At 43.4% G+C, this 131181-nt stretch overlaps 5 protein-coding genes, 1 long non-coding RNA gene and 3 pseudogenes across 9 annotated transcripts; 5 read left to right on the top strand and 4 right to left on the bottom strand.

The window, feature by feature from the left end:
- Nucleotides 1-11869: 11869 nt before the first annotated feature.
- Nucleotides 11870-30531, bottom strand: LOC148135555 (uncharacterized; annotated as a pseudogene). The gene is made up of 2 exons (XR_015755016.1): nt 29988-30531; nt 11870-14276 (listed from the first exon to the last, which is right to left on the bottom strand). The product of XR_015755016.1 is annotated as an uncharacterized LOC148135555 (transcript).
- On the top strand, nt 30433-31062 carry LOC122545904 (histone H4). Its single transcript, XM_043684778.2, has one exon. The coding sequence runs from the start codon at nt 30438-30440 to the stop codon at nt 30747-30749; it is 312 nt and encodes a 103-aa protein (XP_043540713.1). The 5' UTR covers nt 30433-30437; the 3' UTR covers nt 30750-31062.
- Nucleotides 31063-31574: 512 nt separating this feature from the next.
- LOC148135556 (histone H3) lies at nt 31575-32026 on the top strand. The gene has a single exon (XM_087984581.1). The coding sequence runs from the start codon at nt 31575-31577 to the stop codon at nt 31983-31985; it is 411 nt and encodes a 136-aa protein (XP_087840707.1). The 3' UTR covers nt 31986-32026.
- A 1092-nt stretch (nt 32027-33118) lies between these two features.
- Nucleotides 33119-34080, bottom strand: LOC122544582 (histone H2A-like). Its single transcript, XM_043683899.2, has one exon. It carries the CDS (start codon nt 34063-34065, stop codon nt 33676-33678), a length of 390 nt encoding a protein of 129 aa, XP_043539834.2. The 5' UTR covers nt 34066-34080; the 3' UTR covers nt 33119-33675.
- A 1332-nt stretch (nt 34081-35412) lies between these two features.
- On the bottom strand, nt 35413-36155 carry LOC148135557 (histone H2B type 1-O-like; annotated as a pseudogene).
- Nucleotides 36156-38676: 2521 nt separating this feature from the next.
- On the bottom strand, nt 38677-62476 carry LOC148135558 (uncharacterized). The gene is made up of 3 exons (XR_015755289.1): nt 62220-62476; nt 61941-61995; nt 38677-39987 (listed from the first exon to the last, which is right to left on the bottom strand). It is a non-coding gene; the product is annotated as an uncharacterized LOC148135558 (long non-coding RNA).
- A 5766-nt stretch (nt 62477-68242) lies between these two features.
- Nucleotides 68243-78348, top strand: LOC148135559 (histone H1-like). Of its 2 annotated transcripts, XR_015755017.1 has the most exons (3): nt 68243-69248; nt 72349-72430; nt 78267-78348. XR_015755017.1 is itself a non-coding variant. In XM_087984515.1 (1 exon), exon 1 carries the CDS (start codon nt 68718-68720, stop codon nt 69393-69395), a length of 678 nt encoding a protein of 225 aa, XP_087840641.1. In that variant the 5' UTR covers nt 68243-68717; the 3' UTR covers nt 69396-69420. The 2 variants fall into 2 exon arrangements, 1 of the variants encoding a protein (XP_087840641.1); XM_087984515.1 differs by lacking the exons at nt 72349-72430; nt 78267-78348 and having other exon boundaries at nt 68243-69420.
- On the top strand, nt 70609-72381 carry LOC148135560 (histone H3). Its single transcript, XM_087984518.1, has one exon. It carries the CDS (start codon nt 70665-70667, stop codon nt 71073-71075), a length of 411 nt encoding a protein of 136 aa, XP_087840644.1. The 5' UTR covers nt 70609-70664; the 3' UTR covers nt 71076-72381.
- A 19033-nt stretch (nt 78349-97381) lies between the features above and the next one.
- On the top strand, nt 97382-100630 carry LOC148135561 (uncharacterized; annotated as a pseudogene). Its single transcript, XR_015755038.1, has 2 exons — nt 97382-97819; nt 98015-100630. The product of XR_015755038.1 is annotated as an uncharacterized LOC148135561 (transcript).
- The last annotated feature ends 30551 nt before the right edge of the window (nt 100631-131181 follow it).

Raw genomic sequence — 131181 nt, forward strand, 5'->3', positions numbered from 1 at the left:
CAATCCATTTCATGCATAAGTGGATGGCAATGTATATTCCTAGGATGAGACCAAGGATTATCAGTACATCTCACACGGGATCCATCCATACAGCGACCATAGCCAACAAGTAATACTCCATCCACATGAATCGGATGACTGTGGGGCAGGTACGTTCCCTGCATCATGACCCATTTTGTTGATAACATCTGTATCGTCCAAAATGTCTTTCAAGAAATCAACGATGTGGATGCAACATTGCGGGCCAAGGACTGAACAAGCGTCTCCTTCTTTAGCAAGGAGAAAATCTAGCACTTGTCGATTGAGAAGCATCATCATCTGAGTCCTGTAACTCTTTGTTCACTAGTTTCAAAGCATGGGTGGTCGAGTTGGCAAGTGTTTTGATATCATACGCAAGGTTACTTATCTGATCTAGGGCCATCTCAATATCCCAGCCAGGAATAAGGCCTCCCAGAAACCTGGACCACCAGGTTTGTTGATGGAAGAAGTTGTTTAAGTCCCATTTTGTTTTTCCTCTACTTGTGGTTTCATACTGATTCACCTGCTGGTGGGTGTTCCATTCATGGGTCAGGGTGTTTAGCTTGAATAAAGAAACTATTAGTAACAGGAGGAAGATTGGGAGTGCATAGTATTTTTGGTCTTTCTTCATCTTTCCAGCTTGTCTTGATAATTACTGTAGCGACTGAATCCAGGAAACATGTAAAGATATTTCTGTCAATGGCAGTAGGTTGGATAGGATAGGATTCCATCAAGAAGGTATAAGTGGTCAGTCTCATAGCAGGAGGTGCCTTAGGGTTTGGTGATTTATGTACTATATGCTCAATACTGCAATCTGTATGGTTCATTTTGAAAAGGGAACAGACGAGCATCTCAAGGTAGCAATTTTCAGTTGACGGAATGGACGAGGTTATGGAATTGTGCCATCTCACGATGACTGGCATAGAAGTGTTGCAAGGATGACAATAAGGTCGAGAGTCATGTTTGGATACGCAATGGGAGTAGTTTAAATGAGTTTCAGCTGGGCAGCTGCATTAAAAGCTTCCAATGGTATTGGTACAGGTATCATACATACAGTCACATTGGAGTTTTAGCTGGTCTGAGTTATCACAGAAGGGTTGGTTACATTTGGGCACATGTACTTGGGTTGGGCTTTCATCGGATGCCTGTATCAGTACTAACACTAGAACTGTGACGGGGGCTACAAGCTTGCAATGGCCTTTATAGACCCATGTTGAGCATCCTTCTACCTTTACTGCAGTTTCAGTTGTTAGAAGAACTTGATAAGGACTTTTCCAGGGGGTCCCAATTTTCCACAATTAAAGTCTTTCAATAGTATGTAATCACCAGGGTTAATGTCTTTAAACATTGAAGCTCTTTCTTCCTTCCCTGGTATCTAATAGGCTTATTTGACCTGTTGATGATAAGACTGCAATGCCTTGGTTAGTTTATTCAGGTACCTGTGCATCTATTCTGCCATGAAAGCACATCAACAATGTGTTGGGCAGTTAATGGTGCAGATCAGGGAGTCCTCAGGGGCTTTCCATATATTAGTTCAGCTGCCGAGAATCCTGTCTTTTTCTGTGTCATGGATCTCATATTAAAAAGGGTGATTGGAAGTACTTGCAGCCAATTAAGGCCTGCTTCTTCTACCAATTTGCTTAGCTGACCTTTTAGGGTACCATTGGCTCTTTCTACAATTCCCGCTGCTTGGGGATGGTTGGCACAATGGAATTTTTGATTCATTTTCAAGCTCTTACATAGTTCCTTGTTTAGCTACACAGAGAAATGGGGGCCATTATCAGAAGAGACCGTTACTAGTATTCCAAATCTGGGTATGATTTCCCTTAACAGAATTTTACAAGTAGTTGTTGTTATGCAGGACAGGGATAAGCTTCAATCCATTACTAAATACATCGATTATCACTAAGCAATACTTATAACCGTGGCATCTAGGTAACTATAAAGTCTAACTGGATAATATCAAAAGGTGCACTTGGCAAGGGAGTTTCACTTGGTGGACACTTTATTCCTTTCCCGATTATACTTTTGTTGAATTAGGCAATTTGCAGCTACTTGTTTTGCTTTTTCTTTCAGGTGGGAATTCCACCAAGTTTGGAGAATTCTGTCTACCATTCCCTCCACACCTACGTGCATATGCGTATGAACATAATCAACTAGAATAGGCAAAAGTATGTCGGGCAGATGTCTGTCTTACCAGCATAACCCAAAGCTTGTTATAACTACTTACATAACAACCATGGTTCATCCAACGTTGTCTTTCCTCATTAGAGGCGTCCCCCGATGGGTCCGTACTTGCTCTCGGTCAGGCATGGTCGGGTGTCAGAAGAGGAAATAGGAGAGTCTCTCTTTGGTTTCCTATTCGTCATTTGAGTAACCATGTCTTTTTGCTCAAGAGCTGCTTTCTTAGCAGCTGCTGTCAGCAGAATTGTTGCCTTTAGTGACATTGGATGTATCAGATGAGTGAGCAGAACATTTGATACTTGCCAATTGAGGGCGAAATTGAATAGCAATGAGGAGATGAGCATCACAGGCATTGAGGGTCAGGATTCCTGATGAGCTAAGGAAGCCGCACTGCTGCCAAAGTTGAACAAAATTATGGGCACATCTAAAGGCATAATGGGAATCAGATATTAGCTGACTTTCTTTTAGCAAGTATACAGGCATGGATAAGAGCAAGGAGTTCAGCTTGCTGGGCAGAACAGGGTGGATGGACAGAATAAGTTTCTAGTGTCTGAGAAAAAGTGACAATCGATATCCTGACATGCATTTGCCCTCTGGAGAGATAGAAGAAGAACCATCGACATAAAGTAAGATCTGGGTTCACTGAAGCTGATCAGTAAGATCAGGATGTGGTTTCGTAACAAATTAATTTATGAGAACACAATCATGGGGAGGATCAAGCAATTCAAGATATTCGTCCTATACGAATGTAACAGGGTTAATGTGAGAGCAGTATTTAAGGAGAGAAGCGGATTCTGAGTGGAGGATGTTTAGAGGTAAGCGAGGATATTGCAGAATGGGAGGTACAGACGTCCACATTTTGATGCAAAGTTATATTAGAGGCAGCCAATCCCACAGCATGGATGGTTGGGAGAATCTGGGTGCAGTTTTAAAGTAATCATGTAGAAGTCATGTGTACTTTCATCTTGAATTATTTAAATATGGTGCCAGTAGAATGCCACAGGCTGTGTGTAAATACTCATTCGGGGGCAGAGTTGTAATTGTCAACTTTATAGTGGCCTCATCCTTCCAAGTGGAATTTTAAATTTTAGTAGTTTGAATTTGACTTGCACTTCTGGTTGTTTTAAAGTTGAACTGAAATACCTTTTTTTCTGAAAAACTAGCAATGTTTGGTTCTTTCAGCAGTGCATCATTTTCTTTGACTATCTGGTTAAAGAGTACAAACTGATTTTAAAAGCAGCAGTTAGATTGATCAAAATCAGTGATCTTAAGTTCACTCATCTGTGCAATTGTAACGCTCCTAACACACTATGACAAATGATTAGTTGGGGGAAGGGCATGGGTCTCAGCAGATTGGTCCTCAGAGTAGGGAGGGGGGGTTCAGGTGACTTTGTTTTATGAAGCTTGTTCACCTTGACCGTACTGTGGGTGATTTTTGAGGAGGTCGGCTGATGGGAGGAGAGACATAAAATATTTCCTTCTCCAAATCAGAATCCCATTCCTTATCCACAGATGGATCAGGATTCTTTATGTATCTTTGGGAGAGGGGAGGATGGGGTATAAGGAACAGTCTCTGTCATTCATCTGGTCCTGCATGGCTGCAGCCTGTTCTTATTCTTATTTCCTTTTCATTGGGGCTCCTGACATTTCAGCTTAGGTTCTAAATCTTTGCTTTCCTTTTTTGCTAGCCAATTCCAATTCTGCTTCTAAGTCATATGCTTCGAATTTGCATTTTAGTTCTGTCCAATCTAATTCAGACTCTTCCTCAGTTAATGGACTAACTCCCTTTTTAACAGAGTTTTGTCTTCATGATGATTGCATTGATTTTTCCCAAACTACCTTTTTCCACACTCATGGCTTCTTCCTGCTCACTTCCCTTTTTTCCCCAAATCCCTTGTTCAATTTTAATGAGTAGAGTTAAATCATGTGTGCCTCCTAGAGGCCAATCCTTATTTTGTTGAGCAGCTGCAGCCGATTTTTCCCTTAATTGTTTCTCATAATTAGGATACAGACTTATTATTTCCGTTAGGGGATGTTTGTCTTTCATCTTATCTGGAGTTCACAGAACTACTGATCGACAGGGGCACCAACCCCAGTCACGACAGGGCACAGACACAAAACACAAACATTCACTCACCAACAAATAAATGTGCATCCAAAGTGAATCTCAAAGGGTTAAACTTTCTTCAAGCTGCAGAGAGTTAGCATTAAGTCTCTGTGTGCCTGTCTTGCTTTCTCTCTCTCTCTGTCTCTCTGGGCGGCATGGTGGCACAGTGATTAGCACTGCTGCATCACAGTGCCAGAGACCCGGGTTCAGGCGACTGTCTGTGTGCAGTTTGCACATTCTCCCATTGTCTGTGTGGGTTTGCTCCGGTTTCCTCCCACAGTCCAAAAATGTGCATGTTAGGTGAATTAGTCATGGTAAATTGCCTATAGTGTTAGGTGAAGGGGTAAATGTAGGGGAATGGGTCTGGGTGTGTTGTGCTTCGGTGAAAATGATGCACTGCTGAAGGAACCAAACGTTGTTAGTTTTTCAAAAAAAGGTGATAGAGGAGACCCAGGACCTACATGTGTGGGAGGGGAGTTAGTGTTCAGCCACATGACAATGGGGTTGCTGGGTGCGGATATCCCAGAGATATTCTCTGAAATGATCCGCAAGTTTCCAACCTTGCTAGCCAGTCTCCCATGAGGAACCTTATCGAATCCCTCACTGAAGTCCATATAGATTACGTCCACTGCTCTTCCCTCATCAATCCACCTTGTTAATTCTTCAAAAAACTCAATCAAATTCGTGAGACATGATTTCCCATGCATAAAGTGATGCTGACTATCTGGAATCCGTCATAGCCTTTCCAAATACATGCAAATCCTGTCCCTTGGGATTCCCTCCAACTTACCCATCATAGTCAGGCTCACCGATCCTGGTCTTTTCCTTACCACATTCCTTAAACAGTAGCACCATGGTAGCTAACTTCCAGTCTTCCAACACCTCACCTGTGCCTGTCAATAATAGAAATATCTCAGCATGGGGCCCGAGCAATCACTTCTCTAGCTTCTCACAGGGTTCTAAGGTACACCTGATCAGGTCCTGATGATTTATCTACTTTTGTGCATTTCAAGACACCCAGCACCACCTCCTCTCTAATATGGACATTTTTCAAATGTCACCGTCTATTTCCCCACATTTTTGAAATTCCATGCCCTTCTCCAAAGTAAGCACTGATGCAAAATATTTGTTTAGTATCTCCCCCATCTCCTGCAGTTCCAAACATAGGCTGCCTTGCTATTCTTTGAGGGGCTCTATTCTCTCCCTAGTTACCTTTTTGTCCTTAATGTATTTATAAAAACCCTTCAGACACTCCTTCACCCTATTTATCAAAGCTACGTCCTGTCCCCTTTTTGCCTTCCTGATTTCCCTCTTAAGTATATACTCCTACTAACTTTATACTCGAGGGATTCACACAATCTCTTCTGTCTACCCCTGTCGTATGCTTCTGTCTTTTTTTTTGAACGAAAATCTCAATTTTTCTAGTCACCCAGCATTTCTTTTACCTACCAGCCTTTACTTTCACCTGGACAGAAATATACTGTCTCTGGACTCTCGTTATCTAATTTTTGAAGGCTTCACATTTTCCTGCCATTGCTTGACCTGCAAACATCTGTCACCAATCAGCTTTTGAAAGTTCTAGCCTAATACCGTCAAAATTAGCCTTGCTCCAATTTGGAGCTTCAACTTTTAGATCCGAGAGTTTGGGGCTGGAAAAGCACGGCAGGTCAGGCAGCATCCGAGAAGCAGGAAAATCAACGTTTCCAGCAATAGTCCTTCATCGATTTTCCTGCTCCTCGGATGCTGCCTGACATGCTATGCTTTTCCAGCACCACACTCTCTACTCTAATCTCCAGCATCTACAGTACTCAAACCCTTAAACTATGGCAGTCTCAGTCTATGTTTGGAAAGTTACAATTCCTTATCATAACCACCCCATTATTCTTACAAATAACTGAAAACTCCTTACAAATTTGTTTCTCAATTTCCGGCTGACTATTTGGTGGTCTATAATACAATCCCAACAAGGTGATCATCCCTTTTTTATTTCTCAGTTCCACCCAAATAACATCCCTGGTTGTATTCTTCCCTAAGTGCAGCAGTAATACCATCCCTCATCAAAAACATCACTCCCAATCCTCTCTTGCCCCCTTTTCTATCCTTGCTATAGCATTTATATCCTGGAGGGTAAGATCCCACTCCTGTTCATCTCTGAGCTACATTTCTGTAATTGCTATGATATCCCAGTACCATGTCTCTAACCATAACCTGAGGACATCTGCCTTCCTTGTTAGGCCTCTTGCGTTGAAGTAAATGCAGTTTAATTTATCAGTCCGACCTTGTTCTCTGCTTTGTTCCTTCCTGCCCTGACTGTTTTACTTGTTCCCTTTCCCAACTGTACCACTCTCAGATTGATTTCTGTCTTCACTATTTCCCACATTATTAGTTAAAAACCCTCTTGAGCAGCTCGAGCAAATCTTCCTGCCAGAATATTGGTCCCCTTTCAATTCAGGTGCAATCCATCCTTCCTGTACAAGTCACTTCTACCCCAGAAGATTTCCAAAGATCCAAAAATGTCAACCCTTCTCCCATGCACCAGTTCCTAAGCCACACATTCATCTGCTCTATCCTCCTATTCCTATACTCACTAGCTCACAGCACGAGGAGTCATCCAGATATGACTACCTTCAAGGTCCACCTTTTTAAATTACTGCCAAACTTTCTATATTTTCCCTTCAGAATCACGTCCTTTTCCCTTCCTCTGCCATTGGTTCCAATGTATACAATGACGTCCTCTGGTCACTCTACCCTTTGAGAACATTCTGCGCCATCTCCGAGACATCCTTGATCCTGGCACAGGGAGGTGACATACCATTCGTATTTTTTGCTGCTGACCACAGAAAATTGTTTGTGCCTCTGACTGGAGAGTCCCCATCACAATTGATCACTTGGATCCCAACATAACCCTCGTTGCATTAGAACTGGCTATTCCTGCTCCCTGGAGCTAACCCATCTACCTGACTGTTTGCGGTTTTTCTCCCTTCTGATAACTGCCATCCGTCACAACCCCTACTCTGTGTTTGGAAAGTTAAAATCCATAACCATAACCACCCATTGTTCTTACCGATAACTGAAATCTCCTTACAAATTTGTTTCTCGATTTCCGATTGACTATTCAGTGATCTGTAATAGAATCGCAATAAGGTGATTATCTCTTTCTTATTTCTCATTTCCACCCAAATAACTTTCCTGGATGTATTCCTTATTGTAATATTCCTCTTGTAAATTCCTCATTCCTCCATCTGATCCATGTGATCCAGTAGGATTCACAACCAAACAAACATACTGCAGACATAATCAACAGTAACATCGAAACTCTCCCGAAATTCCCACATCTGAAGGAAGAGCATATTACACTACGAAAGGCCATATTTCCTCGACAATCTACAGAACCAGACAATAGCACCATTGTTTTGCTTTAAAAACCAATGCTCCAGGCTAACCTCGTACTTACAGTTTACATTTTTTACATTTAATCAAGGGACAGATTTCAATAAAACACATAACCAAGAAAGAACCCACTCTATACACTAGTCCAGACATACAGCAAGGTTACATGTTAAAAACTATGCACTTATCTGTTCCTGTACTGCGAGTTCTCCCACACAGGTTCCTCCAAAGGTAGCTGTGAATTTTGCTGTTTGTTAATTTTTCCTACACTCACTCTGATGTCCTGTAACAGTTGATTCACTGCTGTGTCAGTTAGCAGTGTAGGTTTCTTTCTCTCTCCTTTTGATTTGGGCTCCTGTACCCTGGGGCAAAGATCTTGGCTATTCACCCTATCCCTGCCCCTTATACACTTCTGTAAAGTCACCCCTCAGCCTCCGATGCTCCAGGGAAAACAGCCCCAACCTGTTCAGTCTCTCCCAAAACCTCAAACCCTCCAAGTCTGAGAACAGCCGCGTAAATCTTTTCCAATCCCTTTCAAAGTTTCATAACATCTTTCCTATATCAGGGAGACCAGAACTGAATGCAGTATTCCAAAAGTGGCCTAACCAATGTCCTGCATGGCTGCAACATGACTTCCCAACACCTATACTCAATGCTCTAACCAATAAAGGAAAGCATACCAAACACCTTCACTATCCTATCTACCGGCCTCTGCACTTGCAAGAAACTATAAACCTGCACTCCACGGTCTCTTTGCAACAGCTCGCATTTATTTAAATTATCCATCTGCTAAGCCTCAGACCATCAGTACATCCAATCAATTCTAATTTATATCAAATTTTCTTTGCTTTCTCATTTGGATAGAAGTGTACATACATCTAGGCGGATAGACTGGGACTTTTTTCACTGGATCATAGGAGGTTGAGAGGTGACCTTGTAGAGGACTATAAAATCATGAGGGGTATAGATGAGGAAAACGGCAAGTGTCTTTTCCCTAGGCTAGGGGTTTCATGATTAGGGAGCAAATGTTGAAGGTGAAAGGAGAAAGATTTTTTCAAAACAACGAGGATCACTTTTTTTTTAAAGAAAGCAGTTTCTATGTGGAATGAATTTCCAGAGGAAGTGGTGGATACGGGTACTGTGACAACGTTTAAAAGACATTTGCATAAGTTCATGAATCAGAAAGGTTCAGAGGGATATGGGCCAAATACTAGCAACTGGGACTAGTTTAATTTTAGAACATAGTAAGCATGGACGAGATGAACTGCTGGGACTGTTTCTGGGTTGTATGACTCTAACTGTTCTGTACTGGTCATAAAACTATTTTCTTGCCTTTCCCCAGAACCATCCACTTCTTTGTTGTTCAAAAATCAGATGAACTCAGCCTTGAATATATTCAATGACCCCCTAACTGCAGGAAGACATCCCCACTTCTGAACTCCATTCCTCTTGCCAATCTCATTGCTTGCTGCACCTATCTGATAACTGACATTGACTGGTGTAGAGGACACATGTCATTCCTGACGAAAGGCTCAAACCCGATCCATCACTTCTCCTGCTCCTTGGATGTTGCCTGTCCTACTGCGCTTTTCCAGTGCCAAACTTTCTGACTCTGATCACCAGCATCTGCAGTCCTCACGTTCTCCACATCCCAATATATCACCATTAAACCTTACACCTCTTTTCTGCTTTTTTTTTGCAGCAAAGGTTATAACTTCATACTGTGGTCCTGCATTTGCCATGTGTTTGCCAATTGAGACCCAGACCTGGACGACTTTTCCAGAGTCTGTCCCCTCCCTGGATTCACTCCCTTTTCTTTCAGTTCCTGCAAGTCAACAATTGAATCCCAGAATGAAACAAGAATTGGAAAACTGGGTGAGAAAAGAGACTGCTGTACACACAGATGTTGGCCAGAGGAAGTTGCAGTCTGGGGTGAAGCTCAATCTTTATTCAGAGAGAGGAGCAGCAACTTCCAAAGCTCATGGTCCAATGGCCGCATTCAGACAAAAGGAGGGTTGTGACTGGCAGGAGGACCACACACCTTCCGGTTGTCCAGGGCTCCTCATTGGTCGATTAAAAAATGTCGCAGGCCATTTCCGCGGTCAGCGAGGAGCATGCACATTATTTTGCTGACACCGGTGAACATTCACAGTGCTTGCTGACTCTGAGGAGCATGCGCAGTATGCAATGTGAAGATGCTGGTGCTACTGACAAATTTAAAGTGTCTAAATGCCAATCGTTTAGAAAAAGGGCTGCAGTCACAATTTTCTTTCCCTACCATGGCTCAATATTTTATTTCATTCTGTTTACATTTTGTCTGGGGGCTCAACCTTTGTATGTGTTTCCCCAGGGTAGAATGCTGTCCAAATCTAGAGGGGCATAGCTTTAGGGTGAGAGGGTGAAGATTTAAAAGGGAGCTGAGGGGTAACCTTTTCATGCAAAGGGTGGTGTGCGAATAGAATAAGCTGCCAGAGGAACTGGTAGAGGCTGCTACAATGATAACATTTAAAAGGCATCTGGATGGGTATATGAATAGGAAGGGTTTAGTGCGATATTGGCCAAATGCTGGCAAATAGGTCACTATATTAATTTAGGATATCTTGTTGGTGTGGATCAAAAGGTTTGTTTGCATGCCTCACAACTCTATGGCCCGATTTCTACATAGTCGGAACCAATTGCACAAGACTTTGAATAGACCATTCACCCCTTACAGCCTGTCCTCAGCTGTGGCCTAACTGTGCATATTTCAAGCAATTTTTTCGAAGAATTCTGAAGCTTTTTTAAAAAAATTGAACATGCTTTCAGTCTTTTATGATGTTGCTAAAGATATCATTTTAGCTATTCTCAATTTTAAAGGCCAGCCATTTCTCATGCACTCCCATCTCCCAGGTAGAGTCATTACCATCCATTCTCCCTGTGTTCTTGAAAAGGGCTTGATACAGTGATCAAAGAGGGCTTGAAGCATGAGAAAGGATGGGGGTGGGAAGGGTGAGAGAATAGATGGGTGCAGAGGGTGGGGGGAGACAGAGAAAATGGACAGAGGGATAGAAGGTGGGGCTGAATAGAAATTGGGGACAACAGTGTGGGGGAAAGAGAAAGATTGTGGGAATGCAGGGAGAGAGAAAGAGAGAGAAGGGGAGCAGAGGGTTGGAGTGAGAGAGAGTGGGGGGGGATGCAGAGAGTGTGGGAGAGAGAGAGAGAATGGGGGTTGTGTTGTGGGGGTGGAGGGGAGTGGGAGTGGAGAGGATTGGGGGGGGGGGGGGCGCAGAGGGTGGAGGGAGAGACAGCACAAATCTCACCTTCACCAGGACTGATGTCAAGTGTCCTACGAACTGGAACCCATTCTTCCCACAGCAGACAAGCTTCTGAACAGCATCCAACCTAGACCCACCCACTTACCCTGCAGTTCCCCATTGCTAATACATCCTAACCTGCACATGTCTGAACTGCAAATTTTTGAATTGTGGGAGGGAACCTGAGCATCCAGAGGTAACTCACACAGACACAAGGTGGAGAACGTGCCATAGTCCACAGACAGTTCTCTGAGGGTGGAATCGAACCCAGGTGCCTGGTGTCATGAGGCAGTGGTACTATCTGCTGAGCCATGCCACCCAGAGCTTTGAGGTTCTGCTTTGTCTTTGTAGCTTCTAACTTCTCGTGAGCCGACAGCAGAGGATCTCTCCTCCCGACATTGTTGCATCATCTCCAATGCAACCTCCCTTTCCCACCTCTCCAGCCCTGATCACATCTGTTCCTGAATCCTCCTACTAGACAGACACCGATGCCATCTGGAATCCTGCTGCTAGTTGCAGAGAACAGACAATGCCTGTCATTATTCTGTCCGTTACCACCACCATCACCACCACCCACTCCCCAGCATTGTCCTTCGTGTCACCACCCACCACCCAGCCAGTTCACTCCTCTGGCCTGCAGCCCTCTCTCAGATCTCCTTTACCTGTCCACTGACCCAATTAGAAGGCTATCTGGAGGGGAATGTGTGTTGTGTAACTGCTTAATTGTTTCTAGTGGCTGAGCAGAGGCTGATAGCCAGGTTCGGTACCCATGAGGATAGCCACAACCGGGATCTTGGGTTTATATCCACTGTATTGTACACTCACACACAAGCACATATACACACACTCATGCAGACAGACATTCTCTCTCATACACTTGCTCTCTCCCAGATACACAGACGTACTCTCCACACATGCACCCACCCTTGCAAAGGCTTATTTTCCATCACACATTTTATCAAGCATGCACACGCACACACACACACACATGTGCACGTGCAAACTGCCTCTGATGGATGCACAAATACATACAAGTCTTTGGAGTGACTTTTCATTTGCGAAATTACATTCTATTGTGCAATGTTTGAGCAAAATCTGCAGGCAGTCAATCCATATAACATTTTATAAATTCCTACTTTGGAAATTAGAACCAGTCTCACTCAAGATTGGGATATAGAGAAACTCTAACCTCACAACCTTCATGCATTTTCTGAGCTGAGATGTTATCTCGTTTTTTAAAACCTGAAGTTATGTCAAGAATATTACTTGAAGGAAGCTCGAGGGTTAACATATTAAATGAACCAAAATTTGCAACCCATTCTAAAAGATGAAAGACTTAACAGCATTCTAGGTTTGTAAATTATATGGTATCAGTTGCATGACACTAATCTTTCACTATAAATTTGTTTCTTGTGATCCTCCTCCACAGCTACCTGATGAAGGAGCAGTGATCTGAGAGCTAGTGCTTCCAAATAAACCTGTTGGAATATAACCTGGTGTTGTGTGATTAACTTTGTCCACCCCAGTCCAACACGGGCTCTTCCGCATAATTTCCAGTGATCACAGCTCACACCTCCCCCGGTGCTGCCAGTAAACCTTACAATGCCAATGAAGCAATGGAATACCTGCACTCCTGAAAAAAATTACAATTTCTGATGATACTAACTACTCATTCACCGCTTCTTCTGATACAGGACAGCAGAAACTTATTGCTGGAGGCTGAAAGAAATGAGCAGCTTTGAAACAAAAGCCTGTTACATTGCATAGATTTCAAGGTCCGAGTACGATGGCAAGTTCAAGTAACCTTTGTTGCGACCTAGCTTTGCTACTGCTTCAGATCTTCGCAGTAAAAAGGTGTACAAAATATAGCTTTTTTAAAAAACTGCTCAAGGTCAAAGCGCATACACTACCCACCCACCGTCTCAGACGGTGAGTGGGCTGTCCCCAGTGTGAACCTGCTCATTCATCCGCAGGCCGGAGGCATCAATTAATCCCTTCCAGCACTCGGGCAGGTGAATGGCTTCTCTCCTGTGTGGACCCACTGGTGTGTCCGCAAGTTACTGACATGACTGAATGCCTTCCTGCATTCGGGACAAGTGAATGGCCACTCCCTGGTGTGGACCTGCTGGTGCGACTGCAGGTTACCCAACTGCCTGAATCCCTTTCCGCACTCTGAGCAGGTGAAAGGCTTCTCTTGTGTGTGGACCCGCTGGTGGGTCAGCACTGTAGATGACTCAGTGAACCCCCTCCTGTACACGGGGCACGTGAACGGCTTTTCTCCCACGTGAACCCGCTGGTGCCTCTGCAGCTGTCCCATCTCACTGAATCTCTTCCTGCACACTGAGCAGATGGAAGGCTTCTCCCCGGTGTGGACCCGCTGGTGGATCAGGAGTTTAGATGACTCCGTGAACCCCCCTCCCACATACTGGGCACATGAACGGCTTCTCTCCCGTGTGGACCCGCTGGTTGGTCCATAGGCTGGAAGAATCAATGAATCCCTTCCCGCACAGAGAGTAGGTGAATGGCCTCTCACCTGTGTGGACGCGCTTGTGGATCAGCAGAGCAGATGATTAAGCGAACCCTTTCCCACGAACCAAGCACATGAATGGCCTCTCTCCGGTGTGGACCCGCTGGTGAGTCTGCAGGTTGGAAGAATTCACAAAACCCTTCCCGCACTGAGAGCGGGTGAATGAATGGCCTCTCCCTGGTGTGGACCCTGTTATGGATCAGTAGTGCAGATGATTGAGCAAATGCCTTCCCACACATGGGGCAAGTGAACAGCTTCTCTCCTGTGTGGACCCGCTGGTGCTTCTGCAGATGACCCATCTGACTGAATGCCTGCCCATACACTGAGCAAGTGAACGGTCTCTCCTCAGTGTGAATGTATCTGTGGGTTTCCAGCACTGATGGGGACGGGAATCCTTTCCCACAGTCCCCACATTTCCACTGTTTCCCCATTGGGGGCGCTTTCCTTGTGTCGCTCTGAGTTTGAAATTACAAACAGAATGTGTACACAGTTTCTCCCCACAGTGAGTGGTGTCAGTTTGATCCCCTAAGCTGAGTAAACGGTTTGAAGCACATTTCACAGACAGCGCACTGAATCTCCCTCACTCGGATGTCTCCGTATTCTTCCTGCCATACCAGTGTCCAAAACCTGTCAAGCAGACAAAAGCAAACATTCCTCTCGATTTGAATAGCTGCTGATATTCAAGTCCCAATGAATCAAGTGGTTCTGTCACAAGTTGATGTATCATGTGCTTTCAGATTTCTTTCCGCATGTCTTCCTGCAAAAATAAATTCACAAAATGATTGATCACTGTTAGTACAGTTAAATGCACATAACATAGTTGGCAATTCTGCTAGATTGCCAGATGCCTGCTGATCACATGTTATCCAGGACATAAACCTGAAAATCCTCATGTAGCCCGATATGGAGGAAAACGTCATTTAAGTGACTAGGACCTGGAACAACCTGCCTACAAAGGTGATGGAGATGAGGCTGAACCAAGGATACGAAAATGAAAGGTCAAGGCTCCTTGAGAAAAGAAAGTCAGTACATTTGCTGTCCTATTAAATTAAAAAGACAATAAGAAATTCTGGACGTAACTCCATTCGAGGGTGAAAAATAATTGCGAAATAGCTTTGACAGTAAGTAGGATCTCCAGTAATTTATGCTCTTCTATCTCCACTTCACGACAACCAGGCACAGAAGTGTGTGCTTGTGTGAGTGTTAGATGTGAAAATCATTCTTTGAGATAGAACATTGATGCAGGAAGTATGTTTCAATATGAACAACTAACAAGGGGTTTGTGTAATCGACAGCGAGACTGAGGGGCATTTCATGGACAGATGTGATGACGTCCTTGAGAATATTAAAACAAAGACGTTGCCAGACCCAATAGCAATATCGATGAGATTAAAGATCGAACAACACCAAGCTGCAGTCCAACACGTTTATTTGCAGATTACAAGCTTTCGGAGCTGAGCTCCATCCTCAGGGTTGGAGGAGGGACAAGCGCTCCAAAAGCTTGCAATTAGGAATAAATCTGTTGGACCGTATTCTAGCACAGTTTGATTTTTGACCTTGTCTGCACCAGTCAAACTCCAACATCTCTATAATACAGATCAGTGTGACAGAGGGATGAGATTTAAGTGTCAGTTCAGAGACGAGCCGTGGTGTATCGACTCACAATTTCTTCTGCAGGTTTGACGCTGGGAGAGTCAAGAGCAGATTAGTGGTATCATTGAGGCTGTAGTTCATAGCTCAAGGTTCAAGTAGCAGATGGGATGATGCAGTGAATTATATTCTGGAGGGGATGGCTGTTACAATTAGGAATGGTCAGGGTATTTTGTCAGGAATCAGCTCATGGCCAAAGAAATCACCACAGTTGTGATTCGTCTGTCTCAGCATCAGGTATTGGCCAGGAATGGTATGGAGTCAGAGCAAGGAAATGGAGATTGTAATCAGAACAAAAGGCTTTTGGTTTCTCCATAACTCTATTTGCCAAAGCTACGTCATGTCCCATTTTTGGCCTCCCGATTTTCCTCATAAGTGCACTCCAACTGTCTTTAGATTCTTCTACGGTTTCACTTTCAATCTGGAATTAAGAGTCTAATGATGATTATGATTCAATTTTCGAATTCAGAAAACCCATCTGGTTCACTAATCTTCTGTGAAGAAGCAAGCTGCCACCCTTACCAGGACTGGTTCTGGGTGTGACTCCGGATTCAAAGCAATCCAACTCACCCTTAACTGGCTTCTGGGCTTTTAGGGATGGGCAATGAAGGCTGGTCTAGCCAGCGACACCGTCATCCCGTGAATGGATATTGAAGAAAAAACTCGATTCCTACTCTCTCACTGACACATGCTTCCCCCTTATCTGTGACCGGAACCTGAATTTATCTAATCATCCAGCATTCCTAACACCAATTAACATTACCTTTCACCCTAACAGGAACATGCACTTGACATTTTATTTTTTGAAGACTTCACACTTCTCAGCTGGCCCCATATCTGCGAATATTTGTCCCAATCGATTTGTGAAAGTTTTTGATCAATATCATCAAAATTAACCCTCCTCCATGAATGACATCAAGTTAGTCTAAAGATGAAGCAAATGATTTTGAAAGTAAATGGAATGATGTTGTTTCTTGCAAAGGGTATCGTGTATGATCTTCGGGATGATTTTCTGTATCCATACATGGCGTGGCTGAGACCAAATCTGATGTATTGTATGTGGTTGTAATTCCATGAAGTGAAAAAAAAAGCACTATTGCTTTCGAAACTTTTCAAAGATGTTTATGTTTACTCATTTGTGGGTTGAATACGTTATGCTCTGATAGATTAACAGTTTAGCCCTGAGAATGAGATGTCCTCATTGACCATAGAAGATTTTGTCAACAATATAACTGGGGACTACCTGATAGATATTTTACCGCTATTGGAGAATAAAACTGGGGAAGTCATTAAAGGATGAGACATAATCGTTAAAACAGATACTGCGAAAATATAATTTTTTTTTATTTTAAAATTGTGCAGGTCCATATAAATGTACTTTCAAATCAAGTGGGGTCATTAGTTATGAAATAAATAGCTCCGGATATGACAGCAGCAATGATGTACTTACATGGAGCAGGGGATGTGATAGAATAATACATACTGGACAATGTTAATGTGACCTTACGTGGTGCAGTTTGGCTTCAGACAACATTGAGTGATTCGACTGAAGAGGGAGACAATGTAATACTCCCGAGAAGGGACGGACTATTGTTCCCTCTCTGTTTCCTTCTTCCTCCTCACAGCAATATGTGTGAGATGAAAAACCCTAAATCGGTTTGACCACTCGTAGAGGGTTGCTGACGAGGATTCATTGGAATCTCCCCACTGCCGAAAGCAGAGCGAATTCAGGCGATTCTAACTGTTTCAGGAAGAAATCCCATCACCAGCAGCTGATAAGAAAAGACTAACTGGATAAGCTGAATAGTGTTTGATGCAATCTTTCAATTTTCCTTGGTCATAATCTCAATTAATATTTGGTCGTACTTTTTAAAATCAATGCTCTGCAGAGACTTTGTTTTTCAGTTTGTCATCAAATGTGTGCATGTGTCAGTATTTTTAGAAAGAGAAGCATTGGTGTACATATTTCCAATTTCCAAACTGTTTGTCATTCTTCTTTCTATCACAATTTGAGTAACTTTGTTTTGGCCTTAAATTTGATAATTTTAACAAATTAAAAAAACCTACCTGACTTATTCATAACATTGACCGTGACCAGTCTGAGGTCCATGTTATTGGTCTTTTCACCAAACTGGTTCAATTAAACATTTGCTATGACCAATGGAGAAGTGCAACGAGGAAAGAAAGTTATGACCCAAACTATAGACTGGTGATCCTGACAAAAGTAATGGGTAAGCTGTTGGAGAGGATTTGAAAGGATTGGTTTACATGTATTTGCAAATGCAAGGACTGATTAGGCATCATCAACATGGCTTTGTACATGGGAAATCATGTCTCACTATCTTGATTGCGTTTTTTTAAGAGGTGACAAAAAAAAACTGACGAAGGCAGTGAGGCAGACATTGTCCAAATAGACTTCAGCAAGGCGTCCAACAAGATTCCGGATAGCAGGCAAGTTAGTCAGGTTAGGTCATCAATGTATCCAAGCTGAGCTAGCCAATTGACTACAAAATTGGATTGAAGCTCGAAGTCAGATTGTGAGGCGAGAGGATTGCATTTCAGACTGAAGGCCTGTTACCAGCAGTGTGCTACAAGGATCAGTGCTGACCTTACTGATTTTCCTCATATTTATGAATCATTTGGATGCGAATATGTGCCTGTAGGTTTGCAGATGACATCAACATTTGTGATGTAGTGCAGAAAATTATCTCAGAGTACAACGGGACCTTCATCAGATGGGCCAATGGGCCGAGGAGCGGCAAATGAAATTTAGTTTTGATAAAAATGTAGTATTGCATTTTGTTAAAGTAAAGCAATGCAAAACTTATGCAATGAATGGGAAAGGGCAGGCTTGGAACTGCTGTTTATCAAAGGGGTGCAGGGCTGTAGTTACGTGAAAGTGGAATCGCAGGTAGACAGGGTGGTGAAGAAGACACTTCATATGCTTGCCTTTATTGGTCAGTGCATTGAGAATGGGAGTTAGGTCATGGACGTTTGTGAGACCACATTTAAAATACTGCGTTCAACTCGGTTCACTCTGCTATAGGAAGGACGTTGTTAAACGTTCTAGGGTGAAGAAAAGATTTACGAGGATTTTGCCAGGACGGGAGGCTTTGGACTATCGCAAGAGGCTGGACAATTTGGGACTTTTTACTCTGGAATATCGGAGGCTGAGGTAGGACATTATAAAGGTTTATAAAATCATGAGCGGCATGGATAGTATGAATAACCAAGGCATTTTTCCATGCATTGGGGAATCAAAAACTGGAGTGCAAAGTGTTAAGGTGAGAGGGAAAAGTTTTTATACTTACTTTAGGGGCAATATTTTCATGCAGAGGGTGCTGTGTGTATAGAACAAGCTCTCTGAGAAAGTGATGGATTCAGGCTACGATATATTAAAGGCATCCGGTTGTTCATTTTAATAGGAAGGATTTAGAGTGATATGACTCAATTGTTGACAAGTGATATTAGATCAGATTGGGATGTCCGGTCACTGTGGACAAGTGCCGTGCAGTATGACTCAATAAGAGATACGAGGAAAAATCCTGAACGGGCTTTTCGAGAGGGAGTTCTCTTCCCCAGAAATTTGTGGTGCCCCTGTTTACATTTATTCAAACTGAGTTAGTTAAGTATATCAGAGAGAAGTGAGTCACAGATAATTGGACACAGACAGAAAAGTGTGGCAGAGACCATAACTTGATCTGCGGCAAACTTAGTGCCTGGTGAAAGTGTCAAGATGCTCAAGGTGTCTAATGACCCGGTCCTGCTCCTCAGTCCTATGTTCTTATGTTTTATTCAGCCCCTCAAACTTGCTACTTAGAAACAGAGAGACCATTCAGCCCCTCAAAGCTCTTACACACGGTTTGGGTTAGTTTGGAAAAAATGCAATTGGAAAAAAAGCCCCTCATCTCTCTTTACAGAGACTCCACATTCTACGACTTTTAGATCTACAGTCACTGTGAATATCAACCCGACATCACACCCAGAATTGATTCACAAAATAGTCTGATCTCCCTGACTGCAACATTCTAAAGCAGAATATCCGAGTAAATAACATTGACTAACAGAATGTGAGAACATCAAAGACTTGATCACGTCGATCATCCCACCCACTCCCACCCCGAATCCTGCCTTGCCCTTCACTAAGATCGTGGTTGATCTGCGCGAGATCTCAAATCCACTATGAAGTCCAATTCTCAATAGCCCTCAAATCTCTGACAGGTCAAAAGTCTTCAAAGTTTGTGAGAAGATTTGTAGCTCGGGTGTTCGTTGCTGTGGTTCTTTTCGCCGAGATGGAAGTTTTTGTTGCAAACGTTTCGTCCCCTGTCAGATGACTAAGGGCAAGACAACGGAACGAGGACATGCCGCAACCCAAAGGACTAGCTACACTACCATACATTAAGAACATCTCTGAACTGACAGCCAGACTACTGCGACCACTAGGACTTATAACAGCACACAAACCAACAGCCACACTCAGACAACAACTCACCAGAACGAAGGACTCGATACCCAGCATGAGCAAAACTAATGTAATGTACAAACTCCCATGCAAGGACTGCACAAAACACTATAAAGGACAAACAGGAAGACAGCTAACGATCCGCATTCATGAACACCAACTAGCCACGAAACGACACGACCAGCTGTCCCTAGTAGCCACACACGCAGACGACAAGCAACATGAATTCGACTGGGAGAACACTATAGGGCAAGCCAAACAAAGAACAGCCAGGGAATTCCTAGAAGCATGGCACTCATCCACAAACTCCATCAACAAACACATCGACCTGGACCCAATATACCGGCCACTACAGCGGACAGCTGAAACTGACAACCGGAAGCGGCAGGGACAGGCTACGATAAATGCCGGAGGAAACACCACAGAAGCGCTTCACAGGAGGCTCCCAAGCACTGAGGATGTCACCAAGACAGGGGACGAAACGTTTGCAACAAAAACTTCCAGCTCGGCGAACAGAACCACAGCAGGTCAAAAGTCTATTTACTTTATCTTTAAAAATCTTTAAATTGAAACTTATCAGCTATGATTCAATGGGGGAGTAGACTCAATGGGCAGAATGGATGAATTTATGTCCCTTTGTCTTATCTTTAGATTAGATTACTTACAGTGTGGAAACAGGCCCTTCGGCCCACCAATTCATACCGACCCACCAAAGCGTAACCCACCCATACCCCTACATTTACCCCTTACCTAACATGACGGGCAATTTAGCATGGCCAGTTCACCTGATGTGCACATTTTTGGACTGTGGGAGGAAACCGGATCACCCGGAGGAAACCCACGCAGACACGGGGAGAACGCGCAAACTCCACACAGTCAGTCACCTGAGGCGGGAATTGAACCCTGGTCTCTCTGGCGCTGTGAGGCAGCAGTGCTAAACACTGTGCCTTATGGTCTTAAGGCTTTCTTACTTACAGTGATCTAGCTTTTCTACCTTTTTGGAAAAGCGAATTCATGACCTTAACTACTCTTCCTTTGAAGAAACCACCTCCTTCTCCTACACCAAAACTTCACTCATAAGAATCGATTGTGAACTCTCAACTGTTTAGAGTCATTCATAGCACAGGAGATGATGTTTATCTCAGCCGTGGGACATCACTGTACGAGATCCTCAGGGTAGCTTCCTTAGCCCAGGCATCTCCAATTTGTCTTCATAGAATCTCTGTAGCGTGGAAGCAGGCCATCAGCACATTGAATCCACAACCGATCAGAAAGCCTTAAAATTTGTCCATAAATACTTAGTAGAAATGTAATGTTGAATTATAGAACACAAGAAAATAAACAGGGCAGGCAGGGGGGTATCAGGCCACAAAAGGGGGACCTCGGATGTGCAGAAGATAAAGAACATCTGTGATAACAGGATGCTCGAAAGCAATTAAGAACATTTGCTTTAACTTCAATGAATCTGTGTAAAAAGGACACGGAGTGATAACATTCACAGTTGTTAACTTGTGAAATTAATGACAGTGTTTGACTGTGATCTCGGAAACTATGTATCATCTCAGAATCATGTCAAAAGCCTTGTAATAAACGGTCAGGTCCTATCAATTATAATGGATTCTTATTACGTGTGTGTGTGTGTGTGCGTGTGTGAGAGAGCGAGAGAGATATGAATGTTTTGAATTTATTTGCATTTTGGGACTTTATGATGAGTTTGAGTGGCCATTGCTGTTTCTGAAATGCAAACTCTAAAATGTAATATTGATGAACTTACTTGGTGTTCTTATACACCATGACTGCCCCACTGTCAATTCTAACTCGTCAGATCTTATGTCGTCTTTGAATTTAAATCACAACCCTGAAAAGAAAGCGTGTTTAATTTGAGACTAATGAATCATTTAAAATGTCACCTTTCAGCCTCAGGTAGAATGATTTTGTGTTTTAGATAAAAGCAGAAGTCTGCTCCTAGCTTAAAAATTATTCTAAACCTAACATTGAAGAGATTCTGACACAATCTGTCAGGAAGCCATTTTATGATCAAAGCTTGCCCTCCTCACTAAGATGCCATTTTGTGAAACAATGATATCTGACATGCAAGCTGTGCAAGGTTACCTTATGACCTCTCCCACTTAGTTTAGACTGATACCTTTTTATGACAGGGACTTACCACACCAACAGGCAGTGACTCGGCAGGATCTGTTTTCCTTCCGATAGATGGTCGAGGGCCTACAGGAGTGATCAGTTCAGCGCACACAGACCTGTTAATTAACTTCTCTTCCTTACAAATTATGCCTTTCCACTGTCTGTCTAATTAAGAACATGCAGTGTTTTTTGTAAAGTTTTGTAAAAAGGAAGCCTGTTTGAGACAGAAGCGTGGAGTACTCTGCGAGGGCTCTTAAAGGAAGAGCTGGTGTCCTACTTTTCTAAGGTTTTAGAACCTCAGCCAGCCTGGCTTATAGGTGTAAATGTTATGTTGTAACAGTGATACTATTGGTAAATAAAGGGGAAGGCTAAAATTAAACTAAACTGTTTGTTTATTCCAGACTACTAAAGTGTATGATCTCCAGGATGAACCAAGAGAGGCTTATAGGTCTGAATCCACAAGGGATTCCCTCAGCCGTCTCAAATCTGGACTTTAACAATATGAATAGGAAGGGTTTAGAGAGAGATGGGCTAAGTGCTGGCAAATGGGACCAGATTAGTTTAGGATATCTGGTCGACATGGACAAGTTGGACCGAAGGGTCTGTTTCCAAGCTATACATCTCTATGACTTGACAACTCTTCGGTAACTCATGCCCTGTCGGTGAGCACAGTTTCCCTCCATCTCTGTACTTAACCCCTCCTTCACGGATGGTTGTTGAAACGATGCAACAATGTGGCCTAATTGTCTATCTTCATTGTAACTTTGAAAATGCCCTTAATAACTGCAGATTTTAGTGCTGTTCCTGAATATCTACTTTGGATGAGGATTCAGTTTATCTCTCTCCAACACTGGTGTGTAAACATCAATGGGCTACGTACCTGCTGTTTGTTAGAAGCAGCTGGTCACTCTGCTTTGAACTGAGGAAGTTTTACAGTGTCTTAGTCCCTCAGGTGTTTTTCTGAAGGAAGACACAGGGACACCACCTGTAACTCAACATGAGGCTAGTCTGATAATATTGAACTGATTATTGTCACATTCATTGCACCTTTGTTAGGATGTGTTTTGTCTTTTTCTTTGAAGCCAACAACCTAACCAGAACCACGGATCTGATTCCATTGTTGCCCTGAGCTGCTTCTTGTCTGGGGATTGTGTTTGTTTTTCATGTGATTTGATACCAATTGATTTGGAGATGGTGGTGTTGGACTGGGGTACACAATGTTAAAAATCACACATCAGGAGCTTCCAAAAAAAACTGTTGGACTATAACCTGGTGTTGTGCGATTTTTAACTTGATACCAATTGAGTGAGATCCAGAAACTGAGCAACAACTGCGCAGCACCATGAATGGGGGTACTCAACCACCAGGATGCCTACACAGTTCAATATCCAACTTCCCAACTACTTGTTGGAAAGAGGAAACCGGCGCTATTTCTAATGTTCTTACCAAGACCCCAGTTGTATGTTCTTTTATAACAGTATCACATTTCTACAGTTGGTCCACACAACCTCAAGGGTGAGGTTGCCTCAAACACTTTTACAATTGTATTTTATGATATATTCTTCCTCTGCTCCCACAGACAGTAACAGTATCCAATAAAAAGGAGATGGGAATTCCTCGATGTCAGATACAAATGCCAGGGCTCTCCACATTAAAAAGAAAATAAGCAATCTGACAGAGCTCAGCTCTTCTCACAGTCTCTGTGAGTGGCTCTTAAAAGAGCCTTTGGGTTGTCAGATTCAAGAACGGTCTTCACTTTTTAAAGGCTCTAGGAGGTACATCCACATACTGAATCAGAAATGTTTCTCGTGCACACTTAAATTCCTCTCCATCTAGACCCTTAACACTATGGCATTCCCAATCTATGTTTGGAAAGTTAAAAAACCCTACCATTACCACCCTATTATTCTTACAGATAGCTGAGGTCTCCTTACAAGTTTGTTTCTCAATTTCCCTCTGACTTTTAGGGGGTCTTTTATACAATCCCAATAAGGTGATCAACCCTTTCTTATTTCTCAGTTCCACCCAAATGACTTCCCCGGATGCATTTCCGGGAATATCTTCCCTAAGTACAGCTGTAATGCTATCCCTTATCAAAAATGCCGCTCCCCCTCATCTCTCGCCTCCCTTTCTATCCTTCCTGTAGCATTTGTATCCGGGAACATTAAACTGTGAGTCCTGTCCATTCCTGAGTCACGTTTCTGTAGTTTCCTCTGTGATGTCATTTCCTGTTCTTTTTCTTAGGGGGTGGTAAATGGGATCCAAGTCAATGTGTTTGTTGATGGAGTTCCGGTTGGAATACCATGCTTCTAGGAATTCTCGTTCATGTTTGGCTTGTCCTGGGATGGATGTGTTGTCGCAGTCAAAGTGGTGTCCTTCCTCATCTGTATGTAAGGATACAAGTGAGAGTGGGTCATGTCATTTTGTGGCTAGTTGATATATATGTATCCTGGTGGCTAGTTTTCTGCCTGTTTGTCCAGTGTAGTGGACTCATATCCACAAGTCTCTATAATTGAGATGCATGGTTAAGGTTGATGCTCAGAATCTTTTTCCAGGAGTTGAAATGTCTAAAGCTAAGAGGCATGTGTATAAGGTGAGAGGGGGAAAGTTCAAAGGAGACATACGGGGCAGTTTCTTTTAAACATAGAGAGTGGTAGGAGTGGAATGCACTGTCAGGGGTGCAGATGGAGGCTGGTACGATAATGGTATTGAAAGGACTTTTAGGTAAGCAAATGAATATGCAATAAATGGAGGGTTATGGACCAAGGGCAGGCAGAAGGGATTACTTTCATTTATCGGCATGTTCCGCACAACATCGTGGGCTGAACGACCCAGTTGTGTGCTGTACCAGTCTATGTTGAGATTTAATGCAGTTTATATTTCGGATGAGGATTCATTCAAATTGATTGAAGCTGGGTAGATTGCATTTAGAATATAGATTAAATAGATAGAAACATTCATTTCATCGGTGGTGTTTGACTTTGAAGATATCTGGAAATGGAACTCAATGTGAGTCTGACTTAATCCACTCTGACTGTGGAAAGGATGTTCTTCACTCTGATCACAGTAACATACCTATTGCTTGTTCGAAGCAGCTGGTCAGATTTGGCTCTGTACCGAGGGAATATTACATTGTCTTGGTCCTTTGAGTACTTACCTGGAGGAAGGCAGAGGAGGTACCTCCTGTAATTCAACATCAGCTATGATTGGTAACATCAATGTACCATTCAGTTAATGATCATTATGATTTTTTATTTAAAGCCAGCAAAGTAAACAGAACCACGGGTCTGATTCCACTCCTGCCCTGAGCTGCTCCTTGTCCATTTTTAATTAAAATTCTAAGACCAATTGAGTGAGATACAGAAACTAAACAACATCCACACAGCTCCGTGAATGGGACTACCTGATGTAAGTGGGTATGTGGATATGTGAGTTCAGTTATTGATGTGTACCTGCCAGTTCCGCCTTGGTGAATGTGAGAGTGTAGCTATCAAACTGTAACATTCATTGTATGGTCAATATGTTTACATATTCACACAGCAGAGACTGGCAGGGTCCAATTAATAATTATCGAATCATAAAAATAATACAACACAGAGGGGGCTATTCAGCCCATCTTGTCCATGCCAACCCAAAAACACCCAGATCCCCTTTCCCAATCCCACCTTCCTGCCACAGCGCATAGCCTTGCAGTTTACAGAACTTGACGTGCAGTTCCATGGATTTTTGTTTAAAATAGTTTAGGGTCTTTGCCTGCGCCACCAAATCAAAGTTAAAAATCACACAACACCAGGTTATAGTCCAACAGGTTTACTTGGAAGCACAAGCTTTCAGAGCACTGCTCCTTCATCAGGTGATTGTGGAGTGTAAGATTGTAAGACACAGAATTTATAGCAAAAGTTTCCAGAGTGATGTAACTGAAATTATATCTTGAAAAAGACCCAAATTGTTTGTTAAGTCTCTCCTCTTTAAAAATCATGACCACCAAATCAGGCAGCACATTCCAGATACCCACCACTCTGCACAGAACACATTTTTCCTTACATATCATCTAATTTTATAGCTACTTAGTTTGAATCAATGATCCCTGGTGTTTGAACTCTCTGCCTAGGGAACAGGTTCCTCTCATCTCTCCCTCTCACTATTTAATGAAAAATCGTACAACACCAGGTTATAGTCCAACAGGTTTATTTGGAAGTACTAGCTTTCGGCGTTCTTCTCCTTCATTAGTAGATCGCTATTTAGTATTCCTTTATCATGGCACCTCTGTTCCAAGGAATATAACACCAACCTCTTCAATCTGTCCCGATAGCTACAATTCACCAGCCCTGGCAACATTCTAGTAAATCTCCTCTGCATTCTCTCCACAGCAATGACGTCCTTCCTGTGATGTGGGGACCTGGCTGCACACAATACTCCAGTTGTAGCCACCAGTGCCTTATACAGTTTCATTATTATATCCCTACTTTTGTATTCCATCCCTCTTCCCATGAAGAGCATTCCACGTGCGTTCTGTACAACTCCATCTATCTTGAGGGACCTGTATACTTGCACACCACGATCTCTCACTATATTCCCATTTACTGTTTGACTTCCCAAAATGCATTCCCTCACACTTATCAGAGCTGAACTCCATCTGCCACCTTTCTGCCCACTCCACCAAACCATCGATGATAGATTTGGAGCTTACAGCTATCCTCAACACTATCCAAGATGTGGCCAATTTTTGTGTCATCTGCAAATTTCACAAATTTGTCTACCACATTCAAGTCCAAATCATTAATGTATAAAACAAACGACAGATGTCCCAACACTGAGCGATGCAGAGCACCACTTGAAACAACTTTTCATTCATAAGAGCAGCAATCAACCATGACCATTTCTTTCCTGTAACTAAGCCAACTTTGCATCCAATTCACCACATTACCATGTATCCCACAGCTTTTACTTTTTGGACCAGTTTGCTGTGATGATGCTGCTCCTTTAACAATCTTGTAAAAGACACAGGCTCCGAAAAGTCTGACTTGATGGGTTTTAGGGCCATTTTGATTATAGCTCACAGATAATGCCTCAGGCAAAAGGCTTCCACATTTTTAAGAAGAACACGTGTACATGAAAGGGGAGTGGCCCAGTTTTCCCAGCTCAGCTTTTCTCTGGTTTTTGGCTGTCTGGCTGTTGACTGAAAGCAGTCAGGCAATTGAAAAAGCTGTTGAACCCAAAGCAGGTCCATGCTGGTACTCTCTCTGACATCTCTCCTGTAAGACCGTGTGTTTGATTTTACCTTTGTGTGCCAAAGGGTGTTTGTGGGGATTATTGCAAGTGTTGGGAACAATATCGTTAAGTTCATGTTGGGTTTTCGGATGGGTTAACTTATTTCGCATTCTGTTCTGTTATGAGACATAGGAGCATTTGTTTGTGTTTCATTTGATAATCTTGTAAATCAATTCTGTTTTGTTTAAAACAATGTAGTTTGACCAGCTACATCACCCCTGGAATATCCGCGTTACACCTGCTTAAAACAACTAGCAAAATTAGGGTCCAGGCTACAAGAAATGTTCTGAGGGGATCTGGCATGGTCTATACTATTTTGGGGGCTCTATGTAGGATTTGTTCTATAGTTCTGATTTGGGATTAGGGTTGTTGGACTCTGAGGCAGCGAGTGGTAGGTGTTAGTGTATTTTGTTCTGGGTTTTGAATTCAGTTGGTTTAAACAGTGTTTGGGAGAGCAATGACTCTTTCAGTCAACAAGAGTTTCCTGTGGGTGGAAGAAGTGATTTTGGGGCTTTTACAAAAGGTGATTAAGGGTAAGCTGCTGAAATAGCAGACAAGCTGGGATTGAGGCTGTGTCCTTCCATGAGGAAAGGAGAGATAATTACAGGAGTAGATCAGCATTTACATTGGTTGGAAACACCATCAGAATCTTTAGAGATGGCTAACATTCAATGGAAAATTCAGCAACTTGAGTTAGAGGCAAAACACAAGGAAAGGGCGACAGAAATGAAATCTTTTGAATTATGATTAAATAGAGAGAGAGTGAGGAGAGAGAGTAAAGGAGATAAAGGGAAGGAATAAAGAGAGAGAGTTTGAACTTTGGAAATTGGCTTTTCCTTAATTAATGAAAACTCATGTGGAAGAGCAGAGAGCTATAATGGCAAGATTGACAGCTGAAATGGCTGATGGTTATGAGTTGGTCCATAAGTCAAAGTTTGGCTTCCAAAACCAGTTTCAATCCATGAGGGATAGAAGTTGAGGACAAGAAAAATCCTCACATGGAAAGGAATAGATCTCTGTGAAGATCATAAGTATGACTTACCACAGGGTAAAAAGGAAACCCTTGAAGGGGAAAGAGAAGTTAAAAAGCTCTGAGGTTTTTGCTGCAAAACAGTAGGCTAAATAAATCAATATTGGTGGGTTATGAAAAACACTGGGAAACCAGATATAGAAACAGGATAAGCCAGTGAATTTTGTTGGAGTGGTAACAGAAAGCACAATGGAGGCTCAAAAGCTGCACCAGAAATGCACAAGCTGGTTGGAGGTGTGAGGTCTTCTTAAATCATCCATAGGCCAGGAGAAGCAGATAAAGTGGTTACAATATTAAGACATACAAAGATTGTCTAAATCTGTGATGGTTAAAGATGAGGAGATACGCACCTCTGAAGGACTATTGCCAGAAAAAGGTTCTAATAACAGGAATTCATGTTGAGACAAGAAATGCTTAATTGTGAGAAGTGAGGTTAGATTATCCAGTGAAGAGTGGAGAAGTTGTGGTAGGAGTATTGGACAAACTCTCAGCTCCGGGAATACAATTTATCCTTGCTAATAATATTGTTGATTCACCAGTAGGAGTGCTGCCCCCTGTTGTTGCAAAGCCAACGGAAACTCAGGCAACTGAATTATTGCTGGACATATATCCTGGGATTATTCCTGACTGTGTGATGACAAAGTCACAATCACCACTTGAAACAGAAGAGAACAAGGGTACAGATAAGAAAGTTGAAGTGAAATTAGCAGAGACCCTGTTGGATCAGATGGTTGAGACAAACCGGGAACAGACAGATGATAAAGCAGATATGTTTAGCTTAAATCTTAAGCAAATTTAAAACAATTGTATCAAAAGGCATACACAGAAGAAGAATATGAATCTAACCCTGCATCTTCACATATTCAGGCTGATGAGAAATATGCAGAAATTTATCGAGTCGTATTGCCAGTGGGTTGTAGAGGGAGGTGTCGAATAGCGCATGAGGTCATTTAGGAGTGAGAAAAACTCAGACTTTTGCAGAGATTGTTTGGAATTCACATTTAATTGTCATCTCTGTGTCTGAGAACTATACGGTAAAGGATTAATTCTGTCCTTCTCAGTCACAGATAAACTCCATGTAAATGTGCTTCCTCCAGGTTGAAGGATTTGAGCAATAGGGAGAGGCTGAATAGGTTGGATCTGTTTTCCCTGGAGAGGGACGTTTTATAGAGGTTCATAAAATCACAATGGGCATGGAGAAGTGGTGGAGGCTGGTACAATTACAACATTTAAAAGGCATCTGGTTATGGATATGAATAGGAACGGTTTAGATAGACATGGGCCAAGTGCTGGCAAATGGGACTAGGTTTGGTTAGGATACCTGATCAGCATGGGCGAGTTGGACCGCAAGGTCTGTGTCCATGCTGTACATCTCTATGACTCAATGATTCCTTGTGCTCACCAACAGGACAGGAATTGTGCCGCGCTGCACCTTGTCTGGAGATTGTGTTTGTTTTTTCATATGATTCGATACCAATTGAGTGAAACCTAGAAACTGAGCAACTACTGCACAACTCCATGAATGGGACTGCTCACCACCGGGATGCTAATACAGTTCAATATCCAACTCCCAATCTACTACCTGGAGAGAGGAAAAACGAAACGATATCTAATGGTTTTACCAAGACCCATATGTTTGTCCTTTTAGAGGACAGTTGGTCTGCGGTTCCACTATTGATTGCACACTTTCAACAAACAATGGGAAACAGAATGAAATTTCATTAGGTTCAGAGGATTGTAAACCCCAAGAATGTCCCACAGCAGCTTCTTCCCGCTCTGCCTCCCTCAGCAGGCCCACACACAGCCCGAGAAAGGCCTCTCTCTTCCCCCCAGCCCGCTCACTCCAAGTTCCGGGACCAGTTCCTGCTCCGCTCGGCCTCTTACAAACAGTCCCCGGTTCTCCCTGAACTCACCCCGAATCAATCTCGGTCTCGGAGCCCCCTCTGTGTCCCAGGCTCCCATCCCGATGTGCTGCTGGAAGGAGCCTGCTGTTCCCTTGCTTCCCTGGGCGCTGATCTCTCCATTGCGGTCTGTTTCAAACAAACCTCTTGCACTCACTGAGTAAATGCTCCTCAATGGCAGCGTTGGGGAGGGCCTCACGCATGCGCTCCTCTACTCGGGAAAACAGTCAGTTTTGGGGAGAAAAGGTTCGGTCCCAGACACATGTTGGGGCGGGAGTGAGCTGGAGGTGGAGCTGGATGATCAAAGCCATTTCCCTGCTCTGTCTGTCACTCAGTTTCCTCTCCGGAGCCGCCTCTCACTCTCTGTCAGCTCTTTCTCAGCCAGGTCGGACCGGGCTGTATAAAAAAGGAAGGGGAGGCAGCTCGGCTCTCATTTAGCAGCGGTTGGAGTGAAGAAGCGTGATGTCTGGAAGAGGTAAAGGAGGCAAAGGCCTGGGAAAAGGCGGAGCGAAGCGGCACCGGAAAGTGCTCCGTGATAACATCCAGGGCATCACCAAACCAGCCATCCGGCGCCTGGCTCGCCGTGGCGGGGTCAAGCGCATCTCGGGCTTGATCTACGAGGAGACCCGCGGGGTGCTGAAGGTTTTCCTGGAGAATGTGATCAGGGATGCGGTCACCTACACTGAGCACGCCAAGCGCAAGACAGTCACCGCCATGGATGTGGTGTACGCTCTGAAACGCCAGGGCCGCACTCTCTATGGATTCGGTGGCTGAGGATAAAGCGACCCATTTCCAGCGAACCCAAAGGCTCTTTTCAGAGCCACCCAAACTCTCCGATAGAGAGCGGAGACCTGAGGACGGAGAAGGCAGCACATAGGGAGGGGATAGTGTAACTGTTCTATAACGTGTCATTTTGCCCAGACATGACCCTTTCAGAAACGATACTTACATGAGTTGTGATGCTGGGACACAGCGTATGTTTTCATAGCCTGCTCTGTCCATGTGCCTGTTACAGACCGTTCAGGCGGCCATTAAGTTGTGATTCGGCTGATTATAATCTGGTTGAAATAAAATATCGATTCGGTGAGCTTCTGTTATTTTATCGTGGTACAATTTCAACAGCGGCAGCGTTGTTTAGATTGATTCGCGGTGGGTAGACGTTCGGCTGTTCAGTTTGACTGGGCTGTTTTAAACCCCGCCTTTCCTCCTGCCTGTAACAGACATATCAGGCAATAACCCCCCCCTTTTGTCCGCGCTGATAGCTAACTAAGCTTTAATCGATTACTATAAAGCATCTGAGTTGCGAACGAGTGGCGTAATATGTCTTAATATGTTATTTGATTTCAGGGTTTGAGAGGGTGAATTCAGCGGGCATTTTGCAATTGACCAACTGTCATTTCACGTTATCCGATCAGCCTCCAACAATTCTTTTCCTGCCTTTTCTGTGCCTTCCGGAGCTGTTTCTCTGTGGGCTGAGGGACAGGGCTGTATCCAATCCCAGCTCTAGGGCGGGCTCTCCATTCCCTTAAATAGGCAGCACCGCAGCAGCCTCAGCATTGACTGCAGCAGCCTGTGTGTGTGTTATAGAGAGTTAAGAGAATGGCCAGAACCAAGCAGACAGCGCGCAAATCCACCGGAGGGAAAGCTCCTCGCAAGCAGCTGGCGACCAAAGCGGCCCGCAAGAGCGCTCCGGCCACGGGCGGAGTGAAGAAGCCTCATCGCTACAGGCCCGGCACGGTGGCTCTGCGGGAGATCCGCCGCTACCAGAAATCCACCGAGCTGCTGATCCGCAAACTGCCCTTCCAGCGCCTGGTGCGAGAGATCGCTCAGGACTTCAAGACCGACCTGCGCTTCCAGAGCTCGGCGGTGATGGCCCTGCAGGAGGCCAGCGAGGCTTACCTGGTGGGACTGTTTGAGGACACCAACTTGTGTGCCATCCACGCCAAGCGGGTCACCATCATGCCCAAAGACATCCAGCTGGCCCGCCGGATCCGCGGGGAGCGCGCCTAAACGGAGCATAGCCGGCCCTGCACATTCACCCCGAGAGAGAGAGAGAGAAAGACACAACGGCTCTTTTCAGAGCCACTAAACCATCCAGAGGGAGCAGGAAACGATGGGTTGTATTAATATTGTAGTTATAAAACCAGGAAGTAAGTACGGAATGAGTTATAAGCGATATTGACGTGGGCAGTGAAGTCCTATCTAATGAGATCTCCCGTGTTCGCAGAATTTATGACAGATTGTGAAATATAATTTTAACATCATTGTGGTAGTAGATTATAAATTCCCGCGAATCTCCCTCTCTGTCTAGGTATTCATATGGCTTGTCGTTGGGGGATGGCAAAGATTTGGTGCCAAGAGATCGAATTGTTACTTGCGGACATTAGTGTCGTATTTTAGGAAGTGCACAGGAGCTGAGTAAAGCATTAATGGGGAGTCAGTTAAACAAAGCCGCAGGCAGCGGCAGTCCAGTTCCAACTACTGAGATCTCTGGTGATCGCAGATTTTGGTATAAAAGATTCCAGAATTTAACTAATGGGGGTGGGATAGGATTGACGCCTAAAGATCAACGGCTCATTTTTAAATTTGAAAAGCCCACTAAGATGTAGAACAGAAGTTTTTGCAGAGGAAAATGCGTAGGTACTTAGGTGTTGATTTGTGTATCGATTACAAAAGTGTAGTTTATACAATCTAACTTTACCCTCCTTTTACAGCTGATTAAAAAAAATCACCTACGGGTACTTAGACTGGCTTTCTTCTCTGCCCCCAGAGAGAGAGCATTTTATGAACACACTAGTGAACAAAGCTCAGTAGTATTTGCTACATCGACTGTATGCTTATTGCACTGGGTCAATTCAGCTCTTCCTGATGCAGTTGAAGGGAATGTGAAACCAAAGTCAAACCCGATCGGGACATTTCTCGTCCTGCAAGTACAAATTCAGCATGTGGGTGTGTGTTTTGCCGAGGGGTGGGGGTATGAGTGTGTGTGTGTGTGTGTGCAAGTGTAAAGAAGTATACGCGTACGTCTGAGAGGGTGCATGCCTGCGTGAGGGACAGTAGTGTGAGCGTATGAGAGATGGATCTCCGTGAGTGTCTGTGTACTTCGCTCAAAAGCTGAAAGAATCCAAGTGAGATTCTGTAAATCCATTTTTTTTTTAAGATTAGAATCAGTCTGACCAGTCTCACACAGGGCACCTTGCACCTTAAAGGCATTATCTAGGCCAACGTGACATCAGTTGCTCAGGTTCACTTGAGAATGTAACTTTTAGATGTTCTGCGATTTACATTTGCAAAAACTGAAACCAACATGATCATTCTAAAAGATTACAGATTAACCAACAATCCGGGTCTTTGTTAATATGATTTCAGTTACATCACACTCTAAACTTCTGCGAAAAATTGTCTTCCGATCTTAGACTACAAACACGTGATGAAAGCTCCGAAAGCTAGTGCATAGAAATTAACCTGTTTGACTATAAGCTGGTGTTGCGTGATTTTTAACTTTATACATCACAGTCCAACATCAGCATCTCAAAACCGCAAGTGTTCAATAACAAGGCGATAGTAATTGACTGATCTCATGCTCAAAGTTCTCCACAGTAAAATAAATCCGGCAAGGATGACGGCGTAGCCCCTTTCACGCATGTTGTGAGTGGCTCTGAAAAGAGCCTTTGGGTTATCAGATTCAAGAATACTCTCTTCACTTTTTAGCAGATCCAGCAGCGGCGGTTTTCTTGGGCAGCAGCACGGCCTGGATATTAGGCAGCACCCCGCCCTGAGCGATGGTCACCCCTCCCAGCAACTTGTTGAGCTCCTCGTCGTTGCGCACGGCCAGCTGCAGGTGCCTGGGGATGATGCGGGTCTTCTTGTTGTCCCGGGCCGCGTTGCCGGCCAGCTCCAGGATTTCAGCCGTCAGATACTCCAGCACCGCAGCCAGATAGACCGGCGCTCCGGCACCCACACGCTCAGCATAGTTACCCTTTCTCAGGAGCCTGTGAACACGGCCCACTGGGAACTGCAGGCCAGCCCGGGACGACCGAGACTTCGCCTTGGCGCGAGCTTTCCCACCGCCCTTTCCTCTTCCAGACATGGTCACAAACTCACAAGCACTTTCACAGAAAATGCTGCACTCCGCCCACATTGCGGCCTCTTATATCTTCGGGAGGAATGGTGGGGCGGCCATTTCTGATTGGTCCCATTGTCCAGCCCCTCCTAATGTTGTTTCAATTCCCAATCAGATATCTGCCTCATTCCCCAATCCGGAGAGGGCACGGGGAGGAAGGCGGAAAGTACCGGCGCCAAATCATCAACCGCCTTCTTTCCAATTTGAAAATCCCGCCAATTTACAAACAAAGGAGTGTCTTTTATATTGAAAAATGAAGTACAAAATACGGAGGAAGTTTTTATAAAATACTCGTATCTTAATTTACTTTTAGTTTACAAATGTATACTTCACTCGATCTGTCTCTCCCTCATTTGGCGACCTGTATTCGTCCATTTCTGATCTCGAGTGGGTAATTTTCTAAACCTTAAGAAGCTGAAAAGAAACACGCCAAACACTTCAGTCCGCACTTGACTTCTCACTTCACATTTCAATAGCACCCTGGCATGCTGATAAAGCAGCACACAACATTCTTCCGGCACAGTATCGATGGCGAACACGGTGTTTAGACGATATTCTAAAGCTGTCCTCCCTTATTGCTCTCGCTCTATCAGCAAAATCATCACATTTCAACCCGGCAGCTGTTTTGGCGTTCTCTCGGTTCCCTTTGAAAGCCTCTCACCGACCGCAGAAATTGCTTTGCTTTTTGCATTCTGAAAAATCAGATTAAACCCGTGCATTGCAATTTTTTTTTTAAAAATCAGATGAAAGATGTGGACAAGTATGTATTGTTTGCTTGGGGAGAAAGTGAGGTCTGCAGATGCTGGAGATCAGAGCTGAAAATGTGTTGCTGGAAAAGCGCAGCAGGTCAGGCAGCATCAAGGGAACAGAAGAATCGACGTTTCGGGCATAAGCCCTTCTTCAGGAATTGTTTGCTTGCCAAGTTTAAAATCACGTAGCACCAGGTCATAATCCAACCAGCTAATTCGAAAGCACTAACTTTCGGAGTGCTGCTCCTTCATTAGGTAGTATGTAAGTTATGAAAATAAGTATTAACATTTTACCAGGGATTTTAGCAACTTTAAACAAACAAGATGAAAAAATGATTCACTGACTTTTAATCTGCCCACTCTCTACAGACAGGGAAGAAGCTGTTTATGCAATCATCCCCACAACTGTACCTCATTAATTTGCAAACCTTTTATATAAACAAATATAGCACTAGTAAAATTATCCAGTGAAGAATCATATGTAAACTAAAACGAAGGTTCAGCTCTCTCTGGGAAGTTGTGGGTGGCCTTTGAGTTGTGGATGTGTTTGTTTCAATGCAGTGCCTCACTTGGAGCTGGTGTACTTGGTCATCGCCTTTGTGCCCTCCGACACGGCGTGCTTGGCCAGCTCCCCGGGCAGCAGCAGCCGCACGGCTGTCTGGAACTCCCGGGAGCTGATGGTGCTGCGCTTGTTGTAATGGGCCAGGCGGGAAGCCTCCCCCGCGATGCGCTCGAAAATATCGTTGACGAACGAGTTCATGATGCTCATGGCCTTGGAGGAAGGTGCCAGTGTCGGGGTGAACCTGCTTCATCACATTTTAGATGTAGATGGAGTAGCTTTCTTACGTGGACCGCCTCCTCTTCTTGCCGCCCTTCGCTAGCGCCTTCTTAATGATTTTCTTCGCGCCCTTCTTGGAGGCTTGCTGTGCTTTCTTCTCATCAGCCATAGCGCCGCTCACTTTCGGTCACAGAATAAAGGAAAGCAGACTCGGAGCTCCCTTTTTATAGGTAAAAACAATGACTGCAGATGCTGGAAACCAGATTCTGGATCAGTGGTGCTGGAAGAGCACAGCAATTCAGGCAGCATCCGAGGACAGGCAAAATCGACGTTTCGGGCAAAAACCCTTCATCACCGAAGACGTCATCAATGCTAATAAGGGATGGGAAATCCTGGTTCCTGAATGGGTGGCTCAGACGGTATCATTCCCAAACACATGTTTCTGTGATTGGTTTGTGTGGGACCCAATGTGGATCTGTCAGAATCGACAAAATGTGAAGTGGATGGTGATTCTGTTCCTGTCAGTCTGACTGAGGGAGATTTGTTTTGTGTCTGGAACACAGAAAGTGACTGTGGTATTGGCTCGGTTTCCTTTTGTTCCTTGTTGTGCTGATGTGGGAGTGGAAGGGTGTGTTTCTAGCTCCGCAGGTCTGTTTCTGGTCCTCTCTCTGGGCTGGAATTAACACTGAGTTTGCCACTTTTCTCAGTGGTTAGCACGACTGCCTCACCGCGCCAGGGACCCTGGTTCGATTCTAGTTTCGGGCGACTGTCTGTGTGGATTTTGCACATTCTCCCCGAGTCTGAGTGGGTTTCCTCCGGGTGCTCAGTTTCCCTCTCACAATTCGTGGGCGGCACGGTGGCACAGTGGTTAGCACTGCTGCCTCACAGCGCCAGAGACCCGGGTTCAATTCCCGCCTCAGGCGACTGTGTGGAGTTTGCACGTTCTCCCCGTGTCTGCGTGGGTTTCCTCCGGGTGCTCCGGTTTCCTCCCACAGTCCAAAGATGTGCAGGGTCAGGTGAATTGGCCATACTAAATTGCCCATAGTGTTAGGTAAGGGGTAAATGTCGGGGTATGGGTGGGTTTCGCTTCGGCGGGTCGGTGTGGACTTGTTGGGCCGAAGGGCCTGTTTCCACACTGTAATCTAATCTAATTCGAAGACGTGCAGGGAGTTGAATTTGCGATGCTAACTGCCCATAATGTTCCGGGATGTGTAGGTTAGTTGCATTAATCAGGGGTAAATGCAGAATTATGGGGAATGGGTCTGGGTGGATTACTCTTCGGAGGGTCGGTGTGGACTTGTTGGGCCGAAGTGCCTAATTCTACACTGTAGCGATTCTAAGACTGTGAATGTTTTCTAGGTTTGGGGTTGATGGAATTCGTTCTCAACTGCACGGAGTTGGAGAGAGATGAAAAAAAAAAGTCTCTATTTAAAACTTTTCTTGAGTCATAGGTTGAAAATGTCTGTCTTGACTGTGGGATTAATATATTTCTGAGAACTTGATTGCTAACTGTGGGCCCAGAGACCGATATATAACTGTTTGCTTTGCAAGTAACGACAGCGTATCAGAACCACGTTGCTACTCTTTTTATTTAGGAGTATTGAACTTTCACGCAGGGATTTAGAGCAATTGTCCTTCTCATATGAATGCCTGTTAACCAGCAACCGTTAGCATGCTATATATGTCTCACTTTAACCTTATATCTATCTTAGACATTTGGCATGAATTCAACACCACCGAGGCTCTGGTCCTCTGTGTAATAGTCAATTAGTGTTACTTCAGGACAGGTTTAATTCTGTATCCATCAAACACTGATGGAAGCGATAAAACTTTACACCATTTGCCTGCCACTTGCAAATGTTCCTCCAATCTGTGCCTATCCATTACTGGGAGGTTTTTGTTTACTCTATTTCACAGTCTTTACATGTCAGTATGTAACTGGACTGTAACTCAAACCTTCTGAAGTGTAACCTGTTGTTTCTTACTCTGTAGGTGTCAGTCATTAACATAAGAATGTGTCTCATTTAGTATCTACAATTTTGAGTGTGACCAAACACCACTTTAGACAGTCTCAGGTAGGACTCCCTCCCCTCCACAGCAAATCCTTACAATCAACTTCTGCGATTTGACAGTAAGTTTGTATTTATAACTGCAGCATTTGGCAAGAGGCAATATCTTGTACATTGCAGAAATTGACAATAACAATTTTATTGCTGATGTTACACTGTTTGTCAGTTTCTCACCAATAGATAGTTGCATTGTATCCTAACAATTTAATGCTTTGCAACTGACTCCATATTTCATTCTGTAACTGCCAGTTTGTTGTTTCTAATCTTGTTTTTACTCAGTTTTTGTGGTTTTGTTCGCCGAGCTGGAAATTTTTGTTGCAAACGTTTCGTCCCCTGTCTAGGTGACATCCTCAGTGCTTGGGAGCCTCCTGTGAAGCGCTTCTGTGGTGTTTCCTCCGGCATTTATAGTGGCCTGTCCATGCCGCTTCAGTTCCAGCTGTCTGCTGTAGTGGCCGATATATTGGGTCCAGGTCGATGTGTTTGTTGATGGAGTTTGTGGATGAGTGCCATGCTTCTCGGAATTCCCTGGCTGTTCTCTGTTGTCCCAGTCGAATTCATGTTGCTTGTCGTCTGACAGGGGATGAAACGTTTGCAACAAAAATTTCCAGCTCGGCGAACAGAACCACAACAATGAGCACCCGAGCTACAAATCTTCACCCAAATTTGAACTCAGTTTCTGTCAATGAATGGCATGTGAGAGAGCAAATATCTCAACATTTCTAACTTTCAGATGAATGTTTTTTTTTTCACTCCATCCCTGTTATATTACGGTGACTTGTAATTGAATCTGTCAGTGTGTGGTCTGTGAGCACACACAGTAAGTTACAGATAAAGCTAAAGGTGAATGTTGCCTCCCATTTCTGTCATGCAATTGCAGAGTATACACTACAGTTATGAATTTATTTCAGGATTTTGTCAGTTTAAATGTCTCAAAGCAGAGGACAAAAAGAAAAATCAGACTTCTGTGACATTTTTATCTGTCTGTGTGCACTTAGCTCTGAGAATATGTGAGTGCTATCAAAATGTACCTGTCAGTTTTTTTTAATGAATTGTTTTAAACCTTCACCTGTCAGTTTCTGCAATGTGAATGTTTATGTGCAGTTTTCATTCTGTACCGGAGTTTCAACTACATGAATGAATGAGTACATTTGAAAGTATCTATACCTTTCAGTGTGTGCTCTGTGAATAAATGTGTACTTACAATATTTGTCTCTGTTTAACATGACACTTGCCAGAAACTGCAGAAGCTCTTTTTATTTCAAATCTCTGTTGCTCAACATGCAAAAGATTTTATCATTTGCCATCAATGTCTGGGTAGCATGGTGGCACACTGGTGCCAGGGACCCAGTTTCAATTCCAACCTTGGCTCATTGTGCAAACTGCTCCCCACGTCTGCATTGGTTTTGTTACAACAAACCTCTTTACTAATTTAAAACCAGCAACACAGAAAAGATTTATCCCATGCAGTAATCTGTGAAAATTCAATAGCCAAGAACACATTAAAGATTAATAGCTTTATTTATTAAAGTATAACAGAGAGTGATTAACTAACAACTACTTACAACTCCTTCCTCGAACCTATCTTCTATAATACTACTCTGATAGAACTCCTGATTAAGATTTACAAAACAAAACTTCATACCTCAAAACCAGGCAACTTTTGGTTCTTTTCTGTATTCCTTTCTTTTGTTCTTCTTGGAGATTGTGCTTCACAGGTCACTGATCGATAAAGGTACCTTTAAGAGAGCTATTTTTCAGGCAGTCTTTTTACATGCTGGTGGTTTGGCAATTCTCCTTCTAATAGTTAATTTTTTCCCGGTCTTGTACCTTCAGAGCATCGGACTGTATCATTGGCTTATAAGATTGTCAATATACTCAATTCATACTGGATTGGAATTTGGTATTTTCGGGATATAATTTAAACCGATTGGTTGAATTCAATTTTGTTTTTGTCTCCAGGCAAGCAGCTCCTTGAGTTGTTTGACCAAATGTTACTTTTTTTTTCAGAACACTTGGTGCTGTCCAGAAGTTCAACTGGCTTAAAGGTAGTTATACTCACGTCTTCATAACAGTTTCCTCTGGGTATTCCAGTATCCTTCCACAGTCCAAACAAGCAGGTTAGCTAGATGGTAAATGGCACTGTAATATTCAGCAATGTTCAGAATAGGTGGATTAACTATGTTTAAGATGTGGTTATGGGGGTAGGCGTCTATATCTGGGTGAGATGTGCTTTGGCAAGTTGTTGCAGGCCTGTGGGCCGAATGATCTCTACCTGTACTGGAGGAACTCTGTACTGCAAATTAAAGTGAGACATTTTATACCATTGTCAGTCTCTGGCACTCTGAAGCAGGTTGGAAAATTTTTACAACTTTTATTCAAAAGGTACTGTTTAGGATTGTAAGTTATTTTCTGGATTGGTCAGTCTCTGGTCTGAATGTGTACTTTGAATTTATTGTTCACATGTTTATAACAAGGCCAGTATGAGAGTTTCTTCATTCCGTGCCCAATAATTTCTGGGTATCTGTCTGAATGCATACCTTTTCATGTCAATGTTTGATTTTCCTTTGGACTACTTGAAAACAAGTATTTATTCAGTCATTTTGTCTGAGATTTGTTCTACTTTTTGTGGAAACAAATTAACTTGCAATATTTGTTTCAATCTGATGCTTGGCTGCTATTTAATTCCTCCAGTCTGGATAAAAAGATTCAAGAATTACATCCAGTCAGAGAGTCAGACAGCAAGTTTAAGCCATGGTGAGATAATTGGATGAATAATTAGTCTGAATTTTTATTTACTTCTTTCCCAACTTAAGTGGAATACATTGTGAACATGCAATAGGTTCAGTATTTTCTAATAAACAAGTAGAATTTACTTTTCGATTTAAAAGCTTTAGGAAGTTCACTTTTAAACTGGGACTGACATACTTCACTCTCACACTGTCCTGGATAACTTGTTTAATGAAATGCTAGTTCTCCCAACTGTGATATCATGCCCCTCATGACTTTTCTATTTTTGCCTATAGACCTACGAACCTGACAGTATTTCTGTAAGTTGCAAGTTATTCTGTATCCACTGTGTATTGGCACCATCTTACTCTTTGTTGTGTCCAGAAATTATCTCAGTTTCCTTCAAGTCCTTCATGACACAAATAAGGACAATAACTGGAGCAATCTGCAACTGTTTGTTCTTCTGTGAGTACAGAACTAATCTTGTTTCTTCCATTTACTTGTACGGTTTGTGTACTCAGAAAGTACTTTCTACCTGTCAGTCTGTGCTATCCTTCAAAACTCAGCTCAGATGTGACAGACGGTCAACAGATTAGAGCAACGTTGTCCAGTGAAAAACTTGGAAACTAAAATTTAATGTTGTCTACTCGGGCTGTTGTGTATACGTACTGATTTTATGTATAAAAAACATTTTTGAACGGAATAGTTGTTATGATACAAGGATGCCAACACTCACTTGATCCTGCGTTGTGTTACTGAGCAGTTTAAATGTTTGCTGTAAAGTGGACAGCCAATTAGCAAAGGAGAGCATTTTCAGTTCATGTTTCCTGAAGTGAATGGTAAAGACTTTATTTTCTTTGACTGTTTGTGTCTGTAAGATTCACTGGTAAGTGAAACCACAACATATTGTCTAGTCCCACTTGCCAGTATTTGACGCGTATCCCTCTAAACTTGTATATATCCAGGTGCCTAGAAAAGGTTGTGATTGTACCCACTACCTCCACTTCCTCTGGTAGCTCATTCCATTCAATTGCCACCCTCTATGTGATAAAGTAACCCCATAAATCCTTTATAAATCTTTTTTCCACAATTCAAACCTGTGCCGTCTATTTTTGCACTCACCCAAATTTGGAAAAAGACCTTGGCTATCACCATATCATGCCCCTCATGATTTTCTCAACCTGTACAAAGGTCACACCTCATTCTCCGACAGTCCAGGGATCAAAGCAACAGCCTGTTCAGCCTCTCCCTAAAACTCAAAACCTCCAGTCCTGGCAATGGAAAGTCCTGATGAGAATAATGCAGTTGACGTGGTTTACATGGACTTCTGTAAGGCCTTTGTCGAAGCATAACCCCCCCCCCCCCCCCCACCGACCAGGGATGAAAGACTCAGCAGGCAGGCAGGCAGCATTCAGGCAAGTGGTCGGTGTTTATTCAAGCAGAAACGGGTTAGTGCAAGGAGAGGGCCAAATGATCTTCTCCCGAGACTGGCCTCAGAACAGAAGTTCATGACGCACTCTGATTTTACAATAATAAGCAATATTGTTTCTAAATTTTCTGATAACAATCACATACAACTTGATTATGATGTTCCTCCCTCTTAGTTTGCATACCGTAATCAATGAGGCACCTAATCAATGATGGGCATTTCCATGGACAGCTCCAGGATCCCCGACCTCTCAGAGTTTAGAGGACACTGTAATCTCTAGGCCTTGCAGTCTTTCTATGCATCCTATTCATTCACATTCCAAAGTTATTTTCTAGTCACCCTTGGGTTTCTCTCAGTCTAGCTTGTCTCTCAGGACTGCTTGAATATTGTTATTCATTGTATTCCATTTTATAAAGTTCAATTGCTCCTCTGATATAATTAGCACAGTAGGGAATATATGAAGAAAAAGACAAAAGGACAGTTTGTTTTGACTTACTTGCCATCGACTTGTAATTTTAATTTCTGTTATAAAAACTCAGTTACAAAATGTAAAGTAATTTAGCTATTCCAACTATTAGCACTTTGTGATTAATGGGCTGTGAGCAATCTATTGTGTTCTGGGTGTAAGAGAAGTCATTATCTAAACCTTCACTTCCAGGTTTAAATGCTTCTTTTCCTCTTTATGCTTTAGTATTATGCACCTATATTTTAGGCTGGAAACTACTGAGATGATGCTACGTCTCTTTACGAGAACCTAATTCTTAATATTCTAACTTATTTCAAGAAACTACATACTATAAGATAACTTGAGCTGTTTTAGGGCATTAATGGGCTGTAACTAGCACCTGGTGTCTGATCATTAACTGGGAATATTACCCTTTCATTTAATGTGGCTAGAATTACTCATTTATTGGACCTTCGGTCTGCTTGTCAGAACTGTTTCGAATGGGACCAGGCTGGGCCCTTCTTACTGTCCTCGCAGTGGCTTATTGAATGATATCATTCTGCCTTACTGTGCGAGTAGGCTGCTTGGTGTAGTTTCTTCCTGCCATTGCGTTTCACATCCTGCTGTTTAATTCTTAAAGGCCAGCTTGTGTTAACAGATATGGGACACTCTATTCTGGCCAGGTACAGGCCACCCCTACAGCCTTTGACAAAGTCCCATATAAAAGACTGGTCCAAACCCAGCTCTTGGAGTCTTAAGCAAATTGGAGCTGAAATGAGCTTGCAGCCAGGATGCAAACTATAATGGTGGTGGGTTGTGTTTGTGACTGGAAGCCTGTGACCAGTGGTGTACCACAGGGATCAGTGCTTGGACCCTTGCTGCTTGTTATGTACATATTAACAATTGGATGTGAATGTAGAAAGTATAATTAGTAAGCCCGCAGATGAATTTTTCATGTGGAAATATTACACGTTTCAGTGCAGCCTTGGAGTGCAAAGGGCCTGTTCCTGTGCTGTATTGTTCTTTGCTCTCTGACATGAAAGTTGGTGGTGTTGTTGACAGTGAGGGAGATGGTGTCAGGCTACAATATGAGGACATTGGGGACTGCAATGACAGATGGAATTTAATCCTGTTAACTGTGAGGTAATGAATTTTGGGCAGTCTAATAAGGGAAAGAATTACACAATGAAGGATTGGTCCCGAGGGAGTACTAAGGAACAAAGGGACTTTGGTGTACAAGTCTATAGATCACAGAAGGTGTCAGCACAGGCAGACAGGCTTCTGAAGAAGGCATACAGAATGCTTTCCTTCAGTACCGGAGCTGTTGAATATAAGAGCAAGGAAGTCTTATTACAACTTTGTAAAACAGATCAAATACTGTGTGCAGTTCTGATTGCCACACAATTAGAAGGAAGGGATTGGCTGGAGAGGATGCAGTGGGTTGGAAAGTCTCCTGAAAAGGGACGACTGTATGAGCTGGGTTTGGTTTCCTTGGAGCAGAGAAGGTTGAGGGAGGATCTGACTGAGATATACTAAATTGTGAAAGATGCCTCACTGTCACATGGCAAAAGTTGAAGTGGAGGGGAAAACAGTTTAGAGGATATCTGAGAAAAATATTTTGACGTAAAGTTTGTAATATGCTGCCTGAGAGTGTGATGGAATACTCTCACAGCATTTAAACAGCATCTGGATGTGCCCTTAAGAAACCAGGGCATAGTCGGCTATGGGCCAAGTGCAGGTAAATGGCATGAATGCAGTTTGGAGTTTGTTGGACATCATGGACATGGTGGACTGAAGGGTCTGTTTTTCTGCTGTATGACTCTATAACTATAAAATCCTTGTAAATGTTTTCTGCACCATCTCAAGTTTAACAACATTCTTCCTGGAGAAGGGTGATGAGCATTGTACGCAATCTTGCAAAAGTGGCATCACTGATGTCTTGTACAGCCACCACATGACATCCCAACTCCTACACTCAATGTTCTGACCAATGAAGGCAAGCATGTCCAATGCCTTTTCACCGCCCTGTCTACCTGTGACTCGACTTTCAAGGAAACATGCACCTGCGCCCCTCTGTCTCTTTGTTCAGAAACAATCCCCAAGACCCCACCATCAAGCGTAAAGGTCCACTCCTGGTTTGTCTCATCAAAATCTAACACCTCACATTTATCCAAACTAAATTGAATTCTTCTCGCAAAAAGATAAAATGAGCAGCTCAGGGGTGGGGGTATACTTACCAGTGGTAAGCCACAGGATACAGGTCTCTGGCACAGAATCTGTCCCTGCTACTCAAATGTGAAGCGGGGAGAGGAACATCGCATTAGTCATTGGGTTCTCCATAGTTAAAGGGACAGATCGGATGTTCTGTGGGAAAGAGAGAGACTCATGGTTGGAGTGTTCCCTCCCAGGTGCCAGGGTGCATGATGTCTCAGATAGTGTTTTTGGGATCCTTGAAGAGGAGGGGGAGCTGCCCCAAGTCATGGTCCACCTAGACACTAACAACATAGGTATGACAAGGGATGTGGATTCAAGGCAGAAAGTCAGGGAGCTAGGATGGAAGCTTGGAGCTAGAACAAACAGAGTTGTTATCTCGGGTTTGTTGCCTGTGCTACATGCTAGCGAAGTGAAGAATAGGGAGAGAGAGGAGTTGAACAGTTTTTCACAGCAGAGAGCGGCGCGAGCTGGGCGGAAGTGAGGTTGGAGAGCAGAGCTGGTCGGGAAGGTAAGTGATTGTTATATAAAGAACTTACCTCGACGCCAACGGTCTTTTCACAGCAGAGAGCAGCGCAAGCTGGGCGGAAGTGAGGTTGGAGCGCAGAGCTGGTCGGGAAGGTAAGTGATTGATATTTGAGTGGGTGTGTTCTAGACCCCAGGCCCTACATAGTAGGGCCTCCCTCCCATCCTCCTCCTCTAACCTAATTTTAAAGTCCACAGGTAAGCTACTCAGTGTTCTTGTTTTGGAGACGAGGTGTAGGGTAATGGCAGCGCAGACAGTGGAATGTTCCTCCTGCAGGATGTTTGAGTAGGGGTGACCACCGATACTCCTGCCGACTTCATCTGCAGGAAATGCAGTCAGATCCTGCTCCTCACAGAACGAGTTAGGGAACTGGAACTGCAGTTGGATGAACTGAGGATTATTCGAGAGGCTGATAGAAGCGACAGGGACATAGCTACGCCAGAGAACAGAGGTAGCTGGGTAACAGTTAGAGGTGGGAAGGGGAGGAAGCAAGCAGTGCAGGGATCCCCTGTGGTCGTTCCCCTAAACAATAAGTATACCGCTTTGGATACTGTTGGGGGGGACGGCCTAGCAGGGGTAAGCTGCAGTGACCGGGTCTGTGGCGCGAGGTCTGGCTCTGAGACCCAGAAGGGAAAGGGGGAGAGGAGGAGAGCGCTAGTTATAGGAGGCTCTCTAGTTAGAGGGACGGACAGGTGTTTCTGTGGACATGGGCGAGACTCTCGGATGGTTTGTTGCGTCCCGGGTGCCAGGGTCCGAGACGTCTTGGACCGTGTCTTCTGAATCCTTAAGGGGGAGGGTGTGCAGCCAGAAGTCATGGTGCACGTTGGCATCAACGACATAGGTAGGAAGAGGGGTGGGGAGGTCATTCAAGAGCTCAGGGAGTTAGGCTGGAAGCTAAAAGCTAGGACAGAGAGTCGTCATCTCTGGGTTGTTGCCGGTGCCATGTGACAGTGAGGCAAGGAATAGGGAGAGTGTACAGTTGAAAACGTGGCTGCAAGGATGGTGTAGGAGGGAGGGCTTCAGGTATTTGGACAATTGGACTGCATTCTGGGGAAGGTGGGACCTGTACAAGCAGGACAGGCTGCACCTGAACCAGAAGGGCACCAATATCCTGGGGGGTAGGTTTGCTAGCACTCTTCAGGGGGGTTTAAACTAATTTGGCAGGGGGATGGGATCCGGACTTGTAGTCCAGCAAGTAGGCTAGCTGTTTGTCAGGATGTCCAAGAATGTAGGGAGGCTGTGAAGAAGGTAGCACTGACAGGGAATACTTGCGGACACAGAGATGGGTTCAAGTGCGTATACTTCAACGCAAGGAGTATCAGAAATAAGGTAGGTGAACTTAAGGCGTGGATCGGTACCTGGGACTACGATGTTGTGGCCATCACGGAAACGTGGATAGAAGAGGGACAGGAATGGTTGTTGGAGGTTCCTTGTGACAGATGTTTCAGTAAGATTAGGGAGGGTGGTAAAAAAGGAGGGGAGGTGGCGTTGCTAATTAGAAATGGTATAACGGCTGCAGAAAGGCAGTTCGAGGGGGATCTGCCTTTGGAGGTAGTATGGGCTGAAGTCAGAAATAGGAAAGATACAGTCACCTTGTTGGGTGTTTACTATAGGCCCCCCAATAGCAGCAGAGATGTGGAGAAACAGATTGGGAAACAGATTTTGGAGAGGTGCAGAAGCCACAGGGTAGTCGTCATGGGCGATTTCAACTTCCCAAATATTGATTGGAAGCTCTTTCGATCAAGTAGATTGGATGGGGCGGTGTTTGCGCAGTGTGTCCAGGAAGCTTTTCTAACTCAGTATGTAGATTGTCTGACCAGAGGGGAGGCCATATTGGATTTGGTACTCGGTAATGAACCGGGACAAGTGATGGGCTTTAGTGGGTGAACATTTTGGTGATGGTGACCACAATTCTGTGACTTTCACCTTGGTTATGGAGAGAGATAGGTGCGGGCAACAGGGTAGGTTTTACAATTGGGGGAAGGGTAATTACGATGCTGTAAGACAGGATCTGAGGAGCATAAGTTGGAAGCATAGGCTGTCAGGGAAGGATGTCGTGGAAATGTGGAACTTTTTCAAGGAACAGATACGACGTGTCCTTGATATGTATGTACCTGTCAGGCAGGAAAGAAATGGTCGTGTGAGGGAACATTGATTGACGAGGAAGGTTGAATGTCTTGTAAAGAGGAAGGAGGAGGTTTACATAAGGTTGAGGAAACAGGGTTCAGACAGAGCAGTGGAGGGATACAGGATAGCCAGAAGGGACCTAGAGAGCTAAGAGAGGGCATGAAAAATCTTTGGCGGATAGGATCAAGGATAACCAAAAGGCATTTTATGCGTATGTGAGAAACATGAGAATGACGAGAACGAGGGTAGGCCCGATCAAGGACAGTAGTGGGAGACTGTGTATTGAGTCGGGAGAGATAGGAGAGGTCTTGAATGAGTACTTTTCTTCAGTATTTATGAACGAGAGGGACCGTATTGTTGAAGAGGAGAGTGTGAAATGGACTGGTAAGCTAGAGGAGATACTTGTTAAGAAGGAAGATGTGTTGGACATTTTGAGCAACTTGAGGATAGACAAGTCCCCCGGACCTGACGGGATATATCCTAGGATTATGTGGGAAGCAAGAGAGGAAATTGCAGTACCGTTGGCAATGATCTTTTCGTCTTCACTGTCAACGGGGGTGGTACCAGGGGACTGGAGAGTGGCGAATGTTGTGCCCCTGTTCAAAAAAGGGAATAGGGATAACCCCGGGAATTACAGGCCAGTTAGTCTTACTTCCGTGGTAGGATAAGTAATGGAAAGGGTACTGAGGGATAGGATTTATGAGTATCTGGAAAGACACTGCTTGATTAGGGACAGCCAGCACGTATTTGTGAAGGGTAGGTCTTGCCTTACAAGTCTTATTGAATTCTTTGAGGAGGTGACCAAGCATGTGGATGACGGTAGAGCAGTGGAAGTAGTATACATGGATTTTAGTCAGGCATTTGATGAGGTTCCCCATGGTAGGCTTATGCGGAAAGTCAGGAGGCATGGGATAGAGGGAAATTTGGCCAATTGGATAGAAAACTGGCTAACCGGTCGAAGTCAGAGAGTGGTGGTAGATGGTAAATATTCAGCCTGGAGCCCAGTTACAAGTGGAGTTCCGCAGGGATCAGTTCTGGGTCCTCTGCTGTTTGTAATTTTTATTAATGACTTGGATGAGGGAGTCGAAGGGTGGGTCAGTAAATTTGCAGATGATACGAAGATTGGTGGAGTTGTGGATAGTGAGGAGGGCTGTTGTCGGCTGCAAAGGGACTTAGATATGATGCAGAGCTGGGCTGAGGAGTGGCAGATGGAGTTCAACCCTGCCAAGTGTGAGGTTGTCCATTTTGGAAAGACAAATAAGAATGCAGAATACAGGGTTAACGGTAGGGTTCTTAGTGAGGTGGAGGAACAGAGAGATCTTGGGGTCTATGTTCATAGATCCTTGAAAGTTGCCACTCAGGTGGATAGAGCTTGTAAGAAGGCCTATGGTGTATTAGCGTTCATTAGCAGAGGGATTGAATTCAAGAGTCGTGAAGTGATGTTGCAACTGTACAGGACTTTGGTTAGGCCACATTTGAAGTACTGTGTGCAGTTCTGGTCGCCTCACTTTAGGAAAGATGTGGAAGCTTTGGAGAGGGTGCAGAGAAGATTTACCAGGATGTTGCCTGGAATGGAGAATAGGTCGTACGAGGATAGGTTGAGAGTGCTAGGCCTTTTCTCGTTGGAACGGCGAAGGATGAGGGGTGACTTGATAGAGGTTTATAAGATGATCAGAGGAATAGATAGAGTAGACAGTCAGAAACTTCTTCCCCGGGTACAACAGAGTGTTACAAGGGGACATAAATTTAAGGTGAAGGGTGGAAGGTATAGGGGGGATGTCAGGGGTGGGTTCTTTACCCAGAGAGTGGTGGGGGCATGGAATGCGCTGCCTGTGGGAGTGGAAGAGTCAGAATCTTTGGTGACGTTTAAGCGGCAATTGGATAGGTACATGGATGGGTGCTTAAGCTAGGACAAATGTTCGGCACAACGTTGTGGGCCGAAGGGCCTGTTCTGTGCTGTATTGTTCTATGTTCTATGAACATGTGACTAAAGGGATGGAGTGGGAGGGAGAATTTTGGATACCTGGTTAATTGTGGCTCACTCTAGGGTAGGTGGGACTTCTACAAACATGATGGTCTACACCTGAAGCAGAGGGGTACCAATATCCTGGGGGAAGTTTGCTAATGCTCTTTGGGAGGGTTTAAACAAATTCAGTAAGGGAATGGGAACCTAAATTGTAGTTTCTGTGTCCAGAGGTTAAGAGTAGTGAGGTTAGAAATATGGCTTCAATGTCACAGGAGTGCACCGCCAAACAGGAAGGTGGTTTGAAGTGTGTCTACTTCAACACCAGGAGCATCCGGAATAAATTGGGTGAACTTGCAGCATGGGTTGGTACCTGGGACTTTGATGTTGTGGCCATTTCAGACACATGGATCAAGCAGGGACAGGAATGGTTGTCGTAGGTTCTGGGATTTAGATGTTTCAGTACGAACAGAGAAGATGGTAAAAGAGGGGGAAGGTATGGCAATGACAACATTACAGTGGTGGTAAGGATGTACGAGGACTCGTCTAATGAGGTAGTATGGGCTGAGGTTAGAAACAGGAAAAAAAGAGAGGTCACTCTGTTGGGAGTTTTCTACAGGCCTCAGAATAGTTCCAGAGATGTAGGGGAAAGGATTGTAAAGATGATTCTGGATAAGAGAGAGTGTAACAGGGTAGTTGTTATGGGACACCTATAACTTTTCAAAATATTGACTGGAAATACTATATTTTGAATACTTCGGATGGACCAGTTTTTGTCCAATGTGTGCAGAAGGGTTTCCTGGCACAGTATGTAGACAGGCCAACCAGGGGAGAGGCAACAATGGATTTGGTACTGGATAATGAACCCGGCCAGGTGTTAGATTTGGAGGTAGGTGAGCACTTCGGTGAGAGTGACCACAATTTGGTTATGTTTACTTTAGCGAAGGAAAGGGAGGTCGGTATACACTGCAGGGCAAGATTTATAACTGGGGGAAACGGCAATTATGGTGCGATTAGGCAAGACTAATGACGCATGGATGGGAAAGGAAACTGCAGGGGATGGCACAATTGAAATGTGGAGCTTATTCAAGGAACAGCTACTGCGTGTCCTTGATTAGCATATACCTGTCAGGCATGGAGGAAGTGGACAAGTGAGGGAGTCTTGGTTTACTAAGGAAGTTGATCGCTTGTCAAGAGGAAGAAGGCGGCTTATATTATAATGAGGCGTGAAGGCGCAGCTAAGGCGCTTGAGAGTTACAAGCTAGCCAGGAAAGACCTAAAGAGAGAACTAAGAAGAGCCAGGAGGGGACAAGAGAAGTCTTTAGCAGATAGGATCAAGGAAAATCCTAAAGCTTTCTATAGCTATTTCAGGAATAAACGAATGACAAGAATAACTTCCGGGCCAATCAAAGACAGGAGTGGAAAGTTGTGTGTGCAGTCCGAAGAGATAGGAGAAGTGCTAAATGAATATTTTTCATTGTCTTTTTCCCCGTGTGAATACCAATGTTGTTGTGGAGAACACGGAGTTACAGGCTACTAGACTAGATGGAATATAGGTTCACAAGGAGGTGGTGTTAGCAATTCTGGGAAGTGTGAAAATAGATAATCCCCTGGGCAGATGGGATTTATCCTAGGATTCTCTGGGAAGCCAGGGAGGAGATTGAAGAGCCTTTGACTTTGATCTTTGTTGTCATTGTCTACAGGAATAGTGCCAGAAGACTGGAAGATAGCAAATGTTGTCCCCTTGTTCAAGAAGGGGAGTAGAGACTACCCTGGTAGTTATAAATCAGTGAGCCTTACGTCGGCTGTGAGTAAAGTGTTGGAAAAGTCTACAAGAGACAGGATTTATAATCCTCTCGATAGGAATAAGTTGATTAGGAATAGTCAATATGATTTTGTGAAGTACAGGTCATGCCTCAAAAACCTTTTTGAGTTCTTTGTGAAGGTGACCAAACAGATGGATGAGGGTAAAGAAGTTGATGTGGTATATATGGATTTCAGTAAAGTGCTTGATTAGGTGTTTTCAGTAAGGTTCCCAATGGTAGGCTCTTGCACAAAATATGGAGGCATGGGATTGAGGGTGATTTAGCGGTTTGGTTCAGAAATTGGCTATCTGAAAGAAGACACAGGGTGGTAGTTGATGGGAAATGTTCATCCTGGAGTTCAGTTACAAGTGGTGTATCGCAAGGATCTGTTTTGGGTCCACTGCTGACCTGGGTAAGAGCGCAGAAGGATGGGTTAGTAAATTTGTGGATGACACTAAGGTCAGTGGAGTTGTGGACGGTGCCAAAGGACATTGCAGATTACAGAGGCACATGGATAAGCTGCAGAACTGGGCTGAGAGGTGGCAAATGGAGTTTAATGTGGAAAAGTGTGAGATGATTCACTTTGGAAGGAGCAATAGGAATAAAGAGTACTGGGATAATGGTAAGGTTCTTGGCAGTGTAGATGAGCAGAGAGACATCCATGTACATGTGCGTAGATCCCTGAAAGTTGCCATCCAGATTGATAGGGTTGTTAAGAAGGCATACAATGTGTTAGCTTTAATTGGGAGAGGGATTGAGTTTTGGAACCATGAGGTCATGCTGCAGCTGCACAAAACTCTGGTGTGGCCGCACTTGGAAAATTGCGTCCACTTCTAGTCACCGCATCACAGGAAGGATGTGGAAGTTTTGGAAAGGGTTCAGAGGTGATTTACTGGGATGTCATCTGGTCTGGAGGGAATGTCTTACGAAGAAAGGCTGAGGGGCATCAGGCTCCATTAGAGAGAAGAAGTTTGAGAGGTGACTTAATAGAGACACACAAAATAATTAGAGGGTTAGATAGTGTGGACAGTGAGAGCCTTATTCCTTTGATGGTGATGGCTGGCAAAAGGGGACATTGCTTTAAATTGAGGGATGATAAATATAAGACAAATGTCAGAGTAGTCTCTTTACTCAGTAGTAGTAGAGGCATGGTATGTTCTGCCTGCAACTGTAGTGGACCCGCCAACTTTATGGGCATTTGAATGGTCATTGGATAAATATATGGATGAAAATGGAATAGTATACTGTGCTGTCATGTTTTATGTTCTATTATCTCACTAAATCTTTCCTACTCCATCGTTTCAAATTACAATTATGTGATCGCATTGATTATTTGAGAAAATGGTATTGATTTTCTTGTATTTAATATCAGACTTCATGGGAATGCAGGGCTACTTGTAGAAAATGAAAGTTAATTTGAAACAATGGCACAAGAAACCTTTTTGGTGAAGACAGAGTCATAAAGAAAATCTGTTCCTGCAAGTTGGAGAAATGGAGAATGACGTTGTGCTAAAGGTGGGGATGGCAGCTCCTCTGCCACCATGATACATTGATGGAAATGGAATGCTGTCTGAGTGGGAGTAGAATTGTTAGCTGGATGTCTCTGACTGCTGCAGACCACAATGACTCCACATGAGAGTGATCATTTCCTGTTGCCTGCAGTGTATATGAAACTCCATAACTGTCAGTCCCTGCTCTGCAGTTGTGATGTTTGTATTGTGAACTAATTCTGAATCAGTCAGTTGCTGTGTGCGTGTGCAGTAATTATTTTCCACTGTCAGGAACAACATTAGAAATTCCTGGAGAAACTCAGTTCTGAATAGCAGCCACTAGCCCCAATACATTAACTCTACTTTCTATCAATGGATGCTGCCAGACGTGCTGAATTTTTCCAGCAATTTCTACATTTGTTTCTAGCCCCTAGCATGTTCAGTTTTATTTATCAGGCTTTGGCGCACAATGGGTGTTTGGAATTCACATTATTTAATTGTCATGTCTCTGTATGTGACAAAAATTCATTAAACGTTTAACTCTGTCCTGCCCAATCACTAATAAACTTAATAACACTGTTTCATCCAGTAAATTGGTGACTTTTGTCTGGTTTCCTTCTATCTCTGTATTTAACGTCTATGTTATATATGGTTTTCTTTTCCATCTTGATTTTAACTTTAAAAAAGTCATATTAAATGTAGATTTAACGCCTATCCCAGGCACCTATTTCAGATAAGAATTCAGTCTAAACCCCTTGAAAAATAGTGTAAAATATCAATGGGCTTGACAATATTAGACAAGAACTTTCAAAAGCTGATTGGCAGCAGATGCTCGCAGGTAGTTGATGGCTGGAAAATAGGAAACCTTCAAAAATGAGATAACAAGGGTCCAGAGACAGTCTGTTCCTGTTAGGGTGACCGGCAAGCCTGGAAGTGTAGGGAATGCTGGATGATGGTGAAATTGAGGTTTTGGTTAAGAGAAAGAAGGAAACATACGTCAGGTATAGACAGGAGAGATCGAGTGAATCCTTCGAAGAGGCAAAGACAGTAGGAGTATAATCAAGAGGGAAATCAGGAGGGCAAAAAGGGGGCACGAGATAGCTTCGGCAAATAGTTTTAAGGAGATTCCCAAGGGATTTTATGAATACATTAAGGACAAAAGGGTAACTAGGGAGAGATTAGGGCCTCTCAAAGATCAGCAAGGTGGCCTTTGTGTGGAGACGCAGAAGATGGGGAAAGATACCAAATGAGTATTTTGCATCAGTGTTTATTGTGGAGAAGGACGCAGAAGATATACAATGGGGGGACATAGATGGTGACATCTTAAAATGTCCATATTACAAAAGTAGTATTACTGGATGTCTTGAAACGCATAAAGGTGGATAATCCCCCAGGACCTGATCAGGCATACTGTATAACTCTGTGGGAGGTTACAGAAGTATTTGGCATGTCCCTTGTCGAGATATTTTTAACATCGCTAGTCACAGGTGAAGTGCCGGAAGACTAGAGGTTGGCTAACATGGTGCTACTATTTAAGAAAGGTGATAAGGAAAAGCCAGGAACTATAGGCTGGTGAGCCTGCCATTGGTGTTGGACAAGATATTGGAGGGAATCTTGAGAGACGGAACTTACACGTATTTCGACAGTCAAGGTCTGATTCGGGACAGTGAACATGGTCTTGTCCAAGGGAAACCATGATACACAAACTTGATTGAGTTTTTTGAAGAAGTAACGAAGAGGATTTCCCCATGCGAGACTGGTTAGCAAAGTTAGATCTCATGGAATACAGGGAGAACTAGCCATTTGGAAACAGAACTGGCTCGAAGGTAGAAGACAGAGGGTGGTAGTGGAGGGTTGTTTTTAAGACTGGAGGACTGTGAACAGTGGACTGTCACAAGGATCGGTGCTGGGTCCACTACTTTTTTGTCATTTGTATAAATGATTTGGATGTGAGCATAGGAGGTATGGTAAGTAAGTGTGCAGATGACACCAAAATTGGAAGTGTAGTGGACAACGAAGGAGGTTACCTCAGATTAAAATGGGATCTTGATCAGATGGGCCAATGGGCTGAGGAGTGGCAGATGGAGTTTAATTCGGATAAACGCGAGGTGCTGTATTTTGGGAAAGCACATCTCAGCAGGACTTATACACTTAATGGTAAGGTACGAGGGAGTTTTGCTGAACAAAGAGACCTTGAAGTGCAGGTACATAGTTCCTTCAAAGTAGAGTCGCAGATAGATAGGATAGTAAAGGCGGCATTTGGTATGCTTTCCTTTATTGATCAGAATAGAGTGCATGTTGAGGCCATACTGGACATTGGTTAGGCCACTTTTGGAATATTTCATACAATTCTGGTCTCCTTCCTATCAGGAGGATGTTGTGAAACTTGAAAGGATTCAGTAAAGATTTACAAGGATGTTGCCAGGGTTGGTGGATTTCAGCGAGAAGGAAAGGTTGAATAGGCTGGGGCTGTTTTCCATGCAGCATCGGAGGCTGAGGGGTGAACTTATTGAGGGTTATAAAATCATGAGGGCATGGATAGGATAAATAGACAAGGTATGTTCTCTGGGATGGGGGAGTCCAGAACTAGAGGGCATAGGTTTACAGGGAGATGGAAAAGAAATAAAAAGACCCAAGTGGCAAGTTTTTCATGTAGAGGGTGGTACATAAATGGAATGAACTGCCAGAAGAAGTGGTGGAGGCTGGTACAATTCCAACTTTTAAAAAGCACCTGAATGCATATATGAATAGGAAGGGTTTGGGGGGATATGGGCCGGATGCTGGCAGGTGGAAATAGATTGGGTTGGTTTATCTGGTCTGCATGGACAAATTGGACTGAAGGGTCTGTTTCTGTGCTGTACATCTCTTTGACTCCATGATTGTTGAGGGTAGAGCGGTGGACGTGATCTATAAGGACTTCAGTAAGATGTTTGACAGGTTTCTTCATTGTAGACTGGTTAGCAAAGTTAGATCACATGAAAATCGCAGAGAACTAGCAATTTGGACACAGAATTAACTTAAACATGGAAGACAGAGGGTGGCGGCGGAGGGTTACCTTTCAGACTGGAGACCTGTGATCAGTCATGAGCCACAAGGATCAGTGCTGGGTTCACTGCTTTTCGTCATTTATATAAATGATTTGAATGTGAACACAAAAGGTTTGCAGATGACACCAAAATTGGCAGTGTAGTGGATAGCAAAGAAGGTTCCCACCGAGTACAAAAGGATCATAATCAGATGGGCCAATGGGCTGAGCAGTGGCAGGTAGAGTTATTTCAGATAAATGCTAGGTGCTGCACTTTGGAAAGGCAAATCAAGGCAGGAGTTATATACTTAATGGTAAGGTCCTGGGGAGTATTAAGAAACAAAGAGACCATAGAGTGCAGGCTCGTAGGTCCTTGAAAGTGGAGTCGCTGGTCGATAGGATAATGAAGACGACATTTAGTATGCTGTTCTTTATTAGTCCGAGCACAGAGTTTTCGGGGTTCGGACGTCATGTTGATGCTGTACAGGTAATTGGTTCAGCCGCTTTTGGAATATTGTGTGCAATTTTGGTCTCCTTCCTATCGGAAGGATGTTGTGAAACATGAAACATTCAGAAAAGATTTACAAGATTGTTTCCAGGGTTGGAGTGTTTGAACGAAAGGGACAGGCTGAAGAGGCTGGGGTGTTTTCCCTGGAGTGTTAGAGGCTGAGAGGTGACCTTATAGTATTTTATAACCTTTATAAAATTCTGACCTTTATAAAATCAGGAGGATTATGGATAGACTAAATAGACAAGGCATTTTCCCTGAGGTGGGGGAGTCCAGAGCTAGAGGGCACAGGTTTCAAGTGAAAGGGGAAAGTTTTAAAAGGGACCTAAGGGGCAACCTTTTCATGCAGAAGGTGGTGTGTGTGTGTGTGTGTGTGTGTGTGTGTGTGGAATGAGTTGCTAGATGAAGTGGTGGAGGCTGGATCAATTCCAACATTTAAAAGGCATGTGGATGCGACATGAATAGGAACAATTTAGAGGGATGTGGGCCAAGTGCTGGCAAACGGCATCTGTGTTGGCTAATGGGATTTGATTAGTTTCGAATATCTGGTTGGCATAGGTGGCTCAGACCGAATGGTCTGTTTCTGTGCTCAACATCTCTATAACTCTCTGGCTGTGATTTATTACAATTATTGGCAAATGGGGTGATGTACGTAATGAATGGAGAGAAAAAGAAAAAAATTAATTCCTCCGAGGGAATTGACTCTTGATTTGAAAATTTCTCTCTGGAAATTGAGTCAATGTGTGTCTAATTCAATCTGCTCTGTGACTGTGGAAAGGATGTTCTTCAGTCTGATTGTAGTAACATAACTGCTGTTTGTTAGAAGGAACTGATCACACTTGGTTTTGTACTGAGGACATATTACACTGTCATTGTCCTTCAAGTAATTGTCTGGAGGGAGATAGAAAATCAACATTAAGTCAATGGAATAATTTAATAATCATTTGGCTGTTCTTCCTTCAAGACAGCAATTCCAACAGGACCACAGGGCTGATTCTATTATTGCCTGAGCTGCTCTTTGGTGACTGTATCAAAAAAACATCTGTACCAATTCGCTGAGAACCAGATACTAACCAACTCCTCTACAAATGGGATGGGATAATCTAATGCAAGTGCGTGTCTGGATATGAAAGTTTCCTTATCTATCCATACCTGTCAGTTCCTGCTCAGTAAATGTGTGAAGACAATTATCAAGATGAACCTGTTAAATGCTGCTCTGTGAACATCTGAGTGTAATTATCAAACTGTAATTATCAATCCATATAATCTGTGCAAATATGCGAGTGAATACAGTTATCAATCTGTCCCTGTCACTCTCTGGTAAATATATTTACATTTTCTCACCACAGAGACAAATAGGGACAGACTGATAACTACACTCATACATTCATATAGCATAAACTGACAGGTGCAGATTGGTAACTGAACTTGTGTATACACATCGGAGAAACTGCCAGGGACTGGTTCATAAATACATTTAACACATTTTAAATAAATACGATCAATCTCTGTGTGTTTGTCTGATGTGGATATGTGAGCTTAGTTATCCTGTCAGTTTCTGCCCTGCGAACGTGTGTTTGCTTAACCAATCTGTCCCTAATAGTTTCTCCTGTGTGTCTGAGAATGTAGTTATCAACCTGAACATGTAAGTTTCAGCTATGAGAACGTGTCAGTTTCTGTTGTATGAATATTAAATGCAGTCATCAATTTGAACCAATCAGTTTAATCTGTGAAAATGCAGATATTCACCTCTACCTGTTAGTTTAAGCGATATCAACATGTGAGTGCAATTATCAAACAGTCCGGGTCAGGTTTTGCTATTTGACACCAGAGTATCATTGTCAATCTGTTCCTACTACGTCAATATGACAGTGTAGATACTAATGGGTTCCCGTCAGTTTCTTCCCTGTCAATATGTGAATACAGTTATTGAGCAGTACCCATCAGCTTCTGCTCTGAGAGTGTGGTTGTATTAATCAAACTGTAGCAGTTAGTTCAGTGATGTGAATGTGGGAATACAGTTATCATTCTCTTCCTGTCATTTTCTTCTTTGTCAAAGTGAGTGTAACTGTCAATCTGTATCTTTCAGACTCTGCTGTGTAAATACATAAATATAGTTGTCAATCTGTAGCTGTCAGTTTCTGCTTGGTGAATATGTTTCTGTACTTGTCAATCCTTCAGTTTCTACTGAGTTTTCACCTGTCGATATCAGTCTCTGCTTTGTGAATGTGAGAGTTTAATTATCAATCTTTCCCTGTCAGGCTCTGTAATATCAGTGTTTGAGTGTATTTATTCATCTTTTCCTGTCAGTTTGTCTGACTGTAATTATCAAACTGTACCTCTCAGCTTCTGCTACATGAATATGTGAGTGTAATTATCCATTTGATTTGATTTGATTTACTTTTTGTCACATGCACTGAGATACAATGGAAAGTATTGTTTTGTGTGCTTTACAGGCAGATAATATCATACAAAATGCATCAGGGTAATAGAACAGAATCTGCAATACAGTTTTGAAGCTGCAAAGAGAGAGAGATTAACATTAAAATTTGAGCCAGATTAGAGTGGTGCTGGAAAAGAACAGCAGGTCATTTCATCAGGAATGTCCGAAACATCAATTTTCCTGCTCCTCGGATGCTGCCTGACCTGCTGTGCTTTTCCAGCACCACTCTAATCTGGACACTAATCTCCAGCATCTGCAGTACCCACTTTCGCCTTAAAATTTGAGCAGTCCATTCAAAAGTCTGATGACAGCAAAGAAGCTGTTCTTGAGTTTGTTGGGTGGTGTATTCAAACTTCTGTATTTTCTGGTGGTTGGTAGGAAAATATTAGTTTTTATACATAAGATAGGCTGGGTGGAAGGGTGACGAGTAAAAGATAGATGGAGATAGAGTCCAAAGAAAGAGAAGAACAGTTGGACAGACAGAGGAGTGGGGTGACATGGTGTCACAGCATCGGGGACACGGGTTCAATTCCCACCTCGGGCAATTGTCTGTGTGGAGGTTGCACATTCTCCCCGTATCTGCATGGGTTTCCTCCGGGTGCTCGGGTTTCCTCCCACAGTCCAAAAATGTGGTTAGATGAATTGGCCATGCTAAATTGCCCGTAGTGTTAAGTGAAAGGGTAAATGAAGGGGAATGGACCTGGGTGGGTTTCTCTTCAGAGGGTCGGTGTGGACTTATTGGTCCGAAGGGCCTGTTTCCACACTGCAAGTAATCTAATCTGTCAGACTAAGTGGGTGAAAAGTTTATTAATAGGGCCTGTTAGTGGCTAACAATTGGTAGCGTTTAATAGCAGACTAAATGTTAACAAGGCCGGATATGTGGGTTTTTGGGTAATGACATGGGAGAACTCAAGCCCTGTAGTTATTGAACTCAATATTGAGTCCAGAAGGCTGTCGAGATCCCAAGCAGAAAATGAGATGCTGTTCTTCCAGCTTGCACTGAGTTTCACTGGAGCACGACAGCAAGCCTGAGACAGAGATCTTGGCCAGGGAACAGGGTGGTGTGTTGAAGTGGCAGGCAACTGGAAGCTCAGGGTCTTTTTGTCTGGGCAGAATGTAGGTGCTCTGCACTGTGGACATCCAATCTACTCTCAGTTTCCCTAACATAGAGGAGACCACATTGTGTGCATTTTCCTTGCCACCATCAGTTCTGAGGACCGGTCACTAGACCTGAAACATTGCCAGACCTGTGAATTTTCCACTAATTTTTGTTTTGTTATCAATCTCTGCCTGTCAGTTTCTTCTCTGTGAATATGTGAGAGTCGTTATAAAAGTGTACACGTCAATTTATGTGATTTGATATTGGGAGCATAATCAATTTATTCCTGTCAGTTTCTGCTTTATGAATATGAGAGTGTAGTTATCAGTGTTTCTCTGAGATTTACTGCCAACTACATGTGAGAGTTATTTACCAACCTGTCCCTGTCAGATTCTGCTCTGTGCAAATGAGAGTGCAGTTATTAATCTGTATCTATCAGCTTCTTGTTTATAAATGTGCAAATTCATTTATCATACTGTACCTGTCAGGTTTTGCTATGCGAATGTGTTAGTCTAGTTATCAACCTGGACCTGTCATATGTGTGTGTGTGGGATTATTGTTCTCTCCCTTTTAGTTGCCACAGTGTGAATATTGTCAGAGCAGATATCCAATCAATGTCTGTCAGTTTTGGTTGTGTCCATACGAGAGTTTAGGACTTGATGTATACATGTCAATTTCTGCTGTGTCCATGTAAGAATTTAGGAATTGATCTATACATGCCAGTTTCTGCTGTGTGACTGTGAGAGTGAAGTTCTCAATGAGTTCCAGTCATGTTCAACTCTTATATACCAAAGTTGCTCAATTCTCTGGCAGCCAATAATATTCGAAGAGTCTAATGACATCCATGAATCTCTCGTTGATTGCCAGAAAAACTCATCTGGTTCAGTAATGTCCTTGAATGAAGGAAACTGCCATCCTGACCTTGTCTGGCCTGCATGTGACTCCAGACCCACATCAATGTGGCTGCATGGGTAGTATGGGATAGGCAATAAATGCTGGCTGAGTCAGTGATGCCCTCATCCCATGAATGAATTAGAGAAAAGAAAATCTGTGACTGAGATTCAGTCCAACAATAGTGTTTAGGGTGTTGAGATTGGGCCTTAATCTCTTATACATTTTGTGATTTATGACTCAATCACAGAATTGGTACAACCATTCAGCCGGTTGTCTCTGCACTTAGACATTTTATTCTTTATCTGTTCTCCATACTAGTTTCCACTAATTGTTGGGATTCTAATCTTCATTCACTCACTGCCAGTGTCTCAGTGTAAATGCCAATTTGAGATTAGTTCTGCAGTTATTAAACTTTTGAATACCTTGAGTGCCAGTTTTGCTCTGTGTGCAACAGTGACAAGTCAAGTATATGGATGCCATTCTCTATGTTCAGTTGTGTTTTTTCAGCAGGGTGTAGGGTAAACCCGTTCAATATTTGATAAACCTGTGTGATTAAGGCATTAATGTTCGTTCCATACTTACGTTTGCCAAGAATCTGAATTTTATTGTATTCAATCTCAGCTTTCTTTTTACATTTTGTGCGTGCAGTCGTCTTTGGCAGTTGCAGCTGGGCACTGCAATAATGTGAACATCTGATATGAACATCTTCTGAAGTGATTAATAATGTGGACAGTCAATTTATGACTGTCCATATCTGGAAGTAGTTGTGGACCTAAATTGCATTTTTTTTTCCCTTTTACCATTAACTGGCTGAGTGAGAGTGAGTTTTGTGTTGTGCTGCCAATATGTATCACTTTAAAGAGTGGTACTGGTCGAGATCACACCAACATTGTCTGTATGCCTGTGTGATTCCAGTTCTGATACACTTTATGACGTAGGTTTAAGGTCTTACCAATCAGTGTTTCATACATTAAAAAAGTATGGAAATGCTTCTGCATTACTGAGGCCCTCAACCAGAATGGGAGCGTGCATAAAGTGTGCTTTCATCAACACTCGGCTGAGAGTGAGAATGAGAGAAACAGACAGACACAGATGTGTATGTACGTATGTGAATGAAAAGAATAATTTTGTCCTGCTCAGTTACTCATACATGTCCAACATTGCTTCTATATCTGCACTCAAATATACACTTCATATTTATATTTGTTATAACCATGTAACACCATGATCGGTTTGTTCTGATTGATTGTAACTTTAAAAATGCCAAATCTACATATTAATTTAATGCAGCTCAAAAATGTATATTTACTATAAGCATACAGTCTAACCTGCTTCTAACCTTATGAATGGTAATTGGCTTTGAGTAATGGAATTTACTGTCACGGAGGTGGAAAATACTGAAAACAGGTCAAAATAATGTAGATTTATATATCGTCAGTTGTATTTAACTCTTGGATTGAATGTATACTTCTGGAAATGGAGTTCAATGTGTATCTGACTCAATCCACTCAGACAGTGGAAAGGACCTTCTCCTCTCTGACAGTGGTAACATACCTGCTGGGTGAGAGAAGCAGTTGGTCACTCTTGGATTGGTCCATCAAATATTTGCCTGGAGAAAGACAAAAGAGAAAGCTCCTGTGCATCACTAGCAGCTGAGTAGGAAGATATCAAATGATCAATACAATATTCGGGTCATGATCATTACAATTCTTTGTTTTTGAACAGGGCAAGGTGAACAGTGCAGATCCTGGTTCCACTCGAGCCCTGAGCTCCTTCCAGTCTTTTTGTGTTTCCCAAATTCGAAAACATTTCACTTTGATAAAATAAACTCACCAACATATGGACATCTCCACAAATGGAATGATTGCACAGTTCAATGTCCAGCTCCCAATACATTTAACTGTTGAAAAACAAATATTGGGCAGGATTTCACATACCTGGAGATGTTTATCCGGTGCCTGCTATATTTATCTTACACAGGATTATTACATTTGTTTCTACTGTCCTTTATTTCAAAGTCTATTCGCAATAAAGAGCGTGAAACAGAAGCCAAACAATGAATTCCCATCAGTGTTTAGGGGATTATAAACCCCAAGAATGTCCCACAGCAGCTTCTTCCCGCTCTGCCTCACTCAGCAGGCCCACACACAGCCCGAGAAAGGCCTCTCTCTTCCCCCCAGCCCGCTCACTCCAAGTTCCGGGACCAGTTCCTGCTCCGCTCGGCCTCTTACAAACAGCCCCCGGTTCTCCCTGAACTCACCCCGAATCAATCCCGGTCTCCGAGCCCCCCCCCTGTTTCCCAGGCTCCCATCCCGATATGCTGCTGGAAGGAGCCTGCTGTTCCCTCGCTTCCCTGGGCGCTGATCTCTCCATCGCGGTCTGTTTCAAACGAACCTCTTGCACTCACTGAGTAAATGCTCCTCAATGGCAGCACTGGGGGAGGGCCTCACGCATGCGCTCCTCTGCTCAGGAACAATCATCGCGCATGCGCTGCTTTTCCTAATGCTTCCCAGAAACAAACATCAATTGGTCATTTTCCCAGTTTGACCAAAGGAACTGAGGCCGTGGGGGAAAGGGCAGAGAAGGTTTCAAGCTGGGAATTGCCTCTTTATGAAGCTCCAATGGAGTTCATTCCCGGGTCATGTTAATAACTCCTCCCTCCGGCTCTCTCACAATCTGATCAGGGGGCGGAGAAGCAGGCGGCCACTCGGCCCGTCCGCTGTGCTCCCCCATTCAATAACATTCCGTCTGATCGAATGTTAACTGTGGTATTTAATCCTGCTGACCCCTCATCCAGAAATATTAACTTCTTGCCCAAAGTAACATACAGAGAGATGGAATAAGTGGAACATTCTTACGAAGGCAGAAAATAACTGATGGAGAGAGTCTTGCATCACAGTGTCTGAGCTTATTTCTGGGTCAGGAGGCATGTGCAAAAGTCAGACCAGGTGTGCAACAACATTTCTGGAACTCGATTTAGTTTGTCGTGGATGACAGATTTTAGTGGCAAGTATGCTGCAGACAGAAACCTTGTGATGTATTGTATGGCACAACGAGAGACCCCAGCTGTTTTTGTTTATTCACTCCTGGAACGTGGATTTCGCTGGCTGAGCCTAGCATTTATTCTCCATCCCTTTGCGAAGGCGGTGTTGAGCCACCTTCTGGAACAGCTGTTGTCCATGTGCTGCCCACAATGCCATGAACACGGAGTTCCAGGGTCTTGATCCAGTGACAGTGAAAGAAAGTGGTTTTATTTCCAAGTCAGCATGGTGAGTGCCTTCGAGGGGAACTTGTCCGACTTCAAGGCGGTGTTCCCTGACATCAGCTGCCTTTATCGTTTTAGATGGAGGTAGTCGCGAATTGGAAGGTCCTCCTTTTACAAATTACAAAACTCGAATCTCTTTGTCAGCAGCATGACCGATAGAGTGAAGTCAGAATAGTGTGTTGCCTCCCTGGTGTCAGGATCAAGGATATCACAGAGAGAGTGCAGGCTATTCACAAAGGGGCTTACACATTGGAACTAACTACACAGGAAGGGAAAGAGATGAGATTCCGAAGGAAAAATAAGGAAGAGAGGCAAGAATTTAGAAAGGAGGACCTCTCCGGTAGTAATATCTAGATTACTCCCGCTGTTACAAGCGACTGAGGGTAGGAATAGGATGATACAGCAGAGGAATGCCCAACTCAGGAGCTTGTGCAGGGGAGAGGTGTTCAAATTTTTGGATCATTGGAATCTCTTCTGGGGAAAACGTGACTTGTAGAAAAAGGATGGAATCCACCTGAATTGAAAGGGATCTACTATATTGGCAGGGTCACTTCCTTGAGGTACTGGGGAGGGGATACCTAGTAAGGTGTGGGTATGGGGTGAGGTCAGTGGGAACCGGGGAGATAGTGAACAAAGATATCAATCTGAGGCTGGTAGTCGGTAAGTCAAACACCCAGGGCAGACAGGAACATAGAAGAGAATGAGGTTGGATTGATAACTTAAACAGCATTTATTTCAATGCAAGAGGCCTAACGGGGGAGGAGGATGAACTCAGGACATGGTTAGGAAAATGGGATTGGAATTGGGATATCATAGCAACTACAGAGGCATGGTTTGGTGATGACACAACTGGCAGCTTAATGTTCCAGGAATCAATTGTTATAGGAAGAATGGGGGGAGGGGTCAGCAAGAGAAAATGGGGCGTGATATGTTTGGTAAGAGATAAGATCACACCTTTACTGGGGGAAGATATTCCTGGGCTTATGTCCATGGAAATTATTTGGATGGGGAAATGAGAAATAAGAAAGGGTTTGATCACCTTATTGGGATTGGACTGTAGACACCCTAACAGTCAGCAGGAAATTGAGAAACAAATTTGTCAGGAGATCTTAGATCTGCAAGAATAATGGTGTGGTTATGGTGAGGGGTTTTAACATTCCAAACATAGATCATGGCTGCCATATTGTTAATGGTTTAGACAGAAAGGAATTTCTGAAGTGTGTACAAAAAAAGTTTCTGATTCAGTATGTGAATGCATCGTCTAGACAAGGTGCAAATCTTGACCTACTCTTGTGATATAATGATGTGTCAGTGGGGGAGCACTTTGGGGCCAACAACTATAATTTTATTAGTTTTAAAACTCTGATGGAAAAGGATCGACCAGATCTAAAAGTTAAATTTCTAATTTGGAGGAAGGCCAATTTTGAGAGTATTGTGCAAAAACTTTCAAAAGTTGACCGAGGGCAGATGTTCACAGGCAAAGTGATGGCTGAAAAATGGAAAGCCTTCAAAAATGAGAAAATGAGGGTACAGAGACAGTATGTTCCTGTTCATGTGAAAGGTATGACTGGTAGGTGTAGGAAATGCTGCATGAGAAAAGATGTTGAGGTTTTGGTCCAAATAAGAAGGAAGCATATATTAGTTAAATACAGGAGAGGTTGAGTGAATCCTTCGAAGAGTATAAAGGCAGTAGGGATATACTTAAGGAGGAAATGAGGAGGGCAAAAAAGGGACATAACATAGCTTTGGCAAATAGTGTTAAGGAGAATTCAAATAGATTTTATAAATACATGAAGGTCAAAATGGTAACCAGGGAAAGAAGAGGGCCCAGCAAAGATTAGCAAGGCAGCCTATGTGTAGAAGAATAGGAAAAGTGGGAGATACTAAGCGAGTACTTACGGAGGAGAATGAAATGGAAGATATAGAGCATGGGGAAACAAATAGTGACATCTTATAAAATGTCCATAATACAGAGGAGGTGCTGCTGGATGATTTTAAACAGAAAAGGTGGATAAAGCAAGAGCACCTGATCAGGTGGACCTGGAACATGATGATAAGCTAGGGAAGTGATTGTTGGGCCCTTTGCTGAGATATTTGTATCTCAGCAAAGTCACAGTCACAGGTGAAGTGCAAAAAGACTGGAGGCTGGCTAATGTGGTGCCACTATTTAAGAAAAGGGGCAAGGAAAAGTCAGGGAACTATTGAACAGTGAGCATAACATCAACAGTAGGCAAACAGTTGAGGGAATTGTGAGAGACAGGATTACATCTTTCTGAAAGGACAGGATTGATGAGGGGTAGTCAACATGGCTTTCTGCATGGGAAGTCATGTATCACTAACTCAACTGAGTTTTTTTGAATCGGTAAGGAAGAGGACTGATGAGGGCAAAGTGGTGGATGTGATCTAAATGGCCTTCAGTAAGGCGTTTGACAAAGCTCCCCATGGGAAATTGATTAGCAAGATTGGATCACATGGAATACAGGGAGAACTAGCCATTTGGATACAGAACTTGTTTGAAGGTAGAAGACAGAGGATGGTGGTGGAGGGATGCTTTTCAGAGTGGAGGCCTGTGACAAGTGATGTGTTACAAGGATCACTGCTGAGTCCACTGCTTTTCATCATTTATATAAATGATTTTAGTTAATAAATGATAGAACACCAGGTTATATTCCAACAGGAGAAAGTGAGGACTTCAGGAAGAAGGGCTTGTGCCCGAAACGTCGATTCCCCTGTTCCTTGGATGCTGCCTGACCTACTGCGCTTTTCCAGCAACACATTTTGAGCTATATTCCAACAGGTTCATTTAGAAATACAAACTTTCAGACTGCTGCTCCTCCATCAGGAGTCTGTATTTAGAAAGCTTGTACTTCCAAATAAACCTGTTGGACTATAACCTGATGTTGTCATTTTTAACTTTGCACACCGCAGTCCAGCACCAGCACCTCCACATTATTATGAATGATTTGGATGTGAGGTTCCAGTTATTGTTAGTCAGTTTGCAGATTACACAAAATTTGTAGGTGTACTAAACAGCAAAGAAGGCTACCTCAGAATGCAGCAGGATCTCGATCAGATGGGCCACTGGACTCAGGAGTGGCATATTGAGTTCAATTTAAATTAATATGAGGTGCTGCAATTTGGAAAGGCAAATCAGGGCAGGACTTACACACTTAATATTAAGTTCCTGTGGAGTGTTGCTGAACAAACAGACGTTGGAATGTGGGTTCATTGTTGCTTGAACATGGAGTTATAGTTAGATAGGATAGCAACGAAGGCATTTATGTTTTCCTTTACTGGTCAGAGCTTTGAGTATGTGACTTAAGAGAACATGTTATGGGTGTACAGAACATTGGTAATGCCACTTTTGGAATATTATGTGCAATTCTGGTCTCTTTCCTATAAAAAAGAATGTTGTGAAACTTGAAATGACTATTTAAGATAGTTTATTGTCCAAAGAAAAGGCCTACAATTTGGGAATATAGCGAGACGAGAAGGCTGCAAACAGATCCAGATTTAACAAATGACTGCTAATAGGGATTTAACTAACAAAGAACAAATGAAGAAAAGAGCAATGTTGTGGAAACCATTTAAAATACTGCTAAAACACTAATAAATGTGTAAAGAGAGAAATGAACATAAATAGGTTGGCAAAGAGGACCACATGCCACTTACAACATTAAAGAGGGGAGTTCAAAATGCGGAATGAAAATGTCTCAAAAATCGCAAACATACTATTGTTCTCTGTTCACAAATATTCACACAACTAACACAGTAGTGGTATTGGAGAGTTTAGTGAGAGGGAAGAACTGAACCAAATCAGTATTATTTGGGAAATGAGTTGGGACAGTGGATAGGATTGAAGGTTGGGAAACACCAGGCCTTGATCATCTACGTCCCAGATGTAATGGGCTGAGTAATACTGGATGCAGGGATGGTCATGTTCCAAGATTCTACAAGCTCTGCAATAATTTACACAGATTGGGGGCTAGCTCGTGTAAGCAATCCAATCGAAAAGGGTGGTAAATATAAAATTATGAACTATAGGCCAGTCAGGGAAAAAATATCAAAATGAAAGCTTCAATTGCGAAGCATTTGACAAAACAGTATTCAGGATCTGCTAGAATCAGCATGAACATGAAGGGCCTGTTCCAGTGCACACTGTTCTGTCTTCTAAGCTTCGAGGAGAAAGTGAGGTCTGCAGATGCTGGAGATCAAAGTTGAAACTTTATTGCTGGAACAGCACAGCAGGTCAGGCAGCATCCAGGGAACAGGAGATTCGACGTTTCGGGCACAGGCCCTTCTTCAGGAAACTTCTAAGCTTGGCAAACTGACTGGCCATCTTTGAGGATGTAAACAATAGAGCTGATGAGAGTGCAACAGCTACTGAGGAGAAAAACTACAACTAACTCCCTGGACACCGCAGCAAAGGCTGAAAGGAGGAGACATTCTATCCTTCCACACTTACATTTGGTGATATTTCTGGCGTGTGACTGTGTGAATGTGAATACTGTGTCAGAGAGGCTGTCGGAAAAGGGCGGACGGTAAGTCGAACGTAACTGTGTTTGTGTGTCCGCGAATATTATGATATTTCTGGGTCTCTCTTGTGAAAATCAAAAACATTTTCAATTCAACTTATTCCCCGGCTCCCCCAATAGACCCCAAAGGTAGAATTTAAGACAATGTATTTGTTGATTTCAAGATTTTAGTCTAAAAGTACCGACAATGTCAGCGCTCAGCTCAAAAAGCTCGATCTGTGCGGCAGCAAAATGAGTTTAACTCAACAGCGGAGCCCTCTATTCGAGTGAAAACTTTTCAGTCGCAAACTTTACCGTGTCAGGGTCAGGAGCGATCGAGCCTGGCTCTCTGAAAATGCGGAATTTCAGAGGAATCGGAGAGTTTAGGCCGTTAGAGAAACACAGAGAGGCAGCAGGAGCAGGGAGCTGACGGCAGGTTGTCCCTGCGCCGTCCGCTCGCTGCCTTGAAGTTGCTCAGTGCCGCCCCCAGTAGCTTCATTGCTGACCGAGTTCAAACTGTCCCAGAGAAAGATTCAGCGCAGAGTTCTCAACATGAGCGACAGTGCAGCCGCCGAAACGGCTCCTCCAGCCGCCGCTCCCACCAAAGCCAAGGCTCCCAAGAAGAAGGCGGCGGCTTCCAGGAAGAAAACACCCGGTCCCGGGTTGGGAGAGCTGATTCTGAAGGGTGTCGGGGATATCAAGGATCGCAGAGGGGCGTCTCTGTCCGCTATAAAGAAGGCGCTGGAGAGAAGCGGGATCGATGTGGGAAAGCGAAACGCACAGATCAAGATGAGTATCAGGAGGTGCCTGGCGAACGGCTCCCTTGTTCTGGTCAAGGGCCAGGGCGTCTCCGGCTCCTTCAAACTCCCTAAGAATCCAGTCAAGGCAAAAGCGGGAAAGAAGGCGGGAACATCAGCCGCCAAGAAACCGGCCGTGAAGAAATCACCGTCCAAGAAGGCGACAGCAAAGAAATCCCAGACCAAGAAGGCGACAGCCAAGAAATCCCCAGCCAAGAGAGCGACAACCAAGAAGTCCCCAGCCAAGAAAGCGAGCGGCAAGAAGACGGCACCGCCAAAGAAAGCGGTGAGCAAAGCAGCGCCAAAGAAACGGACTCCCGTGAAGAAGGTGAAAAAGGCCAAGGGCCCTAAAGCCCCCAAACCCCTCAGCAAACCGGCTAAAAGCAAGGCCAAGCCCAAAGCAAAAGTGACCAAGACAGCAGCAAAAAAATGAACCCGTCAGTGTAATATGTAACCGTCTGAACCCAAAGGCTCTTGTCAGAGCCACCCACATCTCTCAGGAAAGAGCTGAGCCCGAATCAAATGTTCCGTGTCCCGGTGCCGAGCGCAGACCTACCTTAGATATTATTTGATCTGAATAACTCAAATACACACACATGCCATGGTTTACGAGAGCTGAGACCTGTGAATGGGGAAGGTATCATATAGGGAGGGTTTATTGATCTCCATCTGGTTGTTTCACTTCGCGTCACGAATGTGACATTGTACTATCTTTATTTCATTGACCCGTTCAGGAATGTTACTTTGTTCAGTTTTGATTCTGAGACCCTGCGGATGTTTTCATTGCGTGTTCCTTCCATCTGCCTGTTACAGACTGTTCAGGTAGCAATTCCACATTGTCTTCGGGCTAATTACAATCTGGGGGTAACAAAAAAAATCCCAGGGGTAGCACGGTGGCTCAGAGGTTAGCACTGCTGCCTCAGCGCCAAGGACGTCTGTGTGGAGTTTGCACATTCTCCCCGTGCCTGCGTGGGTTTCCTCTGGATGCTCCGGTTTCCTCCAACAGTCCAAAGATGTGCATGTCAGGTGAATTGGCTGTGCTAAATTGCCTGTAGTGTTAGGTGGATTAGTCAGGGGTAAATGTAGGGGAATGGGTCTATGTGGACTTATTGGGCCGAAGGGCCTGTCTCCACGCTGTGGGTAATCTAATCATAAAGTGAGATTCTGTCCTTTTATCGGTGTATACTGCATTAGCTTTTAAGATGTTTAAATTGGCGGGGTTATTTCGACTCATTCACGGCGGGTAAACGTTCGGTTGTTCAGTTTGTCTGGCTGTTTTAAACCCCGCCTTTTCCTCCTGCCTGTTACGGACAGATCAGGCAATGCTCACGCCTCCTGTCAAAGCTGACTGCTAACGAGGTTTTAAAGAGTTGCTATAAAATAGTAAATTTTATCTTAGTTCCGGACGGATGGCGTTTTTGCGTTTTAATGGTTACTTTAATCTCAAGGTTTGTGAGGGTGAATTCAGTGGGCATTTAGAAACTGACCAACTGTCGTTTCCAGTGAACCAATCAGACTCCAACAATTCTTTTCCTGCCTGTTCTTTTCCATCCGGAGCTGTTTCTCTGTGGGTTGAGGGACAGGGCTGTATCCAATCCCAGCTCTAGGGCGGGCTCGCCGTTCCCTTAAACAGGGAGCACCGCAGCAGCCTCAGCATTGACAGCAGCAGCCTGTGTCTGTGTGTAACTGCGAGTTGAGGAGAATGGCTCGGACCAAGCAGACAGCGCGCAAATCCACCGGAGGGAAAGCTCCCCGCAAGCAGCTGGCGACCAAAGCGGCCCGCAAGAGCGCTCCGGCCACGGGCGGAGTGAAGAAGCCTCATCGCTACAGGCCCGGCACGGTGGCTCTGCGGGAGATCCGCCGCTACCAGAAATCCACCGAGCTGCTGATCCGCAAACTGCCCTTCCAGCGCCTGGTGCGAGAGATCGCTCAGGACTTCAAGACCGACCTGCGCTTCCAGAGCTCGGCGGTGATGGCCCTGCAGGAGGCCAGCGAGGCTTACCTGGTGGGACTGTTTGAGGACACCAACCTGTGTGCCATCCACGCCAAGCGGGTCACCATCATGCCCAAAGACATCCAGCTGGCCCGCCGGATCCGCGGGGAGCGCGCCTAAACGGAGCATAGCCGGCCCTGCACATTCACCCCGAGAGAGAGAGTAAAACACAACGGCTCTTTTCAGAGCCACTAAACCATCCAGAGAGAGCGGGAAGCGATCGCAGACGTTGGAAAATGGCTTTGAATAATATTAAAGTGGGGGGCGTGACATCAGTAATACATTTCATGGGAGTTGGTTGAAGACAGTTCCCACAAGCAGCAGTGACTAGAATAGGCGCTGCTGTGAATGTTATGTAATTTTCATATAGTAGTGCAGTATTAATTCCGGATTACATCCCCTTTGTCCTCACTGTCTCCCTTGGTGTTCCCACCAGTTACAGCTGGTATGATCATTGCTGAGGAAGCTGGCGGGAAAACATGGCGCCAAATCATCAACCGTTTTCTTTCAAATTTGAAAATCCTGCCGAAATGTAGATCAGAGAAGGGAGCTTTACGCAAAACAATGCATTCGTATTTAGTCATTAATTTGCAATTTTTCTTTCGGGTAATGAGTCTCGAACCTATTTGAAGCATTCGAGATTGTCTTCGGAGAGAACCAACACTCTCATTCAGCCCTGTGAGGATTTCATGAACGTTCTTCGGCGTGAACGCATTAATAACGAACGCCGTCTTTATGTATTATTTTAATGATGGAAATGTGTTGCTGGAAAAGCGCAGCAGGTCAGGCAGCATCTAGGGAACAGGAGAATCGACGTTTCGGGCACAGGCCCTTCTTCAGGAAAGAGGCCGAGCGGAGCAGGAACTGGTCCCGGAACTTGGAGTGAGCGGGCTGGGGGGAAGAGAGAGGCCTTTCTCGGGCTGTGTGTGGGCCTGCTGAGGGAGGCAGAGCGGGAAGAAGCTGCTGTGGGACATTCTTGTGGTTTACAATCCCCTAAACTCTGATGGGAATTCATTGTTTAGCATCTATTTCATGCTGTTTGTTGCGAAAAGACATTGAATAGTATGTCATTAAAGGACAGTATATCTAAATGTGAGAGCCTGTTGTTCTTCCTTCAACAGTTAATGTATTGGGAGCTGAATATTGAACTTGCAGATGTTGGTTAGTTTTTGTACCTTAGTAAATTTTTTTAGAATTTCGCAAACAGAAAAACAAAGACTGGAAGGGGCTCAGAGCTAGAGTGTAACCAGTCCTTGCTCTGTTCACCTTGCCCTGTTTAAAAACAAAGAATTATCACGATCATGACCTGACCTGAATATTTCATTGATCAGTTGATGTCTTTCTATTTAGCTGATGGTGATTTACAGAAAATATTCCTCTTGTCTTCCTCCAGGCAAATGATTGATGGACCAAGACAATGTAATATTCCCTCAGTACAAAGCCAAGTGTGAACATCTGCTTCTACCAACCAGCAGGTATGTTACTGTTGTCAGATTGGAGAACATCCTTTCCACAGTCAGAGTGGATTGAGTCAGATACACAGTGAGCTCAATTTCCAGAGGTACACATTCAATCCAAGAGTCAAACACAAATGATGCAATATTTTTTTTTGATTTCGCCCTATACTCAATGTACAACAGCTCAGTTCCAATAAATGCCACGATACTTAGTCAATTATCATTTGCAACATCAGAAGAGGGATAGATTGTATCTTCTTATGAAATATATATTAGGAACTGTATTAACTCCACATGTAATGAAGGCAATTTTAAAGGTGAACAAACAAATCATTCTGTTACATTGTTACAGCAAGGATTTCTGAAGATATAGAAGGAAACTTTGGCATTATCAGTAACTGAGACGGACAAAATTAATCTTTTGATAAATAGAAGTCCTATGTGAAAGGCACAACAACTAAACAGTGTAAATTCCAAATAAACCTCTAAGCACAGATGCTTTTCTGCTGCAATGTGTTGCATGTACATTTGTCCATGGATCCTACAGGCACTAAAGCTAAAGAACACTGGCTGTGGACATTATTGAACTACATGTGCAATGCCAGAGATTAACAGATATACAAACACATCCACTTTCACTGACAGGAGCTGACTCCAGTGGCAATGGATAGTACCTCATTCATGTCAAGTAGCAGAAGTTTGAACACCTGAAGTACAATAGCAGTTACTAAAAGTGACATGTTTCAATTTGGATGACACTAGCACAGTGAAACACAATAACCAAGAATAAGGAGCACATTGATATCTAGTATCAGAGAGTGAGTGAATCTCATTCTCACACTGAGCCTGGTGCTGATGAACACACATTTTCTCCACACTCTCACATTCTGGTTGAGGGCCTGAGTAATGCAGAAGCATTTCCATACTTTTTTTAATATATGAAACACTGATTTATAAGGCATTAAACCCACCTCATAAGGTGTATCAGATCATGACATGCAGAACGGGAAACACAAGGCAACATAAAAAAAGTGTCAGTATGATATAGACTAGTGCCACTCCTTTCAAGTGATACAGATTGGCAGCACAACAGAAAACTCACTCACACACAGCCAGTTAATGCTGAAAGGGGAAAAAAAATGAAATTTATGCCCAGATATTTCCAAATATGGACAGTTATAAATTGATTCACCAAATCATTAATCGCTTCAGTTAGCATCAGATGTTATATCTTAGTGTCCAGCCGCAACTGATAAAGATTACTACATACATAAAATATTTTTTTAAAAGTCTGAATGCAATAAAATTCAGATTCATGGCAAAGATAACATTAATCCGGCAACACAATAGGTTAGTGAATATTGATCAAGTTTATCCTAAACTCAGACCAAAAAAACACAACTGAACATGGAAAGAAAATGAGATCCACATACTCTACCTGATGCTATTGCCCACAGAACAAAACTGGCACTATAGTTATCAAAGACAGGTAAGTGCAGAAATAATCTCAAATTAGCATTTAGATAGAGATACTGTCAATGAGTGGATGAAGTTCAGAATCCCAACAGTTAATGGAAACTAGTATGGAGAACGGGTGAAGAACAGAATGTCCCAGTCTGGACATAAATTGGCCGAATGGCTGGATCAATTCTGTGACTCTACCATAAATGACATAATGCAGAAGAGTTTAAGTCCCAATCACAACACCCTAAAATCTATCACAGAATCAATCACCGTCACAGAGAATTATTTTTCCTAATTTCATTCATGGGATGAGAGAATCACTGGCGAGGCCAGCATTTATTGCCCATCCCTCACTCCCAGGGGATAGTTATGTGTCAGCCACATTGCTGTGGGTCTGGAGACACATGTAGGCCAGACCAAGTAAGGATGGCAGCTCCTTTTCTTAAAGGACATTAGTGAACCAGATGGCAAACAAGAATAGATTCCTTGACATCACTGGACTCATAGAATATTATTGGCTGTCAGTGAATTAAGCAACTTTTGATACATGAGAGTTAAAAGTGACTGGTACTGATTGAGCACTTGATGTTCGGTCACACAGCACAAACTGACAAGGTTAGCTCAATTCGTGAATTCTCATGTGGACACAACAAAAACTGTTGTGGTTCTGTTCGCCGAGCTGGGAATTTGTGTTGCAGACGTTTCATCCCCTGTCTAGGTGACATCCTTAGTGCTTGGGGGCCTCCTGTGAAGCGCTTCTGTGATGTTTCCTCCGGCATTTATAGTGATTTGTACCTGCCGCTTCCGGTTGTCAGTTCCAGCTGTCCGCTGCACCCAATATACCGGCCACTGCAGCGGAAAGCTGGAACTGACAACCGGAAGCGGCAGGTACAAATCACTATAAATGCCGGAGGAAACATCACAGAAGCACTTCACAGGAGGCTCCCAAGCACTGAGGATGTCACCTAGACCGGGGACGAAACGTCTGCAACACAAATTCCCAGCTCGGCGATCAGAACCACAGCAACGAGCACCCGAGCTACAAATATTCTCCCCCAACTTTGAACAACAAAAATTGACAGGCGGAGATTGATGGCTCCTCACACACATTCACTCTGCAGAAACTGAACGGGAGAGCATGATACTTAAACACACACCCCCAAACCACCACACACACTTCAAAAACACTGGCAGGTACAATCTGATAAATGCATTTGCACATGTATAAACGAAACGTTGACAAATACAGATTCACACCTACATCCTGAGTTACACCGAGCAGAATATAACAGGGACAGATTGGTCAATCACACTCAAATGCACGTGGCAGGACATTTCAGTGGAAGATATTCTCATTCACAAAGCAGAAACTTATTGGAACAGATTGATAACACTTTCAAATTACTTAAATTGACATGTACGGTTTGATAATGACTTTCTCATATTCACAGGAGAAACTGACAGGTAGAGATTGATAACAGAAGAAATCAGAGTTACATTTGAGGTCTAGTGACCCTTCCTCAGAACTGAGTGTGTGCATTTTCCTAGCTGCTACATGGTCTTCTCTATTCTGGGAAAACTGAGTGTAGATTGGGTGTCCACTTTGCCAAACACCTACATTCTGTCCAGAAAACAAGACCCTGAGCTTCCACTTGCCTGCCACTTCAACACACCACCAATCCCCTGATGAACATCTCTGCCTCGGGCTTGCTGCAGAGCTCCAGTTAAAGCTCAGTGCAAGCTGGAAGAATAGTACCTCATTTTCTGGTTGGGAACACAACAGCCTTCTGGACCCAATACTGACTTCTACAACTTTAGGGCGAGAGCTTTCCCATGTCATTACCCAGAACCTCTCACACCGGCCTTGTTATCACAAGGTCTGCTATTATACACCAACAGTCACTAACAGTCCCTGTTAATAGTGAGTCACCTTCCTTGTCTGACCATGATCTTTGGATTCTATATCCATCTACCAGTTACTCCTGACCCTTCAACATACCCTACCTTCGGCAGAAAAACTAATCATTTCCTGGCTTCCATCAGTTCTCAGGAAGGGTTACTGGACTGGAAATTTTAACTTTGATTTCTGTCCACAGACTCTGTCAGACCTGCTGAGCTTTTCCAGCAAGTTGATTTTGTTTCTGATTTCCAGCATCTGCAGTTCTTTTGGTTTTCATTTAGAGATTAATAACTACGTTTTCATATTCACAGAGCAGAAACTACCAGGGAAAATTGATAACCACATTCACATGTTCACAAAATAAAATTTGTCAGGCAAACATTGATAAATACACTCACATTTACAATTCGGACCCTGATTGGGAAGGATTCTTAATTAAACTTAACTAAACTTTCACAAAGCAAAACCTGACAGGGACTGTTAAAAACTAACTTCTCCTATTCACATAGCAGAAACTGGCAGGTTTAGATTGACAATTACCCAAACATATTCACCAAGAAGATATCCTCAGGAGGCTAAGGAAATTCACTGTGTCTATAAAGACTCTGCAAATTTTTATCGATGCACCACCTATCTGGATGTGTCACAGTGTGGTATGGCCACTGTTCTGCCCAAGAGCACAAGCAATTACAGTCAGTTGTGAACAAAGCCCAATCCATCACTGAAAGCAGCCTTCCATTCAAAGGCTCCATTTATACTTCCGCCTGTGTTGGGAAAGCAACCAACATAATCAAAGACCCATCTGACCCCGGTTCTGTGCTCCTCCACCCTGATCTGTCAGGTAGAAAATACCGAAGTTTGAATATACCGTCCAACAGTTTCAAGAATTGATTCTGTGCTGTTATTAGACTTTTGAATGGACCTCTCAAATTTTAATGTTATTCTCTCTCTCTCTGTACCATTAACACTGAGTCCAGATTCTGTTCTATTGCTCTAATGCACTTTGTATGATATAATCTGCCTGTAAGGCACTCAAAACAATACTTTTCATTGTATCTCTGTACATGTGACAATAATAAATCAGATCAAATCAAGTGGATAACTACGCTCACATGTCACAGAATCTGAGAGGTACAGGTTGATAGCTACAGTCACACAACCTGACAGGAAAAGATGAATAAACATTCAAACCCCGACATTACAGTACCTGACAGGAAGGATTGATAACTAAAATCTCTTCTTCACAAAGCAGAAATTGATAGTGACAGATGAAAGCTCAGCTCACACATACACATAGCATAAAATGGCAGGAATTGACAATTACACAGACATATTCACCGAGCAGAAACTGACAGCTATAGATTGATAACTATATTTATGTATTCACACAGCAGAGTCTGAAAGGTACAGATTGATAATTACACTCTCACTTTGACAAAGAAGAAATTGACAGGTAGAGAATGATAACTGTACTAGTCACATATTGACAGGGCCAGATTGGTATTGACTCTCTCAAACTGATGTAGTAAAAACAGATTGACAATGACACTCTGGTGTCAAATAGCAAAACCTGACAGGTACTGTTTGATAATTGCACTGAGAAATTGATTATAGCTGAAACTGACAGGTGGAGATCAATATCTCCATTCACACAGAAGATATTGACAGGTACAAATTGATAACTGCATTTAATATTCATACAGCAGAAACTGGCAGGGAGATACTGAGAATGACACACCCATTCTCAAAGCTGAAACTGACAGGTTCAGGTTGATAACTACACTGTCAGATACACAGCAGAAACTGTTAGGGAAAGATTGTTAAGTAAATTCACACATTCACAACGACAGAAACTGACAGGTATATTGATAAGTAAACTCGCACATCCCCATCAGTGAAGCACATAGGGACTGACCCTATTTATTTAAAATGTATTATCAATCAGTCTCTGCCAGTTTCTACTATGTGGATATGAGTTCAGTTATCAATCTATACCTGTCAGTTTATACTATGTGAATGTATGAATGTAGTTATCAATCTGTCCCTGTCACTCTCTCGTAAAATACATTTTGGACATTGCAGAGAGTGACAGGGAGAGATTGATAACTATATTAACTCTCACATTTGCACGGCCTATACTGACAGGTATAGGTTGACAGCCGTACTCCCACGTTCACCTCGCAGGAACTGACAGGTATGGATTGATAAGGAAACTCTCAAGTCCCTATACAAACTTGTATTGGGTAGCCCCATTGTGGAGCTGTAGAGATATTGGTTAGTAGCTGGTTCTCAGTGAATTGGTATAGATTTCTTTTGTTACAATCACCAGACAAAGAGCAACTCATGTCAGACCTGTAGTTCTTTTTGAAATGCTGACTTGAAAGAAACACAGCCTCATGATTATAAAATGAATATTACATTGAAAGGTTTGATACTGTCAAACTCACTTAATGTTGACTTACAGGGGATGTCTCTTCTCTCTTCTTCCAGACAATTACATGAAGGAGCAAGACAATGTAACATCCCCTCGGTACGAAGCCAAGTGTGATCAGTTCCTTCTAACAAACAGCAGGTATGTTATCGCTGTCAGACTGAAAAACATACTTTCTACAGTCACAGAGCAGTTGAATTAGATACACATGGAATTCAATTTCTAGAGAAAAGTTTTCACAAGAATAGTCAAATACCACCAAGTAATTATAACTTTTTTTATCCCTCTCCATTCTCAATTCACATCACCTGATTTCCAAGAAATGTTATCATTCACAGCCATTGAGTCATCGAGACGTACAGCACTGAAGCAGACTCTTTGGTCCTACTCATCCATGCCAACCAGATGTCAGAAACTAATCTAGTCCCATTTGCCAGCACTTGACCCATATCCCTTTGAACCTTCCTATTCATAGACCCATCCAGATGCCTTTTAAATGTTGTAATTGTACCAGCTTCCTCCACTTCCTCTGGCAGCTCATTCCTTACTCATACCATCTTATGCGTGAAAAAGTTGCCGCTTAGATCCATTTAAAATTTTTCCCCATTTACCTTAAACCTATGCCTCTAGTTTTGTACTCCCCCAACTCAGGGAAGAGACATTGTCCCTCATGATTTTATAAACCTCTATGTGTTCAGCCTCACTCTAAAGCTCAAATCGTCCAACCCTGACAAATTCCTTGTAAATTTCCTCCCACATTCCAAAGATGTGCAAGTCAGGTGAATTGGCCATGCTAAATTGCCCGTAGTGTTAGGTAAAGGGGTAAATGTAGGGGTATGGGTGGGTTACGCTTCGGCGGGTCGGTGTGGACTTGTTGGGCCGAAGGGCCTGTTTCCACACTGTAAGTAATCTAATCTAATCTAAATCTTTTCTGAACCCTTCAACATTTCACAATATCCTTCCAATACGAAGGAGACCAGTATTGCATGTACTATTCCAAAACTAACCTCAGCAATGACCTGCACAGCCACAACATGACCTCCCAACTCCTATACTCGATGCACTTACCAATGAAGAAAACGTACAAAATGCCGCCTTCACTGTCCTATCTACTTGTGACTCCACTTTCAAAGAGCTATGAACCTGCATTCCAAGGTCTCTTTGTTCAGCAACACTCCCCACGATCTTACCATTAAGTGTACAAGTCCTGCCCTGATTTGCCTTTCCAAAATATAGCACCCCAGATTTATTTGAATAAAACTCCATCTCCCACTCCTCAGCCCATTGGCCCATCTGATCAAGACCTTGTTGTACTTTGAAGGAACCTTCTTTGCTGTCCAATTTTGGTGTCATCTGCAAACTTATTAACTATACCTGCTATGTTCAAATCCAAATCATTCACATAAATGATAAAAAGTAGTGGATCCAACACTGATACTGGTGGCACACCACTGGTCACAGCCCTCCAGTCTGAAAAGCAGCTCTCTTCCACCACCACCCCCATCTTCTACCATCGAGCAAGTACCATGAAATCTAACCTTGGTACACAATCTCCCATGATGAACCTCTTCGAACACCTTACTGAAGGCCATATAGGTCACAGCCACCACTCTGACCTCATCAGTCCTTTGTTACTTCTTCAAAACAACTCATTCAAATTCATGACATGTTTTCCGATGCACAAAGCCATGCTGACTATCCCAAAGCAGTCCTTGCCTTACCAAATGCATGTCAATCCTGTCTCTCAGGATTTTCTCCAACATTTTGCCCACCAACAATATCAGACTCACTGGTCTACAGTTCCCTGGCTTTTCCTTACCACCTTTCTTAAATAGTGACACCACATTAAAAATCTTCCAGTCATCCAGCACCTCACCTGCGACTATCAATGATAAAAATATCTCAGCAAGGTGCCCAGCAATCACTTCCCTACCTTCCTACAGAATCCGAGGGTGCATCTGATCAGGTCTTGAGGATTTATCCACTTTTATGCATTTCAAGACATCCGGCACTTTCTCCTCTGTAATATGGACATTTTTCAACATGTCGCTATCTATTTTCCCACATTCTATTATCTTCCATGTCCTCCTTCACAGTGAACACTGATGCAAAATACTCATTTAGTATCTTCCCCATCTCCTACGGCTCCACGCATCAGGTGCCTTGCTGATCTTTGAGAGGCCCTATTCTCTCCCGAGTGACTGTTTTGTCCTTAATCTATTTCTAAAAACTCTTTGCATTCTTCTTTCTTCTATTTGCCAAAGCTATCTCATGTCCCCTTTTTGCCCTCAGGATTTCTCTCTTAAGGATATTCCTATGATCTTTATACTCTGAGGATTCACTCAATTTCTTCTGTCTATACCTGACATATGCTTCATTTTTTCTTAACCAAAACCTCAATTTCTCTCGTCATCCCACATTCCCTACACCTACCAGCCTTTCCTTTCACCCAAACAGGAATATACTAACTCTGGACTCTTGTTATCGCAGTTTGAAGGCTTCCCATTTCCCAGCGTTCACTTTACCTCCAAACATCTGCCCCCAATCAGCTTTTGAAAGTTCTTGTCTAATGCTGTCAAAATTAGCCTTCCTCCAATTTCGAACTTCAGCTTTTAGATCCGGTCTGTCCTTTTCCATCACTATTTAAAAACAAACAGATTTATGGTTGCTGGCTCCAAACTGCTCCCCCACAGACACCTCAGTCACCTGCTTTGCCTTATTTCCCAGGACGAGGTCAAATTTTGCATCTTCTTTAGCAGGAACATCCACATACTAAATCAGAAACTTTCCTTGTACACACTTAATAAATTCCTCTCCTTCTAAACCCTTAACACGACAGCAGTCCCTGTCTACATTTGGAATGTTAAAATCCCCTACCATAACCACCGTATTATTCTTACAGAGAACTAAAATCTCCTTACAAATTTGTTTCTTAATTTCTTGATGACTATCAGAGAGACTATAATGCAATCCCAATAAGATGACCATCCCTTTCTTATTTCTCAGTACCATCCAAATAACTTCCTGGATATATTCCCAGGAATATCGTCCCTAAGTACAGTAGTAATGCTATCCCTTATCAAAACTGCCACTCCCCTCCTCTCTCGCCCCCACTTTCTAAGCTTCCTGTAGCATTTGTATCCTGGAACATGAAGCTCCTTCTCTCAGAACATTTACATGTTGATTAAGAAATTTTCTTCGAATTTTAAAAGTCTCTTCCCCATCCAAGACTTTAACACAATGGTACTTCCAGACAATGTTTGTAAAAACCGACTATTACAGCCTTTATATTCTTACATATATCTGAAATCTGTGTATATTTGTTCCTCAGTTTCCTTCTGACTGTTGGGCCTATAGTACAGTCCCATCATGGTGATTATCCCCTTCTTATTTTAACCCAGATATTTTCACTGGATGGTCTTTCTCAGAAATATTTTCTCTAGTTAGAGCAGCAATGTTTTCCTTAATCAAAAACACCACTCCACCTTCTCTTTTGACTGCCTTTCTATCCTTCCTATATCCCCCTCGTACTTCTATAATCTATTGAATACAGACCCAGAGTTATCTTCAATTGCTGTTTTTCAGACAAGTCCATCATCCTGTGGTCTTTCTTGTAAATATATGCTGGGCTCCCTCCAACACAAGTACACCCTTCCCGAGATAACGGGCCCAAAGCTGCTCACAATATTCCAAATGCAGTCTGACCAGAGATAATAGAGCCTCAGCAGTACATCTCTGCTCTTGTATTGTAACCTCCTTGAAATAAATGTTAAAATGGCATTTGCCTTCCAAACTGCCTTCTGAACCTGCCAGTTTACCTTAAGAGAATTCCTGAACTAGGACTCCCAAGGTCCCTTGCTTTTGAGATTTCTGAAGCCTTTCCCTGTTCAGAATGTTATCAACATCTTTATTCCTTCTACCAGAGTGCATAACCTCACAATTTCCCACATTGTATTTCATCTGTCACTTCTTTGTCCACTCTTGCAGCCTGTCCAAATCCTTCTACACCCTCTGCACCTCCTCAGCACTACCTGCCTCTCCACCGACATCTATCCCATGTGCAAACGTGTAAGAATATCCTCAGTTCCTTTGTCCAGATCATTAAGGCATAACATGAGTAGTTGTGGTCCCAACACTGACCCCTGTGGAAGTCCATGAGTCACCGGCTGCCATTCTGTAAAAGACCCTTTTATCCTGACTCTCTGCCTTCTGCCAAGCAGCCAATTCTCTGCCTTTACCTTGTTTAGCAGCCTGCTGTGTGGTACCTTATCAAAGGCCTTCTGGAAATGCAAATCGATTACACCCACTGGCTCTGTGTTGTCTAACTTGCTTGTTACTTCCTCAAAGAATTTGAACAGATTTATCAGGGAAGATCGCTCCTTAAAAAAGCCGTGCTGACTCTGCCCTATTTTACCATGCACTTTCAAGTACTCTGCAGCCTCATTCTAAACAAGGGATTCTCAAACCTTAGGAATGACTACATTCTAGCTACGTAGCCTATAGTTTCCTGCCTCTGCCTCCCTTTCTTAAACACGTGTTGCATTAGCCATTTTCCAGTCATCTGGGACCCTGCCTGACTCCAGTGCTTTCTGAAAGATCATCACCAATGCCTCTCCAATCTACTCCGCTGTCTCCTTCAGTTATCTGGAGTGTAGTCCATCCGGTCTTGGTGATTTATCCGCCTTCGGCTTAGCGTCTTCCCCTTACCAATGGCCAATGCACTCACTTCTGTCCCCAAGATCCCCTTGAAGTTCTGGTCGGTTGCTGGTGTCTTCCACTGTTAAAAACTGATGGAAAGTACCTCTTCAGATCCTCTGCCATGCTGTGGTTCCCCATTACTACTTTTCCAGCATTGTTTTCAACCTGTCCAATGTCCACTCTTGTCTCTTCGTAACCGCTTAGATATCCAAGAAAATTGCCTGCAGCCCTCTTCTGTATTTGTAGCGCGCTTACTCTCATATTTCACCTCTTTCCCCGTCCCCACCTTTTCTTAAAGTTATTTATGTTTTTCAAAGACTTCCCAATCTTCTGGCTTCCACTAATCTTTACCACACTATATGCTGCTTGTGTTGCCTTTATGCTCTCCCTGACTTCCCCTGTCAACCAGGGTTGTCTCATCCTCTCCTTAGTATTTTTCTTCTTCCTTGGGATGAATTTCTGCAATGTCTCCTGAATTAACCCAGAAACTCCTGCCATCGTTGATCCACTGTCTTCACTGGTTGGCTCTCCCTTCCAATCAACTCTGTCCAGCCCCACCCACATGTCTTTATAGTTACCTTTACCCAATTGTCATCCCGTTACCTCTGATTCAATCTTCTCCCTCTCAAGCTGCAGGGTGAACTCTATTATGTTATGGCCACTGCCTCCTAGGAGTTCCTTCACTTTGAGCTCCCTAATCAAGTCTCCCTCGTTACACCTTACTAAATCCAGAATCGCCTGTTCCTGAGTGTGCTCTTCCACAAACTGCTCCAAACAAAACATTTCTGAGATAATTCCACGTTTGCTTGAGAACCGCTACCAACCTGTTTTTCCCAGTCCACCTGCATATTGAAGTCCCCAATGATTATTGCAACAGTTCCTTACATGTTTTTATAGTCTCCTGATGTATTTTCTCCCCCACATCCTGACAATGGCTAATGGCTTATACACAAGTTCCTTCGGGGTCTTTTTCCCTTTGAGGGTCTTGATCTCTACACTATGGATTCTACACCTTCTGACTCTATTTTGCTTCTTGCTGTCAATTTAATTTTATTTATTGCTAACAAGGCAACCCCTCTGACTCTGCCCATTGCCTTTTCGATAGCTTGGATAATTAGTTACCAGTCCTGAACCCCCTGCAACCTTTTCTCTGATACCTACAACATTGTGAATGCCAAGTTCAGTCTGGCGTACCAGCTGATTTACCTTGTTCTGTAGACCGTGTGTATTTAGTTACAAGTCCCTCAGCCCTGCATTAATTGTCCCACTTCTCATAGGTGTCCCCTTATCTGCTGATTCCTGATCCTGTCCGTACTTTCCGTCCTATTTCTTGTTGTGGAAACTTTAACCTGTGCTGAGCACTTCCCCATTTTGACTTTTCCACAATTTTCCACGCAGCTGAAAAACAACCACCATGTTTTAGTTTAAAGTCCAATATGTAGGCCCTGGTTATGCCATTCTCCAGGACTCTGATCCCAGCATCATTCACATGTAGCCTGTCCCATCGGAACAGTTCCATCCTTCCCCAGTACTGTCTCCAATCTCCAGTGAATTCAAACCTCCCCTTTCTCCTACACCAGTCGTTCAGCCCCACATATCTTACTGTTATAATCTTACTGACGTTGTGGCTCGAGTAGTAATCCAGAGATTTTTTATTCTGTTTTTTAATTTATCCCTTCAGCAGACCTTCTTCCCTCCTTCTGTCTATATCGACCACTGGATCGTTCCTCTGCAGCCCAGATGACTATTGTGAAGCCAGGCACCAGGCAGGCAAATCTGCCTTCGGGACTCTCGATTCTGGCAACAGGGAAGAGTCTCTATTCCCCTGACTACACTGTTTCCAATTACACTTGCATTTCACTTTTCTCCTTCCTCTAGAATCGCTCCCTCTCCCACAGTGCTGTGGTCAGTTTGCTCATTCTCCCTACAGACCCCACTTTCATCCACAAAGGGAGCAAGAATCTCAAACCTGTTCGACAAGCTGATGGGCTGAGGCTCATTTAGCACTACCCTCTGCTTCCTTCTGCCTGCCTCACTATAGTCACACCCTTCTGTCCCTGACCACTGATCGATTTGAGGTAGTTAATCTAATGCCTCCTGAAACAGAGCATCCAGGTAACTCTGATCCCTCCCTGGTGTGTGGAAGTGTTCGGAGCTCAGACTTCAGCTCAACAATCTGAGCTGGAATCCCTCAACCAACACTTGTTATGGTTGCAGTAGCTATGAACCACTATTGGGTCCACCAGCTCTGACATCATGCAGTTACAACACCTCGCCTGGTCTGGCCCCCTCCATTTCAATGACTTGGTGCTGAACTTGATTTTTAAACATTTCATGCTGAAAGAACATCCACTGTTGTTGGGGAGATTAATTGACCATGCTCAAGAAGCCAAAATTAAGTAATTGCAGATATCTTGAAAGATTGCGTGGCTGGCAGAGATGAGAGATGTAAGTGATCACTATCATAGAAGGATTTGAAAAAAAAGGACAAGAAATTTGTTAAAATGTTGCTTTTCCTCAACTTGCGACCTCTTCAGGTCAGTGAGCTCAGGGTGAGGGGAACAAAACCCAGTGTGAGCGAATACATGGGCAGCGGGGTGTTGGATGAGCTCAAGATTACAGGGAGGTTGAAAGTGGGAGGTGGATCAGGAGTGTGTTAGGGTCATTCAGTCTCGAGGTTGCAAAGGACTGGATGAGATTTTCAGCACCTGGAGCTGAAACTGTGTTGGAGTCAGGCCACGTTACTGAAATGGAAATAGAATGTCACGGTGAGGATGTGGGTCTGTGGTTCAAAGCTAATCTCCAAGTGCAATATTCCCTTAATGTTGGGAAGAGCCTGGTCCAGATAGTTACCTGAGGGGGCGATACAGTTGGAGTTTGGAAGTTTTGTAACAGGGACTGAAGCCAGCAGCTTTTAGTGAACAAAGGATCAGAAGTAGGCCTTTCAGCTGTTCCACTATTGAATGAACTCATGGCTGCTGCGTGGAGTTCAGCCTTTGGCCCATATCCCTGAATACCTTTATTGAACAAAGGTTTATCTGTCTCAGACTGAAAACTAACAACCTTTTCCACTCTTTTCATATTGAAGTCATTCCTCACATCTCTCTCGAACAGACTCTGCTCCCAAGTTCTTGATTAAGTTGGAGGCAATTTCTATTCATCCAGCACTGGATGTTGGGACGTTGTGCGAGTTGGAGGGATCTCCAAGGGAGTGCTGGTCACATACACATGCTCCCCGGTCCTTCATGGTGGTGAAAGTGGCTGGTTGTGCTCAAGGTATGGTTGATAAAACTCCTCTCATTCTAGTCCTTCCAGAGCTGTGGCATATAATGTGGGAAAATATATGCATTTTGGCAGGAAGACGAGGAGAGGTGAATATTATTTAACAAGGTGAAAACTGCAGCACAGAACTGTGGGTCCTTCTGCTTGAAAGATGAAAAACTAGCATCCAGGTTCAGTGGGTATTCAGGAAGGGAAATAGTCAAGTTGGCTTTTATTTAAAGGGAATGGGTAGAAAAATGGAAGTTTTGCTAAAACTGTACAAGACACGAGTGAGATCACATTTGGAATCCTGTCAATAGCTTTTGTCCCTTGTTTTGGGAAAGGCAGTCCATAGATTAGGCAGTCAGTAGATTAATCCTGGATATGGGAGGAATTTCTCAGGAGATGAGTTTGAGCAGACTGCTTCTGTACTCATTGAAGTTCAGAAGAATGAGACAAGACCTTATGGAAAGATTCTGAGGAGCTTGATATTGTAGATTCTGGTAGATTGTTACTACTTATTTGAGAATTGAGGACTTGAGGACATAATCTCAGAGTAAGGAATCACCTATTAAAAACAGATGTGGAGGAATTCCTTCTCTTTGGGTACTGAATACTGCAGTGGCCTGTAAAGGCTGTGCTGCTCAGTGTGTCCAAGGCTGAGATAAATAGATTTTCAATTAGTAAGGAATTCAAGGGTGGGGGCATAAGGCAGGAAAATTGAGCTGAAGATTATTGGATCAGCTCTGATCTCACTGAATGGTGACAGCAGACTTGCTGGGTTGAGTTGCATCTGATGGTGTTAAACATCTTCTTTTCTGGGTTCTCACTTGATTTGCCTTTTGTTTTCAATGAATTTCACAGGGTATTGGAAGAAGATGATTTGCAATGAGGAGACTTAAAACCAGGCATCACTTCCCAATCTGACCAAGCTGCCGAGTTTATTGTCGTCTGAATATCATTGGGTTTTGCAGGAAAAAAGCACCATTCACAGCGGGGGAGAAACCGTACATGTGTTGTACATATGGACAAGTCTTCAGCAGATCATCTGCCCTGTCTGGGAAAGGATTCACTCGATCATCCACCTTGCTGAAACCCCAGCAAGTTCACAAAGAAAACAGACCTTTGAAATGCTTAGAATGTAGGAGGTGCTTTAAAAACTCTGGGGCACTGATATCCCAACAACATCCTCACTGTGACGAAAGACCCTTCATGTGCTCTCACTGTGAGTGTGGGTTCAAGCCGTCGTCCAACTTCGTTAAACACCAGCAGATCCACACTGGGGAGAGATCATTCACCTGCTCACACAACAGGAAAGGATTGTCTCATAAATCCAACCTGTTAAAACACCAGCGATTTCTCTGAAGTTAGAGGCTGTACTGACTGTGGGAAGAGATTCATTGTGAAATCCAAGCTGCTGAAACACCAGCGTATTCATGAGAAATGACAGTGCCTGGTTTTTACTGTGAACATCTCCCTGCTTCATAGTCTCAGCCAGAACATTTTGTTTCAAGTCCCACCTGATATGGAGCTATGTCAAAGAACTTAATTATTTTTGTAATTGATAACTGAATGATGTCCACTGTGGCAGGTTTCTACTGAAGTTAATGAACTCCAGCTCAGTTAAAGGGATGACTCTTCTGGATGACAATGAAATAAATGCACTTTGTGTTAAACACACAGTTCAAAGTCTGTGAGAAGATTTGTAGCTCGGGTGCTCGTTGCTGTGGTTCTGTTCACCGAGCTGGGAATTTGTGTTGCAGACGTTTCGTCCCCTGTCTAGGTGACATCCTCAGTGCTTGGGAGCCTCCTGTGAAGCGTTTCTGTGATCTTTCCTCCTGCATTTGTAGTGGTTTTAATCTGCCGCTTCCGGTTGTCAGTTCCAGCTGTCCGCTGCAGTGGTCGGTATATTGGGTCCAGGTCGATGTGCTTATTGATTGAATTTGTGGATGAGTGCCATGCCTCTAGGAATACCCTGGCTGTTCTCTGTTTGGCTTGTCCTATAATAGTAGTGTTGTCCCAGTCGAATTCATGTTGCTTGTCATCTGCGTGTGTGGCTACTAAGGATAGCTGGTCGTGTCGTTTCGTGGCTAGTTGGTGTTCATGGATGCGGATCATTAGCTGTCTTCCTGTTTGTCCTATGTGGTGTTGTTCTTCCCGGGCTTATTGGATAACATTAGCATAGCCAATCATGCTGGCTCGCTTTATCTTTCTAAACTAATCACCGTCTGCCACACTGGTTCCCTGCATCACACTTAACCTATCAGATTATAACCTCATTGTCTTCAGCATAAACTCATGAACCAGTGATTCAGCTAACCTATCACAATACACTATCATTATCTGTTACTGGAGCCCTGTAATATGGTCCCGAGCATGCATCAGTTAACTACATAACTGCCAAAGTAACTTCCATAAGTGAAGGAGTTGGAATTTGCTGTTGATCACATCCAGCATCCAATTTGATTCATTGCAGTCTTTTTCAATTGACCTTGTGAAAATTCTAGCTTGGTTACAGGTGTTTATTAAAGGTCAATTATATCAAATTTGTGGGAAACACCCAGTTTGCTAACGCTTTCTAATGTCCTTTGCACTTCCTTTTGAAAAGTTTCCCTTTCTCTCTCTTCCATCTTGTACAGAGCTCACGGAGCTTCTTTGTCGTTCAGATTGAGATAATCTGAGCAGCTGTTTCTTCCATGTCCCTCCTTTCTCTGAAACTGTCTCTGAAATTCCACCTTGTCTGCGTCCTTCATGTTCAACTTCCTCCAGCTCCTCTCCTACCTTGGGAGCTCCTCCTGTCCATGAGAACCAACTTCTCATCTCTTGACCATTTTTCCACTTAATGGCCAAACATCCAGCCTCCTCCCATTCCCTGATATTGTTACCAGTTCTTGCTCTCATCTGGTAAGGTCCCTGTCACTTTAATTCCACCATCATCATCCAGTGAAAACCAACATGGCCTTGTTTCCAAACTCCCTTTCCTTTCCAAAAACCTAGAACTTGGTAACCCCCAAGGGAGGAGCCTATCCCTGGCTCCTGCTGTTCTCAACCACATGACACCATGAGGTGAGCTCATCCAAAGGCATGGTATTCGTTTTCACACCTCTGCTGACATTACCCAATTCTACCTCATCAGACAACTCAATGTCTCCGTTATTCCACTGTTGCTAAATTATCAGACTGTGTATTCTACAGCACTGGATGTTTTACTGACTTATTAAGTCACAGGATGTGGGCATCACTCGCTCATCCAGGGCAGTTAAGTGCCAACCACATTGCTGTGGATCTAGAATCACGTACAGCAGACTGGGTATGGACAGGGTTTCTTTCTTTTAAAGGACTTCAGTGTACCAGGTGGGATTTTCCAACACTCAACCAGGTCATTGTTAGCCTTTTAATTCCAGATTTTTATTGAATTCAAATTCCATCATCTGTCATAGTGGATATCAAAACCAGATCGCCCCCAAACATTACCTGGATCCCTAGTTTAATAGTATTCAGATAATACCACTAAGCTACTGCCTCCATGAGCAGAAATTTGCTCCAGTTAAAAATTGCAAACGTCCCTCTTGATCACTGATATCCAGTCCATAACTCTGTGATATCTGCATATTGGGCTGTGTTGCTCCCTGCCTCTGTTGCCTGCACTTCCTCACTCTGAGGTACCTGCATTCCACTCATTCTGCCCTCTTTAGCATCTCTGATTGTCAATACTCCATTATAATCTTGCCTGAGCAGGGCGTTCTGATATTCCATCCTTCAACCAGTCTGCCTCTCTCCTTGTGAATATTTGTTCAAAACTTAAGACCATAAGACATAGGAGTGGAAGTAAGGCCATTCGGCCCATCGAGTCCACTCCACCATTCAATCATGGCTGATGGGCATTTCAACTCCAGTTACCCGCATTCTCCCCGTAGCCCTTAATTCCTTGTGACATCAAGAATTTATCAATCTCTGCCTTGAAGACATTTAGCGTCCCGGCCTCCACTGCACTCCACGGCAATGAATTCCACAGGCCCACCACTCTTTGGCTGAAGAAATGTCTTCGCATTTCTGTTCTGAATTTACCCCCTCTAATTCTAAGGCTGTGTCCATGGGTCCTAGTCTCCTCGCCTAAGGAAACAATTTCCTACCATCCACCCTTTCCAAGCCATGTATTATCTTTGTAAGTTTCTATTAGATCTCCCCTTAATCTTCTAAACTCCAATGAATACAATCCCAGGATCCTCAGCTATTCCTCATATGTGAAACTTGCCCTACAATCAAAAGTTTCATCATTCAAGAGAATATCATTCAATGTGTCGGTGCCCAATGTTTATTTTGCAAACTCTCCTGAAGGATCTTGAGATGTCCTGTTACACAAAACGTGTTCCATGTGACTGATCTTCTTTTACAGTGTTAGGCCAGAGATTGCTTGTGTGTCTGAGGAGTCTCAAATGGTGCTACGTATTGTCTAATCAGAGTACCAACTTGGACTTTCATTCAAACGTAAAGTTATCGAGGCAGCTCAGAGCGATTGGGCCAAGGATACTAACTTGAGAAACTCCTGCAGTGATGTTCTAGGTTTGGGGTGATTGACCACTAAGAATTAAACATTAGAACCCGGAGTAAGAGTCGGCCATCTGGCCCTTTCAGCCCGCTCCGCCATTCAATAAGATCATGGCTGATCTTTTCCCAGCCTCAGCTCTACTTACCCAGCCTCTCACCATAACCCTGAATTCCTTTACTCTTTAAAAACACGATCTTAGCTTTAAAAGCATTCAGTGAGGAAACCTCAACTACTGCAGGGAATTCTACAAATTCACAACCCTCTGGGTGAAGAAATTCCTTCTCAGTTCAGTCCCCCTAATTTTAAGGCAATACCCTCTTGTTCTAGTTCCACTCAATCTCATCTATTCCCTTTATCATTTTATATATTACTGTAAGATTTCTCCCCTCCGCCCCCCCCCCCCCCCCCATTCTTCTAAATTCTAACAAATATAATCCCAGTCTACTCAGTCTCTCCTCAGAAAGCAATCCCCTCAACTCAGGAACCTAGTGAACCTTCCCTTTAGTGCCAGTATCTCCTTTGTCAAGTAAAAAGACCAAAACTGCACGCAGTACTCTAGGTGTGACCTCACCAGCACCCTACATAGCCGTAACATATCCTCTCCACTTTTAAACTCGATCCCTCTACCAATAAAGGACAATATACCATTTTTTAAGATTAGATTAGATTCCCTATGGTGTGGAAATAGGCCCTTTGGCCAAACCAGTCCACACCGACCCTCCGAAGAGTAACCCACCCAGACCCCTTTCCCTCTGACTAATGCACCGAACACTGTGGGCAATTTAGCATAGCCAATTCACCTGCCCTGTGGGAGGAAACCCACACAGACACGTGAGAATGTGCAAACTCCACACAGACAGTTGCCCAAGGCTGGAATTGAACCTGGGACCCTGGTGCTGTGAGGCAGCAGTGCTAGCCACTGTGCTGCCCATTGCCTTAGTATTTACCTGTTGCACCCGCAGACCAGCCTTCTGCAATTTATGCACAAGGACACCAAAGTGTCTCTGCACAGCAATTTACTGCAAATTTTACCATTCGAATAACAGTCCTTTTTACTATTATTGCTACTAAAATGGATGACTTCACATTTACCAACATTTTACTCCATCTGCCAGAACTTCACACACTCACTTGAACGATCTATATGCCCCTAAACATTTGTTATCTGCAAACTTTAACACACTACATGTGGTCCTCAACTCCACACCATCTGAGCAAATTGTAAACAATTGTGGTCCCAACACTGGTCCAATAGGCTGAAGAGTGGCAGATGGGGTTTAATTTAGATAAATGCTGCATTTTGGGAAAGCAAATCTTAGCAGGACTTATACACTTAATGTTCTGATCCGAGGGAGTACTGCTGAACAAAGAGACCTTGGAGTGCAGGTTTATAGCTCCTTGAAAGCAGAGTCACAGGTAGATAGGATAGTGAAGAAGGCATTTGATATGCTTTCCTTTATTGGTCAGAGCATTGAGTACAGGAGTTGGGAGGTCATATTGCGACTGTACAGGACATTGGTGAGGCCACTTTTGGAATATGGCATGCAATTCTGGTCTCCTTCCTATCGGAAAGATGTTCTGAAACTTGAAAGGGTTCACGAAAGATTTACAAGGATGTTGCCAAGGTTGGAGGATTTGAGCTATAGGGAGAGGATGAATAAGCTAGGACTATTTTTCCCTGAAGCATTGGAGGCTGAGGAGTGACCTTGTAGAGGTCTAGAAAATCATGAGGGGCATTGATAGGGTAAATAGACAAGATCTTTTCCCTGAGGTGGGGGAGTTCAGAACTAGAGGGCATAGGTTTAGGGTGAGAGTGGAAAGATATGAAGAGACCTAGGGGCAATCTTTTCACACAGAGGGTGGTGCATGTGTCGAATGGGCTGCCAGAGGAAGTGGTGGAGGCTAGTATAATTGCAACATTTTAAAGGCATCTGGATGGGTGCATGAATAGGAAGGATTTGTAGGGATATGGGCTGGGTGCTGGCAGGTTGGACTAGTTTGGGTTGGGATATCTGGTCAGCATGGATGAGTTGGACTGAAGGATCTGTTTCCTTGCTGTACATCTCTATGACTCAATGATCCCTGAGGCACACCACTATCATCGATTGCCAACCAGAAAAGCATTCAATTATCCCCATTCTTTGCTTTCTGTTCATTAACCAATCCTCTATTCATGCTAGTGGATTGCCTGTAACACCTTCATTTTATGCAGCAGCCTTTTGCTTGACACCTTGTTGAATGCCTTTTGGAAATCTAGATATATCACATCTACTGGGTCCACATTATTCAGTGCAATTATAATGGCTTCATGGAATTCCAAAAGATTAATTAAACATGACCTGTTGTGCCTGCCAAATGGGACAATTTCTATCAAGATGTTTTGCTATTTCTTCTTGACAGTAGACTTGAGCATCTTGCCCACTACATATGTTAACCTAACTGTCCTATAATTCCTCATTTTTTCTCTACCTCGCTTCTTAAACAGTGGCACCACATTTGCTGTTTTCCAATCTGCTGGAACTGCCCCAGAGTCCAGCTAAGTTTAGAAAATTACCAAGAGTGCCATTTCTTTTAGTCTCCTCGGATGCAATCCGTTAGGGCCAGGAGACTGGTCTGCCCTTATATCCGTTAGTTTGTCCAACATTGACCTTTTTGTGATAATTATTTCTGGGTCCTCACTGCAACAGGCTGGAGGAGAAATTGTGGGGGGACCTGGCTGATAATTTTGCATCATTGTTAGCCATGGGTGAGGTCAGAGAAGAGTGGAGGGTGACAAATGTTATTGTGTTAGTGTTCACAGTACAAAAACCAGTACCATGCCAGTAACTGACAAGGAGATGAAGGGAGATGTTATAGAGTCCTAGAGCATAGAGGCAGGCCCTTTAGCCCAAACTGTTCCATGCCAACAAAAATGTCCATCCAATCCCATTTCCCTGTAATTGGCCAATTATTATTCAACAATTGCTGCAAAGAAAAACCTGGGAAATACAGATCAGTAAGATTTAATCTGTGGTAGGTAAACTACTTGAAAATTCTGAGAGATATGATTTACATGCATTTGGAAAGACAGGGTTTGATATGGAATAGTCAGCATACCTTTGTGTGTGTGTGTGTGAGGTCTTGTATTTTGGAAAGACAAATCAAGGTAGGAGTTTCATGGTGAATCATAAAGTCTTAAGGAGTGTAGTGGAACAGAGGGAACTTGGAGTTCAAGTTCACAGTTCTGTCAAAGTGGAGTAATAGGTAGACAGCAGTGAAGAAGGCTTTTGGCATACTGGCCTTCATTCGTCAGGGCATTGAGTATCGAAGTTGGGAAGTTATGTTGCAGTTGCACAGGACATTGGTGAGGCCGCACTTGGAGTAGTCTGTTCAGTTTTGGTCACCTTGTTATAGAAAGAATGTTACTAAACTGGAAAGAGTGCAGAAGAAATTTACAATGATGCTGCCAGGACTCTGGTCTGAGTTATACGTAGACAAGCTAGGACTTCACTCTTTAGAGCATAGGAGACTGCTGGGGGATTTTATAGAACTGTATAAGATTATGAGAGGAACAGGTTGGGTGAATGCACTGAGTCTTTTTCCCAAGGTTGGGGAATGGAGGATCAGAGGGCATCAGTCTAATGTAAGAGGAGAAAGAATAAAAGGGAACTGGAGGAGCAATGTTTTTGTACAGAGGGTGGTATGCACATGGAATGAGATGACAGCAGAAGTGGTTGAGGAAGATACATTAGCAATATTTAAAAGGCGTTTAGACAAGTACATGGACAGGAAATGATTAGAAGGATATGGGCCAATTACAGGGAAATGTGATTGGATGGACCTTTTTGTTGGCATTGAAGAACTTGGGCTAAAAGGCCTGTCGTTGTGCTGTAGGACTCCATGACACCTCCCTTCGTCTCCTTGTCAATTACTGGTACGGTACTTGTATCTTGCACTGAGAATATTAACACAAAATACCTGTTCAATGCTTCGGCCAATTCCTCATTATCTCAATGTGAAATCCCCCTTCTTACCCCCTAAAAGACCAATGTTTACCTTAGCTAGTCTTCTTCGCTTTATATATTTGAAGAAATTTTTGCTGTCTGTTTTTATATTCTGAGCTACTTTAATCTCATACTCTATCTTACTTTCTTTATAGCATTTTTGTGCTTTTCTGATGACCTTTAAAGTTTTCCCAATCCTCTAGCTTCCCACTGCTCTTTGCCACTTTGTGTGCCTTCTCTTGTAACTTGAGAGCCTCACTTACTTCCTTCGTCACCCATGACAGATTAACCTCGTTTTCAGTGGTGTATACTGTTGTGGAGCACCTTGGAAAACTGCTTTGAAAGTCCTCCACTGTTCGGCAATTGTCCCACTATAAAGTCTGCTAACTCCTCCGTCATCCTATTGTAGTCTCCCTTGTTTGAGCACAGGACTCTGGTATTGGATTTTTATCTTTCTTTCCATCTGTATTCTAAATTCAACCATACTGTGATCGCTCCTTCCAATAGGATCTTTAACTATGACATCTTTAATTAATCCCGTCATATTACACAGGACCAGATCTAGAGTAGTTTAGTCCCTCGTCAGTTCCATTACATACTGTTCAAGAAAACCATTGTGGATACATTCAATGAGCTCCTCCTCAAGGCTCTATTCACCAACGTGGTTTCACCAATTGACATGTAGTTTAAAGTCCCCCATGATAATTACCAAACCATTTTTACAGGAATTAGTTATTTCTATGTTCACTTCCCTCCCCAGTGTGATGTTATTTGGTGCCGTATAGACTTCGCCACATAGTGACTTATTTTTCTTTGCGTTTCTATTTGTCACTCAAATGGATTAAACCTTATTCTTCATGGAACCTATTTCACCATAGCTCTAATATCATCCTTAAATATCAGAGTTACACCACCCCCTTCCCTTTCTATCTATCCTTCCAAACAGTCTGATAAGCCCTGGATATTTGACTCCCAGACCTGACCATCTTGCGATCCTGTTCCATAATAGCTACTAAATCATACTAATTCACAATGAACTGATCTACCTTGTTTTGAATGCCACGAGCATTTAGGTAAAGTGCCTTTATGCTCATTTTTTACACTTTTTTGAATTCTACTAATTTCCACTAATACCTCCTGACTTGTCCTTCCTTTTAACGTCTTTCATAGTCTTGGATGCAGTTAAACCTTTCTGCACACACGCTAATCTGCTGCTTTCCTTTCTATTTACCATGATACTTCCTGTCGCTCCCCGCCCCCCATCACTAAAGTCCTAGTGATCACCTCATTTCTCCTTTTCGCGAGAACACTGGTTCCAGATCATTTCAGGTGGAGACCGTCCCAATAGTACAGATCCCTCCTGTTCCAAAACTGATGCCAATGCCCCAAGAAACGGAGCCCCTCGTTCCCACACTACTCTTTTAGGAATGTGTTTAATTCCCTAATTTTCTTTTACCTAAACCAATTTGCACATGGCTCATGTAGTCATCTGGAGATTATAACCCTTGAGGACCTGTTCCTTAAGTTTGTTCCCCGTGCTGAATAATCCCCAAACAGGTCATTCGTCCTCACTTTGCTATGATGTTTATATCAATGTGAACCAGACTAATTGGATCCTTGTTCTCCCACTTAAATATCCTTTCAAGGAGGCCAGAGATTTCCTCACCCTGGTATGGGGAAGGCAATACACTGTGCAGTACTCTCAATCCTGCTTACAAAGGATGCTGTCAATACTCCCAGTTAAAGAGTCCCCTACAACTACTACTTCCCTTTTTGCTCTCCCCTCTTGAATGACCTCCAGGAAAGTGGTTATTAAAATGCAGATCAGACTGAAGAGTTTTGAACTGAGGCACTGCTTGTGCACAATCAACTACAGTAGGCAGATCACATCAATTGCACGTCTGACACAGCAAGCAGTGTTCAGTATGACTCCACATTTTCTCTTAAAAACAAAAATGTAATGCCCCCAAACATGCAATTTGGCAAAGAAGTATCATTGAAGAAGACAACAATTTTGAGTATCTGAAATATCCCCAGATGGAAAACAAAGGTTATCACTGGAAGAATCATGTGAAAATGTACCCATCACACCCACACTGGCTTCAGCAAATATCATCTGCCCCACATGGGCAGTACTTGCGGATTCAGCATTAAACGACTCAATAGTCCCAGGACGCATAGAAAAAGAATCATCCTTGATGCACAGTCACTGCTCAAGAAGAATAATATGGTTTTATAAGTACAGGCTGGACATTCCAAACACATTATTCTACATGGTCTGAATATACTTCCCAGTCTATGTATATTAATCACTATATCCCGCATATTCCCTCATTGTCTAAGTTTGGACTGCTAATTCATCTGACGACCTCTTTGCTATTAGCCCAAATCTCCTTCCCTGAAGATGCTTCTGGTGTTCACTGTCACAGTCACCTATTTCGCTGCTCCCCCAAAAGCTGCCACCCAGGTCTCTAAGTCCTCATAAAAGCCGCCAAAAATGCGGCCGGTGTAAATGAGAAACAAAAAACAGGAATTGTTGGAAAAGCTCAGCAAGTCTGGCAGCATCTGTGAACAGAAAGCAGAATTAACGTTTCAGGATTCCTGTTCCCACCAGGTTCCGACCCATACTTTTCATCCACTTCCCGGAGACAGGGCAAGTAGCTTCATGGGGACGACAACTCCCACAATCCATGTTGCTGCTGGTCATGTGACAGGTTCACGCTCTGACACGACAAAGCGAATACTGAGCATTTGCAAAAACAACTTTGGGGCGGGGACAGCTTCTTCAATGTCATTGGTCAGTTATCATCGCAGCCTCTTGTCTCCTGGCAAAAAGCATACAAACGTCGTTTCGTCACTTACGATGCTGTCCCTCGTGCTTCCGTCTTCCCTCCTAGCGCCATCAAAAGCGCCAAAGTGACCAATAGAAAGCACTGGAGGACCGGAAGCAATCTGGACCTCCGACCAATCAGAGCGCCCTATTATTTGAGCGCGAACGTGCAACCATGAGTTTGGAAAGCTGCTGCGTCATACCCAGCAAAAGCTGGTGCTGCTGTTTGTCTTTGTCTGAATGAAGATGGAGCTTTACTCAGACTGACAATTCCTCCTCGCTCCCATATCTGTGAGTAAACCTTTTCACCCAGTTTCTTCTTTTTAAAGTTCTGGTCTGAAATGATCTATTTGTAGCAACTGAAAGAGAAAGGAAATGAACCCAGGGAGGGACAGAATCTGTCCAGGCCAAGAAATGATGATCACTCAGATTTGATTGTTCTGAATTTCGAACCGAATAGTGATGACTTTTATAACTTTCTTTCAGGATGTTAGAAAGGGAAGAATTTCAGACAGCAATCTCAAAACAACCAACACTTGAAGATCTTATAGGTTCAGTGAAATAACTGGCATTTAAATATCATTGACTGTAAACCATAGATCAAGAATGTCTGTCTCTCTGGTTCAAAAGATTTGAAACAACAATTTGGCTGGAAAAGAACTGAGTTGAAACTTTATTGCTGGAACAGTACAGCAGGTCAGGCAGCATCCAGGGAACAGGAGATTCGACGTTTCGGGCACAGGCCCTTTTGAATTGGTAAACCTTCAAAAAGTCTCATACCCAAAAGAAACATCACATCATTCATAGCAGGAACTTACAGAGACACAAGGCCACCCTTAATATGGAGAAACCATGGAAATGTGATGACTGTGGGAATGGATTCCATTCCCTGTCAACTCTGGAGTCTCATCGACGTGGTCACTACAGGGAAAGGCCGTTCACCTGCACCGAATGTGGGAAGGGATTCCTTGATTCGTCTGCCTTGCGGATACACCAGCGTGATGCCACTGCAGAGAGACCATTCGCCTGCTCTGAGTGTGACAAGACGTTCTGTGAGTATTTCACCCTGTTGACACACCAGCAAGTTCACACAGGGAAGAGGCCACCTACCTGCTTGGAGTGTGGGAAAGTATTCACGCAGGTATCCAGCCTGCGCATGCACCAACGAGTTCACACTGGGGAGAGGCCATTTCCCTGCTCTGATTGTGGAAAAGAATTCACTGTGTCATCAGCCCTTGTGAGACACCAATGTATCCACACAGGGGAAAAGCCATTCAAATGCTCCAAGTGTGGGAAGCGATTCAGATATTCATCTGTCCTACAGGCACACAAATTCGGTCATACGAGGAAGAAGTCATTCATATGTTCTGAGTGTGGGAAAGATTTACTCAGTATTCCAGTCTGTGGAGGCACAAGAAAGTTCACAAATGATCAGAGGATTTGGATATGCTGTTAATCTGTATTATTAAATCTTTTCGACAGCACATTTCAAACCCACACCTTCACCATCTAGAAGAATAAGAGCAGTAGTTACCCGGGAACATTACCACCTGCAAGCTCCCCTCCATGTCACACGCCATTCTCATTAACAGGCTGTTAGAAAGGGAGGGTTTGCAGACAGAAATCTCAAAACGACTAGTACATGAAGATCTTATGGAGTCACTGAAATGACTGGGACTTGAAAATCATAAATCTCCACATTGGCTGTTCCTTCACTATCAATGGGTCAAAATCCTGGAACTGCTCCGTAACAGCATTGTGGGTGAGCCAACACCACAAGGACTGCAGTCCCAGAAGGCAACTCACCATCACTTTCTCAAAGTGAACAACTCAGGTGGGCAATGAATGCTGACCCAGACATTGATACTATACCCAATGAATTGATATGGAAATGAGGGAAAATCCAGCTCAAGATTAATCCACCTTCATTCTGACAGAAGGTGAAATGGGAACGACCAAAGGATTGTTTTCTGCTGGACAGGCCACTCTTGCTACTTTGCTTCCAGTAAGGCTGATGTTCTTTGAGCATGGAACTGCACATTCCCATGAAAATGATCTCCTGAGGAAGGACATTTAATTTATCCTGGATAGGAAATAATGTTTCCTTATCACTCTCATGAGATGAAAAGTAAATATGTTTGTCTTTGTTCCATTAAGTTTGTACCCAGGGCCAGGCCAATTGACTAAATTGGTCTCAGTCAGTATATATGCTCCACATGAACCTTCACCCTCCCCTCTTCAACTCCCCATCAGCAGATCCTTCTAACTGTTGCTCCAACCGATCCACATGATCTGATAGGATTTGCAACCAAACACACGTACTGCAGACATAATCACCAGTAGCATGGATACTCTCCCTAATCTCCCACATCCAACAGGAAGAGCATATCCCTCTATCAAAGGCCAGCAGATCTTTCTATTCTGTAATGTGGGAAGATTAAATGGGAATATCTCTCTGGACATTAATGTAATATTAAGGGTTAAACTACAATGAGTGAATGTTCTGGAAGTGGGTGAAGACGACAGTCAGGCAGGGATGCGAATGACCCTAACACCAATGACACAGTCATTTGCTACTGAACTCCCTACTATCAATTAAAATTACTGTTGAATCTCTATCATACTTTTATAGCCATCCCCAGCCAATCAGTGTCGCTTGCTTGATCACCCCCCCCCCAATGCTGAGGCCCATCACACCTATGTTGTCTGAGGCAGAAGCAGGACCAGAACTCATTTTCAGAGCCACTCCGAAGTTCGGATACATCACACCTATGTTGTCTTTGGGAATCACTGGGTCAGGAAATCTTCTGCATTATGATTCCCAGGATTAGGGCATTAGCATTTGCATTATCTCCGAGGATGATCTCATCCTACCATAGTACCTGGGGTAATATGTGGCTGTGAGGCTGGGGGTTGTCTTCAGTGGCATGTGACTATGGGGGAGTGGCCAGAGTATCTGTAAACATTGTCAACTGACCTGTAGAGAGGAAATGTATTTTCTTTGTTTGGGGTCTCTCTTCTGACTCGACTTTTCACGCCTGGAAAGAGTATCAGAGGAGTCACCTAACTTGTACAAGCTTTATTAAACTTTTACTGTTTGCAGACGTTGGTGTGTGTGAATTGCATCTCATGTGTGAAACCTCAAGAAAAGAACCAAGCAATCTTTATTTACTCCATCCCTGGTATGTCATGGTCATTTGAAACTGAATCTGTCAGTGTGTGATCTGTGAACACATACATATCAGTACGTTACAGATAAAGTGGAAGGTGAATGATGTCTCCTATTTCTGCCATGCTGTTGTAAGGTATACACGAGAGTTATTAATTTCTTTCAGGCTTGAGTCAGTTCAAATGTCTCAAAGCAGAAGACCATAAGGAAAATGAAATGTTTGTGGCATTTTTATTTGCCTGTGTTCTGTCATAAGAAAAGAATCACAATTGTTTTTAACCCCATTCTTGTGTTTATTGTCCATAACCAAAGACTCCCTTATGTATCGTGAAAGATATATAGCTACCTGAGTTGAAGTTAAGCTGATAAACCAACCCAAACTGCTCCCTGTGGAATAGAACAAGGGCAGCATGTTTTACATTTTCATATTAGACAGAAGGCTGCCTATTCAAACTGCCTCATTACCCCGGATTCTCTAATGAGCAGTGACGTTCACCCAGCATCTACATACTTTGTCAACTCCTTTTAGATCATTTTCTCTTCTACTAAAAGGTTACACATTGTTCTTCAAAACTCCAATGAGAATATGCCAAATGTTTATACTTACAGTTTCTGTGATGTGAAGATTACTGTCCAATTATCTATCTGCCCCTGTCAGATTCTGCTGTGTGAATATGAGTGTCATTATCCGTCTCTACCTGTCAGCTTTTGCTATATCAATGTGATTTTAGTTATCAATCTGCCCCATTAGGTGAATGTAAGAATGTAGTTATCAGTGTATACCTGTGAGATTCTGCTCCAGGAATGTGTGTGTTATCAAAACGTACCTGTCTGTTTCTGTAATGTGGATGTGTTTGTGCAATTATCAGTCTATCCCTGACAGCTTCGACTATATGAATGGATGAGTGCATCTGTATGTGAAAGTATATGTACCTGTCAGTTTGTGTTCCATGAATAAATAACTCATCTGTCACTCTCATAATTAGTTTTTCTTTCCGCAGCGCACAGTGATATAATTATTTGAAGACTGTTGAAGTAAAGGTAATGTATTGTGTGCTCTGTATTGTGATAGTGCTCATCCTCATTGGGCCACTTGTGTAGCTCTATTGGGGAGGTGGAAGGAAGGCAAAAGGACTTTGATTTTCTCTCATGCAGTGGAGGAAATTGGAATGGTCAAAGTAGATGTACATAGAACACAACAGCACAGAACAGGCCCTTCAGCCCATAATGTTGTGCCGAACATTTGTCCTAGCTGAAGCACCCATCCATGTACCTATCCAATTGCCGCTTAAAGGTCACCAAAGATTCTGATTCTACCACTCCCACAGGCAGCACATTCCATGCCCCCACTACTCCTGACATCTCCCCTATACCTTCCACCCTTCACCTTATATTTATGTCCCCTTGTAACACTCTGTTGTTCCCGGGGAAAAAGTTTCTGACTGTCTACTCTATCTATTCCTCTGATCATCTTATAAACCTCTATCAAGTCACCCCTCATCCTTCGCCGTTCCAACGAGAAAAGGCCTAGCACTCTCAACCTATCCTCGTACGACCTATTCTCCATTCCAGGCAACATCCTGGTAAATCTTCTCTGCACCCTCTCCAAAGCTTCCACATCTTTCCTAAAGTGAGGCGACCAGAACTGCACACAGTACTCCAAATGTGGCTAACCAAAGTCCTGTAGATGTATTGAAGAATGAAACTGTTCAACTTTTCTCACAAAAAGAAAATTGAATAGCTTTACTAATCTACCTGATCGCACTAAATCTTTCCTACTCCACTGCTTCAAAATATTATGTGATCACATTGAGTATCTGAGAAAATGGCATCAAGTTTTCTTGTGTTTTATATCAGAATTCATCAGGAGGATCAAGAAGAACACAGTAGAAAATTTAAGTTAATTTGGAACAAAGGTACAAGACGTCTTATTGATGAAGATAGAGTTAAAGAGAAAATCTGTTCCCGCAAGTTGGAGAAATGCAGAAGGATTTTGTGATAAAGGTGGCAACGATTATAACTAACAAAACCTTCGGTGACTGCAGAATTTATTATAATAGGCGCGACACTGTGGCTCAGTCTTAGCACTGCTGCCTCCTAGCGCCAGGGACCCGCCAATTCCTGTCTCAGGCAACTGTCTGTGTGGAGTTTGCACATTCTCCCCGAGTCTGCGTGGATTTCCTCCAGGTTCTCCGGTTTCCTCCCACAGTCCAAAGATGTGCAGTTTCGGTAAATTGGTCATGCCTGTAGTGTTCGGTACATTAGTCAGGAATGAATGTAGGGGAATGGGTCTGGGTGGGTTGCTCTTCGAAGGGTTGGTGTGGACTTGTTGGGTCGAAGGGCCTGTTTCCACAATGTAGGGAATCTAATCTAGTCAGGATATTATACAATATAATTTTAATATATTGTGGTACTGGATTTGAAATTCCGGGAAACACTACTCATTCTCTCAGTTGGTGTTAATATAGCTGTCACTGGGAAAGGAGAAAGAATTGGCACCAAGTGATCAACTGCTTATTAAAAAAAATTGAAAGGCCAGCGAACACGAAGAAAAGACCAGATAGTTTGAGGAGAGTGCATGAGTCCATTTTCGTTCATTTGTTTTTCTATTACAAAAGAATAGTTAACACAATCCCACTTTACCCCATTCCCTCCTTTACAGCTGAGGACGGACTCACTATTGTCTGATATGCTCTCTCCGAAATCAGTGAAACCAGTGAATAATGTGCAGAGGGTTAGGGACCGTTCGTTATCGACTGCTGCATCGACTGACTACTTATTGCACTGGGGATTAATTCAGCCTTTCTTAATGCATTTTAAAGGAAATGTGAAACCAATGTGAAGTCAAACACGATCAGGGACGCTCACGTTGCCATTCTACATGTATCGGACATTTACTTAGGGCTGAGAACACTCAGGCAATGAACGTGCAATAAGAAATAATGTCCTTCCAGACACTGTTACAATTGTATTTTATGATTTTTTTTTCTCTGCTCTCGCAGCCAGTGACAGTAGAGTATCTAATAGCAAGGAGATCATGATTGACCGATGCCAGATTGAAAGTCCAGGGCTCTCCACATTAAAAGGAAAATAAATCAATCTGATAGTGAGTGTAATTGTCAATCAACAGTAGCCATACCACGCTGTGACACATCCAGATAGGATGCATCCAGAAAAATTTGCAAGTGTCTTTATGGACATGCTGGATTTACTTAGCCTCCTGAGGAAACCTGCATGGTGAATGTGCTTGGGTAATTGTCAATATAAGCCTGTCAGTTTCTGCTGTGTGAATGTGAGAATTTAGTTTTTCACAGTCACTCAATTTTTACTTTGTGAATGTTTAGTTAAGAATCCTTCCCTGTCAGGCTCTGTAATGTGAATGTGAGTGTATTCATCACTGTTTGCCTGACAGTTATTCTTTTGTGAACATGTGACTGTGATTCATTCTGTGATAGTAGTTTTTAGGGTGTTGTAATTGGGCCTTAATCTCTTCTGCATTTTGTGCTTTATGACAGAGTCACAGAATTGGTACAGCCATTCAGCCCATTGTGTCCAGACTGGGACATTCTGTTCTTCACCTGTTCTCCATACTAGTTTCCATTAACTGTTGGGATTCTCACTGCCAGTATCCTTATGTAAATGCTAATTTGAGATTATTTCTACAGTTATGTGTCTTTGAATAACTATGGAGCCAGTTTTGCTTGTATGCAACAGCATTTGGTAGAGTATGTGTATCTCATTCTCTTTCCATGTTCAGTTGTGTTTTCTTTTGGTCGAAGTGTTGGATAAACTCAATCAATATTCACTAACCCTTTCTGATTGAGGGACTAATGTTGGTTAAATGTTTATCTTGGCCTGAATCTGAATTTTTATTGCATTCAGACTCCTTTTTTTAACGTTTTGCGCATGCAGTAGTCTTTTCAGTTGCTGCTGGACACTGTAAGATGTAACCTTTAATACTAACTGAAGTGTTTAATAATATGGTGAGTCAATTTATAACTGTCTATATTTGGAAATACCTGGGCCAAAATTTCAGGTTTTCTTTCCTTTCGCCATTAACTGGCTGAGTATCTGAGAGTTTTCTGTTGTGCTGCCAATCTGTATCATTTTGAAGAGTGATACCGGTCTATATCACACTGACATTTTCTGTATGTCTCCTTATATTTCCAGTCCTGCACGTCATGATTGGATATACTTTGTGAGATGGGTTTAACATGGATGTAGATTTGCTCGCTGAGCTGGAAGGTTCATTTCCAGACGTTTCGTTGCTCTACCAGGTAACATTTTCAGTGGGCCTCCAGGTGAAGCACTGCCGGTTTCTCAGCAACAAACCCAAACAAGAAGACAAAACACGTCCAGAAACCCTAGCCACTCTCCCCTACATCAAATACATCTCAGAAATAACTGCCAGATTACTCAGACCCCTGCCCATAAACTCACCAACACACTAAAACAGCAGCTAATGAACTTGAAAGACCCTATACACACAACAAGCAAAACGAATGTCATTTACAAAATACCATGCAAGGACTGGGCAAACAGGCAAAAAACTAGGATACATGAACATCAATTAGCCACATAACGACATTACCCTCTCTCACTCGTATCCGTACATACAGATAAGGAAGGACACCACTTCGATAGGGAGAAAACATCCATCCTTGGACAAGCCAAAAAGAGACACGCAAGAAAACTCCAAGAAGCATGGCATTCCAATCGAAACTCTATCAACAAACACATTGAGTTTGACCCCACCTACCACCTCCTGAGAAAAAGAACAGGAAATGACATCACCGCAGGAAATGACAACACCAGCCCAAAGAAACCCAAACATATAAATAGAAAGCAGGAATCAGGAGCAGTGCTTCTCCTGGAGGCCCACTGAAGATGTTACCTAGTAGGCTGATGAAACACCTGGAAATGTACCTTCCAGCAAGCAAACTTACACCCAGAACCTCAACTTGAGCTTCAAATCTTCTCAAACCTTGCTATTGGATTTAACATTTCATAAATCCGTATTCCATATTTTGTTTATCCATGGAAATGCTTTTGCATTACTCAGGCCCTCAACCAGAATGTGAGTGTGAATAAGATGTTTTCATCAGCACATAGCTGAGAGTGAGAATGGGATTCATTCACTCTATTATACTAGATATCAATGTGCTCCTTATTCTCGGTTAATGTGTTTCACAGTGCTTCAGTGTCATCTAGATTGAAACACGTCACTTTTAGTAACTGCAAGTGTACTTCATTGTCAAACTTCTGCTACTTGACATGAATGAGGTATTATCCATTGCCACTGGAGTCAGCTCCTGTCAGTAAAAGTGAATGTGCTAAATAGATATACAATCTCTGGGACGGTTCATGAAGTTGGATAACATCCACAGCCTATGTTCTTTAATTTTATTGCCTATAGGGTCCATGGACAGGTGAACATCGAACTCATTGCAGCAGAAAAGCATCTGTGTTTTTCTTTAGAATCAAGGAGAGAAAGTCAATGGACTTTTGATAACCCCTATAGTGCAGAGTCTAACCAGGAACAATGGGCATATCAAGGTCTGGTTTTCAGGATGCTATCAATTTTTGCATAGTGACATATTTTACCAATGAATTAATAATCAGTATTAACTGAACCCATTTGCAACTAAGTGAACACATCAACTGCATTGCAGTTGACTGATCATAGTGTTCCTTGTGCAGGAAAGAGAATTGGCCAATTCTATTTTATTTACCAGTTTGGACAGGATCTGGTACAAGCCTCTTATGTTGCTCTATGGTAAGGAGGGGGAAAGCAAAATGACTTCTATTTCCACCATTCAGTGAAGCATATTTAAATTATCAAATTCAATGTATTGAACTATCAACTCTTGTTGGGAAAAAAGAATGAAGAGCTTGACAAATCTACCAGTTTTGGCTTTTTCTTTCATTCTGCACTGTTTCAAATAGGAACGATCCGATTCCACGGACTCCTTGACAAACCATATCCTGATTCCTTCCTTTTCCATATTGCAACGAAGGCAGGGTCAAAAGGAACACAAGGTTCTTTATAGATTTTTGAAAGAAATTTCAAAAGACATACAGAATAATGAAAAAAAACTTTCTTGCTGAACAGAAAAAGAAATGAAACCTACAAAATGAAGAAGTGGAGAATGTCATTACAATACAGATGGGGATGACAGCTTCTCTGCTGCCATGATTTTTTTAAAATGCTGGTTGAAAGGGATGAGAGTTGTTAGCTCGGACAACTATTATGATGTTATAAACAGTTTTTGATCAGTGCAGACTTAATAAATTGTAGAGACTTATTCTGTGCTGGAGATCTCTTTGACTTGAGATCTGAGATTAGAAATCAGTTTGATGTTACGTTTTGTGACAGTTGCAGTTTATATCGATTTTCATGGTTGTCAGATGTTGTAATGGGTATTTCAGCATGATGTACAAATTTGCAACTATTGTAAATCAGTCAGTAGCTGTGTGAGAGCTGGAATGAGTGTGTGTGTGTGTGTGTGTGTGTGGTGGGTGCGTGCGTGTATGCAGTAAGCATTCTCTCTACGTCAGGCTTTGGCCCAAAGGTTCATTTGAAATTTGCATTGTTTAATTGTGTTTTTGTACAGGACAAATATTTATCAAAAGAATAATTTTGACCTTCTCAGTTACTGATAATGTCAAGGTTTTCTTCCTTGTGTACTCAGTATCTCCTTCATATATCCTCGTAACAATGTAACAGCAGGATCTGTTTATTCACGATGATTGTAACTTTAAAATTGCCTTTACTACATGGAGTTCATACAGTTCGTGAATGTATATTTCTTATGAGAATAAAGTCTATCTCTCTTCTGATGTTGCGAATGATAATTGGCTATGCATAATGGAATTTCTTGTAACTGAGCTGTTGTGCATTGACCAGAGGGAGAAATAAAAAAAATATATCTGTTATGTTTGACTCTTCTACTTCTGGAAATTGAGCTCAATGTGTGTTTGATACAATCCATTCTATAATTACGGAAATGATGTTCTCCACTCACAGCAGTAGCATACCTGGCTACGGACTTGGCTTTGTACAGACAAAATATTACATTTTCTTGGTTCATCAAACATTTGCCTTGAGGAAGACGAGAGATATCTTGTCTATAATTACCAGGGTTGTTTCTACTCCCCTTCTTGAATGAGGGAACAACATTTGCTATCTCCAGTCTACCCCGACCATTCCTGTAGACAATGATGTCATAAAGATCAAAGCCAAACTCTCTGCAGTCTACTTCATGGCTTCCCAGAGAATCCTGGGATGAATCCCACCTGGTCCAGGGGATTTATCTATTTTCACACTTTCCAGAATATCTAACACCTCCTTGTAAACCTCAATCCCAACTAGTCTCGTAGCTGTTTCTCAGTATTCTCCTTGACAACATTGTCTTTTCCCAGTGTGAATACTGATGAAAAATATTCATTTAGTACTTCTTCTATCTCCTGTGACTCCACGCACAACTTCCCACTACTGTCCTTGATTGACACTAAACTTACTCAAGTTATTCTTTTATCCCTTATATACCAATAGAAGGCTTTAGCGTTTTCCCTGATCCTATCCACCAATTTCTCTTGCCTCCTCCTCACTCGTCTTAGCTCACTTTAGGTCTTTCCTGGCTACCTTGTAACTTTCAATTGCCCTAACTGAACCTTCACATCTCATCATAACATAAGCATTCTTCTTCCTCTTGACAAGCGATTTAACTTCTTCAGTAAACCATGGCTCCTGTGTTCGACAACTTCCTGCCTGCCTGACAGTTACATACTTCTCACGAACACAGTGTAGCTGTTATAGAGTCATAGAGATGTAGAACATGGAAATAGACCCGTCAGTGCAACTCGTCCATGCCGACCAGATATTCCAACACAATTTAGTCCTACCTGCCAGCACCCGGCCCATATCCCTGCAAACCCTTCCTATTCATTTACCCAGTCAGATGCCCTTTAAGTATCGCAAATGTACTAGCCCCCACCACTTCATCTGGCAGCTCATTCCATACCGATGCCAACCTCTGAGTGAAAAAGTTGCCACTTAGATCTCTCATATATCTTTCCCCTGTCACCCAAAACTTATGCCCTCTCGTTCTGGACTCGCCCACCCCAGGGAAAAGACTTTGATTATAATTCCATGTCCCTCATAATTTTACAAACCTCTATAAGGTCACCCCTCAGCCTTTGATGCTCCAGGGAAAACAGCCCCAGCCTATTCAGCCTCTCCATATAGTCCAAATCCTCCAACCCTGCCAGCATCCTTGTACAAGTTTGCTGAACCCTTTCCAAGTTCACAACATCGTTCCAAGAGGAAGGAGACCAAAACTGTATGCAATATTCCAAAAGTGGTCTAATCAATGTCCTGTACAGCTGCAATATGACCTCCCAACTCCTGTATTCAATACTCTGACCAATCAATGAAATCATACCAAACACCTCCTTCAGTATCCTATCCACCTGCGACTCCACTTTCAAGGAGCAATGAACCTGCACTCCAATGTCTCTTTGTTCAGCAACTCTCCCTTGGACCTTACCATTAAGCGTACAAGTCCTGCTAAGTCCTCTCAAAATGCAATACCTCGCATTTATCTAAATTCAACTCCATCTGCCACTTCTCCCATTCGGCCCTTGAAGACACTCCACATTTCTATTGTGCCCATCGCCTGCAGTTTCCTTCCCCATCCTATTCATCCTTAGTCTTGTGTAACCATATCATAATTGCTTTATCCCCAACTGTAGCTTTTGCCCTCTGGTGTATACCTATCCCTTTCCAGCAATAAAGTAAACATAATTGATTTGTGATCACTATCACCAAAGTGGTCACCTACCTCCAAATCTAACACTTGGACAGGATCATTACCCAGTACCAAATCCAATGTGGCCTCACCCCTTGTTGACCTGTCTACATACTGTGGCAGAAAACCCTCCTGCACACAATGGACAAAAACTGACCCATCTAAAGTACTTGAACTATAGTATTCCCAGTCAATATTTGGGAAGTTGAAGTCCCCCATAACAATTACCCTGTCACTCTCATTCCTGTCAAGAATCATCTTTGCTATCCTTTTCCTCTAAATCTCTGGAACTATTCAGGGCCGAAAGAAAACTGTCTCCTTTCCTATTTCTAATCTCAGCCTATACTACCTCAGTTGATGAGTCCTCAACCTTTCTGCAGCCGTAATACTGCACCTCTTTATTACCATTGTCTCTGTTCTTCCCGAAACATCTAAATGGTGGAACCTGCAACAACCATTCGTGTCTCTGCTCCACCCAGGTCTCTGAAATGGCCAGAACATCAAAATCCCAGGTACCAACCTATGCTGCAAGTTCACCTACCTTATTCCGGATGCTCATTGTATTGAATTAGACACACTTCAAACCAACTACTTCCTGACTGGAACGCTCTTCTGACCCGGAAACCTTAGTTTGGACCTACATAATCGCAACCTCATCTATATGCGAACTACAACCAAGGATCCTGAAAACACGATCAGAGACATCATGAACCTGGCACCTGGGAAGCAACACACCAACCATAAGTCTCTCATTTCCACAAACCTCCTGTCTGTCCCCTTAACTATGGAGTCCCCAATGACTAATGCTCTGCTTCTCTTCCCCCTTCCTTTCTGAGCAACACGGACATACTCTATGCCAGAGACCTGTGCCCCATTGCTTATCCCCGGTAAGTCGTTTCTTACCCCCCACACCACCCCAACAGTATGTCAGTTCTAAAGGGACATCCCTTCACACTGAAACTGTGCTTTTGGGTCCTCATCTCTCCTACTCATAGAAACATCTTCTCCATGTCCACTCTATCCATGCCTCTCAATATTCTCTAACTTTCAATCAGTTTGTCCCTCACCCTTCTAATTAAGAACCAGAGTCGTTAATGTTGTCTCATATCACACGTTCTTCATCCCTGGGATCTTTCTTGTAAACGCCCTCTGGACCCCTTCCAAGTTCAGCATATCCTTTCTGAGATAGGGGACCCAAAACAGCTCACAATGTTCCAAATATGCTCTGACCAGAGCCTTATATTTGGAATGAGCTGTCAGAGGAAGTGGTGGAAGTGGGTACAATAACAGCCTCTAAAAGAGATTTGGAAAGATACGTGGATAGGAAAGGTTTCAACTGATTTGGGCCAAACGTAAACAAATGGAGCTAGTTTTGTGAGTGAAACCTGGTCAGCATGGATGCCCTGGGCCGACAGGCCTATTTCCATGCTGTGTGACCCTATGACTGGGAAAATGGTACTAAAGAGCAGAGTTGGCTGCTTTTGACTGACATGGATTCAGTCGGCTGAAGGTCCCGTTTCTGCGCTGTAGATCTCTGACTCTACAATTCCTTGTTAAACAATCCATCAGAGAAAGGTAGAAGCTGAGACAATACAAGCTGAAGGAGGCTGAAGTTAATACCAAAGATGTTCATACTAGGGTGGGGTTGGCCACAATGGTGGTAACCCCCAGGCTATTGATAGTGAGGTGGGAGTGGGAACAGTGACAGTAACCCTTAGGATGTTGATAGTGCAGCGGGGTGGGGACAGTGACGATAACCCCCAGTATGTTGATAGTAGGCTGGGGTGTAGACAGTAACGCCCAAGGATGTTGATAGTGCAGTGGGGCGGGGACAGTGATGGTAACACCATTGAACATCCAGAGGCAATGGTTGGATGATATACCATTTGGCCATCCATAGTTTACACAAATCTTTCAAAGTGTAGATTGTACAACACAGGGAGACTTTGCAATGATGTGAAATCTCACTTGTTTTATGTCTCCTTTCCATCAATTATCATCGTTTCATCGATGATAACATCCATGAAAAACAGAGACAATTTCTACATCCAATCTTTTATTTCCTCTTTGTCTTATTTTGTTCCAGTTCCTGTTGCTGGGGTTTTTCTCACCCCCAGAGCCACTAAAACGGAGGTTCTGATTGGGAGTTGTCTCGTTCCAGAGTGTGTAATGAGCGGAGGTACTGGACCCTACTTTCAACAGAAAGCCTTAAACAATGCCAGCGGCAATTACAACTCTAGCTCAGACAGGACAGACCTGGCCACTGAATGTTTACAGCCCCAGCACCAAGGCCGATACCCATCTGTTGTGATCAAGAGGGGTCCCAGAGGAACAATACTTAATGTGACCAGTTATTCCGACCACACAGTGCCAGGTAATCCATTCTTCATCCGTGATCAGTTCTCGTTCTGCACTGGGGTCCGGCTGAAAACTTGACATAAACACTCTTTAAAAACTTGCTTCAGAAACTCAGCAGGTCTGTAGCATCTGTGGAGAGAGAGAGTTAATGTTACAGGTTACAAACACAAAGTGCTGGAAAAACCCAGAATGTATGGCAGCAGCTATGCGGGTTGGGGGAGGGGGGGGGGCGAAGAGGAGAGTAACATCCTTTCTCAGATAAGGGAGGCCTTCATAGCGAGAGGATTCAAATCCAGTAGCAGGGGTGGCTGGCTAACCTGGAGAACTGTGTGCGCAGTTTGGGATCTCATGAGAGATCCCATGAGGTTGTACAGCAAAGGTTTCCATGAGTGATTCCTGGGATGGCAGGACTGAAGATGGAGAGAGACTGGATTGGTTAGGATGATATTCACTAGAGTTTGGAAGAATTAATGGGAAATCCCATAGAAACCTCTCAATTTGAACAAGGACAAGACAGAGTGAACACAGGAAGGGTGTACCCAGTGACCAGGTAGAGAGTCCAGAACAACGGGGTGACAGTCTCAAGGAAACTGGGCAGGACTGAGATGGGGAGAAATGTCTTCATGCAGAGAGTGGAGAGCCTGTGAAATTCTCTGCCACAGAAAGCAGTCAGGGCCAGAATACTGCATGTTATTCAGGAAGGAGTTGATAGAGTTCTTAGGGGCTAAAGAGATAGCGCAGGGAGATACAGGATCAAGTTGGGTGATCAGCCATGATCTCATTGAATGGGCGGAGCAGGCTGGAGGGGCCAAAAGACCTCCTCACGATCATATTTTCGATGTTTCTCTGTGAATGGCCCAATTGCTGCTGACAGGTGGAGGACAAAGGGAAGTTTTGCCTCGATATATGTAGGCTGTGGAAATGAGGGACACTAATTTCTATTCGACAATTTTGAGAGATGTGAGTGCAGAGTGATCTTTTGAGTTTAGCATGGAATAGTTTGGGTTGGATTGGTGGGATGTTGTTAATGAGACAGGCTGCACAGAAACAGTGATGTCACTGCAATGTTGAGGATATGGAGTGAATTTCACAGATACAGGGGTTTCCCTCCAAATGGATGGGTGTTGGCAGGGGGTAAGGGCAACAGGGAACAGGAAACACTGGGGTTGGTGCTTGCTGAAGCAATAATGTTATTGAGAGGAAATCCCTCTCTGAATCCAGCACAGGAACACAGCGTTGAGGTAGCAGTACTCATTGTCTCACTGTTAGGTGATCCTTTCTCTAGTCACATTACTTCCCATTAAACTCCAGATCAGGAAACAAGGTGGGTGAGACACTCTGGCAGGTATTGCTAGTGATTGTTCTCCAATTGGGACTCAGCATGGGTTTCAAATTAGTGTTGGTCACATAGAGCGTATGAGGGTGTGTGTATGAAAGAGTATGAGTGCGAGTGTGTTTGAGTGAGAGTATGAAGGTGTGCATGTGTGTCAGAGAGAAACACAGACATTCTCATTGACACACACACACACTTTCATGTGCACGCACGTAGACACTCACTCACTTCTGCAATGCACCTTGTAGACACCATTTGAGAAGCCAAACACCATCCAGAGACAACACAGCCGATGCTTGATTGGCACCACATCCACAAACATCCACTCTCTCCACCATCCGTGTTCAGTAGCAGTGTGTACCATCTGTGAGATGCACTGCAGAAGTTCCTCAGACAGCACCTTCCAAACCCATAACCACTTCCATCTAGAAGGGCAAGGACAGCAGGTACATGAGAATACCACCTCCTGCAAGTTTCCCCCTGAGCCACTCACCATCCAACTTAGTAATATATCAGCTGTTCGTTTATAGTGTTGCTGGGTCAAAATCCTGGAATTCCCTCTCTAATGGTATTGTGGGTCTACCAACAGCACAGGGACTGCAATAGTTCAAGAAGGCAGCTCACTACCTCATTCTCAAGGGGTCAACTTGGGATGGATAATAAATTCACGGCCCAGCCAGTGATTTCCACAACCCACCAGTGAACTTAAAACAAACCATGGTGTGGAACGTGCTTTGTGAGGATGAGGGCAGGCTGAAAAAGTGGCAGATGAAATTACTTTTTATGTCTCCCCAAGTAATGTGTTGTGTTCAGAAGAATGGTCAGCACAGTTATAAACTAAAGATTACAATTGGAATAATTGTTGCTTGCACATCAGTCAAGGAATCCAGATTCATTTGCTAGCAGGTGAAGCTGAATATTTACAGTAAAACATGTTCTTTCTCCCTTATTTTCTCCAGCTGATTCTTCCAGCTGTTCCCGTTGGCAGAGGTAAGTTAATGAGGTAGTTAACAACTTGTAACAGCATTCAAACACTGTCCGAATGGGCTGAAAAATCACTCTGGGGTGCAAAGCCAACATTTTTACATTTATTAGACAAATTGGAGCAAATGGATCATGGTGTCTGACTCGTTTGCAAATCTAAAGCATAACAGTTCAAATCGAGGACACTCTCTTAATTTCCATTAGACTCTGAACTGAGAGTTGGTCAGTTCCATCAGTGGTGAGGTTATCCATTGCAGGTGGAAGAATTGAAGAAGGCAAGTTATCATCTGAACAGGAGAGAAAGTTCAAAATGTCAGTGCAAAGGGAACTGGATGTCCGTGTGGATGAATCGCAAAGTAGTGTCTAGGCTACAGCAAGTCACAAGGAAGGCATTTAATGTGAAAGAAATGGAGTATTGAAGTAGGTAATTGTTACTGCAACTGTACAAGGGATTGGGGTTTCCACATCCGGAGTATTGCGAAGAGTTTTGGTCCCCTTCCTTGAGGAGGGATGTAGTTGAATTGGAGGGAGTTTAAAGGAGATCACTGAATTGATTGCCAAGATGAAAAGGTTAGTCTTATGAGAACAGCCTGGTACAATTTTGATCTCTTTACTTGAGGACAGATGCAGTTCAGAAGAGATTCACCCAATCATTTCCAGCATTGAAGGGTTTGCCTTAGATGAGAGATTGAGCGGTTTCTCTGGAGTATAGAGAGGAGAACTAACTATAAGATGCAAAAGGGGGTATAGACAGAGGAGATGAAGAGAGGATGTTTGCTCTTGTGGGAGAATCTTGAGCGAGAGGTTGTCGGTTCAGGATGAGGGGCTGGGCAGATTGAAAACAGAGCTAAGGAGGAATGAAATCTCTGAAATGAGGAAGGGGTTGTAAATCTGTAGGATCACTCCCCACCCCCCAGGACACTGCATAAATTGGAGGAGGAGACAGACGGATTGTTAATCAGTGATGGGTCAAAGTGATGGGGTTGAGGCTGAGATGGGATCGAGACTGAGATGGGATCAGCTGCGATCATATGGAATAGCAGAGCAGGTTCCTGAGGGGCTAAATTGACTCAACCTTATCCTACACTGTATGTCCTTGTGGAGTTATACTGTTAGTAGCAAAACAACTAGGATTGAGAAAATGAAGTTTGATTTAACAAAATAGGTTTTAATGCATGAACATCCAAAAATAAAGTCAAAATTGATTCAACACAAATTTGGGGAATGACGTTGGTTCAAAGAAACGGAAAGGCAATAGATTTGGGGGGGGGGGGTAAAAAACTAAAGCAGTTGTAGGAGCAGAGGGAGCCTGAGGGTATATGTCCACAGATCAGTGAAGGCGACATAACAAGGGGAGAGCAGTTAATAAAACACACAACATCCTCGGCTTTATTAACAGGGATATAGAGACTGAGAACAAGGAGGTGATGTTGAAGTTATACAAGACATTGGTGGACCACAGCTGGAGTTTCAGAGAGGGAGAGAGAGAGAGAGAGAGAGAGAAAGAGAGAGAGAGAGAGAGAAATTTAAATCCACGCTATCAATCTTACTCCACATTTCAGCCAATTGAGCTAACCCAACACAAAGCAGAGTGCAGAAAAGAAATTAAGACCGGTGACAGCACAAGCATTGAATGGAGAATATTAGATCGCATTGGAGATAAGCCTTTGATCTGATGGGTATTTCTTTGTAAGTGTATAACACCTCACCGACACAGACAACAGAAGCTGAATTTAGAAATACTTTTGATAAAGGGAGTTGGCCTTCTCTTACCCAGGCTGATTTTGTTCTGTTCTGGATACCTTATTTAAGGAAGGCTGTTCAAACCTGACAGTGTGAAGGAGATGGTATCCTTTTCATACAACAATGAGGGATTTTAGATGGAGTGGTGACCTTATTGAAAATTTGAACAATTCTGATGGGAAAACAAATTATTGTTTCCCGCTCATTTGTTTATTAGTAACTGGCTGGCTAGAATTTCAAGACTGTCAGTGCAAGTGTGAGATGTAGAGAAACTTATTGGGTTGTTGGGTTTGGAATGTGCTGCTTGGGAGGCGGATTCCATAGGAGGTTCGAAAAGAGAGCTGGATATAAATTTGATGATGTTAGAGGGCTCCAGAGATAGGGCTGGAAAGTGGGACTAGCTGGGTAGCTCTTTCAGGAGCTGGTACAGGCACGAATGGCCTCCTTCCGTACAGTAAAATACTATGATTCTATGAACATAGAAGTTCTGAACCAGATTCCAGATAATTCCAGGAGGTCATTTCTTGGGACCTTGGCTCAGTGACCTTGTTGCCAGGGATTTTTGCACACAAACAGCAGCAAATTGTTGTCACGAGTGGGATTGGGACTCGGTTGGGTAATGGTCTGGAAATATTTCATTCCAAGGGAGGTGATGGGAAATCGACAGACCTGCAAGAAATTTTGAATATGCAGGAATCTGGTCAAGTCTATTGAATGGTGAGTGTGAATCTGTGAGCTGCTGATCCTACATCATCATGTCTTGGTCAGTGTTCATGCTGGTATTCGTCTGATTGGGAAGATCAACAAAAACAAATCTCTGGCAGCGTTGGAAGGAAGTTTGGGTTGTTTCCTGAACAACAGAGAAGGTTGATGGTGGAGCGGTCATGATAGAGGTGTGTAAGATTGGTAGTGTTGTACAGCAGAGAGACCTACGGGTTCAGGTATATAATTCTTTGGGGTTTGTGTCACAGGTAGACAGGGTGTTTGAGAAGGTGTTTAGAACACTTGACTTCATTGCTCAGACCACTGAGTGTTCGGACACCATGTTGTGGTTGTGCAGGACACTGGTGAAGCCTGTTCTGGTGTATTGTGTCCGGTTCTGGTTGCCCTGTTAGAGGAAAGACATTATTAAGCTGGAGAGGGTTCAGAAAGATATATCAGTATGTTGTTGGGAATGGAGCGTTTCAGTTATGAGGAGAGGCTGGATGGGCTGGGACTATTATCACTGGAGTGTAGAAGTTTGAGGGGTATAGAGGTTTATGAAATCATGATGGGCATAGATCAGGTGAATGGCAGGTGTCTTTTCCCAAGGGTTCGGGTGGGGGGGGGGGTCAAGACCAGGGGACATAGTTTTCAGGTGAGAGGAGAAACATTTTTCAAAATGACATGATGGATAACTGTTTTTTTATAGCTAGCAGTACACGTGTGGATTTAACTCCCAGACGAAGTGGCGGATAAAAGGACAGTTCTCGTGTTTAAATGACATTTTGATAAGTACAAGAATAGGAAACGTTTGGAGAGATATGGGCCAAGTGCAAACAAGTGGGACTAGTTTAGGTTGAGATTATGGTCGGCATGGACTAGTTGGACTGAAGGGTCTGTTTCATTGCCATATGACTCTATGATGCTATTGTGAGGGACATGGACAGGGTGACACCAAGCAGCTGTTTCTCTTAGTCGAAGGGTCAGTAACAAGGGGGGGGGGACATCATTTTAAAGTGAAGGGTAAGAGGTTTAGAGAGGGATTTGAGGATTGTTTCACCCACATGATGGTGGGGATCTAACATGTGAAAATAAAATATTTGGACTTTCAGTTTCTATTTGAAATCACTAATTGCTCCGGTGTGTGGAAATGCCACTTTGTAACTGCAGGGGATTCCATGATTTATTAATGTGGAATATTCGTGTAAAGTAGCAGGAGGAATCCATTCAGCCCCTTGATCCTGTTCCACCATTCAATGGCCGATCTGTGTCCTGACTCCATAGACCTGCCCGTGCCCCTATCCCCTTTAATAACTTTGTTCAACAAAAAAAAAATTCTCTCTCAGATTTAAAATTAACAACTGATCCATCAATGCCTGCTGTTTGTGGAAGAGAGTTCCAAACCTCTCCCAGCCTTTGTGCGTAGTAGTACTTCCTAACATCTCTCTTGAACAGTCTGGCCCTAATTCTCCAGCAATGCCCTGCCAAGTTCAAGGATCCCCAACCAGTGGAAACACTTTCAATTTCTATACCATTTTCTCCTGTTAATATCTTCGATCAGATCATCCCTAAACCCTGTAAATTCTGGACAGAACAGGCTTACTTTATGTAATCTCTCATAACCTGAAGCCTAGGTATCAATCTTGTAAAATCACGCTGTACTCCCAGGCCAATCTATCCTTCCTCAGGTGTGGTGCCCAGATCTGCTCCAAGTGGGGTCTAACCAGGGTTTTGTATAACTGCAGCATCCCTTCTGCATTCCTGTACTCCAGTCCTCTCAATATAAAGGCCAGCATTCCATTAGCTTTCATCAGGCAATGAATGTCAGAAATGAAAAGAAATACAGAAATTGTTGGAGAAACTCAGCAGGGACAGATACAATTTGCCACCTGGGGACTGTCTGACTGCTGTTGAAGACAACTTTCCACCTTTTCTTTTGACCCGTTAGTTTTGAGCTGTGCTGGAGCCATGTACTCTTCAGTGAAGAACACAGGGATACAGCGTGGCAACTAATCATTTTGTTTACAAACCTCGAGATTCTCGAACAAGAGGCGTACTTTGAGAATTATTACTAAACGGCAGAAAATCAAAGGCTTTCAGTATATCTGAGGGAGCCTGTGTGTAATGGGTGTGACTCAACCTGGAGTCTGTAGGGTAGACCCTGGGATCCATCTGAAGAAGATAGAACAATATTGATTCTTCATGATTTTATTCCTTTATTCCTTAGAGGGATACATATGGTCAGAGTCTTCCCTGATTGATCCATTCCAAGTATCTCAGTCTCAAGTCAGGAGTGTGATGGAATGCTCCCCACTTGCCTGGATGGTTGCAGCTCCAACAATATTCGAAAAGCTCAACATCATCGAGGGAAAAAGCAGTCCCCACTTCCTGGGAACCACATCCACAAGCATCCACTCCCTCTACTACCAATGCTCACTAGCAGCAGTATCAAGACATACTGCGAAAATACACCAGAGATCCTCAGGCAACACCTTCAAAACCCATGACCACTTCCATGTAGAAGGACAAGTGCAGCAGATACGTGGAACAACCACCCTCTACAAGTTCCCCTTTGGGCCATGCAGTGTTCTGACTTTGAAATATAACACTATTCCTTCAGTGTCATTGGGTTAAAATCCTGGAATTCCCTCCCTCAGGGCAATGCATTTCCATCCATAGCACATGGACTGCAGCAGTTCAAGAAAGCAGCTTATCCCTACCTTCTTAAGTAGGCAACTAGGGATGAGTTGGGCAATAAATACAGGGTCCAGTGGGTGTTGTCCATGTGTCAAGAGTGATTAATAATAAAAAAAGTTGTCAATTATCCCAGGGCCTCCACCTTCCCTATGTGAGCTTGTTCTGGGAGGGTAGGCGCAAACTTTATAGTGAATGTCGATGTTATTGAGTCACCTGGTTCGTGAACTGCTTTGAAAATGTTCCTATATCGCCAAGAGCTGAAGTTTATATTACTGTTGGGTTGGGACTGTGACCTTAATTATCACTCCATATTTAATTTTGAGGAATTGTTTTCTGTTATTTTAACATTCTGATCTTTAATCTTTTGGTTCACTTTACTTATTGTTTTTTGATTATAGATAACTCCAAAACAGATAGCAGTTTGGTGTACTCAGTTTCCACCATCTCAAACCAAGAAAGGCTGGTAAAGAATATTATATATATATACTTTATAACATTTCTGGTTCAGTGAAAGTGGAGATTTTCTCTGGTTTAACTTAACCCTCAGAAACCCAGCCACATTTAAACATCGCTGGTGTTTCTCTTGCTTATAGCATGGAGCGAAGGTCTGCCCAAGCTTTTCGAATCTTTTGACATTTGAATTTATTAATCATCGATAGTGTTTGCAATCATCTAAATCATAGAGATGTTCCATCTCTCTCAACTAAATTAACAACAAGGCAGTGTGAATTGGAAGAGGGAACTGATGGCTAATTGCTTTATCTTTCATCTTGTTTTCAGGGAATACCTACTTTTTAGACCCTGGGACATCAATCTGTTGATTGCCTCAGTACAACAGTGATCCCTTCTGGCCTTGGTCTTTGGGGGCAAGGAGCCATTCACTCTAGGTCGAGCAGCAGACACGAGGAGCAGGGCCATTTCATTGTCCTGAATGTTTCTTTGATGACACAAAGATAGCTGGAAGGACAGGTAGTATTGAGGAAGGGGTGAGGCTGCAGAAGGATTTGGCTAGGAGAGTGTGCCACAAAATGGCAGAAGGGGATGGAACAGATTGAAACAGGAGATGTTGAGAAATGGGAACATGGGAAGCAATGTACTTCAGTAGGAAGAATAGAGGCGTTGACTTTTCTAAACTGTGAAAAGGTTCAAAAATCTGCAGCACAAATGGACTTCGGAGTCCAGGTTCAGGATTCTCTTCAGGTTGACGGGCAGTTTCAGTTGGCAGTTAAGCAAATGGAATGTCAGCATTCATTTCAAGAGGTGTAGAATATAAATGCAGGGATGTATTGCTGAGGCAGTATCAGGCTCTGGTCAGACCATATTTGAAACTTTATGAGCAGTTTTGGGCCCCCTATCTAAGGAAGGATGTGCTGAATGTGGAAGGAGTCCAGAGGGTATTTACAAGAAAAATCCCAGAGATGAAGAGCTTGTAATATGAGGAGACATTGAGGAATAGGAGTCTGGACCCGATTGTGTTTAGAAGGGTGAGGGAGAATCTGGTTGAAACTTGAAGAATACTGAGAGGCCTGGGTAGAGTGGACATGGAGAAGATGTTTCCACGAGTAGGAGAGACTAGTACCCGAAGGCACAGCCTCCACATGAAGGGGACTCCTTTTAAAACTGAGATGAGGAGGAATTTCTTCAGCCAGACAGGGGGAATCTGTGGAACTCATTACTGCAGACGGCTGTCATTATGTCTTTAAGACAGATATAGATTGTTGATCAAGAAGACGATTAATCGTTACAGAGAGAAGGAAAGAAAATAGGGTTAACAAACATATCAGCCATGATGGAATGGCGGAGAAGACTTGATGGGCCGAATGGCTGCTATATCTTATGGTCTTGGTTTCTAAGAGACTAATGAACTGTGATGCATCACACAGTTTACGCCCTCAGATTCAGAGCTTTCTGAGCATGTGCTGTGAGCCAGCCACAGTAAAAAGTGTTTCGGCAGCTGGACGATCAACACAACATGCGGGCTAGGAGCCCTGGGGACCCTGCTTCCCCCATTCTATACAACTGCGGTTAATCTCATCCCAGCCTCACTGCAAATTCCTGCCCCCCTCCCTTTAACCCCTCACTGATTAACAATCTGTCTGTCCCCTCCTTCAATTTATTCAGTTTCCCGACATGCCCCCACATACTGGGAAGTGAATTCCCAGAGATTCCCACCCCCTCTACCTTGGAGAGAAGCCATTTCTCAACATCTCCTGTTTCAATCTGTTCCATCCCCTTCTCCTGAAACAATGACCCTCTCGTTCTAACTTGTCACACCTGAGGAAACATCCTCTCTGTCTGCTTTGTCAATCCCATCTCCTTTACCACCCTATATCCCTCAGCTGGATCTCCCTTATTCCTCTAAACTCCAGAGCATATTGGTCTTAACTGCTGAATCTCTCTTTCAACGACAAACCCCTCATCTCTGAACATGAAATGTACGAAATCACGCTAGATAGTATCTTGGATGTAGAATACACATCTCAAAGTGAGTTAGTCATAGTTTCTGAGAAATCTGCAGCCCAGAAAAAGGCCAGAGTCTGTGCTGGTCAGAAACAACCATCTCGATATTCTCTTATCCCATTTCCCCAGCACTTGGCATCACGAGTGCACATTTAAATCCTCCTTCAATGTGATGAGAGCTTCTGAATCTTCCATCCTTACAGGCAGTGACTTCCAGATTGCACACTATCCTCTGGGTGAACAAGATTTTCCTCACATTCCCTTGAAACCTCCTGGTCCATACCTTCAATCTGTACCCCTCCCCCACCTCTGTTAAGCGGGGAAAGTTTCTTCCTGCCTCCCCTATCTTCATCCCTCATCATTTTATACATCCCTCTCTTTCAATCTACGCTGCTGTAAGGACAACAACCCCAGTCTGTCCAACCTCCCTCAATCACAAACTCTCCAGCCACCAAGGCAATATGCTGGTAATTCTCCCTGTGCAACCTCTCCCACTTCATTTAGATATGTACCATTGATAAAGTGTCTTCTCTTTTATTTTCAGCTCACTCCAATAGTGCATCAGGGAGGAAAAATACAAGTTATTTTGTAGTGAAAAAGAGGGCAGTTAATTTTTAATCAGCAAAGTTATGTTTTTAGCAGGTGATTAATGTGAAGTCACCATTGTCTCATTAGAGAGAGGGAGAAAGAGGTGGGGGAGAAAAGGCAAACAACTGTTTTATAGTTTAAACTGCGGCACACCACGTCTAAAGCACAGGGAATGATCACTCACAGCAATCGCTACCAGACCAGCAATTGAACGCATGCTGTCAATATGACTGTACATTGTAAGTCAACAATAGAATCAACTGAGCTAACCAACCCCTGCATGGCCAGCGGCAAAAACATTGGGTGGCACAGTGGCTCAGTGGTTACCATTGCTGCCTCACAGCGCCAGGGTCCCAGAAACAATTCCAGCCCTGGGTGACTGTTTATTGGGAGTTTGCACATTCTCCCCTTCTCTGCATGGGTTTTCTCCAGATGCTTTGGTTTCCTCCCACAGTCCAAAGATGTGCACTTTAGATGGATTGGCCTTGCTAAGTTGCCCATGGTGTGAGAGTTATGCACGCTAAAAGGTATAGTCATGGGAAATGCAGGGTCTCAGGGATTGGAGAGGTGGTGAGTCTGGGTCGAATGCTATTCAGAGGGTCAGTATATGGTCCTGACAGGCCAAAAGGCCTGCTTCCATGCTGTAGGATTCTATGATGTGCAGGTTAGAGGGCTTGGCCATGGTTAATGCAGGGTTACAGGGGTGGGGTAGGGGTCTGGGTGGGATCCTCTTCACTGGCTTAGGACAGACTGGATGGGCTGAATGGTCTCTTTGCACACTGTATGGATTCTGTCGACATCAATGTTTAGCTCAGTGGTGTGCGGCAACTTGTTCTGGTCTCAATTTTGATGAGATTCATTTTCCGTTTCTGAAATAATGGGGAAGCAAAATCCTACATTTTCAGCTCCCCAGGGTATGTCCTGCAGATGCAAATTTGAATCTTGCTTTGGCAGTTGGTGGATTTGATTTGGAATGCGATTTTAAACAAAAACAGATCTGGAGTTAAGACTCTAATGATGACTGTTGTCAGGAACAAACAACCATCTGGTTCAAAATTGAAGACTGAGGTGAGGAGGGGTTTCTTCTTTCAGAGGGTTGAGAGTCGTTGGAACTCCTTGCCACAGAGAGCTGTGTGTGGAAACAGGAGCAGGAGATTCTTGATCAGTCAGGGAATTGAGGGTAACATGTTAAGTGCAGGAAAATGAGCGTGAGGAATGGGGCATCAGCCACAATGCTATTGAATGGATGAGCAGTTCGAAGGGCCGAATGGCCTTCTCCTGTTCCTGTCTGCGATGGTCCTTAAAGGAGTGAAATCTGACCTCCCTACCCGCTCTGCTCTGCACATGATTCCTAACGCTTTGCAAACTCTTCACTGCCTTCTGGCTGAGCAAGTCGATTGGTTCAAAGACATTTCAGAATTGCATCCACTTCCCACCTTGGCAGAGATGGCCACATCCTGTTCAGAGTACACAGAAATAATATTTGTCATGGTCAGTTTTTGATTTGTTCCAATCATGTGTTTTGCCAAGAGAAATTGGTCTGTATAATGACCCCACATATTCACAGCTCCTCCTGTACATTCAGGCAAAGTTTGTTATTCTCATCCATTTTCATAGAGTCATGCAGCACAGAAACAGGCCCTTCAGCCCAACTCACCCATGCTGACAACGTTGCCCAAACTCAACTAGTCCCATTTATCTGCATTTGACACATATTTCTCTGAACCTTTCTTATCCATGTTCCTTTACAAATGTCTCTTCCATGTAATCGTACCTGCCTCTACCACTTCCTCTGGCAGCTCTTTCCATACACTCGTTGCCTTCTGTGTGATAAATTTGCCTACCAGGTCCCTTTTTAATCTTTCCACTCTCACCTTAAACCTATGTCCACTAGTTTGGGACACCCCTACATTGGGGAAACAACTATACCTATTTACCTTTTCTGTGCCCCTCGTGATTTTATAACCTCTATAAGGTCACCCCCTCAGCCTCCAACGCTCCAGGAGAGAAAAGCTCCTAGCTTATGAAGCTTCTGCTTATAACTCAAACCCTGCAACCTTGGTAACATCTTTGTAAATCTTTTCTATAACCTTTTGAGCTTAACGACGTCCTTTCTACAGCAGGTTGACCAAAACTGTACACAGTATTCTAAAAATGGTCTCACCAACATCCTGTACAGCTATGACATGATGTCCCAACTCCTGTCGTCAGTGCTCTGACCAGTGAAGGTAAGCATGCCAAATGCTTACTTCACCACAGTGTCAAGCCGCAATGCCACATTTAAGGAACTGCCTTCCTACACCCCGTAGGTCTGTTTGTTCAGAAACACTCCCCAGACGATAGCATCAATAAAGATGTATCTAGACAGATGCATGAATGGACCTCTCGATATTCTGTAAGTTTAAATCAGGTTCTCTCTCATCTTTCTAAACTCCATCGAGTTAAGAACCAGAGTCCTCAACCTCTCCTCATATGAGAAGTGCTTCATTCCTGGGATTTTTCTTGTAAACCCCCTCCTGACGCCCTCCAAGTTCAGCACATCCTTCCTGAGATAGGGGGCCCAAAACTGCTCACAATGATCCAAATGTGGTCTGACCAGACCCTTATACAGCCTCAGCAGTACATCCCTGCTCTTGTATTGTACACCTCCCAAGATGAATGCTAACATTACATTTGCCTTCCTAACCGCCAACTGAACCTGCCTGTTAACCTGAAGAGAATCCTGACCTCGGACTCCCAACTCCCTTTGTGCTTCAGATTTCCGAAACCTTTCCCCATTTTAGGAAACAGTCTCCGCCTCTATTCTTCTAATCCCATTGCATACCCTCCCACACTGTCATCCATCTGCCAACCGAAACTTAACAGGATCCTGAACTCGGACTCACCCCCGAGGACCTTGTTTGTGCTTCAGGCCTGGCAGCATCTGTCCAGAGACAGACAGAGAGAAAGCGGAGTCAACGTTTCGAGTCCGGGGCAGCCGTCCTTCGGGAGAGTGGCCTTTGGTCTTGATGTGCCGCCGCACAATTTCTTGTTCACTCCCACCTCTCTGTCTGTGAGTGTATTTGTCATTATTATTGAGTTTGGCGAGTCCCGGAGCCGGCCCTGTTGTTTCTCTCTCCTGAAAGGGTTGTCCCTTTAAAGAGTCTTTCCCCTGAAGCAGCTGCTAACGGTCACTTGGGGCACGAGGCGGCCGTTAACCGCCATCTCGCGCGGGGCCTGAAGCTAAAATGGCGCCGGGGCCACGCGGGAAGGAAAAGCGCCGAGGGAGAGCGGACTGTGTCAATATGTCCCGTTCCCGAGGGGCAGGATGGTGGTTATTGGGGGGTGGAGGGGGACAGGAGAGATTCCCCCCCCCCCCCCCCCCCCCCGGTGAGGTATATTGTACAGACCGCGAGGTCTCTATCTCTCTCTGTTGGACTGTCTATGACTTGCTTTAACACTATGTCGATTAATCTCGATGATCTTGTGCCTCTTTCTGACTCTGACTATGTTTCTATATAACTCCATATGCCTGTGTGTGTCTATGTCTCTCTCTGTTTCTCCCTGCCTCTCTGACTTTCTCAGTGACTCTGTAACTCTCTCTGACTGTATGGTGGGAGTACTGTTTGTTGTTGAACACAACAACAACTCGTGCCTAACAGTTTGCTTTAATCACAGGCATCCCTGTGTCAGTCCTAGAGCTGAGTGTCCACACTGGAAATGAGGTAGTGGAGGGAGACAGCACCTCGTTAAACCAGTCGTTTCGACCCCAATTCAATGTATTTTCTACGAGGATGGTGAGGAGATTTACTGGGAATACTCCAACCACTGCAGAACCGTACACACAACCATCAACATCAGCAAAAGTCAAGACGGCAATTAGCACTGTGCTGTTTCTAACCAGCAGGCAGGGTCTCCTGAATAGCAAATTTATCGCCATTCCAGTGAGCTTTTAAGCAACTCTATACAAATCAACATTATCAGAGCAGTGTGGTAGCACTGGGGAAGCATGCAGAGAGAGATTTACCAGGTTATTGCCTTGGGGGCTAGAGAGTTTCAGTGATGGAGAGAGATTGGACAGACTGGGGTTGTTTTCCTTAGAGCAGAGCAGATTGAGTGTGGGACCTGATGGAGATGTATAAAGTGATGAGGGGCATAGATGGGGTAGACAGGAAGAAACCTCCCCCGCCCCCTTGAAGGAGGGATCAATGACTGGGGGAGGGGCATAGATTTAAAGCAAGGGGTAGGAGGTTTCAAGGGGGATGTGAGGGAAAACATTTTCACTCAAAGGGTGGTGGGGATCTGGAACTCACTGCCTGTCAGGGTGTGAGAGGCAGAAATCCTCATCATATTGAAGGACGATTTAGACTCACATTAAGTGGTCTTTGATGTTTCATATGTATATTGCTGCAGAAATAGGGGCTTGGATAAGGTGAATAGTCAAGGTCTTTTCTCCGGGGCAGGGAGTCCAAAACTAGAGGACATTGGTTTAAGGTGAGAGGGGAAATATTTAAAAGCGACCTGAGGGATAACTTTATCACACAGAGATATGTTTTTTGGTGGTATGTTTTTTGGAATGAGCTGCCAGAGGAAGTGGCAGAAGTGGGTACAATAACAACCTTGTAAAAACAATGACTGCAGATGCTGGAAACCAGATTCTGGATTAGTGGTGCTGGAAGAGCACAGCAGTTCAGACAGCATCCGAAAAGCAGTAAAATCGACGTTTCGGGCAAAAGCCATTCATCAGGAATAAAGGCAGAGAGCCTGAAGGGTGGAGACATAAACGAGAGGAGGGTGAGGGTGGGGGTGGGGAGAAAGTAGCATAGAGTACACCAGGTGAGTTGGGGAGGGGATGAAGGTGATAAGTCAAGGAGGAGGGTGGAATGGATAGGTGGAAAAGAAGATAGGCAGGTAGGACAAGACATGGGGACAGTGCTGAGCTGGAAGTTTAGAACGAGGGTGAGGTGGGGGTAGGGCTGCCAATGTGGTCTTCTCTACATTGGGGAGACTGGACGCCTCCTAGCAGAAAGCTTTAGGGAACATCTCCGGGACACCTGCACACATCAACCACACCACCCCGTGGCTCAACGTTTCAATTCCCCCTCCCACTCTGCCGAGGACATGGAGGTCCTGGGCCTCCTTCACCGCTGCTCCCTCACCAACAGACGCCTGGAGGAAGAACACCTCATCTTCCGCCTCGGAACACTTCAACCACAGGGCATCAATGTGGACTTCAACAGTTTCCTCATTTCCCCTTCCCCCACCTCAACCTAGTGTATGGAATGCTCTGCCCCAGAAGTCTGTGGAGGCCAAGTCTCTGGATACTTTCAAGAAAGTTGGATAGAGCTCTTAAGGATAGTGGAATCAAGGGTTATGGGGATAAGGCAAGAACAGGATACTGATTGAGGATGACCAGCCATGATCATAATGAATTGTGGTGCTGGCTCGAAGGGCAGAATGGCCTACTCCTGCACCTATTGTCTATTGAAAGGATGTTCTTCGCTCTGACAGCAGTAACATACCGGCTGTTTGTTCGAAGCAGCTGGTCACACTTGGTTCTGTACCGAGGGAATATTACATTGTCTTGGTCCTTTGAGTACTTGCGTGTAGGAATATAGAAGAGAGAGCTCCAGTAAATCAACATCAGTTGTGACTGGCAACATCAATGTAACATTCAGTTAATCATCACTAGAATTTTTTTGTTTAAAGCCAGCAATTTAAACAGAACCACGGGTCTGATTCCACTCCTGCTGAGCTGCTCCCTTGTCCATTTTTTCTTAAAATTCTAATACCAGTTGAGTGAGATTCAGAAACTAAACAACACCCATACAGCTCCACGAATGGAGCCATCTGATGCAAGTGGGTATGTGAATATGTGAGTTTAGTTATTGATCTATGCCTGTCAGTTCCTGTTTGGAGAATGTGTGGGTGTAGTTATCAAACTGTAACTTTCTGTATATGGTAAATATATTTACATATTCACACAGCATTGATTGGTCTGATCTCATTGATAACTGGAGAATTATAAAAATAATACAGCTTTGGGGTGGGGGGTGGGGCATTCAGCCCATCTTGTCCATGCCTACATGCCCTTTCTCATCCCACCATCCTGGCACCGCCTGTAACCTTGCAGTTTAGAACACTTGAGGCTCAGTACCAGGGCATTTGTTTAAAAATATGTAAGGTCTTTGCCTGCACCACCAAATCAGGCACCGAATACCCACCACTCTCTGCATAAAAAATAATTTTTGCTCATAAATTCTAATCCTACAGCCACTTAACTTGAATCCGTGATCCCTGGTTTTTGAACTCTCTGCTAAAGGAAACAGGTTTCTCCTGTCTAATGTCTCCCTCTGAAAATGTGTTGCTGGAAAAGCGCAGCAGGTCAGGCAGCATCCAAGGAGCAGGAGAATCGACGTTTCGGGCATGAGCCCTTCCTGAAGAAGGGCTCATGCCCGAAACGTCGATTCTCCTGCTCCTTGGATGCTACCTGACCTGCTGCGCTTTTTCAGCAACACATTTTCAGCTCTGATCTCCAGCATCTGCAGTCCTCACTCCAGGACTAGATTTTTAACTCTAGTTAGTTAAAAATCACAAAACACCAGGTTATACTTCAATAGGTTTATATGGAAGTGCACGATTTCAAACTGCTGCTTCTTCATCAGGTAGCTCACTATTTAGTACTGTAGACCCCAGTACCCATGGGGTATATGTTCCAAGACCTACAGCGGAAACGCAAAATCGCAGATAGGTGCAAAACCATTCATTTAAATGGGAAATATACCTTCCGGCAGTCTCCTGGTACCTAGTTCTGGAACATTTCCTTTTATATGCTCAGACCACTGTAAACCACGGGTACGTGAAACCGCGATAACTGGACCTGCGGATATGAGTGTCGCCCTGTATTCCTTAATCATGGCACCACTGTTCCAAGGAATACCATTCCAAACTCTCCAATCCCTCCTGATAGTTACAATTCACCAGCCCTGGCAACATTCTAGTAATTCTCCTCTGCACTCTCTCCACAGCAATGACGTCCTTCCTGTAATGTGGTGACCCGACTGCACACAATATTCCTGTTGTAGCCACCAGTGCCTCACACAGTTTCATTGTTATTTCTTTATTTTTGTATTCAACCCTCTGCCAATGAAGGAGAGCATTCCATGTGCCTTCTTTACAGCCCCTTCTATCTTTAGGGACCTGAGCATTTGCACACTAAGATCTCTCACTTCACCTGTCCCCCTCAGTATATTCCCATTTATTGTCGATTCCCATTTACCGTCTGACTTCCCAAAATGCATTCCCTGACACTTATCAGAGCTGAACTCCATCTGCCATGTTCTTGCACACTCCACCAAACCGTCTGTATAGTTTTGGAGCATACAGCTATCCTCCACACTATCCACTACACGGCCAATTTTTGTGTCATCTGCAAATTTCACAAATTTGCCCAACATACGCAACTCCAAATCATTAATGGATAAAACAAACAGCAGAGGGCCCAACACTGAGCTATGCAGAGCACCACTTGTAACAGCTTTCCATTCACAAAGGCCACCATTGACCATTATCCTTTCTTTCCTGTGACTGAGCCAACTTTGGATCCAATTCAACACATTATCCTGTCTCCCTCAGGGTATTACTTCTTGGAGCAGTCTGTTGTGATGCTGCAAAAGACACAGGTTCTGAAAAGTCGGAGTTGATGGGTTTTAAGGCCATTCTGATTTTGGTAATGCCTCAGGCTTCCACATTTTTAAGAAGAACACTTGTGCAATGAAAGGGGAGTGGCCCAGTTTTCCCAGCTCAGCTTTTCTCTGGCTTGATTTGGTTTTTGGCTGTCTGGCTATTGACTGAAAGCAGTCTGGCAGTTGAAAAGGTTGCTGAACTCAAAGAAGCAGGTCCATGATGGTACTCTCTCTCTGACATCTCTCCTGTAAGACCCTGTGTTTGACTTTACCTTTTGTGGCAAGGGGTATTTATGGGGATTGTTGTAAATGTTGGGAACACCATCATTAAGTTGGTATAGTCTGTTGGGTTTTTGGATTTTTAAGTTATTTAGTATTCTGCTCTCTTTTGTTTGTGTATCATTCAGTAAATGTGTAAATCAAACTGTTTTGTTTAAAACTACTGGTTTGACCCGCTGCATCCCTCCTGGAATATCTTCGTTACACCCGCTTAAACCAATTAGCAAAGTTAGGGTCTGGGTTACTTTCTTGAAATGTTTGGAGGGGATCTGGCCTTTTCCATAATAGATTGGGGGCTGTTTGCAGAATTTATTTTGTAGTTCTGATTTGGGATTTGATTTGTTGGATTCGAAGGCAGCAAGTGGTAAGTCTTAGCGTCTTTTGTTCCGGGTGTTGGAATTCGATTGGTTTAAACAGCGCTTGGAGAAAGTGAGGACTGCAGAAGCAGGAGATCAGTGACGAGTGTGTGTTACTGGAAAACCAAGCAGATCAGGCAGCATCTGGGGAGTAGGCGAATCATGTTTGGGCATCAGCCCTTCATCAGGAAACAGTGTTTGGGATAGCAATGGCTCTTTGAGTCATCAAGAGTTTTCTGGCGGTGGAAGAAGTGGCTTCAGATTTTTGCAAAAAGTGATTAATAACAAGCTGCTGGAATTAGCAGACAAGCTGGAGGTCAACTGCTTCCTTCCATGAGGAAAAGGGGGACAATTACAGTCATAGCTCACCATTTAAATTTGCTGGAAATGCCATCAGAATCTTTAGGGATGGCTAACATTTAATTGATAATGAAACAATTCGAGTCAGAGGCAAAAGTCAAGGAAAGGGCAACAGAAACGAAACAGTTTGAATTACGATTAAAAACAGAA

The sequence above is a fragment of the Chiloscyllium plagiosum genome, unplaced genomic scaffold, assembly GCF_037043375.1.
Source record: "Chiloscyllium plagiosum isolate Xiang-an unplaced genomic scaffold, Cpla_swu_hap1 HiC_scaffold_49, whole genome shotgun sequence".
Lineage (NCBI taxonomy): Eukaryota > Metazoa > Chordata > Chondrichthyes > Orectolobiformes > Hemiscylliidae > Chiloscyllium > Chiloscyllium plagiosum.

Bases quoted from the DNA above. Each gene is read 5' to 3' on its own strand.
- LOC122545904 (XM_043684778.2), top strand. From the start codon at position 30,438: ATGTCTGGAAGAGGTAAAGGAGGCAAAGGCCTGGGAAAAGGCGGAGCG.
- LOC148135556 (XM_087984581.1), top strand. From the start codon at position 31,575: ATGGCCAGAACCAAGCAGACAGCGCGCAAATCCACCGGAGGGAAAGCT.
- LOC122544582 (XM_043683899.2), bottom strand. From the start codon at position 34,065: ATGTCTGGAAGAGGAAAGGGCGGTGGGAAAGCTCGCGCCAAGGCGAAG.
- LOC148135559 (XM_087984515.1), top strand. From the start codon at position 68,718: ATGAGCGACAGTGCAGCCGCCGAAACGGCTCCTCCAGCCGCCGCTCCC.
- LOC148135560 (XM_087984518.1), top strand. From the start codon at position 70,665: ATGGCTCGGACCAAGCAGACAGCGCGCAAATCCACCGGAGGGAAAGCT.